This window comes from Pseudopipra pipra, chromosome 1 (assembly GCF_036250125.1).
Source record: "Pseudopipra pipra isolate bDixPip1 chromosome 1, bDixPip1.hap1, whole genome shotgun sequence".
Classification (NCBI taxonomy): Eukaryota; Metazoa; Chordata; class Aves; order Passeriformes; family Pipridae; genus Pseudopipra; species Pseudopipra pipra.
In genome coordinates this window covers 33,402,264-33,524,159 of record NC_087549.1, presented here as the reverse complement: position 1 = coordinate 33,524,159, position 121,896 = coordinate 33,402,264, and the positions used below count along the sequence as shown (strand labels likewise).

The following is a 121,896-nucleotide window of genomic DNA, read 5'->3' as shown; positions in this document are numbered from 1 at the left end:
AACAATGAATATTAATATATAAGTCATATCTCCTCTAAAGAAAAACTAAAATGCACCGTCTTACCTCATAAAGCTATGAAGAAAAAAGGAATCCAACTTACTCGTAAGAAGAAGAAATAATCTCCCAGCACATCAGAATAACCACTAACAAGCAAACCAATATCAGACATATTAAATGTTTTAGGAAAATACGAAACTAAAAGCCAGGAATGCCCAATATCTCTCAGTATGACAACCTAACCACAGCACCGTGTGACACTAAGGAGTTCCTCTCCGACCAGGTTACCACATAAGTTGGTGCAATTAATGCTAATAATAAAGGGTGCAATAGTGCTTTGATTTCTGTAGAGCACTATAAAACTACAAAGTGCTACATGTTGTGGTTTTTTTTTTAATACTGTTACAGTACTCTTTATTTTTCAGGCAGAAAGCTGCAGGTAAGTAGTTTTAACATACCTGAGCATATAGAATAGTCACAACACAAAATCAAGACTGTTGTCCGAAAAGTATGATACAATTGTTCAAAGATATTTGAATATGTACTGGAGAAAGTCAAGACCAGACAGAAAGGATATAACACCCAATATTTGGGTCTACTCAAAATCTTCCTTTCCCCTTATCCTTGTATCAAATGTATTTTACAGCCCATGCTCTGGACCTGTAGCCACATGGCTGCCTATTTTCTAAATTAAAAGTCAGGAATAACTGAAGAGTATTCTGGAGAACCTTTACTCCTCCACGTACCTTTTCCATACTTGTAATTAATAACTTCATAACAGAAATGCTCAAAAGCTTTGATTTTTATTATGTGGCAGCAGATCAGAAGAGAAAATGCCTTTTCCAAATATGGTGCAACAAGGAGCCTAATACACCAGAAAGAAATATCAATTGCTTAAAAAAAAATTGATGACAAAATTTTATTTAAAATGATTAAAAAATGGAAGTAACACCTGTAGCCCCCAACCTGGTTGTCCTCATGAAATAATAGTGGGGCCTGTTTTGCAGGTTTGTGTGAGAGTTGGTGATGGGTCTTAACCTTCCATAAAGAGTGACTTCAAGCTGTCTTATATGGCTTGAAAGCCATTTAAAACCATCTTTAAAAACCAGAAAGGTAAGCAATGAGAATTCACTTTTATTTATCTCTCTATGAACTTAAGGAGGTTTATAAATTGGTTTCATCTCATTTAGCAGCTTCAGTAATACAGTGGCAGAGAGTGTTGTAAACAACATGCTAATCACATCACATAATGCTAAAATAAGAGGGTCTGATGGCGTTAATGAGAATGGAGATAATATAAAAAAAACCCAAAACAAAACCAAGAGATGTAAGAAAATACAATAATGAGCTTTGAAAATTACTACGGGGAGAGTACAGGCAAAGTCTGTGAAGGGAAGGCCAAGTAGGTGGAAGCAGGCGTGCCCAAGCTGCCCTGCAGGTGACATTAGGCAGTGACTTGGAGGAGGTTTTACATTGTGATGTAGTAGCACAAAAAGCATGTAAAATTCAGGCTGCTACTGCAGCATTTCTCTTCTAATAGAGCAGAGAAGGCCACTTTTGCTAGCTAAATCACTTTTCAATCCCAGAAGACATGCAGCATGCTGGCATAGATTGAAATGAACTGAAATAAAGGGTAGAAAGAGAGAAAAAGTCCTAAAGGTTGCAAAGAAAGTATTAAACTGTTAGGAGGTTATGAATTTTCCCCTTCACAATTGTTACAAGAGGGAAAGTTTGGAAACATTAGATAAAACATGATGGAGGAAAATGAAGGAAGGGGTTGGCAATGGATATATTTTTTGTTTGAGTCAATTTATTCCAGTCAGAAACCATTCAAAGTCTATTGCAAAAGAATGGTGGCGAATTAGAAATGGGTTGTCATTCTCTCCGCTAGTCCCATGGAGAAGGGCTTCATTTTGCAAAGGCCTTGTGCCAAGTAGTATCTCCATCATTCACAACAAAAGAATCAAGATCTGAAAGGAGAAGACAGGCAGCTTCCTTTCAGAAGAACGTGTTCTCAATAATTCTTAAATTATTTCATGAACAGTATTCATCATGAGGAGTGGGAGCTCACTGTGTGCATTTTTCACAGGAATTCTGACCAACATTTTAATAATGTGTCATTTTGAAAGCTGAATCTCAAATCATATTAAGTCATCTGAACACTAAAGTCCCAAACTTTGCTGTTTAGCACAGATCACCCTGGCCATCAGGCTTTGGTACTTCCTTATCCCACCAAAGCTTCCTGCCAAAGCTTCCTTGAAACTGTGTTACCCCTGAGGCTTTCCAGCTCCTCTCTCTCAACCAATGCTTAAGGTAATGGCTGCTACTGACAACTGCCTTGATAGCAGACAATTTCTGGCCTAGTTTCTAATAAATATAACAACTACTACATCCCCAGTAGGGTCTCTGTGTACCCCTTCCTCACTGCTGCTGTTATTCTCTGAAACTTTGGAGTAGTCATGTTGTAATACAAACCACTCTTCTTCATGGAGAAGGAGAACTATAAAACTTCATTAATAACTTTTTTTTTCATTTCTGAAGGGCTAAAACCAAAACAACATGCTTTTCGTCCTTAATTTTATGCACTCAGGTTTGAAAATGGTGACTCACTAGAATTAAAAGGTAGTGCAACTCTGTCTTTTGAGCCAAGATAGAAACCTCATCTGCTGCATAAATCTTGGGATCATACTAGACAACAACATAAAAGTGGAACTGGGCATTCTCAGTCCAGCCAGCACACAAAACAGTAGCAGAGAATGCCCACCATCACTTATCTAGGATCTCTCACTCCTCTAAAGTGTCTTCCTCTGGCAGTAACCCATGACGTTTGAAATAAGCACATGTACTTGGCTCATCCTTGCATTGCAACCAGCCTGCCTCCTACATGGCACCTCTGCTGCTTGGCCCTGAACAGCATCTCCAGGACTCCACTCTGCCAGACTGTAACCCACAGAATTTCTTCTGAGCTCTGTTTTTGGGCTGTATCTAACAGGTTCTGTCCAAACACAGAAGTAGATAAAACAGCTCTGGCACTATGGCCAACAGCGTGGTCCTCTGAGACTGAAGGAGCACGAAGGCAATGAGCCATCCCACCTTTGATCAGCTTCCTGATGCCTGAGCAGGCACCCACCTGCTCACATACCTGCCTGCATGCACACACAGTGTGACACCCATTCAAAACCAGAAAAAAAGGTGATGGACGAGTTCTTACCACTTTCCTCTCAAAAAGAGGGCCATTTTATGCACTGCTATATGAACTAAGTTGGCAGAATCAATGGTAAGCTTCATCCTGTTTATAAATCAAAATGAGATTGTTTTCCTAATTACATTTACATCACTTTGTTTTTAAAATTTTCATCATAAACAGGGCACATATTCTGGAATGACATCACGGACATAGAAAATAGGCAGATAAGTTTGCAGCAATATTGATTTGTGATGCTTTGTGCAATAAAAAAAAAGATTTTTTTTAATCAGGACTCTGAACAGAGAGGATTCCAAAAGAAGAGAGGAAGCAACAAGAGATTGTTTATGAGCTATAATTTTATATTCATAATCAGGGGGAAAAAAAGCAGTACAGTAGACAAAACCCAATTTTAATTAATGATCTTTACATTTCTTCCAGGCTTTTCTGACACTGGCTCAGCCTCCCCCACGCTGCCTCTTCTTGCACTGAATTCTGCCTGATCACATGGCCACAAGTCAGAATGAGATCAAATGACGCAGAAAACTAAAACTGAACTTTAACCCCCACCTCCTCTCCCCAGTTATTCCCCCCTTGCACTGGCAGGAAAAAAAAAAAAGAAAAAAAAAATTCAGATGTGAAGCAGAAGTCATTCCTCCACAAATGCTGAAATCAAATAAAAAAATGAAAAAAAAAAAGTAGGTTTAATTTGACACAAAGACTTTCCTTTTTGCAGAGTGCTGTCAGTCAGATTATCTGCAACTAGAAGTAGAGCATTTAGAATGAAGAGCAGAAATAGAAATGTAGGGGTGGGGACTGCTTGCTCAGAAGAGTCTTTTGTCTGGCGATACTGTGACTAAAGATAATCTTTGTTTATCTTGTATGTTTAACTTGTGTCTTGTATACCCAAAGTGTTGGAAAAAAATGTGGAATTACAAGTGGGTAACTGAACAAACCCATAACACAGGGTATAATTTCCAGGCATGGAAGGCAGGAAAAACAAACTCAGCAGTTATTATACCATATTTATTTTTTTCTTTATAATCTCTCCCAGACTTGTGGCACAATAATGTTACAATTAAAGCATACTTTGACTAACAATTTCACATCAGAATGAAACGAATTATGTCACATTACTAATACAGCAAAGCAGAGCTGCAAGCCACCCTGGCTACACAAGTACAGCTTAAAGCTAAAACTTTACAGAGACGAAGCAGTAAGCTCAAGGCTGATGAAAACTGAATAGGATTTAAGTATTTAGTGTCACCCAATCAGTGAAATATGATTAATGAGCCTGGAGGAGTACACTGGTTTTTAGTCTCCAAAGCAAGGCGGACATGGGGGGAAACGTGTTTGAGCTCTTCAGCGATAAAAGCCCCAGCAAAATTCTGCACAGCTAAACTACACGTTCAATTGCAGCTGCTTATTTCTCCTCTGTGTGATTAGAGCCTCCTATTTCCCTCATTACAGGCTTGATATTATTGAAGCAAAGCCAACAGCGAGTTAGCAAGCCAGCAGGGGATCAAATTGATTATACAGTTAGCTGTGGAAAAACTGAAATTCTTTATTATGGGGAAATGAAATACAGTTAATTTATGCTTCAGCTGAACCCCTCCCACACTATGCTTACTCTACTGGTACTTTGAATTTTCTCTGAAGCTACAAGGCAGCTGAGAAATTACAGAAGCTTTACTGATATAAAAATAAGTCAGGCTTTCAGTATTTTTTAAAGGATTTTTGTATTTCTAATTATCATAACTCACTGTATAGGACAACATTGCTATAAAGCCGAAAAGAAAGAAAGGTGCAAGGCATTTGGGTTTATGTAGACTAGAAGATTTGCTATCTGTCTTTAGCTGGTGTTACAGAGGTAGTCCACAAGTAGATGCAAGCATTACCTTATCAGTAAAATAGCAACTCAATTTTTGTGGTATTTCAATTAAAAATCTCCTTCCCAAATGAAGAAGTTAATCATTTGGGACCACAAGTAATTTTTTGAGAATAAGAACAGGCCTGTTACTTTATTTCTGACAAGGACAGACCATGAGATAAAGTTTGTTTCGAAAATGAGAACTTGCAGAAGACAGCATCGCATTGGGCCCATCCCAAGCGATTATATCCAAGAAATTCATATCTTCCCTACAGAGCTGAAAAGTGCTGAGATCTCACAAGCAGAAAATTTCTCCTGCCCCACAGGCCTTTGCTTTCAAGCTCCAAACATTTGTCCTCCTTGATACCGTGATAAATAGAGCTCTGGATAGGACCCTACTGAGGAATGTCCCCTCTCCAAACAGCTGTCACCTCCCATTGCTCTCAGCAGTGTGGACCCAGGCCACCGGCCACCCTTCCCAAAGACAGTCATTGCTTCTCTTAATGTATTTTTCACTGTCCTTTTCCATCCCCTGGCAGTACAAGAGATACATCCTCTTCAGAAAGCAGCTTGGCTTCTGTCCCATGAGGCAAGAAGGATGTTGTAACTTGTCAAAGATTAGCAAGAGAGCCCACACGAGGGTCCCATGGAGAGAAATGCTTAATGACACTGTTTTGCAGGAAGGGAAAATACCATACAATGCATCTTTAATAAAAAGTGTGACTTGGTCAGGATTCACAACCTTAATCAAGCTGCAAGAAAGAGCAGCCCTCTAACTGCTGGCCTGCCTCATGTAGAACTTCCTGTGTTTCATTAGCCTTTCTTGTGCCTTTTCTGCATTTCTGATGCTTTGTTCATGCTGCAACATCTCTGCAGTATTTTTTTTCTCCCAATCACTGATGAATGCTTTGAGATATCTCCCTGGTTTTCAGACAAAACTTCTACCAATTTTTTTACCTGTCAGTGTCTTTTTGGCTGAAAAGATTGTGCTCGTTTTGGCTGTGGTAGAATCAATTTTCTTCATTGACAGAAGAAAATTCTGGTATGGGACTGTGTTTTGGATTTGTGCTGGAAACAGTGTTGATAACATAGAGATGTTTTAGCTATTGCTGATTAATGCTTGCACAGAGTCAAGGCCTTTTCTGCTCCTCACTCCACCCCACCAGCAAAGCAGGCTCAGGGTACACCAGCATTTGGGAGGGGACATAACTGGGACAGCTGACCCCAGGTATACACCATACCATATAACATCATGGCCAGTATAAAAAGTGGGGGGAAGAAGGAGTAAGGGGAGGGACATTCAGAGTAATGGTGTTTGTCTTCTCAAGTCACCATCACATGTGATGGAGCCCGGCTTACCCGGGGATGGCTGAATATCTGCCTGCCTATGGGAAGTACTGAATTAATGCCTTGTTTCGCTTTGCTTATATGTGTTACTTTTGCTTGACCCGTTGAATTATCTTTATCTCAACGCATGAGTTTTCTCACTTTATCCTTCCGATTCTCTCCCCGATCCCACCGTGGGGAGCGAGTGAACGGCTGCATGGGGCTGAGTTGCCGGCTGGGGTTAAACCACGACAAACATCCTATGGTCTTATTAGAACAAAAGCAATCAAGCTTGATTTGCACTACCCACTTTAGCAGTATTAATACTAAAAGAGAAGTAAAAATACACATTATGTTTTTTATTTCCTCTTTCCCTTCTCACTCAAGAATTAATAGAATAAAAGTCTTTTTCACTTGCTGCTATAATATCCACTGACTGATCCAAGGAAGTGCTAATAAATGCAAGTGAAAGTTTGCACACAACTTAAAATGCAGAAGAGCTTATTTCGCTGAAGGCTGGATGTTTACCAGGAAATGAGATGGACTCAAATTGCCCTTGTGACTGCTTGAGACATACACTCATTAAAGATACCATTGAAGTAATATGGAGGAGAAAATAAATTGTTTGAAAGGACAGTGCCAAGACTGGCAAATCTAAAATTTACTACACAGTCATACAGAAGCTATTTTGGGAGCCACAATCACCTCTTGGAAAAATAAACACATTTCCACAGAACAGCAATTCCGTATGTTGCACTTGGCCATCTTGACCGAAGCCAATAGGGTAATGACTTTTACAAGTGGTGAAACCCAGCCTCTTGGCAAAAACAATCCCTAACCTCAGGAAATACAGAAGAATTTTTTAGAAGAAAAATAAAATTGAAATTTTTTTTATGTAAATATGGATACATATATAGTTGATGTTTATGAGAAAACTTCTACTTGGAGAAAGACAGTAAATCTACAGTACACAAATTCTGACACAAACAATCATTGACATAAAAATGTTGCTTTTAAGTTGACAGGTGGTTTTCTAAAAGAAACTAAAAATAACTACTTGACAAAAAACTGAGACAGATTTCCAAGAAATTCTGTGTCATTTTGAGTAAGTTCTTTCCTGATCCATAGCAGCTATCTATTTCAAACAGTACTATTTACATATGATGCAAAAGCCCCTCAAGGTAACCAATCACCTGAACACACTGAATACACTCTAGCTGTGACTAGGATGTAACCAGAAAGCCTCCAGAAAGCTGTGTGTGTATGTGTATATACATCTATACACTGCCATATATGCATGCAGAGTCTTTTCACAGGCTTTTCTCCTACATTTTGATATGTTTCAATTTGCTTTTCCTTTGCTATGTGACTGGTTTTGACATTTATTTGTATATATGTTATTTGAGATTATATATATATATATTATATATATATAAGATACAACTTAGAAGATATTTTGCAAAGGAAGCATAGCAAAAGACTGTAAAAGAACTAGGGCTCTTCTCAGTAACCTAAGGTAAGGCCATGAAAAATTCCTGTTGTGAAAACCTGTCCTCACATGGCTATGGGGGCTCTTTAACTAAGTGGTGCCATATTGAGGCAAGGGCTTGAACTCTAGAGCCTGAGCATCTATTTGGAAAGCCCCCATTATTTGCAATAGAGCTGCCAGACATAGCAAATGCTCTGTGATTTCATTGTATATGACCAAAGAAACCCCTCCATGGCGCAGAAAAAGCACAGGGAACAGAACTTTTCTGTTAGGAACAGGTTGTTTTTCTGGGGATACAGCTGCATACATGTAAGAAAACTGCATCACTGAACAGATCTATCCATGTGCAACAAATCTGACATTGGGTTCCCTGTGAACAGTATGAATCTTCATCTTCAGCATGATGGAGACAACCTGATCCACTCATAGTGCATGTGTCATTTAACCATCTGAGGCCTTAGAAGCCCCTGGACTGTGGTCAAGAATTTGCAGGTCCAAGGTCTCTAAATTCCTTTAGGTGACCCTGTTACTGGTCTCAAATATGAAATAAATTACAATTAATATACTTCGAAGGTGGAAAAAACTTCTTTTGTACAGTAGGTAACAAAGAAAAGCGATTGACAGCATATACCGAGTGAATGGTAGAGCCAGAGCCTCTGTCCTAGCCAAGTGCTTCGTGTGTTACACAGTATTGTTTCCTAAAACTTTCACAGTTGCTTTTAATGCTTTTCTGCCAATAAGCTCCCAATGCTTTAGAAAGATTCAGACATTTCAAAAAATCATTAATATTTTTGAGTATATTTTTCTGTGAAGCCAAGCTGAAATCCTAAAAGGAGCCTTTAAGAAGTTGGCCTGGTGGTTAATGCAACAGACAGGCATCTCAAAGGCATCTGGCATCAAAAAGAGTTACAAAAATCAAGGTATTTGAAAGTCTTCTGTGAGTTTCAGAAATCTGTGGCCTGTGAGTCCTGTTTCCTGCATCTTTAAGACGTAACATGTCATCGTTATGCACCAGAGAGCATCTGACTGCAGCTGGGAGCAATAGGCATCACTGATACCAATCACTGCTTTACCAGGTGTATAAACCTGGAGTTAAATAATTTTGTCCTTAGGTCATTCTTTGAGTCAGTTACAGTGCAAAAGAGATGTACCTTTCCATCACCTTGCTGACAGTTAAATGCTCAACAGATGCAAAGCACTCATTTTTCTCTCTATCAAAAGTGAAAACAATCCTTAACACAGAATTTCCTTGCTGTAACAAAAGTGAACATTTCATTTTTTTTCAGTTTACTAGAGTTTGAAAGGTCATATAAGTCTACTTTTATGAATATTGTTAACATAATCTGGAATATAAACACAATATCAACACAAATTAAAAGGATTCTGAAATGGTAGAGAGATGGAGAATAATGTTTTACCATTGTAGTGCTGTTTAATTAACATCACCTCCTGAGTGAGGCTGATGCACTGCACAGGAATCTGGGCTGTTTTGCTATAAGTGGAAAGTTAACTTAAGTAGAGTGTCTCTACAGAGATGAAGATGCAGCAAAGAAGTGGAGATTAAAAAAGCCAGATCTGATTCTCAAAAAGAATACAGCGACATAAGAGCAGGTACAGGAATTTGAGGACTTTTGTTTCACCTGCTACATTTTTGTAGCTTTTCTACCCTGTACAGAATCAACTCTTCAGCATCTAGAGCACTAGGAGACCTGGGAAACCCTAGACAACTGGAAAACAAAACAAAAAACCAAAAACCCAAACCATCTGAAGCAGTATAGCTATGTTGATTGACTTGGAATCCTAGGTAATACAACCCACCAAGTCTAAGATCCTTTATGGGGACCCAAATAAGGACCCAATAGGGAAAGGAAGAAAGGTAAAAGGTAAAACAAGGGAAAGAAGAAAGTTTGATGTAGTGATAAAACATAGGTATTTGCTAAATTCCCAGATCTGCTCTGGGCAAGTTGCATTTTGAGGTACTAAAGGTTCCTGGAACGTGGAAGATGTGTAATCTCCAAGCCAATGGGGACCTAATGAAGTTTAACTCTTGCTATTTGTTTTGTTGGTGTAAATGTACAAACCAGGAATGCTTGTTTGGAACAAGAAGAAAACAGACAAAACTGTCTAACACTCATATAATTTCTGTAAGCTTTTGCTTGCCTAGGACTACAGCAGAAGGCTGCTCTGTTCAGCCTGTTTTTGAACAGCAACTGGAAATGAGCTAGGATAGTCACAGAATTAAAGTATCCAGCTGACACTTGAATAACATGTCTAAAATGAGCATATCCAGAAGCACCTAGTGGCTGAGAAAAAAAATTTCCCTGCTTTTGCATTACAAGTCCTATTTTTAGACCACTGGTATTTCAAAAAGGTTTTCAAGAAGTAAAAAACAGTCAGAATTTACAGAACTAGACCAAAATATGAAGTGCTGGATGACTGTGGGTGAAGGGAAAGACTTTGGCACAGGCTTTTCAGCAAGACAGCCTAGCCCAGGCTCCTGGCCAGGCTCCAGCTTTGGAAGCTGTCCTCAGACTCCTCTGAGATGACTATCGGCCCCTCTTCCTGCTCCAAGCTGTTGAGCAATAAAGCTCTGAGTTGTCAAACTGATACTGCTCTTTGAAGCAGAAGTGGCTGTGATTCAGTCTTTGGTGAAATAACCCTCCCGATACTAAAACTCCCTGAGCTCCTCTGGAATTAAAAGCACGATCATAAATACAATGAATTTGTTTTGTTAAGCTTTTTGGTGAGTATTGGTTTGTAATTATCTTTACACTTGTGATATCTCATTAGTAAGGACTGGCCACATGATATGGGAAATCCTTCACTACAAGCAGGAGTAGGGTTGTGCACTCCACAGCTGCACTTCAGTAGCATGAGCAATATTATGAAAAATGGTTTTATTCTTTCACCATGTCATTTCAGTAAAGCAAGAGGAAAGAGGAAAGCATTTAAAAATTGTGGGACTGGCAAAGCTGAACTTGAAAGATTCCTCCTTCCCCCATGGAAGCACTGCTCTCATCATGCCAGCATTTCTTCAGCATCCCTAAAAGCGAACCAGGATATCCTGTGAATACTGAAACTAGCTCTCTCTTGCCCAACAACCACGTGTTTTTTTGTTTTGGGGTGAGTTTTTTGTGTTTGGTTTTTTTTATTTTTTTTATTTTGGTTGGTTTTTGGGGTTTGTTTTTTTGTTTTGTTGGTATATTTTTGTTTGGTTGGTTGCTTGTTTGTGTGGTGTTGTTTTTTTTTTGTTTTCCAAGGAGATCAAAACTTGACACTTATAATGTTTTGTTTCCCAAACCAAATTCAAACTTCTGGTCACCACCACCTGTACCTCAGCACTGATTTCTTCTGGCTGTCTTCTCAACTATCCCACTAGAAAGCTTTTCCCCTCCATAACATTTCTTCATTTGCTAAAACATTTCTAAACCAGCATTACTCCTTTCCACATTCTCCAAGTGGTGCTGTCAGGAACTTACTATCAGTGTCTTTGTGAATCAAAGCCAGTATTTTATAGAGAAAAACAAAGAGTAAAGGCCTAGCTTGACTCCATCTTTCTTAAAACTAGCATTGTCATACAACAAAGATGACTAACAAGAGATGTGCTCCTATTTTCTTTTTCTCCTTCTTACCACTGCCTTTGCTACAAGAATGAAAGCCACACTATCATACCTGCAGCAATATTAAAGTGACCAAGGACACAGCTGCCCTGGTCCAGGGGTGCTGGAGGGGATCTGCATTTTCACAAAGATCTCTGAGGCGCCCAAACTACCATGATAATTCAGTTTCATACAAATTGATTGTAAAAGAGAGAAAGGCAACTGAACTAACCATGCCTCAAAGTTGTGCCGAGGGAGGTTTAGAATGGATATTAGGAAAAATTTCTTCACCAAAAGGGTTGTCAAGCACTGGAACAGGCTGCCTGGGAAAGTGGTTGAGGCGCTATCCCTGGGGGACAGATACAGCACTCAGAGACATGACAGAGTTTAGTGTTGGGCTTGGAAGTGTTGGGTTAATGGCTGGACTTGATCTTAAGAGTCTTTTCCAACCTAAATGATTCTATGTCTCTGTTACTGAATTAACCTATAGTTACACCTATCTCTTAAGCAACCATAAGACAGAAGCATCCATAAGACAGAAATGAGACAGAAAAAGACAGTTAATCATCTAAACAGCTAGAAATAGAGAAAAAATTAGCTTTTGTACAAAGGGTTTTCTGACTAAGGCCAAGTTTCTTTACGTAAAGAAAAGCAGATCAAAACTACCCAGTCTTTCTGATCTAAAGCATATTTCTGGTTGTATTACAAAAATTTGTTCTTTGGGATACACCCATTGGGAAGTTCCAGCATTTTTGGTCATGTTGGCTGTCAAAAATGCATAGAGCTTTGTTGGTGGGAAGGACCATTTTCTGTTTCCAGGCTCAGACTCTTATTATAGCTTAGATCAAACCCTGTAATAAAACCCTCTAACAGCCGCCAATTTTATCATATGCAAATACTTAAACTTCTACTGAATCCCCTAGCCTAATCAACCATCTACAGCCTTACTTCCCCTGAGAACATTGCCAGAGGTGCATTTGTTCCTCGTCATTTCATGTTCTAGGCATAAACACAACGCAAAATTCAGTTGTTGTGTTCATCTTATGGCAGGAAAAGAACTACCATAACATCACAAGCTCGGAAGAAACAAATTTGGATATGTTGTTTTTGTCTGTAAACTGGATTTTGAACTAACAGACCCCCACAGTTTTGTTTGACCACCCCTGTGAAAGCTTGGAAAGAGTGTGCTGCGCTACTAGGTGCACTTGTAAGAAACCAGAAAACATCCCCCCCTCCCAGACCAAGCTGGCTGTGGACTTTCTTTGTCCCCCTCTAAAAAAAGACACTAAGTCCTCTGGAGGAAGAGGGCACTGCTGCGTGTCCAATGGCTGTACCAGGCTAGCAGAGGCTGCTGCAGCTATGCTACTGCAAAATACATGTCATTTCTCATTTTTGCCAGAGAAGACAACTCATGAACAGTGACAAGGCTGCCATTAGGAGTGTGATGTTTCTGTATTACACACCAGCTCTCTAGTCAGCTATGAAAAGGAAGATATAGTAAAAAAAAACCCAAGCGAGATCTATTGCATGAAAACAAAATGCAAAATGGCACATAAGGAAAAACAAAATAAAAGAACTTTTCCTTTGTAACACCACCTTTAAACTTTACTTAAGCCTTATTCATTTGGTAAATCAAGGAAGCTCACATAGACTCCAGGTGGAGCTGGGATGAGTGCATATTGACAGTAAGAGTTTTCTGTTAAGCCATGTCACTATCTACTGGCAGATCACTGAGATTTTTTTTTTTTATTAAGGAGGTAGCAGATAGCCTTCTAACCCAGACCTTTATTCAGAGTGTGGATACATACAGCAGCCTACAAATACCTACAAATCTGAGAATTCTTAAGAGTGACTTGAGGCTGCTTCCCAGTCTCAGCCTGACCAGCCCTTACACCTCTTCTTCTCTAGAGAGCTGCTCCCTTCTCCACAGCAGACCAGGACTCCAGCCCTCCCTACCAGGTTCTTGCCCCAAGACCACAGGCTGAAGAGCAGAAGACTTCTCCTTCTCATCCCTTAGCACTTCCCTGACCAGCTATAGAACCTCCTTGCTCCTCACCCCTCCTTTCCACACTGCTCTCACTTTTGCAGTTTCAAGCTTTTTATCTCCAACAGTCCCCCACAGCAATTAATCACTTTCAATCTGTGGCTCCCATTTTGCTTTGTTTTATGACTGATACTGCACAACTGGATGTAAGTTCCTTAGCCTGTAGCTGGTGGAGGTAACCAGACCCCCTTCTTAGCTGTTTTGCCTTCTCCTCTGCAGGTGCTTGTAATCTGGCTCAGGAATCCCCTAAAAAAGCGGCCAGTGTCCAGGACAAAATTTTTAATAGAGTAACTGTAATATTTTAGGGGAAACAAACAAAAAACCAACCAAAACACCAAGGAAAAAAAATGCACCAGCAGCCTGCAGCAGCAAAAGACAGTCATTTGCTTTCTGAACTGATTTACTGTCGAGTAAATTACGAAATAAAATTATATTTCCAATTCCTGCCTCCAAGGGAGCAGAAGGGAATCAGAGGGGAAAGCACAGCTCCGGAGAATCAGGAGATGTGGCTGCAGTTTTCAACTGTACTAGAGAAATCCTCTGACAGAAGCGCTACCTCCACCAGGCTGTGGGCTCGGTAGTAAGCACCCAGGGTTCAGTTGATTCACTCTGCTCAAAACCACTCTGCCATTTTCAGGTGAAAGTTGACGTAGTTGGAGGTTCGTAATCAAATACGTTGCACTTTATCCTTTTGCTTTCATTCTTTTTATCACGCACGTCGCCAAGACACATAGGAAAACCAAGACAGAACAGTGATAAAAACTGAAAATAAAGACTTTTAACCTTGTAAATAAGTGCTAAGCCTTGCTAGTGACTGCAGCGTTCCTAGTGCAGAAAAACATCGCTCCCTCGTGTGGTTAAAGCTCACTATTGCTAATTTAGCGGTACTGCAGATCTTTGCATGAAAATTTAGGGAAGAAAGGATTATTCGCCTAAATTTGCATCTCAATGCACAGTCACATACGAGCTCATGCATGCAAAAGTATGAGTACAGTAATACACCTTGCACAGAGTTCACTCTGAATAGGAAATTTCACCTCGTATGTGTTTTAAAAGGCTAAAAAAATTATCTCCCTCAAAAGGCTGATAGAAACAGAAAACAAAACTGGGATCTTTTATGGAGAAATCTACAACTCCATACAAAAGAGATTGTAGGGGTTCGAGGTTTTCATATGCAAACACTGATTGAACTGTTACTCTCTAGATAACTGATAGTTAAACTCACAGACTAGCTTGGAAATTAAAGATGTGAAACTACCTGACCCCTTGACAGGATTAACAAACATCCTTTAATCTCTTCTCAGGGTGTGCAGAATCCTACACAAGATTTTCTGTGAGAATTTCAAGACTTTGGGGAGTCCAGAGACCTCATCAATTTTTCTGTTAGTTCACCTGAATGGCCATTATAAATCCAACATACAGTGCAATGACAGAGTTCCTTACTGCATCTAAGTATACACGTGTTATTAGTGCTCTTTAATAGAGCTGCACTAATGCATTCTAAAGCCTCAGAGCCCTCTCTTTTGGCCTGGTTTCCAACTTGATAGCAAAACAGAGGATGCCTCTCATTTTGTCTCAATGCAGTGGACCCTTCTTTATACAGCTTAGCACAATAAGGTTGCATAAACAGGTCCCCTTGGACAAAAAAACCCTTCAAAACAGTACTACTTCCAGTCAAGCTGTAATTTAATCAAGAGAACAATTAATTATTTTCTATGCTTTCATTGCTAACAAATCACAACATATTTAAAAACTTAAGTACATTAGAATTTTTATATGAAATATCAGTGTGCAATAGATTCCTCCCCGAAACCACTGGAGAATAAAGATGGGAATAGATGACTGAAATTATTGAAATTTGTATTCTCTTAAATCAATACCAAGCTATTTGAATAAGAAAACATTATTTCATTATATAGTATGAATACTATGCTTATTCACAGGAGTAACAGCTAACAAGTATTTCCAGCTGATATCAGGAAATATTCAAATTTATCTAAAATACATAGCTACTGTTATGTGTTGCAAAGAATGGTTGGAGATTAAGAATTAAAATACCTAGAACATAGGACATACAACGCCATTTAATCCCAGGCAAAAAAAAAAAAAAAAAAAAAAGAAAAAGAAAAAGAAAGAAGAAAATATGCTCTCAGGGACTTTTCCATCCCACATTCTGTAAAACTCTTTCATAATATTTCTTGCATTCGGAGTGCAAATGTTCTTGAAAGAGAAAAATAAAGAGAGCATAAAGGTGATATTTGGGGAACAAACTCCAACTACATATGTCTGTGCTTTCCAGGAATTTGCAGCTGCTTTTTTTTCCCTCAGTAGTGACTGCAGCTGATCTTGTTCTCAAAAGAAAATAGACCCATCCCTACAGGAGTTTCCCCTCAAGCAGCCTCCCCACTCTCTCCCCTCCCATCCTTAAGGAACCATAATTCAAGCTTAAATACTTTGGAAATAAATTCATTTTCCTGCAGCAAAGGAAGACTGATGCACAAACATTAGAGCAATCTAATTTTAGATCATTCAGACAATACACTGGATCCTTACGCGCATTTATTTAAGGCTATTTATAGTCCTCCAGACGCTGCTGGAAGTATAGTCGTCCATTGTGGAGCTACTCCGCTGTGCCCCGGTTTGGGAGGGAGAAAGGGAGGGAGGGATGGAGGAGGCAATCAAGAGTCTGATTGTTCTGGGGAACACAGGTATGGAGGTGTTGGATGAAATGTTCATTTGCAGCCTGAACGGAGATCAAAAGGTTCAGCTGCTTAGCAACTCTGCTGCTGCCAAAAACTGTAGGGGCACTGGAGAACTTGGAAGTCCCAAACCGCACCAAATTACAGACTCGGATACAAATGCTGCTCATAGCTCCAGGCATGGAAAAGGGACCATGTGCCAGAGTGGGGGGAAAAACCCTGAAAAATTTTTAGTCCTCTGGGGACACTTTTGGAGTAGCATAAATGGATATACTGTACCTCAGAGCCTGAGTGTTGAAGTCAGCAGTTCCCTCGAAGGCATGTGACTTCCAGAACAAAGTTCTTCTTTTTTTGTAGGCACTTGCAAGCTCATCTAAACATTGGCACCCCACAGTCTCTAGGCCTTGGTTATCAGAAGGCCTCTCAAACCCAGACCTTCTTCAGTTCTTCTTTTTAATTTGTCTTAAAAGAAAAACCCAACCAAACAAAAACAACACAGCTTCTGGCTTCAGATTAATTTTAACAACACATCTAAGGCAACATTTCCAGTGCACACATCCAGTGGTTGAACTGTAACTCATGCTCAGTTCCATGGTATCACAGAAGACTTTGGACCATCAGCTCCAGTTCTCCTGCTGTAAAATGAGAACATACTGCTTCTCCAGTTAGCCTTGTTGGACACATGGATCATCTTTTATCACATTTAGATGCAAGTCCTGGGGCCACTAGCTATTCTAGAGCAGACATGCTATTTTAACTCAGTGTCATTCAGATATTGAGGTCAAAGGATTCCCAGTTGAAAGTATGGAAAACCCTAAGCACTACAGCACAGCATCTTGTTTTCATTACAGTATGCCTTGAGTAGGAAAATCTGCTTTTGAAGTTGTTAGTGATTTTTGACAACCTTCCCTATGAAACTGGCCATGCAGAACACAAGGCCTTACTGTTTTTCTTTAGAGCAGCAACTGCAAGGCACAGCAGATAAAATACATTTGTAGGTCACGGATCCTGAAGTCAGTGTCCCAGTATCTATGTGAGCTAAATATGATCCACTATTTAAAGAGAAGCATGTAGGCAGTTTAAAATGACTGTTCCAAGGCTCACAAAAAGACTGAGATCTTTGCTATCAGATCTAAGTCTGCCCTTTAGAAGTATTAGCCAGATGATGTTGGGGTGATCAAACCATACTGCTTGGAACTCCAAAAGATAGCTCCTCACTGGAAGAAAACAACTTTGCATTTTATGAAATTACCACGGACAAAGATAAGATACTAGTAAAATGGGAAAAGGACAAAACAAACAAGCATAACAACTAAACTAGCTCTATCTTGAAGATTTTTGTTTCTAGAATTATGTATTGTAAATTAGTTATGATCCTTCAGGAATCAGCTGATCTCCAGTGAAAGAAATCCAAGCTACTCCCAGCAATGAGGGCAGGCCAGCAGCACTCCTGCCGAAAGGGGTAATTTGTTACACTGCCTTCTTTCAAGACCTCATGATCCCAGACCTTTGAAACATCCAGTGCTTGCTCCTGAAATATTGCAGAACTAAGGTATTATGGCCACTTCCAGCCATACACTTGCATATAAATGGTACTATCAAAAAACATTAGATAAATCATCTGAAAAGTGTTTTGATGGCACCAACAAGAACAACAACAGAGAACAACCACTGCATAGGCACTACATTAGAGACAAAACCAAGGGGCCACCAGAGAGTGAGCATAGCTGAGGAAGACCAGGCTGCATTCAAGATAAAGTCTTTCACTTCTGTATTGGTAAGTTACTGTTTATTTTCCCTATTGTATCACTGATCAAAGTCCTAAAAGGAATATTGCAGCATTCTAGGAATACAGTTGTGCAACTCAACTGATGTGTAAACTCCTGCAGCAAAACTACCTAAGATGGGATGCCATCCAGAGGGACCTGGGCAAACTCGAGAAGTGGGCCCATGGAAATCTCATGAGGTTTATCAAGACCAAGTGCAAGGTGCTGCACCTGGGTTGGGGCAACCCCCCTGGTGCCAATACAGGCTGGGGGATGAACAGATTGAGAGCAGCCCTGCCAAGAAGGATTTGGGGATGGTGGTGGATATTCTAGGGCAGATGGTGTGACTCTTGGGGATGGTCCCATGTAGGGGAAGGAGTTGGATCCTTGTGGGTCCCTTCCAACTCAGCATCTTCCGTGATTCTCTGGATGAAAGGCTGGACGTGAGCCAGCAATGTGTGCTTGCAGCCCAGAAAGCCAATTGTGTCCTGGGCTGCATCAAAAGCAGCATGGGCAGCAGGTCAAGGGAGGTGATTCTGCCCCTTTACTCTGCTCTCATGAGAACCCACATGGAATACCACATCCAGTTCTGGAGTCCCCAGGACAGGAAGGACATTGACCTGTTGGAGTGAGTCTACAGAAGGGCCACCAAGATAACTAGCAGGATGGAGCATCTCTCCTACAAGGAGAGACTGAGAGAACTGGGTTTATTCAGCCTGGGAAAAAGAAGGCTTCAAGATCACCTAATTGCAGCCTTGTAGTACCTGAAGGGAGCCTGCAGGAAAGCTGGAGAGGAACTTGTTACAAGAGTGTGCAGTGACAGGGGAAATGGATTCAAGTCAAAAGAGAGTAGGTTCAGATATTAGGGAGATATTCTTTACTGTGAAGGTGGTGAGGCACTGGAATAGGCTGCCCAGAGAAGTTGTGGATGTCCCATACCTGGAGATGTTCAAGGCCAGGCTGGATGGGGCTCTGAGCAACCTGGTCTAGTGAAAGGTGTCCCTGCCCATGGCAGGGGGGTTGGAACTAGATGATCTTTAAGGTCCCTTCCAACCCAAACCATTCTGTGATTCTATGATGTGAAACGTGCGTCAGAAAAAAGTGGTTAAAAATCTAGAAGTGAATGAACTGTCAGGATCTACTTCCCAATAAACTTAAAATAAGGCCAAAAATGAAGCATTTAGGTGAACTAGAAAAGTTACATAAAAGATAGCACAGATAATCATATGTACAGAACCATTTCTGCACAAGAAAATACTAAATAGACAGGGAACCCTCAGGCTTGAAACAGAGAGGTCTATGAAATCAAGCATAGTATGAGAGAGATGAAGAGGGAATGATTATTCACTACTTGAGACTCACACAAGGAAATCATCAGGTTTAAAGCACAAGCCACAGGAAATACTTCTTTCAAACAAGGCATAGTTAAATTGTGTAACTTATTGAGTGTTGTGGATGCCAAGTATTTAAATGGGTTCAAAAGGGATTATACAAATGTATGTAGACTACTTCCATTGGTGGCTATAAAAAATTAAAAATAAAATAAAAAAACCCTACAGTTTTGATGCACCAGATGCTTCAGAAGTCCGTAAACTGATGACTGCCAGAAACTGGGGAGATGAAACAGCAGGACCCTTCTCACAGTTTTGCATCTCCTCCCTAAAGGGCCATGAATGCCAGACACTGGATCACGTGGTCTTCTGGGTTTGTCCAGGATAGCAGCTCTTTGCAAGGGAGCCTTACAGCTGTGGAGACAAGAAGTCTGGCGGGGTCCCCTGTAAGAGGAACCTCCAGGGTTAACCATAGTTTCTCTTGAACGACACTGCAGCTCATTGTCATGACTTCCCTGACTTGGGGGGCAGAGAAGGGGAAGAGGGGAGAGTGAGAGAGCAGAAGCAACAAGTGTCAAGAGAACTATAGCACCATTCATGTTGCCTCTAGAAACCACTCCCTTCATCTTCTAAAAATTTTCCTCCAGAAAGCTTCTGAGACTTTTCTTGACAAAACAGACAGTTTACAATGTCTAAAAGGTTTTTTATGGCATGCTATGAACAAAACTTAAATACCAGTGCCAAGAATTAGAATGATTTACGTCATTCTCTTCAGGGTAGGGCATACTCTATCCTATACTCAGAGGTTCCTAATGTCCCCCATGGTGCTGAGCTGCATTTATTGCTATAAATTAAAAAGCTTCAGTTTCAAATCTCTGAAGCTCTTGAAACAGGGCAGGCTTGGTGGTGGGGAGAGGGGGTATGTATTCAAGCCCTGAGGGAATCAACTGCTTCTAGCACAATCACAGCTCCTGGCTCCTGATGAATTCCCGCAGGTCTTGGTGCAGCTGTTCATCTCTGAAGTGATAGCCACAGCAAGAGGAGAATGCTTGACACGGTGCCTTCTCAGTGTAAGCACCGCAAGTCTTGGGACCCGTTTTCAACTGCACCTTCATAGATGTGGAGCCACACAAATTAATGCTTTGCACATTGTCTGTCTTAGAGATCAGCGTGGCAATACTAAGCCAATGATTAGGCCAGCCAGACACTCAACCTGTCATCATCAATTTAATGAATTACAAATCAAAGCATGTTCACAGCTCATGACATAATTCAGATACTTTGCCATCTCTTACCAGGACTACCCAAATCCAGATCTTCAGGAAAGTTTTGCCCAGACTTCACCAAAGTCCCAGGACAATCCTGAAGGAGAGCCATATTTCTTGTTTTTCTTCCAGAGATAGATTTCCCTGCACTGCACTGCTTTCCAACAGCAGAAGCAATCCTTCCAGGACCCAGAACAGATAGAGCCAGGGCAGGATTTTTTTTCTGGGCAGACTAGGATAAAACTACCCCAAAGACAACAACAAAAACTAGGGGACCAGACCATTTTCCTGTGTCACACCAAAACACTTTCTTCTATATAAAAGGGGGCACATGCTAAAAGAACAAACCACTTCCTTATTATTGTAAAAAAAATCTGTAAACTGCAACTTTCGACTTATATTTTCTGAGAAGTTGGTTTAATTACTGTAGGCAAAGTTTTCACATGGCTTCTGCAGCATCTAAGGGAGATGTCCATAAGCAACACTCCCACCAAACAAGAATCTCCTATTGGCAGATAAAAGCTGAAATTTCAGTGCATGAAACAGTTTTATAAGCTTCTCTAACAAGAACTTTGTTTTGAAAGCATTAAAAATTAGTGGAAATACAGAGCACAGGTTTTCTATACTTTCTCCCACCCCAAGGATTAAAGCAAAGAAATCAGCGTCTGCCACAGCACTGTGTACGTGTCTACAAAACTGATCACAGACGGCAGATATAATCCAAGGCTTACTTTGTACTCTCAATGCTGCTTTTAATCTAAGGCGTTGCACTTTTGGGTTAAGATAAAGCTTTAATACTGGACGTCTACATCCTGTTCTCTCAACCAGAAGTGAGGAAGTAGCTTCTGGCCAAATAAGGACACCTTCCAAGACCTGCAGAACACAACATGGCTTTTATTACTATGACAAAACTACAAGGAGTTTGGTCTAATTTAATTCAATGCTCTGTTTTCTGAGTTAGAGCAGAAATGATTCTTAAAAGGCAAAAAGTAATTTTTGCCAAAAGTGCAGCAAAAACATAGGCCTCTGGAGATATTCTTGCTGGCTACCAGTCACCCAAATTCAAAAGCAGCTGTCACAGACTTTGGTGGCCTCTAGTGGCTGCTTTTCCCACATCCCAAACTCATCACATGATTTGGCTCCTAAGACTGCATCTGCTCCACCTCCCATCTGTGTTTGCTGGATCCCTACAAAAGTGGCAGTAGAATGAAATGATGATACTGGGAGGTGCAGCAGGGGAAAGATAAGGTAGGAGTTGTTACAATCATCCAAGATGCCACTTACTTGTCAATATCTACCTGTCCTTACCACCTATAGTAGATTTAGTCACCTGACAAGTACACATGGTGGCAAGATAGCTCTGATTCTTAAAATTATATTTCTTCCATTGATTTTCTAACAAAATTTCTTTTTAAACTGCAGTTTAAGCTATGATGTCTAACAATGAAGTCAAGAACAAGATGTGTGTTCATGAAAGACTAACCTTCACTTAACATTTTCATTCAATTAGTTTGAGGATTTACAAGTTACAAATGCAGGTTTTTAAGGGTTACTTAAGCAGTTCAATAGTTCTTCAAAGCACCAATATGATGTGTGTTGAGCTGAACCGAATACAGAGCTCATGGGATCTGTAGTCAGCCCCTCCACCATGTATCAAATCAAACCCCTTGGAAAGTAACATTCATGGTAAAAGTTTCCAAAAAACAGCCTAACTTTTCCCAAGTTGGGTACAGTCCTCAGGTCCCACCACGTTGCTGAGATCACCAATAGAGCAGTGTGGAGGCTCAGCTTCAGACTGGATGAAATTTTACTCTTTCTGTATCAGTGAAACTGGAATCTATGAAGGCTTTAAAAGTTGTTTAGCTGAAGAGTCTGGAGACACTAGAAGAGCAAGCTCTCAGGCCACACCAGACACTGCCCAGCACAGCTCTTGATGTTCTCCAAGTTTATGGTTACTGTCAAGCTGGAAAGTGCTACTCAGAGGATACAAAATGCTGCACAAGCATTACAGCAAACAAGCCTCACTTTCTCAAGAGGGAGGGCCAATGTGGTTTCTCAAGTTGACAGGTGAGAAACTCAATCCTGAACTTCTGATAATTTTGTGCAAACTCCAGCTCCAGCCTGAGTTACACCAGAGCCATTCCTCTTCAGCCTAAGCAGACCTGTCTGTGTTCACTGGTTTAAGTGAATATCCTCAAACAAAACACTGTATTTGCCTTCGACCAGTATCTTGCTGATGCTGCTGGGCTGTAAGCAAGGCCAGATGCAATTTATATGCCTCCATTTTTGTAACAGACTATTCAAGCACAGTTTTAATTTGATACTCTTTATTATGATATCCAGAAAAACAATAACAAGGTGATTGCTTATTACAGCTTCCACAGACTGGGGCTCCAGACCTTATTGTCCTGGGTATACACACGCACGCACACACACACAAGACAACCCTTGCCACATGAACTTACAATCAAAATAAACCAAACAAATATAATGATTAATCAAGAAACAAAAAGGAGGAATCACCCGCGCGAGAACGCGAGTTACGTTTTGGCTTGGTTTCTAGTCTGGAGCTCAAGAGTCAAAATTCCTACCCTGTTACAGTATTCTTATTACCATGGGCTGAATTTTTACCTGTTGATTACAGTGCAAAATATAATCTTCAACATTTATAACCAATATATGGAGACACAAAGCTCAAGTTCTAGACCATAATTTGTTGAGTGCTATACAGCAAAACTACAGTCTAGAGATTCAGAGACCTTAAGTGTCCAGTTTCTTAAATGAGAAAGGCAGTAAAAGTGAACTGCAATATGCAAAGGAAAAACATCCAGGAATATAAATTTCTGCTAAACCAGTCAAGACTAATGTATTTTTTTTTCAATTCAGTATATCAAATTCCACACTCTCGTGTGTGGAATGAAGAAGTAACAACTTTGTTGTGGTGCATGACAATGCCTGATCTTTAATATTAACCACAATAAATACAGACAAAGAATGAATACTGAAAGACTGTTGAATTATAAAGCTACACTCTAGCTGCTCTGATTCTGCAAAAAGTTTCAAACACAAAAAGAAGAAAAAGGAGTTGTCATTTCTGGCACTTACATCACATATTTGCCATCCTTGAGCAGGATAAAACTGAAGTATTTGCAGAAACCTAAAATAAAAGTGACAGGACACACAGAGATCAAGTGTATTGGATTCAAAACTAGGCTGTTTTTTTTTTAAACCAGAAATAGGAGTTGTTGCCTTTTGAATTGGCAACATCAAAAGGACCTTTTTTCTGAAAGGCAGAAAACAGTCTACTGCTGCTGGAGCCCAGCACTCCTCACCCATCGCTCACCAAAGGGAATTGACAGCAGCAGATGCTAAAAGCAGTTCCATTTCATCCACAATGGCACTTGCTCTGTGGATGTGAGCTATATCCGATATAAGTTCTATTGCAATGTATTCATCCTAAAGAGTTTCAGTTCCTATTAAGGAGGTTCTGATGACACCCGATATGTTGATGTGCTTATTTCTTGCACGTCTGATCCAGCAACAGTCCAGCCCTGCTCCTATTTTAGTTCTGAAGAGCACACAAAATTCCTTAATGTGTAGAGATCTAGGCTTATCAGACCGAAATCTGAGTAGTTCAGGGAACAGTGTGAAGAAGGGATACTCATTAAACATCCACCACAATGACCTACAGTATATAAAACAACCCCACCAACAAACCAACAAGCATGGGCTAATCCAGTGCTCTAAAGATAATCTGCAGCTAACAACATAAGAAATTCAAATATGATGAACAGATGATAACTGACATCAGTCCTTTGAAGTCTCATTCCTTTTAAAGGATCTCCCAAATATTCCCCAAGCCTTCATTTTGTAGGACATCCTTATACTCTGCACCAGAAGTAGCCTAAATATTTGCACAACGAGATGACTATTACTACAGGCTGTGGGCATTAAAACACAGCCCCCCCTCCCCGGAATGCAGTATCTCTGTGCACAGGCTCTCACCAGCCTGCAAACGTTACAAGCAACACGACTGTCTCTACTTTGTGTTCAAGTCCCTTCAATACTGAGATTCTCCAGAGAGAACAATAAGGACAGCAATGACCAACACTGCATAGGAAGCCTATTCAAGCTGCCAGTCTCCATCATTTACAACACAGGCCCAAAGGGCTGAGTCACAAATGGAACCAAACCCAAGTATGACCTAGGAATCAGCTGGTCAACTTCCTGAAAACAAAATAAGAGAAACCAAACAACTCTTCCCTCCATGTACCAAGACAGGCATATCATGCAATTCTTGCAAAACTCTCTGGGAGATTTACTTCAATACATAAAGGGTTTATGTGGAAAAAAAATCCCTCAGCAAAAAAGCTGTAGTTTCCTGGCCGTTAAGGAAAGTAGTTTTGTTTGTTTGATCCAGGACAACCCACATTTTCAAAATTCCAGTTTCTACATCACCAGTATCATTTTTCACTGCTTGGAAACCCTGTTGACAGTTAACAGGTATCTCAGTACAGTAAAACACAATGAGTATTCCCCCTTCCCCCTCAATATCCAACAAAAATCCATTAATACTTAATGGATTTGGCATGTAGGAGCTACCAGAGACCAATCTCCCTTCTGATAATGATGACTGGAAGCCTTTCAAGGAGATCACCCAACTCATACTGTAATCTAGTGTAATTTTTAAGCAACATGTCAATGGAAGGGGTAGCTGCCTTAGAACCTGATATGTCTTTTCCCTGCATTTTTTTTCTTGTTGCTTATACATAACTACTTGTGAGCCTCTGGGATTACTATCAGACAACTAATCCAGTGGAAAGAAAACCCCAAGCAACCCCTTGCACCAGCTCCCTGATCTAGCTCACCATGCAACCAGAAAGGTTTGTGCTAGCCAAGGCAAGGGACTGAACCCCAATTTTGGCAGCAAACTACATTACTTTCAGCTTAGCATGAACATGAAAATGCTCCCTTCCCTTTAATATCAAGTTTTGCCACCAACAAAATTACCTCATGTGCAGTTAGTCAGAAATCTTCAAAGAACAAAAGGACTGCAGATGTGTATTGCTCCTTTTTACAGAAGTCAATTACTTGTACCCGAGTAGTGCACTGCTTATTACAGTTCTGGCTAACATAACTCCATAAACGCAACTAAAATTTTCAAAGAAAAAAAGTATTTAGGAAAAATATCAAATGCTTACAAATAACTGATTTTCTACATGCATTATCCCAACATACTTAATTTGCCATCAGCATTACCTAATGTTAGCAGAAATAGCCTAAGCATTTTCTCTGCTTGGCAAATTCCTTCATAATTCCTAACTTTGGACGTGGGATCACCAGAAAAGCCGTATTTCCAAAGAGTATTTCCACATTCATCAGTAATTCACATAGGAGAAATCAGTCTTTGCAACTACTCCAAGTGTCCAGATGAAAACTAAAATTATTTTCAGCTGGTCTGAGCTCCTTGTTTGTACTTTGAAGTTCAATATAATCACTTTAAAAGTAAAATAATAGTTTTGATAGTAGATTCTGGCATAGAAACCAAACACACATTTGGGGGGCAAAAAAGGCTATAAATCATCTGTTGTTAAATCTTGAAAAGTTCTGAAAAGACAGGGCAAAAGGAAGGGGCTTTAAGACAAAAACCAAACCCAACAAACCCTATCCACTGTCTGTATAATTATTCAATTAAAATCCATCTATATGGACAAATCTTTCTCTTCACAGGACCTGTCAACTGACCAGGATAAATTACTGCAGCCTAGGCAAAAATTATTTTATTAGACATAGGAATAAAATGATGAACTCTTCAGACATTTCCATTTCTATTTTTCCTGACTCCATGATTAAGAAAACATGATTAGACTTCCATCTTACTGAATCCCAGATTACAAGCAAAGAGCAAAAAATGCAATAACATTTAAAACCCAGTTTTAAGCAATTAAAAAGAAATTATCCAGCCAGACAATAATCTTATGCTAAAACAAGCAATATCAAACTGGAAACATAAGTCTCAAAATCTTATAAGTTTATGAGTGTTTCCATTCCAAGGTAGAAAATTCTAAATCACTGCTTTTGCCTCAAACATAATAATTATGTATTTTTAGTTATGATACAAAAGACAGAAGATACTGGCTTCCAATACTCTATCCAAATTCTAGAACAACTGTTATTATTCTATATTACTTGGCAGACAGCGACAACTCCTATAAGGCAAGGATGAAGATTAAGCCATTGTGGAAACAAAAGTGCTTTTGTTAAAGTCCAAAGGCCAAGAATTTCTGTCCATAAGGCCAAAAGGAGACAAAAAGCAATGTCAGTATTAACAGTCAAGAATATATTCTTTCGAAGTTTTTGGAAATTAACCTGAAGTTTGCATTTCAAGACTACTGTGAATGAGGTTTACAAGAAACAGTTTGCCTTAGGGAAACAACTATTACAACCCTCCTATAAGTCTTAAAGATCTCAAGAAGTACCTTAGATGTTCCCTTCATAATTTTTGTTCCTCCACCTGTTATGATTCTGAGAGCCCCAGTACAACCGGATATCACAACCAAACCGATTTAGAGTCAAAGTACCAGACTAGACACTTAAAATTTTCCCCCCTGGCTTAAGGTACAAGTTGAGAGCAAGGCACACAGAATTTGTGAAGGTCTTTCTAGAAACATCAGACTTGAAATGTGATTTTCGGCAGCAGGTATATAATATACACAATTCTCTCAAAATTTCTGATTTCCAATTTTCCAGTTTCATGTCAGATTTCCAGAATCAGACAGATTCACAGTTCCACCACTTCGAATCAAGGCATGGCATAGCTACTTCTACTGAAGCAGACTGGGCATATTACAGGGCATGCTGCTCTAGAGTTCTCAAGCCAAGCAAGTATAAGTCTGCCAAGTCCATTTCAGGAGGTGTGAACCAAATACTTGGGAACCGTGACTGTAATTAGCGGAAACATATAATAAATTATACTGCAATAACTCTAAATAGCACTAAACAATTGAAGAATGGATAGTTACTTGTAGAGAATATTTTGTACTGGAAACGTTTATTCTGAACAGTAAGCAATTGAACTGTAGAAGATACAGAATGCAGATTTATTACTCTGTTGGGTATAAATTCAATTATAATAACAGGTTTTAATTAAAATTATTTTATTTATCAGCTTGATTGCTCATAATTATCCTCAATCAATAAGCAGTTCAATACTTTGGTTACCTTGATAGACTAATTTAGCAACTTCTTCTTAAGACTCAAATAAATCTCTCACTCGTTCTCAAGTGCAATGGGTTGAATTAAATCCATTACAAAAGCGTACAGAGGAAACATTATCTGCATATTAAACTGGAAAACTAACTGGATGAAGCTTCACATTGAATACAATTTTAAAAGATAATGGAAGAATTCTTAAATTGAGATTTTTCCAGTTGTAGCAAAGGGCACAATAAATCAGTTTTAAGAAGTTGTAGCTTCTAAATATTTTTTCATAAAAACATATATAGGAGAAATCAAACTATTCCTAACAGAGGTGAAACAAAGCAAAGCAGTTAGAATAAAGGAATGTTTCTCATAACTTGATCCATTTATTTAATTCCCTCTTCATGGAGCAATAATTGCCTCCCAAAACAAACACAAGACATTGTAAGAACCTCCACCCTCTAAAATCGGCCAGACAAGTTTTTAAAGAAGGTCCAACGCACACTAATTCTCCAAGATACACTTTAAAAGCACACACAGAAGCGAACAGTGCTACTGAAATCAACTCTTCCTATGATCATACACACTCCCTTCTAATTTTCAAGTGCTAAAAGCTATATCTCAGAAAGGTTTTTTGTTCCTTGTAAGAGATTTCTAACCAACAAACAATAAGACTCTGCAACATTTCCGATTATTTCAGTTCTGTTTTAATGATATGGGGCAATTCTAAGAGCAGACATTGTGCAGCTAGTAACTACAAAATAAAGAGGTCTATTGGTGTGGTCTTGGAATCCCAATTTGAAATGCAAATTTGAGTCAAGGTAATTAACTGAAAAGCCAGAGTATCTGAAAACGCATACTAAGTTTTTACTTCAATTTTGTAATACTTCTTGAGGAACTTGGAAAAAGTGAAGTTGGTAGAACATCATATATCACCAAGATTACAAAAACTGGAGGGAAATAATACATTGCAACAGTGATCCTCATTAAGTAAGTTATTTCATCACAGTAAATGTTTAAAAAAGCGTCAATGTTTTTTAAAAAGTGTTGAATCCTCCCCTCAAGTATTTGAAGAGAGATAAACCTTTTTCCTTAGTCAAAATGGCTTTTTAAAAAAAGTTTCTCAAAACAACATCAATAATCAAAAAACATGAATTGTATTTTCCTTAATCCATAATATCTCTAGTGCTGAAGAGCCATCCATGTAAAAAGCAGATTCTTTGGGGACATTAGTCAATTAACTTAATAAACCCCAGTTTTACGAGGATTTATCCTTCCTGCTGCGAGGTGAGTCCGCTCCATTTGAGGTCACTGTTCCATTTATTCCGTTTTCTACAAAACAAGAAAACATTTTTCAAATACAATGAGATGTTTTATATTTTTTTACATTTTTCTAGATCCTATACAAACAGCCTTTTAAATTATTTTCTGACTTATCTTCTTCATTAAACCTCGTAATTATCATCAGGAATGCAACAGTATAACACAGTTTTTACAACGTGCAAAATTTAAAGTTTACTACAATAAATTCCAGTTTGCTGATGCGGCCAGACACTGAAATATGTGCATTGTACACACCAAGACTGAAAAATCAAGACTAGTTACAATATTTGTGAAAAAGTAAAACACAACCTGTAGATGACGTTCTGTGAAATTCTGGAGACACAGTATATACACGATTCCCTTGTATAGCTCTTAATTATTTGTTCCACCTATTTCATATTAGAAATTCTTGCTAAAATTACACTCCTTCATTTACAAGTATTTCATATATATAGGAAAGCCTTTATCTACAGATGCACATACAATTTTTAAAGCATATACTTTAAAAGATGGACAGAAGGAAAACACTAGTTCAGATTTGCAATGAGTATGCATACATGGAAAGAGTACTTCAATAGGTGGAACACAAAAGAGTGTTTTAAATAGTTCAATTACATATATTACTCTTTCAAAAACACAGTTTTGCTGCATCCTGTGCAAGTGTTCTGAACAGACAACATTACAGGAACACTCAAAACAGAAGAATAAGAAAGAACAGAGTTCTTTTCTTTCTATTTAAAATAAACAAAAAAATTCTTCAGTCTCAAGACAGGTATAGCTCAATTATTTTGTGAATTAAACCACAACTCCAATTAACTGACTTTTCCACTGTTCATTTACTGCTTGCAAGTGTCCACTGAAGTTGGATGAAAACCAGCAAATTCGTCAAATTACATGAATGAAATAGATTAGGAGATTTTGACTCACTGATTAAAACACCATTAAAGTTTATATTTTAAAATTATTTGACATAAAAGACTTCAATTAAATTAAAGAAACACCATAGTGAGTATGCAGTGAACACGGAGCTCTGGTTAAACAGGACACTTCTGATTCAATAGGACACTTTCACATAGGAAACTACCTTCACTCAATTATAAAAAAAATCCCCCTGTATTTTCTGATGAAAACAAAAAACCCCAACACCACACAAAAGCCAAGCTGTGATAATTACAAATCATCTAAAGGGAGTGCAGCAAAAATCTAAAGCACATCATTTTAATAAAAAAGAAACTTGGGGGAAATAAAAAAAAATGGATCACCCACCACAAATCTCAGTTCTTGATGCAAATGGTCTTCACACACACTATGTTTAATATATCAAAAGGTGGAACAAGTTGGTAATACATGATTGGGAGAAAGTATCATGCTGAAAAAAGCTTTTGAAACAACTTCAGCAGTTTCAAAAAAGTCCAGAAGTTATTCAAGCTAGCAATTAAGTACACAGAAGCTTAACTGATGGTACAACAGAAATACTGAAGTATGGGGAAACTTTATTTTTAAAAGAGGACATAATTTTTCTTGGAGGAAAGAGCATTCAGTTCATCTTTCATGCCCTTTCTATAAAAAGAGTGTGACATAATCAAAAAGTAAAACCTGGAGCCATCAGTACATTTCCAAATGCTTCAACACAGGTTTAGACTAGTAAGTAGTTATTACCTCCCTCTAGACAACTAGCAAATTCTATTTTTTGTAAAAACAGTCCAACACAAGACTATTTACTGAGTGGATCATCAAACCATCTCTTTGCCCTAAAACCTCAAAATTTTCTGAAAATAAACAACAAGCCTGAAATTAATTGCAAGAAAATTTTACAAATCATTGTTTATGAGAACAGATCTAAAATTGTGTCTGTTCCCTTTTTATAAGTGAAAAAAACCATAAGCATGACACATATTTTGTTCAAGAACTGAAATGAAAGATAATAAAAATATCATGTTACAAACAGTAATTCCTTCATTTGGGCAATTAGAAAATCCAAACAATATATAGTGTGTACTTTTAAAATCATTTTTCCCCATAGTAATATTCACCAATACTGTTTCTGTAATGGAGTCCTCTCACTTGCAAGTTAAATATAAAATGCTTCTTTAGCAACTCTATTAAAAAAGGCTCTGCACATCCTAAGGTTGTTTTTGAGAAGTCAAGGCAACAGAAAAACTGCAACTACAAACCTCTTTCTTTTCTGGAGGTCTTTCCTTTAGCTGATACAAACTTCTTTTTCACTGACTGAGGCTGGGAAGAAGAATGCTCTCTCCACCTCCGAAGCTGGAAATTAATGAACTTCCACATCATAAATGCTTGAGTCATGCAGATAGAGGCCAGCACGCTGATTCTAGAAACAAAACACAAGCGAAGTTTTATCAGTAAGTTTGTCACGCATTAGAGTGATTCTTTCTAGATAACACGAATTTTTACAAGTTCAGTTTTGTTCAGGTTATTTTTTATTTTTTTGGCAACTTCCACCCCTTCCTCCTCCCTTCCTCCCCTTCCCATTTGCTAAGCCATGCAAGTGTTTGCTCCCACAGCGCGACTGGGCTTAAGCACAGATGATCAAAACTGGATATACAGCGATAGTGAAGTCTTTGCCCATCAAAACTGGGAAGCACTAGGTTTATTTCCTGCTCTCTTTTTCAGAACTACTCTCAAGGTACCAGGCAGCAACAGCTGAAAATGGTTTAAGAGTGTCTTGCCATTCTGAGTATCAGTTCTACAGGGTAATGCTTACATTGCCAATGTTTCAATAACTTCCTTTTCTAGATTTAATTCATAAGAAGGCCAGGTGGTTGGCAGAACATTCTGCATCATGTTGCAATAACAGGAGCCATAACAACAACAGAGAGAGAGGCACAAATCTTCAACCAGGACCAAAGATGCTCTGGACATACCACCTTGACCTCTATAGATAAACTCACTGCAATTATATCCAGAATTCAATTTACTAAATCTGAAACATTTAAAATTAGTGTTTATAATTGAATATTCCTTTTAATTCCAGGTGTCTTTTGACAAAGAAGAGTAACCAGTTACAGATTTCTCAGCTGTAGACTGTAAATAATTCATTTCACTGTGGTTTAAAAGTTTGTTACATAAGCTATTCCCATTGATCCCATTGGTTGCATGAAAATACTCAATCATTCAGAATTACTGGCATTAACACCATACCATACCATTTATATTGTGTATCTAACACAGGTTTACAGTACATGCTTAAGAACTGTTTCAGGTTTACTATACCTAACAGCCAGGATATTAAAGTTTCCAGTACTGAAATTCAGCTGCTGATCTTCTGCTCTTGCTAGTCCAAAGCCAAAAGTGAGGACTGAGAGAATCAAGGTGAGAAGCCTTCCCAAAACAAAAAGAACTGCCCATAGTGAAAATCTAGAAATAAAAACACCACAAACACTAAATGAATTTTCCATTCAAAACACATGCACTAACAAGACAAATGTTTACCCTTCACCATGCAAATTTGTTTGGAATATAAGAACTTACCTAAATTCATTGCACCTATTCCACATGAGTCTTGCATTATGTTCTGAAAACTAATTTCAACTCAATGGAAAGTGCTTTCCAGTACTATTAGAACATAAGCATGTTATTAATTCCTACAGCACTGGCTGTAGGATACTGAACCTACCCTGTTCCTTTCTCTACAAAACTTCAAAAAAAAAATAATTAGTACACATTGTGAGATTTTATTTCATTTTTATACTGCTACTAACATTTACTTAAACAGGCTAAAACAAGGTTAAAAACCAGTTGTTTAAGAGATATAAGTACTAACACTATTCTGGAGAACTGTGGTCTCTAAGAAAAACTGTTTGAACTTCCTTGTAATTTTGGTTTCTGGCTAGTCAAATGCAAAAGGCTTTAAGATAGAAATTAGATGAATTTAAAATATAAAGACTACTTACCCTTTCTGGTATTTTTCATCACTGAAGTAGAAAAGACGGGATATGTGGAAAAGAAATTCAACAAAGTAATGCAATACCAGAAGAACAAGTCCAAGATGGGTCAGACTATCAAAACAAATAAAACAAACATTCAGACATTTTGTTACATGTTTAAGAAAGGGAATGAAGCCAGAAAAAGTTTACAATTGACTTACTTCAGGAGATAGGCTCCAGCAATATGAAAGAGGTAAAGTCCAATGTAGACAATCTGGCGAAAGATATCTTCCTATTAGGAAGAAAAAAACAACCATGACTTATACACAATGTTATATAGTATGGAACAATGCTATCTATTATTACTATTCCCTAGTCTTGGAAATTCTTCTTTGTTTATCAATTACCTTAACATGGCCTGGTCTGGCCTGGCACTGAATTACTCAGCCTGGGTCATCTAATTCCACACATAAATTATTGCTTACTTAGCAATAATATTCAGAATCTTGCACATATGCTACTGTGAGAAAATGCATCAAACATAAAAAAGATGCTTTTTAAAAGGGCCCAGTTTTATTTGTTAGGACTCCTGTGAATTTGTACAAGCTATTACAATACTTATTTTGTATACATATAACTGTATCATCGGCTCCTACAGTTCCACATGTTTGCTGCTAATCAGATTGTCAGATTGCTACAGAAATAAAAAAAAAAACCAGTCTGCAAACCAAAATGAAAACTTTTCCTAGTGTTGGTGTTGATTTTAAAAATTCAAGAACATTCAAAATTCTGGCACACTGCTGCTGGCAAATACAGAGAATATAGTTATTAAGTAGTCATGCTAAACCTCATGGTCACACTTCAATTCAGGTTTTAGCCAGCTCCATTAAACTGAACACTTCATGGAGACAAAATAATAGAGAGGGAGACACACAGCACATGGAAAGCAGATTGTGCCATCTGTGAACAGAAGAATCACTGAAGTATGCCAGATCACAATAAAAATCTGTTTTGAAGCAGTATGCAGAGTACATTCAAGCTGTGCTTAAGAAACGCCTATTTTTTTGAAAAATCCCCTAAAGTTCAAGGATCTTCAGCTTTATCTGGTATACATGCAAACAAAAAAGGCCTAACATTTTAATCTTGTAACATCTATAGTATATTATTCAATACTCAATCTCAAATCCAACAAACATATAGAATCAAACACTTCTGACAACAGCCAACTCCACACACAAAGCGCCATACACAAAGGGTAAGAAAAGAGATGAACAAAGACCTACTCTAAATTATCTGAAAGAAAACAAAAAAAAAATACTTCTTTGACATAAATTAGAGAATAGACAGTACAAATAGTTAGTTTCTCCAACTACTAACAGGAGAAGCCTTTCACACTAACTTCAGAACTGAGGTAACATTTCAACAGCCTGTGCTGCCCGCTTAGACAAACTGGTGGAGACTGAAGGCCTACTGGAATAACGCAACCGGAGATATACGTGCCCATACAGAGTACCGGAATTAAGAACTTCTTCCCTTGTCTGTGTCAGCAGTAAAGACAACTAGACCTGAGTAAATGCAGCCAGCTCCTTCAAGAGACGGAATAAAGCAAGGAAGCCAAGATGGCAGAGGTGGTGAAAGAAATATCAACTATGAACTTGCTAAAACAAATGAACTATTCTTTAAACTTAATGCAAAAGTCAGAGGCCAAAATTTCAAGTACTGACCCAATAAAACACTATTATTCAACATACAGCACTTAGGCCACTAACAGCTTTCTTGAACTTATGTTAAAAAAAAAATCTCCAGACTTGGCCATGAAGTTACATTTGAGAGGTACCATTACCACAATATAGGAACATGAGCTGCAGTGCATCTGCAAAACAGTGTTTATACTGCATCAGACCAGCATAAAAACAATGCATCTCTTTACTATTTTACTAAGCCTCTTCTAGGCTCCTAAACAAAGACCTATGCTTACATAACACCTATGTTTCATTTTCTTGAATAAACTCTGGCAGCAGAGATATAGCCTAGTCACACAGCAACAACAGTTACAGAACCGTTTGGGCTTGAAGAGCCGCTTGTACATCATCTAGTCCAACCTTTCTACCCTGGGCAGGGACTTCTATCACTAGATCAGGTTGCTCAAAGCCCCATCCGACCTGACCTTGAACACTTCAAATGAAGGGGAACCCACAACTTCTCTAGGCAATCTGTTCCAGTGTCTCACCATCTTCATAGTTAAGAATTTCTTTGTATCTATTCTAAACCCACCCTCTTTCAGATTAAAATCATTGCCCCTTGTCTTCTCACTATAGGCCCTGATAAAAAGTCTCTTTCCATATTTCTTGTAAGGCCAGTTCAAACAGTGTGAGGCCACAATAAGTTCTCCCTGGAGCCTTCTCTTCTGCAGGCTGAACAACCCCAACTCTTTCACCCTATCTTCACAGGGGGGCTGCTCCAGTCCTCTGTTCATCTTTGTGGCTCTTCTCTGGACCTGCTCAAACAGATTCATACCTTTCCTGTGCTGGGGACCCCAGAGCAGGACACAGTACTCCAAGTGGGGTTTCACCAGAGTGGAGTGGAAGGGCAGATCAACCAGCTGGTCACCACTTTTTATGCAGCCCAGGTTACAACTGGCTTTCTGGGATGCAAGGGTACATTGCTAGCTCATGTCCAGCTTTTCATCCCCAGTACCCCCAAGTGTTCTGCAGGGCTGTTCTCAATCCATTCATCCCCAGCCTTTATTGATGTTGGAGATTCCCATAATCAACGTGCAGGACCTTGCACTTGGCCTTGTTCACATGGACCCAGTCCAAGCCTGTCAGGATACTCTAGATGGCACCCCTTTCCTCAAGCAAATCAACTGCAACACTCAGCCTGGTGGCTCTGCAAACTTGCTGAGGGTGCACTCGATCCCTTTGGCTGATGAAATACCAAACAGCACTGGTTCCAGTACAGATCCTTGAAGAAAATTGCTTGTTACTAGTTTCCACTTGGACACTGACTCACTGACTGTAACTCTCTGGAAGCAGCCATCCAGCCAGCTCCTTATCCATCTAACAGTCCATCCATCAAATCCATCTCTTTCCAATTTAGAAATAAGAATGCTGTGGGGGACCCTATGAAAAGCCTTAACAGAGGTTCAGGTAGATAACATCAGCAGCTCTTCCCTCATCCGCTGATGCAGTCACTCCACCATAGAAAGCCACTAAGTTAGTCAAGTACAATTTGCCTTTGGTGAAGCCATGTTGAAGAGTTTAAAACAGGAAAGTTTAAGCAGGAAAATGTATATGCAAAATGATCTTGAGCAACAACATGCGAAGAGCCTACTTAAATTGGTCAGGAAGGCAAGAAGTGTGCTACAAAAAATCTGAAGTGAACTCAGTGTTATGAGAACCCAAACACAGAAAACCCTCAGGGAAAAAATGCTGCTGTTAAAAATTGAGAACTGAAAAAAATATCAATACATAATTAACCAGAACTTCTGCAGAGGATAGTGGTACTTAAATCAAATCCCAGACTTTAATACCACTTTGATTTATAAAATTATTCACAGCTTATATTCTACACCTATATCACGATTCATTAACTAGCTGTGATTTCAATGAGACTATTCAGACTACCAATTATGAGAAACAAAAAAAAAGTTTGAAAAGAAAATCTCACATTCATTTCCTCAAGGGAAAATTCTTTCAGTAGATGAGAAACACTAGTAATTTTTATTTACACAACAGATATACAACAATTTTAATGCAATTAGAAATACTGAAATATTTACTGCAATTAGAAATACTGAAATAACTAAAATGAAAAAAGACCCCTTTCTCACATGGACATTTGAGCACCCCAAGTTCCATCAAGAAAAGTGAGTAACACAAATCAGAATAGGGTAGGAAATCTAGGGTAACTCATTACTCTCCAAGTTCAAAAGAACTGAACTACTCCACTGTTTGAGCTGCTTGCTCTGCAGTTCCTTCCATTTACATTTTGAACTTACTTTTTTAGTTTTCTGGAAGTACAATTCTGGAAAAGCATGAAACCAATATGCCAACTGTAAGATGTAGAAAAACTTCATTTGAAACCTGTGCAATACAGTAAGAATTGAACCACATTACTTATTATGAATAAAATTAAAACATTTCAGAAGCCTTCTAGTGAACCCATTTTATCACTGTCTCTTAAAGAAAGAAAACATACAGATCCTTCCTGCCAGCCAACTTTAAACTAGAGATTTTAAAAATCAAAATCATTGAGATAAAGCTTGCAAAAACTTAATTCTCTAAGTAACAGCTCTTTGTATGCTACAATTGTCAAAGAATCAAGAGGCCACGTAAGTACAACCAAAAATGCATTAGTGACTAATACAGTTTTACAAACTACTTATTCCACACAAATTGTATGTGACACAAGCTAAGTTTAAAACACCCCCTCCTCTCGCCCAGCAATCCTCTAAGGAAGAGGCCTTACGGAATCAGTGTGTGCGGATAGTCCCTCCACAGAGAGGTTGGATCTGATATATAGTTCTCCTAAAAGAAGAAAAAAACCAAACAAAACCTCTCAATAAACTCTCAGAGATGTTACTTTCTAGTCAGAAATAATGACTGGAAACACATGTATGCATTTATGTATATGCACGTGTGTACATACAAACACATGTGTACACATCTACACACACAAGTAAAAGCTGCAGATCTAATTTTTTTTTTAAACCCAAGAAATTACAAATAAGCAGAACAAAACCCACCCAAAAAACAACTCCCCAAAACAAAAGACAGTAGTACTGGCTTAGGAAAATAAAAAACAACCAATCAAATCATGTGTTTGTTCCATATAGAATGAGATGGAAGTTATTTCAGCATCTCTACAGCCATAAGTCTTCTAATGTAAACTGCTGACAGGCTTTGAGTTTAACTAATAAAAGGAAAGTTTTTCCAGGAGTTACTATATTAAAGGAAAAGAAAAAAAATACTCTTTCCCTTCACATTCAGCCACTAGCTTTAACCTGAAAGGACACATTGACTTCAGACTACAGCAGTTGGCCCACATACCCATTTCCTAGGCTCCAAAATGCTACATATAGTGCTTTTTAAACATTTATTTTATGTCAATAAGTCAACACAAAAAACTACAGAGAATTAAGTACCATAATAGTTAAATGGTTTTACCTTACTCTGTTCACAGTAAATACACTCAAGACTCAGCAACAGCAACACTACTGGACTTCATACTCAGTTATGACTACAACCTACACACTTGCCCCCACTTCAAAATTAAAACCAGCTAAAACCAGAAAAATAAGCCAAAACCATATTTATCAGCAGTCTAAGTGAAGCTTTTGAAATCACATAATACAAACAGAGGAGGAGGTATACTTACAGAGACAAGAATACTCGTTCCCCAAACACAGGAGAAAAGGCAGAATGCACTAAGTTGCCCAGACTCATTGAACTTGCTATGCTTTGTTTTTGAAAAGTGCATTTTCCTGTTAATTTTCTGAAATGAAAATCCATTGTTATTTATATGCTGCAGTACTTAACATTTACCTGGTAACTGCACTAGAACATCTAAAAGTTTTAATGCATGTTTTTACAGTTAAAAGCTTTAATGCAGAAGTTCACTTTTAAGTTAATAGTCTTAAGGTCTAATTAAAACCTGACTATTTTCTTGATGAAAGGAATTAATATTTTGTACTTACATCCAGTACATACTCCTGAATTATAGCGTGTATGATTATTGCTACAAGCATGTAAAAGAAAATCGTAGCCAAGTCTTTGATGCCATAGTGATAGAGAGAGATTGTTTCTGCAGATTGTTCTTCTAAAAGGCAAACAGAATGAACTGTTAGGCATCAGTACAGTTTAATGGCTAACAAGTTTGTTTCTCAGAGTGAAACTTTTCACAGAAGTTACCTTGTAGTCAGCTGAACAAATAAAAGTCAAATTAAACTGCCACCATAAACTAGGTCACTAGATTGTTTATAGTTTTCTCCATCACATCACAAACTCATTTTGACTCTGGAAAGAAGTACTATAAAACAAAAAACTTAAGTGCACTTAGGAAGCTTACCCAAATGCATTGAAAGCAGACAATAAAAATATGTTAAGCTATCACCCCACTTTGACTATTAAAGACTGTCACTTGCAAAGCCAAAGTAAGAATCTGTGTGAACTTATCTACCAGTCAGATGGTGTTTTAGCACTAATGATGAATATATCAGAACAGAAACATTGTCTCTAACCTAATTAATTAAAATGGAGTTTTGACAGAGTGAAATCCTTGAAAGCTGCTTATTATCTATTCAAATTGACAAATTCACCTACTGTCAGTCTAGAAAGCATGGCATACTAATGATGTCTGAATACACAGTCTCATAACTAACCTCCTGCAAGATACATACCTGTGGCAGGAATGGTAACATTATACTGAAGTGTAACAAAAATGACAGCTGCTTTTGCTGTAATCTGAAAGAGGAAAAAAACAAATTCTCATGGAAGTAAGCTACATTAAACTGAAGACATATGCCAATACATTTAGCACCCTTGCCCAGCACATTTGTCCCCTCCCAAAGAAGTGATCATGTTATCACACCGCTTCACCTGACTTTTCAAAGGCAGCACACATTGCCTGGTCTGTATAGATTTGTTTACAGAATACCAAACCTCCTGAATGAAATATCCTTGAAAATGCCACTTACAAATAGTCTTTCCTACAACATTAAATTGAAAACATGCTACAATGCTTTCCTCAGTCCATACTGTACGATTACATTAACAGAACATACAATATCACGGAACCCCTAGACCATGATGCATTCAGCAGTGACCAAGAACAAACTTTATTTAAAAGTACTTTTTTTTATTTGACAAAATTTGAAAGTCAATTATCATATTCAAAAAACTGTGAGTGATCTGAAAAATGTGGACAGGGAAGGAAAAAAAGCATAAAGAACAGAAAACCATTTCAGGCCAGTGGCATACCAACTCAATACAATTAGCATTCTTTTGACCTTGGGGATCCTTTGGCAAGATGCATAAAACAAATGTGATTAAATTTAGCAGTAGTGGTACTACTCCTTTATGACTGGTTGTAAGAAAAAGCAGAATGAATAAAAGCAATTTGGAGGGAGGATGTTTGTCCTAATGGCTTTTTTCTGAGGGTGGAGATATTCTAAAAACCCTAGTAAATAAGCAGGAGTACAAGTTCTTATTTGTCAAAAAGCACAAACTTATTTTTAACTCTAATGCATCTTAGTTGAATTCCAGCATGAAACAACATGTCTTAACAGAAGGAATAATAACTGTGCTTTACAACAGCATTTGTGATCTGATAGTTTTTCATTGCTGTAAAAACCTAGCATCTTTGTGGCATTCATAGGACTGATGAAAAAAACAAGCTCTTTTATGAATCCTGGAAGGATACGTTGAGTATCTGAAAATAATTATTAGGTTACTACCAGCATTAATTATCATTCACGGGAAATGAGATTAAGTTTTAAAAGCAGCTCTTTGTCAACAAGCCCTAGATTTTCTATGAAACCCTGAATACATGGCAGACTGTTCAGTCCATGTAACTTCAGGGTATCCAACTAGTTTGCCTAAATTAGCGAGATCACCTCGGGCTCCCTATCCATCAAGGGAGCCCTCAGAGGACAATTCAAAATGCTAGTCAATTCTCAACTGCCCTTCGAAGCCCTGTCAGCTACTCTCACTACTAATACAATTGCACAAGTCAGGCAGTATAAACACCTTACCATACCAATATCAAGCAGAGCAGGTGATTTCCAAGACCTATATCAAAGCCTTAAAAAAATTGCTACAATCTTCTCGGCCACATCACATCTGTACCAACAAAGATATATGGCCTCTCTACACCAGGGTTAAAAAAAAATGGGTTAAAAAAACTGGAAACAAAAGAATTCAGAACACATCCAATCCCCCACAAAACTTCCAACCCTATCAATAATACTGTTAATACAGTAACTCTGAAGTAGGCAGATAAATGTTTAGGTCCACCTCTTTAATGTCATTCCCCAGAAAAACACCATATTGGTGGTGTCTTGGTGATTTCTAATAGCAAACTCAAACATAACACCTTTGTTGGTCTGCCCTGTTTTTACTTTTTGGGTATATATGTATACATACATATATATGTATCTGGTTTTCCTAACTCCACTGGGCTTTAGTGCTGAGCAGTACCAATAGCTGGATAAAACTATTCTGAAAACCACCTATATAAAACAAAAAGGTCCACAGCCCTAAACAAATATCTAAAATAAAGCCCAAATACGTGTCTAAACAAACGTCTAAAACACCAAAAAGCCAGAAACACTTAGCCAATGAACTGTCTTACTCTGATGATCAGTTATCTTAGTTTCAGTGATCTCAGTCTCAATGACCTCAGATCATTGACAACATTTTGGCAGTCACACAGGTAAGTCACCTTTTCAGTTCTCTCAGAAGGTAATCGAGAAGAGCCAAAAAGGCACGTTTTAAAACATCTGCATTCAACATGGGTTCCCAGAGAGCGCCTGGCCCGCAGCAGGGCCGGCCCTCAGGCCGAGGGGAGAGCTCCCCTCTGCCGCTGCCAAACCTCGGCCCACCTCCGAGGCGGGAGGTGGCAGCGAGGGGTGACCAGCGCCATCCGAGCGACGCCTCGAACCGCCTGGAGCGCTGGGATGCTCCGCGGGCAGCGCGGGGGCGCGGGCAGGGGGACCCGAGCGCTGCTGTAAGGACACGTCACCGCTGCCTTCCCTTCCCGCCGCGCCGCCCGACGGGAGCCGTAGTGCCGGCGGGGCCGCCACACAAAGAGCGGGGGATCGGCTGTGGCGGCCGGGCCTCGCCCCCCGCCCCCTCCTCGCCGTGCCGCGCACTCCTCCTCCCTCTCCCGTCTGCCACGTAACCCCGCCGCCCGCAGGAACTCCCCGCCGCCGCCAAGGGACGCAGCGCGCCCACCCCCTGCCCGGCCCCGCACGGCCTCCCTCCCTCCCTCCCAGGGCGGCGGGGGGAAGCGGGACTCGGGTCCTGGCGGCAGCCGCAGGCTGCGCCTCTCCGAGCCGAGCCGAGCCGAGGAAGAGGGCGTTCCCCGGCGGAGCGAGGATGCACCGCAGGGAGGGCGCCCGCTCTGGCGGTCGGGCCGTGCGGCGGGGCGGGAGTCGGCTCCTTTCCCGCGTACACCGTGGGGCGGCGGGCAGGTGCGCCGGGAGGCTGTGGCGCTGGCCCTCGCTGCATCGGGACTCCTGCGCCCTCCCGCTCCCTCCCTCCCCTCCAGCACCGAGAGCCCCCGGCGGAGCAGGGGGAAGCGGGACGAGGACCCCGGGCGGGGGCGTTGGCGCCGCCTCACCTCGAACATGAGCCCCAGCAGGAAGATCATGGCCATGCAGGACACGATGTCCGCATGGTTCTGCACGATGAACTCGTGGCTGAGCACTGGCGGGTTCTTGTTGCTCTTCTTGCGGATCGCCATGGCGGGCCGGGAGCTGGGCGCCGGCGCCGCCGCCTCCCCGCTGCCAGCACAGCTCCGCTCGCCGCGGCCAGGAAGAGGCGGAGGGGGAGGAGGCGACCGCGCAGCCGGGGAATGGCACGGCCGCCGCTCCGCTTCCCCCTCCCGCAGCGCCCCTGCCGGCCGGCGGCGCCTCCGCCCGCGCTCCGCCCGCCCGGGGGCGGCAGTTCGAACCCACCAACCCGGGAGCGGCCCCGGGACGCGGCGTGGCCGGGACTCGTCAGCAGAGCCGTGCCGTGCCGTGCCGTGCCACCTGGGCAGCGTCCAGGTGCTGCGTCCTTGGCAGCGCGGCCGGGTACTCGCTGGCCGTAGCCCGAAACCCTCGCTGGGCACAGGCCCAGCTTCTCTCCCACCGGGACAGCGGCGACATAAAATGCCTGGGGATCCCGCCGGGGTCGCGACCTAATAGAGCGGGCTGCCCCCGCTTCGGGCTGTGCCACGGAGCCGGGTCGGACTCCACTCCCTCTCGGCACCCCCGCCATCCAGGTTCACTTTTTTTTTTTCACTCTTTCCTTCTCCGAGGCTAAGCTTGGTGGTCACCAGACCCCCGCAAGCCGTAAGATGGGCTCCTGGAGGGTGCAAGGAGGACGCCTGCCGGGCTCGTTCTAGGTACGGCCGAGGCGCAGCCGCACGGTCCCGATGTCACCAGCGGCTCCCGCTGTCCCTCTGCTCACACTGTAGCGTGCAGCCAGGAGTAACATGTAACAACTACAGTAACAAGGAATCCAAGTGCAAGAAAGGAGAGGGGAAGAAAAGCTAACCGAGAAGTACAGGAGAAGAGACATTAACAGAAGATTAGAAGTAGATTAAAAAAACAAGCCAGTCACAGGAGACTCTCGCCTGGTTTGAACGGATGAATGAAGAGGTCTGAGAAATAAACGCTGATGTGGAAGACATCCAGGCTGAATTCAGCTGTCCTTCATCCCCTCCAAAACTCATGTTCTGTTTATTTATTAAAGCTTCTGGGTGGCAGATACTCCCCGTGGATATATGAAAAAGAAAGATCAAGAAAATTACTAATTTACAGCCGAAATTTAGTGTTGTCAGAATGTCTTTTGCTGCCAGCAGCTAATGAATACAGGGTAAGAAATTAGGGTAAGAAATTAAGGTTCAACTGTTCGGTTGGTATTGCTTCGCCCTGCCAGAATTGAGAGCATGCATCAAATATATTGTTTGAGCTGTTGGTGATAGGTTCATTTCTTCCTACTGTATGGACCAGACTGATCTCCAGGTTTTTCAACTATAAAACATCTTCATCAGCTGTGTAGATGCTCAGAGGTTTCCTGTGAATTTCATAAATCATCAGACAGATATATTTGGTGTCTAGAGATGATCTAGGATACTTAAAAATACAGAAAAGGCTACAGAAAATTTCCTTGCATGGCTATATTTTTTTTTTAAGATTAAACAGAAGCAGCATTCATATTTCAGTCCCAAGATGTTTTATACCCTAGAAATCCCGTAATCCCCTGGCTACACCAGTATTTTGTTACTCTAAAGTAAGCAGAACACTATTTCAACAATAACAATGTGAAAGTATATCCCTGACTGCATACAGTGTACTCATAGATGTAACATACTGCACCTGTGAAATACGTTGGGCTGGGATAAAAATTGGAATCCTTTTTGCGATATGTTTGCATCAATGTCCCATCTCAGACTTAAAAGAAATTAGGTCATCTCATCTCCACAGAATATAAAAAACAGGACTTAACTGGGACAAGACGTGCTTTCCCAAGCTGTAATCAGCAAGTGCCTTGAGCATTTGGCTGGATGTCCTGTCATACAAGCACTGAGACCCTTGGTTTCAGCTTGGTTTTGAGTTTTTCCTGATGATACAGTCTATATATACAGTCTATAAACTGCTATACTGAGGCAACCTGTCACTTCATCTGAAGTTTCCACACCTTCCTTTTATCAGCAGTTCCCTCTTCTGCCACATGAAGTTTCATATGGCTGTTGTTACAACCCACCCCAGAAAAAGGGGAGGGGGGTAACCCAGGTTCTTATCAATAATTCCCTTGGGGTGGATTAGAATGAAACAACACTGAATAATCGGTGTCTGAAAACATATATAGGTAGGGTTTATTTTAACAATTTTGTTTTAACAGGTATGTTAGCATTTTGGGTGTTGTCATCTATATTATCTATCATAGGGATAACCCCTGTGGGGGGAAATGCTTAAGGGAGAGAAAGGAAAGACAGGATAAGGGTAAGGGAGAGTAAGGGAAAGAAAAGCTGAGAGTGGAAAGATGTCTATAGTCACCACCCACGGGGTCCAGCGATGAAACTTGGTAGTTGCAGCTTCCATGTCTGTCAGTTGAAGTGGAGGCCTTGGTCTGTTGGGGGTGAAGGAGGGGAGCCCCCACACTCAAAGAAGTTATGAGTTACTATATTCATGGTTAGTGTCACGGGCCATGCCAGGAGCCTCCAACATCTCCTGGGTCTGTGCTGAGTTTTCCTGAGGGGCCTGCCTGGCCAAAAGGGTTTTTCCCACCTTTCAAGGTGTGTGTGTGTGGGGGGGAATTGGGTTTTGATGGGCCATCAGAAGTATAATGCAAAAGTCCTGCAGAAGCCTGCAAAAGTCCTTTGGCAATCCTAGAATGCATAAACCATTAACTGTTTCAGTCTCTGACAGCTGTCTAGGCAAAGTGGGATAATCTGAAACACGAGACAGTCAGCCTTCACTCTGCTTCTTGCCAGTAGGTGGCTGGTCTATGTTTGCTACATTTCTTTCCAGATATCCATGTTTTGCAACACTAGGCTTCAAAATGGTCACATGATTTAGGAAAGAAGTTCCCTATCACCTGAAACAGGGGAAGCCACTAGCACCTGTGCATGTGTGTGCCCAAAACCTCACCAAGAAAACCAAATAAAGCATATCAGGTGGCAAGACTGTGGAGACTTTGGGAGGAAGAGTATTAAGGCACCTTCAGTTGTAAGACACAAACAACACTCTTCCTATTTGGGAACCTTTCCTTAATTCACTTGTCATCAAACATGCTTAAAGATAGAACCAAGAACAATTTTAAAAGAAGTCTAAATAAGCAAGTTAGCAAGAAACAGAATAGAAAACCTCAAAAAGGTTATAACTACCATCTAACTTCTTTCCTAAGTCTTAAACCTAATGAATGATGCAGTCCCTCAGAACAGAATCTTCACATGAGCTGGCAGGAAGGCTGGAAACACAACTTGTGCTTCCTCCAGCTTCTGTCCTCAGCTGTTTAGAAAGTTAACACAGCAAATGACTTTTGCCCTTCTAGCCTGTTGAGACAGAAATTGCTTCTTGTTTTTATCTGTAACTTTCAACGCATTCTGCACAGATGACCATATTCACAAAAGGGATGTGAATAGGCTAATTCCCATTTTTATACATACACAGCCTATAGCTTACATTACCACCATTTTAAAATAAACATTCTGTCTGACATAATCAACAAGGAGTCTTGAGACCTTTACAACATGTCATAGCAAAGGTAAGCATCCTTTATTACATATACATCTTAGTAACAGTGCAAACTCTGCTCTTAATATTTCAAAGACACAATACACAATCATTAATGACTTGTCTGGTTAAACTGCCCTTTCCCTCATTTTCTTTTGAAGATGTCAGGCATTTGTTGTGGCACAGCACAGAATATGAAGTTCTCTGATTTGTATTCTCTTACTTTCTTCGCTGTCTGCAAGTTCCAACAATTCTTTAATTGGATTCTAAAGCCATTTCCCTGTATTTAAAAACTTCCAGTAAAACAGAAGAAAATGGTTAGGCAACATTAGATTTCTTCTTTAGATCAAAAAGAGAATGAGATATCACCTCTTCATACTGGTTTCCTACTGTCTTAGGTTTTCAGATCTCATGACAGAAAACTGTCATTTCACTGATGACAGAAAATTGTGTCATTTCATTGATATTTCTGTTTTCCTGAAGCAAAACAATGTAAGAGCATGTGACTTTTTTTTTTTTTTAAAGAAAGTAGTGATAGTTATGCTTTTATTCCTAACAATGGAAAAGAAAACTACAGATTCATGAAATAGCTACAGGAGAACTAATTATTAATGGCAAGAAGTCCATTCTGAGAAACTATGAAGAGAGAAAGAATCCAAAAGGAATTGAAAAAAAAATGTTTGTGTGGGGAAGGAATAAAAAGAGTCTGAAACAGAAAAATGCAAGTAAACAGAAAATACAAAAGAAAGGAAAACTGGGAGACCTGAAAAAGACCTCAAAACAGCACTGCACCAAAAGTTAAAAGTGAGTGCATGTCATGATGTGGACAAAAGTCAGATCAATGAAGTTTGCAAACAGCATAATTTTAGCAGAAAGTTATTATTTCCCTTCTGAAGGGGTCTGGCTGCTACTTCAGAATATGATTTCAGTTTTGGATGCTGTTCTCGGGAGCATTTTTGTTTTGGATTTGTCTCATCCGATCAGAACAAATGCCATCAACTCCATAAAATAATGCTAAGTATGATGACATGTCTTTACATACCCAAACATATTCATATTTCACAAGAATGGTGAAAGGTTTTAAGGGACATATATTTGTCCCTGGTAGTTTCAAAACATTTCATATCTGCTTCTGTTTTTTAAGGAAAAGAAGTATATGTATCATTAAATGCCACATACTTGGAACACACAAAGTAATGCCAACATTTATGTACTATTCTTCAGGTGTAAGCTAAACAGAGAAGGGAACTCACAGTTTAAATTCATCATCAAACATTGTATTGTAATACACTATACAGTATTTTACAACCAAATACAACCTTTAGTTAAAATATTTGTAATTTAAGTGGATTTAACAGCAAAACTTGAGGATTGTTAGTTATGATGTCACAGATAAAGTTAACTTCATATGGTGTGTAATATGTATCTCAATTTACATAGATTTTAAATTACATTCTTGCAGAATCTTAGAAGATAAAGAATTTAAGAATCTACTCCAACTCAGGACATTTTTGACACTGGTTAGTTAAAATTACTGAATCCTCTGAATGAACTCCATAGAAATGGTGTTTCCACCAGAAAACAGAGAAGCCTGAAATTACTTTCAGTATTTGTTCAAATCTATTGCAGTGAACAACCAGCAAAGATGAGCACAGTCAGCTAAATTAGAAAAGGAACATAACCCCCAGTATTTACATCTATTAACAGAAATAACTTGGTTTTTTAGAACGTACAGATAACTTATTAGAAAATCACTTCTTGAGAAGCACAAGCAAATGAAAACAGGTTTAGAATAACATATTTTCTCTTCTTTTTACTACAGTTTTTTATATATCTGATTTATAAAGTTTATTATACTGCTTTATGACATCATAATATTAAGTTCATAAGACTTTGCTATTTGTCTTCTGCCACTGATAATAAAACTGGGCATTTTGTAACAAAGGTATGATTTAGTTCTTCACGCTCATTCCATTTTATTAACTCAGTACCTATCAGGACACTTTTAAAATTCCTATGAAGTAGAATATGAAAAACATTAGTTAACTGACTGTAACATTGCTTTAAAACTGTGTTACTGATTTAAAAAAAAATAAGTAAAAATTAGTTTTTATTTTACATATAGGCTGAGCTCATCATTATACTTTTTCATACAGCAATTGTGCAGATTAAATACATTCTTGAGCAATCTTGCATAACTTATAAATTGTTTTTCCATCTGAAGGTGGGAGTTTCGTCACGTACTGTTAAGAAAAAAAAGGCCAAATTAGTCACAAACCAACCCTTAAGATTGTATTTATAAACATCAGACTATCTCAAACTTAAACCTGTACATGCACATGTATGTACACATGTAATTTTTTATTAAAGCTATTGAAATACTTTCCTTCAGGCCAATGTTCAGTTTTCATGGAAGGTGATAAACATTAACTGTTTCACAATGTAACCCAGCAATATCAAGAGAGATTAATAAAAAGGGTTTAATAATACTCTAGTTATTTAAAGTTCAGAATATTAAACTTTCTAGATATTAAGAAATCTGAGGTAGAAGAGCCCTTGTTCTATTTTCTGAAATTTATAAACTTTAGAGGGAAAAAAAGTCTGTGCTGCTAAATTAAGAACATTCAAATTATTTTTGTCTCTTCATCAGCCATGATATAATGGCCAAATTATATCCAAACACGGGAGAAAGCTTTCATGCACATATTGTGCTGTGCTCCTGTTTACAAGACATTATTTTTCTGTTTCAAGTAAGAAAAGGCAGTGTCACTCCCAACTGAAGCTGTAAAAGTTATGTACTAAGAAAAACCGCAGTCCCCGGTATGAAGCGGTAAATGAATGACTGCAGCAGACAGCACATGGCCATCATTTGCATGGAGTAACTCTCTTATAAGGTTGTAATGTGCCTGTCACACTCCTTAGAGATACTGACAAGATGTTTCTTGGGAAAAATATTTTGTGAAAATTAAGCAGACAGTGTTACGTCTACAACTCAAGTCTTCCACAATGAGAACAAAACTTGAAATGCTGCAACTCTGAGTAGGTGGAAAGGACACAAAAATCAAATGAGCAAGTGCCATGAGAGCACACAAGCATTGGCATGTGCCCAGAACCAACAGAATCAGTTTTCCCTAACAGACGTCCTTAATTTGAACTGAAAAATGGACAAAGGTCACGTGATGTTAAGCATTTACCATAGACCTGGGCGTAAGCTTATATTTAAAAATTCAGCAACTGCAGAGATCAGCACCCCAAGTGTTATGATGAGATTGTTTTCCTCCTTCTCTGTGAGCACAAACTGAAGTTTAAAAACCAAACCAAACCAAAAAACTTCAAAGGGCGTTTCTTGTCCTTCCTGGAAAACAGGAGCATACATCTGAATCAAGGACTTCCAACTGGAGTAAGAGTCACAATTATTCTGATTAGTATCTCCTCTAGTTATTTAAACATATCAATATTTTCAAGTAATTGATTCTTTGTGAACAAATAACTGACTGTATCTGCTGTCTCTTCAAAACTGAAAAGTGATTTCTGAGGAAAACTGAGTTATTTTTGTTCAGTAAACACGGAAATGGTGTTTTTGGGAAAACAAACAAACAAACAAATAAACCCTTAAGTCTGTAGCTCGCTCAGACAAAGTAATTCCCAGGCATTCAAGATGCACACAGGTTTTTGTTGGGAAGACTGCAAGTCTACCTTTCAAGGGAAAGTTAATTTATCCACTACTTGATCTAAATAGAAAATGCTGTTTCTTGAACTACTTTGGTAGTGAAAGGAAGGGATAAACCAGTCAACAGCGCCCAATGCCCTTGAGGAATCTGCTGGAGCCAAAGTGCAGAAACGTGTAGGTCAGTAATGCATATTAATAACCAAGAATTGAGATAATATTTAAAAGCTGGTGCAGTATCATGCTGGTAAGCTTCTATGGCGTTCTGCACAAGTAAGTCTAAAGACAACACTTTCTGAACTTGAGTAATAACTGCATTTGTGTGACACTACTCTATTTTCTTTGAATAAAAAGAAGGTTATTATTGTTACAAAAATTAAGTTTCAGTTGTTCAATTAGTATCTAGTAGCTGTTTTATCATTAAAATAAACAGAAGGTCTAAGTTGAAAAAAACCCCCACTAATTTCATGTTGTTATTCAGGCTGGTAAATGCTGAAAATCTGAAACAGCTGTAAATATTTGTGTTGTTATTTACTTATAAGTAGCCAGTCCTGGGTGCAATTATGTAATGAACAGGAAGAAATATATTCCTTAGCTTCTGTCTGAATAACATTTCCATATGCACATGCCATTACAGAAATAGAAACAGTAAACTAAATACAGTTCCTCTGCTTAGGTACTGTACTAATCAGAAATCATAAAAATTTACACTGCTTGATGTTAAGCATCTCTAGAACACATACACACAAAAATATGCATTTCAGAAATGCAGAAACTTAAATGTAAACCCATAAAATGCTATGTACTTGCATATTTAGGTATGAATTCCAGAAAATATACAAAGATATAAATGCTAGCATTAGGAATGTATTCTATGGTATGCTGTAAATAAAAATTTAAAGGTATATGCACTGTGCTCTAGGCAAGTAATAAATACTTCATGGAATATTTTCTAAAAGTTTGAAAATACTGTACAATCATTTTGTATATCACTCTACTTCAAACTGAAACAAAGCTACTGCAACAAATTGCATTTTTTTCCCCTATAAAATAATGCACTATAATAAAATGACTAACAGTACATAAAACATGAAAATAAAAATGACCCTCCTTTTACCCCCCATCCACAACTTACACACTTTTCCTTCTTTTTCTAGCTTCTTCAAGTGGACTAGGAGGTTTTTTTCTGCTGCTGGAAGTAAATTTTCAGGGATTTCCTAATGGGAACAAAAAATATGCATGTTGTGTTTGTTTAAATATTCATCAATTATTTTTTCAATATATGGAACTCATGGTTTATTACCACATATTTTCCTCTTCTGAATTGCCATGTTGAACATTCAGTTAGTTACAGGAAACAGAGATGAGTAAATCATTTTTACACCAGTTAAACTAGCAGTCTAACAACACATTTTTGTTTACTTTGCTCATTTTTTGCATTATCCGTTTGTATGATGCAAACTTTGGCCAGCATTGAGAAGACTGTGCTCTTCTGAGCTTTGTCTGCACTGGGTTGTCAGTGTAGCTGAGTATTTTTAAAGACAAATTCAATACGCATTTCTCCACATAAACCTATCACTTCTATTCCACAACAACATTTGCATAGGTTTAAATATCCTGTAGTGATTAGTGTCTGTAAATAAGTGAACAATTAAAAAATATAACAGCTTCAGGAGGACAAAACATCTCTTAAAATTTTTCAATGCTCATTAGGTCAAAAATAGTAACATTGGTTGCCCAGAGAAGCTGTGGATGCCCCATCCCTGGAAGTGTTCAAGGACAGTGTGGGTAGGGCTTTGAGCAATCTGGTCTAGTGGAAGATGTCCCTGCCTGTGGCAGAGGGGTTGGAACTAGATGACCTTTAAGGTCCCTCCAACCCAAAGCATTCTATGATTCTATAATGATTACTCAAAATCCCCCTCTCCCGCTCTATCATCCTAAAAGTAAAGCTTTTTTTTTTGTTTTTGAAAATTAAAAAGTTTTTCTCTAAATAATATGAGCATGGTAGGAAAATTCACTAGAAAATTACTTAAATAAATTGTGAACCTTTAAAATGCTTTGAAAGCACACACTTTTCTTTGTAATATAAAGCTTTAGTAGTACTGAAAAAATTTTTATATATATAGGACAAGTGATTTGTGATTTACAGAAACGTGACAATGGCTGTATACTTAAAAACTAGTTGATCAGGCTGGAAAACTGCAGAAGCTGAATTGCCACAGGTAACGGTACATCAGCGCTGCAAAACATTCAATTTGACGTACTCATTCTTTTGGAAACTGGAGGTCAGCAGAACCATGAAAAACGAGTTGTGAAGCTGTTACAGATCTGTGCACAAGCCAAAGCCATTGGCAACTTTGTCATCTTCCTCCTAAGTAAATGCTGTATCTCTCATCTCTGCTTGCTAGGAGGGGCAACCCCCACACAACAGGGATTGCGGAGGTTACATGAACAATGATGAAGTAGCAAAAAAAATACTCTTACTCCTGTCTAATGACACACGAGCTATCCAACTTCTGAGTAGCAACATCCATCTCTGTGGAGCTGCAGTTTACTTGCAATCTCCTGCAGACTGATAAATCAGGAACTAGAAGTTCTAACCAGTCTTCAGGAGACTCCAAACACAGTTTGGCAAATCAGTGACTACTCGCCATGTTATACTTTTCACTCAGAACCAAGTTGTACAACTTTATTTTTGCTTCATCCTATGAAACTGTGCTTAGGGCCACCTAGGTAGTGAAATAAGAAGTTCGTAAGAATCATCTGGGTCTCACTCCAATGAAGTGCTTAAGCAATACAATTTAGATGCAGTCATAAGTGAACCCCGAACAAGCAGAATTTTTTTTTCTCTCTTTTAAGAAGCCACCATGGTCTTCACTCAAAGACTTCAACTGTTACGTACAATTTTATGAACATAACCTCAATTTTCTTTAGCTTGATCTAAAAACTTTGAATCAACAATTACCTTGTATACTATCTTTACAAGCTCTGAGGATGTGTATGATTTTCCAGTATTCTTCTGGAACACATTTAGAATTTGCTGCTCACGTGCAACTCGGTGAGAAATGTAGTTTTGGATTCTAGTATTTGCATCACGTACTACAGGGCCGTGACCTAAAAATCAAAACACACGTACCAGAGCACTATTACTCAAATCTGGAATTAAGTATGCTATTGAATAATTGAAACATTCCTATATAAACTCCGGTAGATTTAAGAGTCATAAGGAATAAGCAGCACCTTTATGTATCACCCTGTCAGAGCATCCTTGATGCTAAATTGTCAGACACTCTTTGAATGATTTTGTGTGGGGTGTTTTTTTTGTTTGTATTTTTTTTTTCTTCCCATCATATAAATAGGCCACAATTAAATTTGAATGTCTGTATCACAGTCTGCAACTGAAAAGCATTAAGACGGAAAGGAAGAATTAGGATATGAAAAGTCTGAATGGGGAAAAGGAATACTTCAGATGGAATGAGGAAAGCAAGGGAAGACTACTTTAGGCTATTAAAAAAAATGGAAAGGAGTTCATTGCTGAGCAGACTTTAAAATGAGATTCATGTTATTATAGTATCTGTGTTTGCCTGTCTTCCCCTCCCCAAAGGACATTGATACTGATGATTTAAACTGATACTGGCTTTTGAACAACAGTGGCTGATGTAAAGGACTCAGGTACTACTGTCCTGTTGGGGACTACCTAGCAAGCACTGAGGTGGCATCTTTAATCGTGACAGGTAATTTTCCAGGACAGATCTTCAGAACTGATTCATACACCGTATTTTATTCCTTTAAAAACATAAGTGATCATAAGTATGATCAAAAAAAATTAATAGAAGGGACAAATCAGTGAGCCAATCGGAATGTGTCAGGGCAGGAATAAGCAAGGCACAGGGAAAGTTACAGGTGGGTCATTTTACGTCCGGCTGGTTAAAAAAAAAAAACAGACATGTTTTTTCCTGGACTGATTGTGCCAGTTCTGAAATGTTCAGCTTACTGACAGGTCTTTGAATCACCTTAAGAAAAGGCTTAATTGGTTAAGCACTAACCTTTATGGAAAAATCAAATACTGCCTCATGGTACACTAAAATGATAGATGAAAATATTCTTCAGCCACGAGAATTACATGCACAGAAATTAAACCTAATGTTTTACCTATTGAGAAATCTACTTGCATGAATAATCATCACATGCTTTTTATAGCAAGGTTTCCTATTTCTTTGCCTGTATATCTCACTGAAGTAGCAACAGCAATTTCCAGCTCTGCCAATGCGAACTCTGAGTAATTTACAAAATTAGTAGAAAAGAAAGTAGTGTAAAAACCCATAGCTTTCTTTTAGAAGTTATTTAGTATCATCCAAATTGGACAGGTTTTTTTTGAGATTGTTGGACTATTTAAAAAAATCACCTTATTCTTTACTTGTACTTTGGGTTAACTGACTAAGTGGCTTTTTAGTATTAAGGCTCTTTAAATTAAAGCTCATTTTGCCTGAGGACAGGCAGCTTATAGAAAAAGAGCAATTAGTTTTTCATGTTTTGAATATCTGTGAAATAAAGCATCAAAGGAATCTGTTCTTCCGGAAGTCAAAATATACACAATTCAACTTATACACTCACTTCAGCACATCTGAAATTACTAAATATACCTTGAAGCTTACCTTGGGTAAATATAGTATTATAAATATATGTAATGTGCAAATATAAAACTATACTGTCATATGCATTTATATTTAATGATTTCAAACATATTTAATCTGAAGCTATTGTCCCTTACAAAGTAAATTACAAATATAACACTGTTGCCATTTATAAAACCAAAACTTTAAATTTAGAAAAAACACACTAAAGGGTATACAAAGCAGAGACTGCAACAGTAACTGTCCATTCTCTTGCATTCTCTAAGGACAGAAGTCTCATTAAAGCAATCAAAAGTAAGGCCTGCACATGGAATCACAAGGCATCTTAAAAGCTGTCCCCACTCTTCCAAGTGATTTAATTGACTTAGACTACAGGACCAATGTCAGGACCTGAAATGGAATCCACATTTTGCAAAGTTAAAGGCATTTCATATCCATTACATCATCTGATCCCTAGCTGTTGTGTATGCATATACATACATTAAAATGATGTCAGAAATCTATGAACTAAATCCAGATGTGGATCTTTCCCATCCATCATTTTTCCAGGACAGCAATATAGTTAACTTCATCCATAAATGGATTTATATCTGAATAAATGTAAAACGTTTCTGAGCACACGAAAAGCACTCTCAAAATATGACTGTCATCCCACGAATTTATATCAGACAGATTCATATTATTTTCTAGTAACACACTGTGAAATAATACAGATACTCTTACCTTAAATTACAGCACAAAGGATAGAACTGAAGAAAACAACTGGCTCATGAAATTTTGCATAGATTCCTAACTCCAGTACCATTTTTTCTGTATTATGAAGGAATATTGTTCATTATTACAGGATGGGGAGCCCTCTGCTGACTAAAATGCCCTTTTCTTGTCCCAAGGATTCTCATCAAATACGGACTGTAAGTAGATGTCATGAGTATTCTGCCTGAGTCACTTCTACATTAAATTCAAAAAGAAGCACAGAAGGGGAATGATTGGCAAAATTCAGCTACTCACACCTAGCCAGCAGTCAGCTCGTTACAAAAATTCATCTAATTCTGAGGCTGCCACATGAGTGCTAAAGCATGGATGGGGAACAGAAAAACAGTTCAAAAATTATGAAGATCTAAAACTGCAGTACAGATGAAGTTCTCAACTTACATAGAATGTGTAGTAAAGCAAACTACCTTCTGCTATAGTTACCCAACAGCATAAACAATTGTTCTGATTGAGCAATAACCATCTTCTACCCAACTGCACATACACTTTGTGGTGCATGGGTGAAAAAAGAAAGTTAATTTTCAACCAACTCAATACTTGGCTACTCATCACTGAAAATGCATAATATCACACTGGCTTCCTAATTGCAAGTACAGTAGAAGCACAGTTACAACAGTAGCAAACAGTTACATAAAAAAGGCACAAATATTCAGCCTGGGTGAATGTGTAATCTAGATACATAACCATTAAGAACAGAGTGAAATACAACAGATAAAATTGATAAACAAAATAGAATTTGGCATATATGGGCTTTTGGAAGGCAGAAATTCAATTAGAGGAACAGACTGAAAGAGAGTAGAACATTTGAGTGAGATTCTGGAAGCTAAAATATTTTTAGTTTTAACAGAAGTTAAGTCAATAACTATGACCAAGTTGCTATTCTGACTACATCAGCCTCCATGTCCATGGAATATCTATAATGATGTTTTTCTTAAATAGCATTTTTATGCTTAGATCTTAAAGCACTTAAAGGACACCTACTTCAAAAGAAGGCTATTTTAAGAGTGAACAAGACAGTAGGCTAAACATAGATGGTTAATGGGAGCAAGACAGGACTGAGAATGTAGACACAGTAGCTCAGAATGACAAGTTGAAGATGATGAAACAGAAAAAAGGCAGAAAAAAATCCTGAAATGTAGCTCTGAGAAAGCAAATGAGGAGTTTAAACCGTTGTTACATAATGAGTTCTTAAAATGCAGTCTTGTCAAATAGACACATGATTTATATGAAAAGTAAATGCATTCCCAAGGTTTGCAGAAAAGAGAGGAAAAAAATTAAAGAAAAGTCATAGACTGAGTGAATCGGCAACTTATTTTTAGAACATGTTTGGCTCTTGTTCAAATTTAACCTAAGTCATTAACTAAGACAACCATGTCACAGTTCTGCAGCTTTTCAAGATGAATTTGTGATTAATCTGTGTTGCAAGGGACAGACATCTCTCTCAAAAAACTTTACTAGGTACTCACAGCGGCAGAATATGTGGGGATGAAAAGGACCAAAAGAACAACTATCATTTTTATTTCCAATGTAACATTAAGGCACATGGATACAGTAATATAAGAAAACTAAATCTGATGTATAATTTAAACAGTGAAAGATTCTGGCCTCTGGAGGCTTTGGGCACAGAAACACAAGATTCACCCACAAATGGAGAAATTTCAGGAAGGAAAGATACCTATCACTACGAATTTTCAAGTCTTGCAAACCACCATGCCATAAAGTCATCTTAGCTTAGTGCTTATTAAGTAATGAACTTGAATTGTTACATCAGGAATCGTGTTTGATTGTAATAAGAGCTCTGAAATTCTTAGAGGACATACTTCAAAATTACACAGTAAAAGAAAGAAGTTAAAAATAGAACCACTTACCTGGATATATCAAATCTGGTTTCATTTCTAACAACCTTTTCAAAGTTTTCATGTAATCATACAGGTCTTCAATTACTGTTGTTCCTTCCCCTAAAATACAGTCACCGGAAAATACAGCATTTTCTTCTTCTAGGTGTAAAATCATGTGATCATCAGTGTGACCTGGTGTATATAAAACTCTGTTTAAAGAACAACAACAAAAAAGCATAAGTTTTTCATACAGCAAATATGCTTAATTTTTGAAGCAAGAACAAATAATAATAAAATCACACACTTGCAAAGCAGCCCACAAGAATCAGAAAAAAACTGACCAAAAAAAGGCTGAAAAGTTCATGTAACCAGGGTATCACTTTGTCTAATCCCCGTCCATTTCCTTATACCAGGTAGAGAACACAGATCATCATCTCTAACTTTACTTACTGACATGCTTTTACTTACGTGACACATCGTAATACAAGTGCATTAAGGGAGCTGACTAGCCGTGTACAACTTCTGTTTTAGAGGGCTTTACTCTGAAGCTTTCAAAGATTCAAATATTATTTCCAAATTGAAAAGCGTGACATTCCTGACATACACCTTGTACTTAGCAATAAGGTTAATGATGATGTCTATTCCTTTAGAAATTAACTCTAAATTTCTGAACCTGACCCAGATAAAGTTAAATCTCTAAAAATTTATTTTTCCCTGAAAGCCCCATGGCACAGAGGAGCAGAGCCATCAAATACAAAGAACCACGGTCTTTTAGCTGTTCTATGTGCAGGTCATTAAACATCTGAATGGTAAAGATTAAGGACCCACATCTTGAATCAGCACTGCATTAGCATGCCACAAAGGGACAGTGGATATGTGTGTATATCTGGTAACCTGAGCTGCCAAGGAGCTGCACTGTGGTGTTCTTTCACTAGGATTTCTGAAAGGCAGAAGGCCTTATGCTGAGGCTGATGCAGACTGAGAGTAACACAGCTCCCATCGGCACCACTGCTGAAAGTGATCACAATCTTCCTGTTAAGGGCAGACGCATCAAAGCAGTGATCAGGAACTGCCAGAGCTGGTGGCAAGCACGGTGTACAGGGAAAGGCTAAACAGCTCCCAGCCAGGGCTAGGAGACCACAAGTGCAGCACCATCCAACGCAATGACTTCCAGCTCTTACTGAATACTGAGCTCAGAAGGAAGCAGGTGAGCCATCACCCTATGGAAGCAACATCAAAATCGAGATGATGGGTTGTATCTTGCCTTTGTGGGAAGTGTTATCCTCCAGTTCTTGATGAAACTTTACCAGGAAACCACTAACATGGAAAAACAGTGGAAAATGAACCCAGCACTGCCTGGCTCACCTCGAAAACTTGAAGGTTGCTAACTAAAATTTAACATGCAGATACTGCTATCTCGGAACCAGTGGTGGATCTGAGAGTATTCTTAAAGAGCTTACCTGCTTTTAACCAAGCCTGAAGTTTGGATGCATTACCCCTGTCATGACTCCATAGGGGCTGGGATGTCTATTATAAATTCTCACCAGGCTGAACAAAGACACCAGACACATGATAGGGAACTCCTGTGCTTACTGGTATAATCGTCTTAACTCTGGGAACTAGCCCACTATTTAGTCCCAGAAGTGTTGGCTAACAACCACTTAACTTTGACAACACACTTAACAAACTCCCATTCCTCACAACAAACTTCTCAAAGGTGTTGGCTAAATAGCCCTGTATTTTTACAACAAACTCCCAACTCCCACAACAGCACAGCCAGCCTGTTTGAGCCCTCCAGGAAGGCAGCTGGGGTGGGGGACTGATGCAGGCATGAGTCTGAAGGCAGAAAAGGAAGTTGGCTCGGAACTGCCTCAGTGCTGCCCCACTTCCATGGGATCCTCTCTGCCAATCACAACTTTCTTGTCGTGACAGTCATAATGTTTGAGACAAAACACGCTTAGGCCTGGTCCTCCACCACCTCAAACTTCAAAATGTGCCACTCTTGTCTTACTAGGATTGAAATTTAAAAAGTTGTTTTACATCTTTAAATTTTTGTCCAAACATGGGCCACTTAGGGAAGTGAAAGGTCTTCAATATGCAATATAATACTCTTTCTATTAATTTTTTTTTTACACTAACAAAATAAAATGCTTTTGAACAAATATGTCCTAAAAATACCCTTTTTTAAAAAAAAAATGTGCCTTTTTTTTTTCTTCCAATCAACCAACTGACATTCTGCAAGTTGGGATATAATTCCCAGCTAAACTGAGGAAAACAAGCAAACTTTGTCCTTAGAAGTGTAATGCCTTGTTAATGAAAGGAGCCTTGAAAGAGAACGATCAGACCTTTTTGTTGTGTGTGTGCTTCCATGAGGCAGAGTGGCTTTCTGTTTCACACTCATTCAAACTAATTCACACTAACATTACAGGCAATATCCTCCCTGGGAAGAAGTTCTCCCAGACTGGCACACCCTACAAGAACCTCATAGGTTCAAGGTTTAAAATTTAACATTTTAAGTATTAAATGTTTTAGTGTCTCCTTGGGAAATATTTTTAAAGTAAAGAGAAAGGTATGCTAAATAATTCATCCAGACTACCATATACTTTCACAAAAGTATCAATTTTAATAGTAAGTACTTATGTAAGAGTGATAAAAAAGTATGTAAAATTTTATTTGATTTTCCCAAAGAAAATATTTTTCTAGGGAAATGTTCCTAATTTTCTCTGCTCAGTCCAAAGACTAAAGGCTAATTCCTGATAATTGTTATTCATAAAATGGATTTCTTTGTATTAACATACCTGCTGGATTATGACAGGAAGTCCACATGCATAAGTGATGAAAAGACTAGATGTATGGGTTTGCAGTCATAGAAATTAGGATACATGTACGTGTCAGAATTCTGAAGAAAAAAGAACTTGCAGAAATTGGTGTTTACCTGAGTGTGGCTCCCTCTGTCTGTACCACATCACCCTCTTTAAGATAAAAATATTTATGTCCTCCTTCTATTGTTTCTTCACAGTGAGGGACACGAGGGAGCTTACAGATGCGATATCCTGAGTCTAATATTTAAAGAAAGTAAAGAAATTGATGTTTGGAATTTGACACTAACAAACCTAATTCCACAGAAAGGTTACTTTTTTAATGGGTACTATTACTTATCACACAGTACGAATACAAAACTAGAAACAATAAATTCTGTATAGTAACTTTATGTTTGTAAAGAATAGAGAAAGCCACTGATTTTGAATACTGTACTCTGTACCAGCAACAAATTAGAAGATGAAAAAAACAATCAGAAATGAAATTAAAAGGTCAGTAATTATAATATTTTACAAATATTCCTTCTTGAGTCATCAAGAGCCACCCTGCATAAACTTTTACAACACCACTAAGATTTCTGCACTCGCATTCTCATTATGATTCAACATTTGCCTAAAACTGGAGACTTTTTTGAGCTGCAACTTCCCTTAGCTTTTATTGTTCTGAACTGTGCATGCCTTGGCTGGAACACCTATGGATAAGAACCCAGAAAGGCATTTATATTCCTTGCTAGTCTTTACAACCACACTCATGGGTTGACAAGCCCAAAATCCTCACCAACACACCAACTGTTTTCAGTAGTGCCCAGGCTTCTTTGCAGAAAAGTACTTAGAAGTTTTACAAAATAAAGCCTGTGACAAAGTTCATGATAAAGTTCAACAATGTTAAGAATTACTGCATTATCCATACTGCTTATTCTCTTCCCAGGTACCAAAGCAGAAATGTCTTCTACTGTTTATCAATATGAAATACACATTTTTAGATCAGAATTTACCTGTGGGCTGCCCTACCACCTTCCCCTCATGATCTGAGGCCTACGAATTTGTCAGCAATTATTAGTCGGCTCCTGTAGGAATCTCAAAGTTATGCATGTTTCTTTTTCAAAATTCAAGTTATTTGTTTTTACACAAGTGAAAATAACAATCAATTTGTCACTGCAGTCAATGTAAAAAGGAAGGATTATCAAGTTTTTCTGACATCACTTAATACCATGTAAACTGCTGATGGTAATCTAAGTTCTCATTATTCACACATAAGAAAAAATCACTATGAAGGTATGCACAGGCACTGAAGAAAAACTGTAGTACTACAAGTACAATATTCAGATTATTCATTGCTCTCATTCAATACACTGCAACAGTATCATGAAAGTACATGTATCTTATATGAAGATTCCAGAAGAATAATCCAGCTGTTTTGCACAGAAGCATTCAGTTAATGTTTTTCACTTGCCACGTATCTAACATTTTCAATGTTATTATGAAATGAGATTTCAACATCTGAAACCTCTGGCTTACCATTCGGGATGTTTTCACAGATATCAGGTATTCCACCAGTATGATCATGATGCCAGTGTGTCACTAAAATTTCTTGAATAGAGACATTGAAGTCTGACAGTGCCTGCTTTAAACAGCTGATATATTCAGGAATAGCTGGCTCTCCGGTGTCAATAAGGACTCTTCTACACACGGACAAAAAAAGAGAAGGACATACAAACAGCACAGAATTAAGAGTGTTCATTTGAAACACAAAAAATAATAGAAGAAGACAACATTGCATGGAAATGTGGCAATAACTGATGTCTCCATATCCAGACGCCATCTCTTTCTCCCCCATATGCCAACCCCCCGTCAAGACAATTTAAAAAGTGAGATAAATAATAAACATAGCCCACACATTTACAACTCCGGGACAAGTAGCAGGAACCATCGTTTAGTACGGCTGGGGAGCTGCGCGGCCTGAGGCTCCCACCGGCTTCCCTCAGGGAATTCCCGGCCTCCCCCCAAGTGTCGCACGGCCGAGGCTCCACACCCCACCTGTCCAAGCCACCTCCGGGCACCTGCCCCGAAAATCTAACGCTTTAGTGTTTCTTTCCTCTTTCTCACCCTAATTAAGGGACTTGTGAACAGGCCGGCAGCCGCCTCTCGCTCCAGAGGCAGCGCACAGCCCCGCGCCGGGGCAGGGGAAGCGACCGGCGGCTGGGGAAAGAGAGACGATCTCCGCCGCCAGGTCCCCTTCTCCCAGCCCCGTTCCCGAGCAGGGTCGGTACCTGTGCCCGGTGCCCACCAGGTAGGTGTTGGTGCCCTGCAGAGTCATGGGCCCCGGGTTGCAGCCCAGCACCCGCACCACCCGCGACGAGAGCCGCTCGATGCGCGGCAGCAGCGACACCATCCTCGCAGCGAATCCTCCCGAATTCCCAACTCCCCTCCCCTCACAACGCCAGCGGGCGGGAAGGCGGAAGCCTGTATTCCCCGTGCTCCGCCTCCCGGTGCCCGGTCGCGGCGCCTTCCGCCCGGCTGTGCGGCGAACCGGCCGTGAGGCGGCTCCTCCCGGCCCGCGGCCCAGGCGGGGCGGCCGCCGAGCTTCGCCTGAAACTCCAACTCTGCCAACGAACGCCGTGGCGATCCACTGGGATAAAGTTATCCTTCGTGGAGAACAGTTCTCAGTAGAATTCAGTCCTCTTTTTCCCGGTCGGTGCCTCGCTGCTGCTCAGTGAGAGGCAGGTCCAGGCTCTGCAGGATTCTTCCAGAGAAATTTGTTGCAGGGGCAGCTGCACCTTCTCTATATTCCAGGAACGTGCCCACTTACAGAGTATGTAGGAGCTATATATGCTCCTGTATGGCATATAGGAGCAATTTTGGATTCAGCATTTAAAAAAAAAATGGAGAGCTACTTGTGCAAGTTTGGAGTTGGCTTCCTGCCAAATCTCCGAAACGCGACAACAGGGTCTCCTTCCCAGAGAGGGAAGGAAAAAAACGAAAAACCAGGCAGCCAAAGTTCTAGCCAAAATATATATATATTATGTATAAAACAGAGATATACAATGAGAATTATATATATGAATCTATGACCCCAAATAGCTTCCCGAAGTCGAAGGGAAGAGGGGGGAAGGGAGAAGGGAAAAGGATAAAATAGGGTGAAAAGGGACAAATAATAAAACAGATCTACACAATCTAAAAACCCAGCAAAGCTGAAGAATTGGCAAGAGCTCACCACTTCCCTTGAAAGAAAGCAGTACGTCTGGACACGGCCCAGCACTCCCCACTCACGCGTGGCCAATAACAGCAGTTACTGTAGGTCTCAGCTCCAGATAAGCCAGGCCCAGACAGGGACCACTGTTCTCCAACCTCGCCAGAAGAGAAGAGAGCGAACTCTCTTATCAATGCCTTATTTATACCCTAGGTTACGTAAAGGAATAGCATGGAATACTTCCTTGGTCACCTTCCTAGTTCCTTCCTGGTTACAAGCTGGTTTCCAGGAAGGCCTAGACTGAAACCATCACACTACTGGAGATTGTCCAGTGAAGGGCCAGTGAGATGGTGAAGGGACTGGATCATCTCTTCTGTTAGGAGAGGGCGAGAGAGCTGGGACTGTCCAGCCTGCAGAAGAGCAGGCCCAGGAAAATCTCATCAGTGTATATAAATACATAAAGGGAGGGTGTACAGAGGACAGAGCTAGGCTCTGTCACGGGGCCATTGCTGCCTGTCCTATCGTGGTGCCCAATGCCAGAACCAGAGGCAATGGGGCACAACCCAAAACACAGGATGTTCCTTCTGAACATCAGGAAACGCTTTTTTACTGTGAGGGTGACCAGGAGCTGGCACAGGTTGCCCAAGGAGGTTGTGGAGTCTCCATTCTAGGAGATACTCAAAAGTCATCTGGACATGGTCCAGGGCAACTGGCTCTAGGTGGCCCTGCTGGAGCAGGGGCTTGGACCAGATGACCTCCAGTGATCTCACCTCAGCCATTCTGTGATTTTGTGAAATTTTGTCACTGTCAGGTAGTAATATTGTGTTTGCAAACAGCATTCATTCTAGAGTCTGGAAGGTGCTGAAATTCACCTGTTTGGCTTTGCAGTGTCCCTTCTGAAACCCCCAATTATTTGCCTTTCAATTGACATTGTTAAAGAAATTTGGGCAGCCTTTTTCTCTCCTTAAACCACCTGCAAATGACGAATAAACATAATTTAACCTGAAATAAAAGCAGGTAATATTATTACGGGAACGTTACCAATATTAGAATTTCAAATATTATCTGATTGTTTTATATCTATAGTAGATCACATATGTTACCTATAACAAATAAATGTAAATTTCTAAGATGATCGTAGCAATACAAAGAACAAAAAGTGTTTGGTGGTAGCATATTTTTTTCTTAAATGTTCTTTTCATTATGTGAAAATAGAGGTGCAACTCTTATGTGTGATCTAGGGCCATTTCTAGGATTTGCATGGGCAAACAGAACAGATTCTCACTTTCTTCTGAAGGGACAGAAATCACCAAACATAATCTTGATAGGCAAAGTTCCAAAAGACTTATTAGAAACAAACAACTCAGTGCACAGCATGGAACTTTCACCAAAACTTTGTGGCTTCAACAGAACTTTGTAACTTCATGAGAATTCAAAGTTTAATTTTTTTTTTAAATGGACTTAAATGCTATTGTGGGCAGGTAATACATGCAATACATGCCAGGAGATGTGCTATTAAAAGCTTCAGATACTAACAAATGTCTGCATCTTGCCATGCATGACAGACTGGTGTTCCCCACTCTAACACTGTGTCTTTTTCCTCCTTCCCGTGTTGGCAACTGGTTCTCGGTTTGGCACAGATCCGCCTGATGCCTTTGGCTTCCTGGGCAGTGTGAGGCAGGGGATGGCACAAGGCAGGGAGGCAGCTCTGAGGTAGGTCCTGCTGCCTGCCTAGGCATGCTGCACTTGCTGGTATCGGCTCACAACTCAGATTTTCAGCTGGCCTCAAAGGTCAGAGAACAAATGCTGCTCGGCCAGACAGCAGTGATGCACCTTCGCTGTCCAGGGACCAACAGCAAGCTTGCTTCTAGGCTGTGTCTTCAGTGCTAGTTTAGCTACATTTAAAGTGCTTGCTAACCCATCAGCTGCATTACCTTGCAGTCACCCATGCAGCCAAATACCTTGCCTCATGATGCACAAGTGACTTGCCAGGCAGTACCTTATGCAGGCTTATATCATGCAGTAATTAAAAAAATTTACTCCTGGACATGGACTTCAATTGCAGCTGTTAATTGGTTGGCATCACAAAAGCCACAGACAGAAAATGTGCCACTGATGCTGATAATCCCTATATTTAGGCCCTCAAGACAATTTCTTTGATTTATATAATAAATGTTTACTTATTTGAGATTTAGAATATCTATTTACTTATTTGAGGTATAAACCCATTGCATTTATTTTTTATTTTCAAGCTCACTAAAGCATTAACTACAGACAACAGAAAGGATGTTTCAGGTCAAAGGAAAGAAGCCTTTTTGTGTGCAGGTGTGCTGCTGAAGTAAGCAAGAAAACCCTATACAAAATATTCCAATCTCATCCCATATAATTTGCCTCTATATTGTTTTATAAGCAACTGTGACTAGACCTGAATTTACCTAACCCTGAGGTGCCCTATTGTGCTTAATTTGTAGCTATTTGTTGGTACATTCAACCCATTTTCAGTCTTTAGTTGCTGCGTCATTAGAAGAAGTTACTACCTAACCCAAGGCAAATTGCGTATTTAAGTGGTTTTCTACTTTTAAGACAGTTCTGAGTTTAGAGAAGGTTTCTGAAATTATTTATCTGAATTTTACCTGTTGATTACTCAGAAATAGTAAGGTGCCAGTTATTTAGCAGGAGCTATGAATCTGTTTCATCTGTAGGTGGCAGCAATGGTGCCTTTGGAAAACGAAGTGCAAGTTCTATTATCTTAATTTCCTGTACAAGCCCATCTTTTTAAAAAGTCTGTTGTTTCTCTTCAAATACAGAAGTTAATAGGCATGTAGTGAAAGTCTTGCTGTTATGCTCTAATGTGGTACAAGAAAATATGAGTGTATATCCTGAGGTTCTTATAGCGCTCTCTTTTGTTTTACATTGTTAAGACAAAATTTTGAGGCGAAAAATTTCTGCAGTAGATAGTGTTAGGCTACCAGTAAAAAAAGAAAAAAAAAGCTGAGTTTCAATAAACCTAGAAAGAGATTGTTGGTAATATACAATGTGATGTATCATGGAAAATTATTTTGTAACAACTGTGAGACACAGATTGGTATTTCTGAAAATCCCACCGTGTCACTGTTTGAATTTTTAGCACTCAAGAAGTCTTTGAGTACTGGCACTGGGCTTTCTTCCACATTTTAACTGTAAATGTTGAGGATAAATGCCTCTCCACTGTGGCTTTGTAATAGCCTAATAGAACTAAGCACAAGCATGTAACTCTGTAGTAGTTAGACAGAATCAACTGAATAGTAGATAGAAAATGTCTTGACAGACTTATCTGCATAGACATTGGTACATGTAAGTCTTGTTGAGAGGATTTTTAGTTGGTAGATTTTGAAGTTATTTTAATGCAATTATAGATGCTATTTATAAAAGTAAGATTTCTTGGTACTTGCAGAATATTTCTTTCTTTATGCTTTTTATCTGGTACAGAGATAAGTAAAGAGACCTTAAACCAAACAGAAGTGAAGAAGGTTTTGCAGAGAGGAAGGCCATGGGCTACAAGATTCCTACATTAAGAGGCAACATTGTGTAGAAAATATAAAAAGTCAGATCAGCAGAGTTATGGGGGATGATTAGAGGCAATGTTGAAGGGACTTGGACACCTCTGTAAGAGGAAAGGCTGAGACAGCTGTGACTGTCCAGCCTGGAGAAGAGAAGGCTCAGGGGTTCTCATCAATGCCTATAAATACCTGAAGGGTAAATGCAAAGAGAATGGAGTCAGGCTGTTTTCAGTGGTGCCCAGTGCCAGGACCAAAGCCAATGGGCATAAACTGCTCACAGGAGGTTCCTTCTGAACATCAGGAAACACTTCTTCAGTGTGAGGGTGACCAAGTGCTACACGGGTTACTCAGGGTGGTTGTGTAGTGTCCCTCCTTGGAGGTATTAACAAACCATCAGGACACAGTCCCAGGCAGCCTGTTGTAGGTGGCCCTGCTTGAGCAGGGGGGTTGGACCAGGTGACCTCCAGCAGTCTGTTCCCACCTCAGCTGTTCTGTGACTTCGTAAGATTCTCCTAAAAACCTGTATGTTAATGCTGCTCAGAACATAAATACTTTTGCGTTCCCTGGGCAGGTGACCAGGAGTTCTGCTGTAGCAGGGTACCAAGAAGCTATGATGATAGAAAACTGCTGGCAGCTTGTACAACTATACAGGAATAATTCATGAAGAAGCAGGGGGATCTATTACACTGAGATGAAGTCATCAACCAATATATTCTTTCAAGCCATGCATTTTCTCGGGTAACGTCCCTTAATACCAATGGCAAAAACATTCCTTGACTGCAAAGAAAGTATCAAAAGTAAAGACACACAATAAATCTTCAGGAATTTTTTAGGTCAGCATTTTATCCTGGGTATTTCTATGCTTATCCCAGTGAGGACCTTGGTTTCCAATGTCTGAAATAATTCAAAGATAAAATGTTCAGTGTCCTGTTAACACTAATCAAAGCAGGGAGAAAAGGTCCTTCCTACCCCATTTGGAACCAAATAAAAGGATGTGTACTGAATACCAGAGGAGATCTGTCACACTTTAGAAATGTGCTTGCTTTGATGCCAAGTCTAACCAGAAAACAAATTAATGATCCAGCCTGTAATTTAGCTTGTGAGCTGCTTGACTTACAGTCCATGAATCAGATACACAAAGCTTGCCTCTCTCTCTGTGCTACAGAGTTTTTGTCGTTTTTAAATTATAACAAAGGTCACAACAATGAATTTGTGATGTGGCTGATTTAAATCTGTAGCTTAGTTTTTATTTGGGCAAATAGCTTGGAAAGCATATTACAAATTTTAAAAAGCTGTGGTGGAGCTAAAAGAATTTAAAACTATATACCAAATGCAGTATATAATGTATTTATTGCTCTGCTGCTAAATTATGTATATTTTTATAATTCAAGGAGAGCATATCTCAGATGACTAACATCTTTCATACAGAAAGGAATGATATTAATAATTGACTAAGATCAGTAGAGATTTTATAGGGTTTAAAAGAAACCTATGTTGTAGAGGTGCTTTTCAAATTTGGCCCAGATCCAAAGAGAGGGACACTCTTGGTAAAAGCTGCTAATTGTAAATAGTCTAGTCCAGTCAGTTTGCCACTGCCCATCTTGTCTGCAGCTACTCTTGCAGTCTCATCCATCGAGGTTCCAGTGAAGTGAATGTTGTGAAGAATCAGTGGCCAAGTCCATTCCAATGGATCTTCTGCAAGTGGAACAATCAAGTCAGGAGTAAGCAAGGCAGGATTGGCGTAATGAAACTATTTTGTTTTTCTCTGCAAATATTATACAGGTTTATGTTGGTGTCAGATGTTCAATTTGCTGCAAAAGAACGCAGTAGCCTAATATGAGTTTAAAAGAAATATCGTCTCCAAAAGCTATATTCTGACAGAATGCTTGTATTCATTTGGCCATTTATGGGACAGAACAGGTGTCATTGTAATTGCTGAGCTGCTTCTTCTCTGACATCCCTGGGATTTTATTGTGGAGCAATATAAAACTACATTTTTAATTAGTGAATTCATGTTGCTCACAGCCATTACAAAGAGCTTGTTGGGCATGCACACAGTAGGCCTGTTATCTTTGAATCATCCCCAAGATGATTCTGCACAGGCAGAAAGGCCTCTGCTCCATTTATTCAGAAGGCCATTATGGCCCCACTGATGTCCTAAGGTGTTTTCCCAGTGTGTTGTCTCACTGGAATGAATCATGTGCAACTGAACCAGGAATAATGCAGTACTGTTTTGGCTTCAGGCACTGGGCTTTTTAGCTTTGGAAAATTCACTTGATCTGTTGATTCTGTTCTTCAGGTGATGACATGAAAATAATGGTATTTCAAGCACTGCAAGGACTGCTTAGGAATAGCATGTTTCTGACCTATAAGGGGAAGCAGGAAGTTGCACAAGAAAAGGCAAGCATTGATATTATGTTTGCTATGAAGATAGGATTGTACCTCCTATCCTCCTAGTCTAGAGCTATAAAAGCTATAGACTGCTCTGGCTGAGGGTGTGCATCATCCTGTGCAGCACAGTCATCGAGGCAGAATCACAACACTTGCACCTTGTACCCTGCAGCTATTTTAAACATGAATAAAAATTTCATGTTGAGTGCCAAGAGCTCAGCTGGAGCAGACTTGTGCAAACACCTGTAGTTTCACCAGAAGAAAACAATTTTAATCATTTGTCCTTGGAGATGTGCGGACTCTTCATGTATCATTGCACAGAAAAGCTTTTTGTACATTTTTTTAGAATGCATTGTACTACAATTTTCAACTATAGCAAAAAAATGTGTTTTTTTTTTTTTTAATTTTTATAGAGTAAATTTATTGAAGGAATTTTATAATCTGTTAAGCTTAATATTAACTATAGACAGGGACTTTTAAAGTTTTTAAAATAGAATTTTTAGAATATATTCTTAAGAATGACAGTTCTTTACAGGTAGCAAATCATTAACTGTGTCACATGGTTTCCATATGAATTTAGTTTCACTTTGTGTTATATCAGTAAGCCCTTTAACTTTCTTTGGATTGCAAGTCTTGTAAAGGTATGGATGGGAAACCTGCAAATATGCAAATCTACAATTTTTGAACTGAAAAAACCTCTATCCATGGCCAGTATTCAGGTAACCCTGCATTTTTTAATAGAATTTTAAATGTATAGTGAAAAAGGAAGGATTTTTCTAATCACATTTTATTGTTTCTGCTTTATTACAAAATGATGCTCTCAAAGTATTTTAGTTTTTAGAGCAGTTATATTTATGCTGACTGACAGTCACTTTACTCTTCTTGCTCCTGTCATGTTAGATCACATATGTTTAATAAGACCAGGGACAATATAGTTCTGAGTGATACAAGACCCTCTCTCCTGTGGCACTTAATTGAACCCCTCCTTGTACATGAGACCACGATGCTCTTTGGAGTGCTATCATGCATAAAATATAGGGGATATTAAAGGCTGAGATCTTCAACAGCGATTTCATCCGAGAGCAGGTGCACCTGTGAGCAGGCGTTGGTGCTTGCACTTGGAACTGACACTGGACATCTGTCAGTACAGATTTGTGAGTCTCTGGTAGCATTTTTTTTAGGTAACTGTGAGAAAAATGTAAATCCAGTGTCTCACCAGCCATTCCAAGGCTGTTTCAAGACTAGATTCCTTATTCAAGATAATTATGAGACGGTAAGCAAGCTGCCACGCTTGGTGTGGCTCTTCATTTATCTTAGCTTACCTGATGGCTTCATATTACCACCAAGATGTCCAGACAGGTCTGCAGACTGCTGGCGTGGCAGCAGTTTGGACAGTAGACTTGTCAGAGGTAGAAATCACCTGGCTCACAGCTACTCTTCTTGCTGTTGTTTCAGAGGAGTCTGGACATAGCCTATAAAACTTTCTTTCTTATATTCCTCTTTGTGAAGTGCTCAGATACAAAAGAATGGGGAGGCTGTAAAGAGAGATGAATCCAGTTACCTTTTTTATTTATTTCAGGTGCAAAATTAGAGGCTAATCCTTGCCACTGGAATGTCTAGTACAGTATTACTCATTGAATGTGAACCTTGATATACTGCCTGTTTTGGCCATAAATTGCCTTCCAAAGAACTTTCTGTTTGAATCTAGTTATTGACTAACTAACCTTTTGCTGTTGTGCTTCCTGCAGCAGTCAGATAATGGACCTGCCAGGGTTTTTTTGTTTTCTTTGGTTTGGTTTTATATTTGGTTTTGGTTTTAATCAGTTCTAAAAGCAATGCATACTGTTCTTGTTACAAAAAAGGGTACAGCCTGACAAAGGTGGTATGTCAACTTGCAGAATGATATGATGTTATATAGAGTAAATGCAGTTTCCTTTGGAATTTTCATGAATGAACAGTAGCAATAAATTCTTGTTGGTTCCTACACAAGTTTTCAAATATAAAACATTTCAAAGAATCACAGAACAGATGGGGTTGGATGAGACCTCTGGAGATCATCTAGTCCAACCTCCCTGTTAAAGTAGGTTTACCTGGAGCAGGTTGCACAGAATTGCATCTAGACGGGTTTTGAATATCTCCATAGAAGGACACTCCACAACCTCTCTGAACAGTCTGTTTTAGTGGTTTTTCACCTTGAAGTCTTACCTTATATTCAAATGGAATTTCCAGTGTTTCAGTTTGTGCTTGTTGATCCTTGTCCTGTTGCTGGGCACCACTGAAAAGAGTCTGGCTCCATCCTCTTGACACCTGGCATTAAGATATTTGTATGCATTAATAAGATCCCCTCTCAGTTGTCTCTTCTCCAGCCTGAACAAGCCCAACTCTCTCAGTTGTTCCTCCTGGAAGAGTTGCTAGAGGCCCCTAATCATATTTATAACCCTCTGCTGGACCCTCTCCAGTAGTTCCTTGTCATTATTGAACTGGGGAGCTCAGAACTGGACACAGTACTGCAGATGCAGCCTCACCAAGGCAGAGTAGAAGGGTAGAATAACCTGCCTCAACCTGCTGGCCACACTCTTTGTAGTGCACCCCAGGATGCCACTGGCCACCTTGGCCACACAGACACATTGCTGGCTCATGGTTAACTTGTCTATTTGTGTTTGTAAACACAAAGTTTAGTTTATGTTGGACTTTGTAGTGAAGTCCACTTCCCACAATCTAAATGTGAATTGGATATAAATTGTGTTAGTGATTTGAAAGACATTAGTGGTATTTTATTGTAGGGGATAGGAAAGAACAGTGTAAGGATTCCAACTATCCCGGCTGAAAGATCGCCTGGACCAGGACATGAAACCTAAGTAGGAGATAGAATGAGAGGCTAGAAAAAGCTAAGGCCTAGATCCAAAAAAGTAGTGTTTAGACACTTAGCACCTTTTCAGGCTGTTATGTTCCCACTTGTCTTTATTAGGAAATTAAGAGCTTAAATTCTCTTTTTCGGGTTTATACCTGGGTCACAGCATAGACGAGCCCAGTCAACACAAGCAAAGAATAGTCATTACCTTTGTTCATGAGTTATTAACCAATTCTCTCATTTCATTCCTCTGTGGCAGTGTGCCTGAATTCACAGAAATCCAAAGGGACCTGCCTACACATGCCCTTCCCCTGCTCTAAGATCCCTGGCCCAGCTGTTCCCCATGTATTGTCTGCTGCTGTTTGGCACTGGCACCACCCCAAACCCAGTGGGGTTGCCATGTTCTGCATCCCATCCTTTGTGTTTGCTGGCAGCACCTTTTTCCTAAGACACGTAAATGAGATAAAGGATTTTGTCATTTTAATTTTTAGCTTTGCACAATTGGACATGAACGAGACCAAGAATGTACTGCCATATAGCTTTTCTGTTTCACCTGGCAAATACCAAAGATCTACAGAGGAAAAACATGTAAGGACTACCCAAAGAAGTCAAAAGAATCCTTGCAGTGTTGGGCTGTGTAAATGTAGTTCAAATTGCAAATTAATTCTATTTGTAGTGGACTATGTAGTTAGATCATCTGTGTGTAGCTACTTCTCACACAGCTTGGGAGACAATTCTCAAAGAGGTGTAGACTGGTGCAGGTCGGGTCGTTACAAGCCTCTTTAACAGAAGAGCTGCAATCCTATTCAGCACTTTCTTGCTGCATGTGGAAAACAGAGCAGGAACGATAGAACCACTAGATGTATGCACACAAATGCAGTAACGCAGTTGGAAATTGCAGAATGATGTGTACTCTGATGCAATTGTGTGCACTCAAGACAGAAGTTTTCTCAATGTTTTGTGCTGCGTACAGTAAAGGAGAAGAGCTCAGAAGTTAAGAAACTCCTGAAAAGCTATCAATCTTTTCCCCATAAACTGCTTTTAAAAACTGGCTTGTTTCTTAGTGTTTTGCAACCGTTAGGAATTACCTCAACAGCTGCCTGAGTGGAGAATCACTGGTTGGGAGAGTGACCTCAGCAGGTTCAGAAATGCACCTCTCTTGGCTTGATTGTTCACTGATATCTCATTACATTCTGTATTTTGTGCTTGCCTATTTAAATGGTTGTGAGAATTTAAAGAATTTGCTGTATGATTCTTTAAATGAGGGAGATATTGCTACTGCTAATCTTCTTTTTTCTTCTTGTTTTTAGGAACCACTAATGAAGAATGACTCCACCAGTTAAAAAGACAATTTACATTTATCTTTTCCAGAATAGATATGTATCAAGGAAGTTAATTTAATATTTAGATCAAGAACATAGAAAAATGCAAGTCCCTTTGCCATAATAAAAATGCATAACCCAACTTTTCTTTGTATAGAGCCCTATGAGCAGGTGGTATCATCAGTAAAAAGACTCTATTGTAGTAAAGCATTTAGATTCCTTTACATGAAGTGAGGAGGGAATGATAAGTGGCAGTCTAACACATGATGAAATTTACTAAGCAGAATTTTTTTGTTTTAGTTGGCGGAATTATAATTTATGTAGTTGATATTGGAGTGGACTTTTGGGTAGCTAGTAAATATTTCTGTCAAGGACAATATTCTTGGAGTATATTGATACTGTGTTTTAGAGGTATTTCATCATTAGTAACTCAGATATTTAGTTATGACTGGTTTAAAAACGACTGGGAAGGTACTGATACTGGGAAGTTGAAATGGATTTTTCTAGTTCATCTCTTTCACTGTGGAATTTTTATAAGGTATGTAAACCTCTAAATTTATCTTAAAATGAGAAATCATGTTCCTTTAAGACAGTTATTAAGAAATGCTTAGTATGACTTCAGGGACAAGACCAGTTCTGGCCTTAACAATTACTATGAAAGGAAGGAGATTTTTGTCTGCTTTTGCCAGGGTAAATTTTATCAGGTTTTGATGTACCTTCAGATCTTGTTTTATTTACTTGTAAGTAATAATTTTTATCATTCATAACCCAATTCTGTTTGATTAATCAGCCTTTTGATACGGCATATGTAATAAAACTGCTTGCTTTATAGTGTAGTACTATTGTAACTGATAAATATAAGTTTTCAAAGTGATGTTATGCACACTAAACAGCTGAAGTAAGAGGTAATTTTTGAACCTGAGAATCTAACCATATGTAGAAAACCAACCAAAATTCAATAGAGACATGAATAGCTGCATATAAGAACACTTGCAGCAGTACTTCTGCAGGGACTGAGTTAATTGTGATAGGAATCTTTGCTTAGCTCTAAGGTAATTACCTTAACTCTAAGGTAATCCACAAAACTCTTGGACTTACCTGAACTCATACCCTTTCCTGAATGAATACCTCTTACCATGAATTTCTATAACTTTTGAATCTTTTTTCCCAGAATTAGCCCCATCTTCTCTGAGTGGCTTATTACGTAGCAAACATTATTTTGCCCTTTGTGCTGACAGTGTTTTCTACTTCATCTCCTGTTCTTTGTTGCATAAATGATATTTTCTCCTATGCTGCCACTTACAGCTGGAAAACTTCCAAGATGATACGTATAAACTGCAAAGTTCTTTCAGCCACTCCTCACAATTCAGCAGGTTGAAAATGCATACTGTAAAGTATAAACTGATAACAGCAAGCTGGCATTTGTGCTTGTAGCTTTGTGACCAGCTACTTCCTGTTGTATGTGTTTTCTTTGGAATATCAAGGTACAACTCTCTCATGGCCTACCTCTTAGTCATCTGATTTATGCAGTTAATTTAGACAATGAGTCTCTCAGGTCTAAGGATACAGTCAATGGATAAAAATAGATTCTGTCACGAGTCAGGTCATACTTGTCAAGATGAACTTCTCCAGAAGGTCATTTGGGACAGGAACCTGAACTACAGATAAAAATGGGAGCCTCCCCAGTAAATATGTCTTGGCCAGTGAATTTAGGATGCTTGAATTGGGAAGATTACCAAATTATCTTTCTTCATTTTTTCCCTTCTTTCTTCGCTTCTTCCATTTCTCATATGCCTTTTACATTACTTGCTGCATCTTTGAACCAGGGAACTTAGACTCATAGAACAGTTTGATTTGGAAGGGATCTTCAAGATGATCTCACCCCAACCCCCCTGCCATGGGCAGGGACACCTTCCACTAGACCAGCCTGGCCTTGAACACTTCAAGGGATTGGGTATCCACAACTTCTCTGGGCAACCTGTGCCAGTGCCTCACCACCCTCACAGGAAAGAGTTTCATTCCTAATATCTCATGCTAACCTACTATCTTTCAGTTTGAAGCCATTCTCCCTTGTTCTATCACTACATACCCTTGTACAGAGTCCCTCTCCAGCTTTCTTCTAGGCTCCCTTTAGGTACTTACAAGCTGGTACCCTTTAGCTACTGGAACTTTGTCATGTTTGTACAGTGCACAGCACAATGGGAATCAGTTTGGTTATCTTATCACACTGCCAATGCTAAGTAATAAATATGAAAATCATATATGTGTATACACTTATGTATATACATATATATATTAAAAAAAGAAAAATAAAAATATTACATATCTAATAAGGCTTTAGTTTCTTTTAATGAAAAGAATGTATACCTGCAATTGTACTTTATATGAAATATTATTCTCTGCAAGGAGACCTAATTAAGTTGGTAAAGTATATATTAACTATGCTGACTACAATGATTTTCAGCCTGACTAATTTAAGTGGTTCACACAGATGTTGGTAGAATTGAGAACAGTCTGTGACATAACAGATAACAAAACAATAACAGTCAGGGAATGTGGGAAAGCAGGACATTTCCCTAGGGCACCATATGAATTCTGGAGCCATCTGATGTGTAGCAGTTTGCAACATCAGTCAAGGACACACCTGTTGGAGATGACATTTTAGCAATTCCTAACCTTTGCTTTCAGAATAGAAGGCCATACAGGCAGAAGCTGTTGTGATACAGGCAGGTGCTATTGTGTCTCTTGATGCTTAAAGGTAGCATCAGGATGCCCTGATGTTCTGAAAAGGAGCAGATGGAAGATTTTTTTGCATATTTGTAAAGATTAATTCTAAATCCATGAGGCATGAGAGTAAATGTACTTTGCTGAGTCTGAGGTTATTTAATTGTATGTTTTTAAAAGACAATGAGAAAAATTCAGAGCCAAGATAGATGATGTTCTGTTAATACCTCGTGCTGGGCTGCAGTGTGGGCCCTGCTCTGAGTTAGTACCAGCTGGCAGCAGTGAGCACATGTGTGGGAGGTGCATCCAGGTAAAGGAACTCCTCTGCATAGTGGCAGAGCTCTGGGAGGAAGTGAGTAGGCTGAGGAGTATCAGGGAGGGGCAGACAGATAGAATCACACCTGGCCTTCCCTGAGACAGGCCCAACAGTCACAGGACATGATACGGACAATTCCCTATCCTCTCTCCACCTGGCTGAGCACAGCGACTTAAGGCTACGGGGCAATGGCAACAAGTTCCTTCCCAGGTGTGTCTCCTCTGTGACTACCTTCACAGGTGTCCTGCCACAACAGGTGTGAGGCTCTGCAAGTGGAACTGAGTAATAGCAAGTATGATGGTTCATCTAGCTTGGAGGTGTAACTGAGGTTACGTTACCCTACACCCTGTGTCAAACTCATTGCTCTCCACAACTGAAAGCAGGCTGTAGTGGGGTGCAGGTGAATCTCTTCTCTCAAGTAACAGATGGTAGGACGAGAGGAAAGGAAACAGCCTCAACTTGCCCCTGGAAGGCTTAGATTGGATATTAGGAAAAATTTCTTCATTGCAAGGTTTGACAAGCATTGAAGCAGGCTGCCCAGGGAAGTGGTGACGTCACCAACCATGGAGGTATTTAAATGACATGTAGATGTGGCACTTAGGGACATGGTTTGGTGGTGGACTTGGTAGTGTTAGAGCAATGGTTGGACTCGATGGTCTTAAAGTCTTTTCTAATCTAAACTATTCTATGATTCTTGTGTTTGATCACATTTTCTTAATATATATTTACTGCCCTAAGTCCTGACTTAGTTGCATCAGTTTCGTGGATTTAATCCCAGTATTTTGATACTTAGAAGGTGAAGTTTAGTATGCAACAGAGAGTATTTTTCCTTTGATTAAGGATTTATATGATTTATATGACGCTGAATACTGTGACAGCGTGACCAGAATTTAGACAGGACAATCACTGTTGCCAGGCTGCTCACACCCTGCCTGTGTGAACTTCTAAATCTTAACAGTGTAGTGTGATGAGATGGGATGTGTAGTGTAATGCTGGGATTGTGTTGCAAAGTTCTCATTGGAAATCTGAGGGGAAGCATGTGATATGGAAACATTGGCAAGGCAGCTTGCCTGTCACATGTGAAGGCTGTGAAGCTGTGAAGCAACAAAACCAAATAGCTGTCACCTCTGTGAATTCCCAGTCAGAGACAAAGCCTTCCTAATTTTACAGGAGATAAGGAGCAAATTTCATCCCTTACGAAATGATGATGAAAATGTAGGAGCATCTCAAGAACAGAGAGACGGTGGAGCTGTGTTTCCATGAGTTTTTATAGCAAGTAGGAGCCCTATCATCTGTGTTCTCCACAAAGCAACACTGCAAAGGCAGAAACCTTTTTTTCCCCCGTCAAAGCGAATATGATATTTAGAAACACTGATTTCTTTACCATTCACATATGATGATTCCAGTTATAAAGAAATTATGGCTTTTTTACTCTGTTGGCTTCCAAGTAGCTAATATACCTTGAATTAATGCAAAACATATTCTCTGTAATGAATTTAGAGGAAGAAAAAGTAAATTATAAACCTTCATTTGTCTGTATTACTGACATACCCATTTCACCCTCAGTTTAAGATGGACATCTACTTAAAATACATAACTAATCCAATACTTTCAGTTAATTTCTTTTTATTACAGTTGAAGTACCTTTTTGGAAAGACTTTTTATGGTTTATGAATATTGAAGCACAGAGCTTCTACAGCAATAGATATATTATAGGAAAATAGATTATAGGAATATAACTATGATAGGGTCAGAGCAGGCACAGGGTTTAGGTGAGCCATGGGCACGATAAAGGAGAAAATTTGAACCTGACTTACTCTTTAGTAAGGACTGAACTTTGCCTTAGGCTGGGAATGCAGTTGTCCAACACTAGGCCTAAAAGTTGGCTATGAACCCTTCCTAAAATGTCCTTCTATTGCATGCCAAATGGGCAGATGACAATGGGAGTGTAAGCTCAAGATACTTTTAAATGATGAAAAATTTCTCACAGTGAACTACAGTAAGTGACAAAAGCACGTGGAGTTCAGAGAACATCACTGTGCTTAATATATAGTTAAAGAGCAATAGAAATATTTTGACTTTTCTAGAAAAAAACAATGTATTATATACAGTCAGGAGTATACGTCATGGTATACTATAGCATACCATCTTATAACAATATAAACCTAGTATACCATGCTCAGAAGGAATGCACTTTGAAAAACTGAAAAGTGATTTCAGGTGTGCATCCAGCTAAAATATTCCTTTTACAACATGCCCTGCATATCACCTGCCTTCTCAGCCGTGAGCTCTGCGGCTTGAAATTTTTGCAGCTGGTTTCCACTTCTTGCTGCTTGGACAAACACAGGCTCTGGTGAGTGAGTCCATGGACAACTAGCAGATCAGTCTACCCAATTGTTTTTTCTTGAAAACATTGCAAACTTTCCAGATGTTTACATCTCAGATGAGAACCAGATGTTTTGGAATACTAATTGTTTTATAAATGGAAAAAGCTATAGATGCCTTGCCAAACAGTTCAGTTCTTTACTTATGAGTGATTATTAAGAGAATACTAAGAAAAACATACAAAAACATAAAAGTAGAAAAGAGTTTCCTTTGGGAGTAAATAATGGATCTAGAGCCAGCTCATGGAATCAGGAATCAGCCTGAATGGCAGGGATGTGGTCTATGAATCTCTGCAAGGAGAAGAGCAAAGGCTCTTCCTCTAAGGCTCTTTAATAGTAGCACAGCTGCTCCACACCTACTCCTACCAATGCTTCCATGTTACAATTCTCATTTGTATGGTCAACATGCTTTAACATATCATGGAATAAGTTCTGAGTCCTCTAGCATGCACTTAACCAAGCACCTGCCAATCCCAGCTGTCTTGGTTGTAGCTGTGGAAGAACCCCTGATGCTGTCTCCCCTCTGGTCAAAGGATTTGGTCTTTAAAGATGCTGAAGGTGTTAAACTTATAACCCCTGAAGGAGTCAGGAGTTCTTCCTAGCTCCCTTTGTAAGCAGAAGGGGACTGTGATCCACTGCTATATTCCTGAGTATTTAGAAAGTAACACTGTAGTGATTTTTTTTAAAAAAAGTTTGTTATATGTTTGCAATTCATCAGGGATTATACTTGGGGCTTATGGCTCTAAACTATACTTACATAGATGTGGATGTTCAGAGCTGGATATTCACTAGTACTCTTAGAAAGATACAAAAAAGTGAATGAGTATCCCAAAGAGGGACTGAGGAGAGATGCTAAGGGAATTTTCAGAAATGCAGTACTTTTAAAGAAATAAGAACCTAACAAAACAAAGCTTGTAATCTTTATTCAGACAAGTCTGATTCTGTTAGTTTTTATATTGCACAGTATTGCTGGGCTTAAATGATTTTCTGATATCTCTGATACTGGACAGATATCAGAAAAAATTTTAGCTTAGTAGAATATGCTAGATTACATTCAAAGATAAATATCAGTGGAAAATAAAATGGGAAAAGTTGTTGTTAGACTATATAATTTTATTGGGTTGCTCTTCTAAAAACTGCTGTCTAATCAGTTTTCTTTTTTTATTAGGTATTGGTTTGCTTTGAAATATGGCTGCCAAGCTGCATTTAAACTAAAAAGCAGTGGAGATGCTTCAGAAACAGATCCTGCCAACTTCATTAAAAAACAAGCTATTGATGCAGTGACTGATATTAACATGCTCAGGGTGTTCAAGGCTTTTCTTGAGACCACGCCACAACTTTTTGTCCAGATTTACATCCTCATGCAACATGGCAAAACTAATTGCTATCAATGTGAGTCTGTCTTTTTCCTTAATTTGCAAGTTGAGTATCTTACTTAAAAATATAACTCATGTGATTGGAAAACATTTTAAACATACCTTGGAAAACACACATTCCACAGTATAATTACCTTAATTTAATTAGATTTTCTGTCTATGGGGTGGTCCATTCGGCTAAATCGATGAGAAGGAAGATTTTGCTACAAAAAGTCACTTAGGCAATACTTTTAAGAACCATAGGCTGGGCAGGATAACACAGGCATATCAAACAGGTATCAGATGCCTAGATTTAGGTAACTAAAGTGAGCCTTAAAATTAGGGTGACTTGTTCTGGAGCACAGAGTAAATATAAAATTGTGGTAAAGTGTTAAGAAGCATAAACTTGTCTAAAACTTCATTCAGATATTATAATGTAAAATAAGTATCTTCTTCTCCGGTTTAACATTTTGCCTTGTGTTTTGTCTAGATGCTGCCATTTTTATGTCTTTTTGTGGTATCTCCTTTTCAATGGTTGATTATCAGATGTCATTACAAAAATCTCAGCCTGACAAAGGTGAATTTCGTGTGACTTCCAAGTTCACGTATCTCTTCTATAAACTGCTTACCATCACTTCTTGGGTACTCAGTATTTCACTTATCACTCTCCTGAGTGTTAGGATTTCTGTAATTCTGCTGATATTTCTTTGGATCTGTGGCTTCACTTGGACTTTGAAACAATGTACAACATTTTGCAAATCTAAGAAGATGGAATATCTGTACAGAACTGTAGTTGGAATAATTCTAATTTTTACATTTTTTAACATAAAGGAGAGAAGAACGAAAGTTTGCATTTCTATTTATTATGCTACTCACACTGTAGTAACTCTAGGTATTTTGTTTGTATATATGTTCTGGAAACCTTCCATTATCAAGGAAATACATTTTACAATTGTCATCATCTTAACTATTTTACATCTGGTGTTAGGTATTATTTTTCTTGTTGTTTATTATAAGCATTTTCATCCGACTACTTATTGCAGACCACAGGCATGTTTAGATGAAGTTGATGGAATGACAGGACAAAAAGATACAATGAAAACCAGCAGATTTCAAAATTTTTTAATGCCATGAATGGTATAGATCTTTTTTTGTGAAGACTTCAAAGCAAATACTGGACAATCTGTTTCTCTGTCTTGTTTCTTATGTATCATCACATAAGGGACCAGAGTTATTGACTTTGAATAACTATTTGTTTTCTGTGATGCTGTACAAAAACTGTAACATGAATAGTCACCTGCTGGTGAAAGTTACTTTTGAAAAAGAAACAACCTATCTATCCAACACATTCCACTGTTTTAGTTTTTTTCGCAATGCAAATGTAAGATAGGAAAAGCTAAAAGTTAATAAAATGAAACCTAGCATTAAAACCACATTCTATTCATTTATGTTGATTCTGTTAAAAATAAGGCAGTGGGCAGTGATCAATTATCTGCTTTTCCCCATTAGTGTAAGAGCTGCAGTTCGTTTTTAGATGCACATAGTAACAAACTGTACTGCCTTCTCCCTAAACATCCCCTAAAGAAGAATAGCTTTGATTTATGGCTTAATCACTGTCTTGCAACAAGGAAATTTGGGGAGATGTTTTCAAGCATTTTATCTTCTAGGTGTTTTAATGACTCCTTTGTTGTTTTTGTTCTGCTAATCTTTCACAGAATCTTCTGTACTTAGGGGTGATGCCAGCTTCTTCGGGGTTATAATAGCAGCCTGAGTGATTTATGGATGGCAACAGGAGTTTTGCATATAAAGGAAGAACTATCTTCCATAAAGCTTTTGTCTCCTTTGGGCTCTAAGATGCAACACTTTCAATGCTGGTTTCCACTGAAATAGGAGGCTGTGCAAGGTATGCAGTGGTGCAGTCTTTTGTCTTTGTCACTGGAGAAAAGAGAAAAGAGGAGTGACTTCTGATAAATTGCACTCACAGGGACTGGGAAAAGATATAATAAGTATCTTGTCCATCAAGAATTTTTGGCGGAAGGGAGAGTGATATTAGACAACGTTTCATTGAATGCTAAAACAAAGGAAGTAAGGTTGATAGTCAGTATCTTCAGAAATAAAATTTAAGGGGAAGTATTTCAGAGCTTCCATGTTTTAAATCTGAATTATGAAAATCTGGGGCTCTTTCTCTCCCATTTTCACTGCCAGTAAGTCACATTTGCAGTTAAAGTGGCTACAGACAAAGGGAGGAAACAGGGTCTGAGAAAAAAAGACTAGAGATAAGAAAAACTGATAAACTTCACCAGGAACCAAATCTTTTAGCATTGTTGATTAACAGCAAACTTCCCTGAAACTTTGGAGGAATGGCTGATAATAAGGTCGGTAGTTAGGGTGCTCAAGAGCCATGTCTTGTGCCTTTTGTATCAAGTTCATGGACTGCAGAATGCCTTTTTCTTGTTACTCTTCCAGTCTTACCAAATCTTACTGAAGTTTCTAAACGTGGTTCTTTCCTGTTCCATGTCCACGTTTTCTTTACCATGCCAACCATGTACATCTCCTTAATCCTAGTCAAGGAAATGAATTTCTATGTGCATAGTTTGAACTGAACGGTCTGACTTTCTGAGACTACACATGAGAAATTAGAGTAGTGAGAAGAGTTTGCTTCTAAAATCCCTCATTTCCACTTAGGGAGAACTAAGTATGGGTCCAGAAGTTAAGACATAGAAAAGCACAATCCATGGGACTAAAGCAATATTTTTTCTAAAATTAATATATAAAAGAGTATCTTCACTTCTCTCTACTCTGGAAAAGAGATTTCCAGAATTTTTTGCCCTGGAACATTCCTTCTTAGGTAAGAGGAAAAAGCCCAAGGCTCCACCCTACCTCATGCACCATGATTGCCCTAAATTCTGTCTCCTTTATCGCAGAGTATTTACTACCAGTGATGGTGTCCTAGGCAGCAAAATGCTAACCTGGTTTTAGGCTGAATATACTTTTATTTTGCTATGAAAAAAATAGGATCCTAAATAGTGAAGATGATCCCTATATTGCTTCCCACACTTGTTTGTTTATCTAAAATCCTGAGAAGGAACTAGAGTAAGGAATGGTGGAAAATGGAGAATATTATCTCTGTCTTGAAGAAAATGACAACTTTTTGTCTACCCATTATTTTGAAGACCACCTCAAACTTTATACATTATCTGAGAAGCAGATCTCTGGGGAAATATGGGATCCTGAGAAGTCCTAGTGTGGGCGTTTCAACCCTGGAGCCTCCAGGTTTTCTTCCTGCTGACAGAAATCTGGAGCCTGAGTTGCTCTGGAGGAAGGTTAGTTTCTGGTGAAACAAAAGAATTTGTCCTGCTGATTTTTTTTTCTCCTTTCAATGTACTGAGAAATTCCAAATAAAAGTATTTCGTTGCCATCTCTCTGGTCAACTCCTAACACTCACTTTCTTTCATGAGAGAAAAGATGAATATTATGCTGCCTTCTGTTATGTCTCCTCGCTCCCTCTTCTGTGCCACTAAGAGGAATATTATGCTGAAGTTGAGTTGGTAAGAAAGATACCTACGTGGCTGTTTATATCACTCTAATTCAAATATACACCAAACCCAATTACTTCAGTTTCAATCTGTACTTTATGCTTGTAAATCCTTGTGGATATAGCCGTATCCTAAAACAGCTAAATGATCCTTGGGGAAATCATGTATATTGTTTCAATAAAGCTTAAAGAGACCTTCAGTGTCCTGCCACCGATATGTCTCCATTTTGCTGTCAGTCATAGGGCCTCAAGAGATGGGAATTCCTGGCAGCTTGTACCCTGTAGATTTTTATCTACAGGGGAATATTATGAGAATAAAAATTTTTCAACTGTAAAGTCCTCCCTCTCTTCTTGACCTTGAGTTCAAGCTTTTCACTTGATTCCCTTCATTTTCACAGATATGAAAATGGCTTCTCATTCATTTGGTCATTCTAACTCAGAATCACTGTGGTGGAGCGGACAAGGAAGCACATGAATTGACTCCAGACACATTTCATATCACCAGTGCCCACTTCAGACAAAACAAAAAAAGCCCCACTTCACCTGGGTGTAAAGTTTAAACAATAGACTTCATACATATCCTTTCTGTTCCTGACTAATCTTAAAAATTCAGCTGCCACTCAGTTCATGCATTGTGCTTGACCTTGTCATTTTAATCTAACTGCAAATTGAAAACAAATGGGTTTTTTCTCCCTTTTTTTTTTTTGTGTTAAGTATGCCCATTACATCTTACAAGAAGTATTTTAATAAGTGAAATAAAATTAATAAACAATTTCTTCCTGTTTTGACTACTGTCAGACCTGGGTAAGAAGAACAACATTCAACAGAATTGTTTTAATTATCTTACTAATATTCAACGTGCCATTTGATGACATGGGTGAGCTCACCTGATGTACCACAGATAGCACTGATTTATGAAGCCATAATTGGGTTTCCAATAAACATTTGTCAAAATAATGTATTCATTCAAACCAATACCTTCTTTATTTATTCATATAAAAGAGCACTTAACTTTCAACAAAGAATTGCCTGCCATCAAAAACACTCCATAAACGGGGGAAATTTATGAAGATACAGTACCAAATGGTGATTGGTGGAAGACTAAACTTCACTTTAACCCTTCAGAGTGCTGAGTTCCACCTCTTGCTTGGTACTAGTACTAAATATATTTCTTACTGAAAGCCCCAAGCCCAAACATTAACCTTTGTATATTTGCACATTGAAGTACCATCTCTTTTTTCTACCATAGAGTCTTACATCTCAAGGATGGTTTCAAAAGTAGCATCTCTCATTTTTATTATGCAGTGTAGAAGCATGCACAGAGCTCAAATATTTTTAGGCTTACCTACATTCTGCCCACAGGTTTCACCATGTGTACATTCTTCCAGGAAAAGATAAGCTTTGAAAGGTTAAACAACATATCTTGTCTGAACCTGAAGAAGTACATGTACTTGTCATTAATTCCAAGTGAAGATTTGTCCTGTTTTACCTCTTCATGCACTTCTCTAGTTTAATTTTACAGACTTTTAGTAGAAGAATAGCAAAGTAGATGGGCTGTGCCATAGATATTTGAATGAAGTGCAGCTAATCCCTTGGAGTCCATCTTCAACCAAAAAATTTTCTTCTTTTACCTCCAATTAGCTAACATATAAAAAATACATGTCACACCAAAGATTCTCACTATGCAAGTCTTACATTCATTAGCTTGGTAAAATGCAGACTTTGGTAGTATAGGCAGTGATGCTTCAAGCAATGTAACCTGCTAGAATCTGTTGAAAATACAAATTGCGCTGGCCTTCCTATGGCTGTATTCTGGTTTCTATACATTTCTATTTTTAGCATACAGTTTTTATTTCTGACAGTGAACACAGATGTAAATAACAGAACATCATTATCATTATCATTACTACTAGTGGCACTTTGTTGAAGTGTCTAGGATGACAATAGATAGAAGAAAATCTATCTGTTGGATCTGGAAAGCAACAAAAAATTGGTAGTAAAGTTCTGTAATGCTTTATCTGATCACTTACAAGTGATCTCAAGTCTCTCTGATTCAGCAGAGATATTTTTTAATGGAAGCCTAGAAAGGGGATAGTTAATCATTTTGATCTGTGAGCAGTAAGTAAACTGCTAAAAATAAAGGGCGAAATGTTACTGGACAGTTCCTGGCTGCTGTGATAAAATAAATGACAAAGCTATATGTTTGCAGGTCACTTGCAAAGATGAAGGTACAGAGAAAGGCATAGTGGGTAGAGAAAATGGGAGCTGGTGTTTTTTCCACATAACATAATCCACACATTCAGTCTAACTTGAAGTATGTTATGCTGTAGTAGAGGTGAAAGAAATCTCAAACATAATTTTCATCTTTTTTTTCCAAGAGCATGACTTTTAATTACTCGAATTCAATGCACTGTAGCACAAATAGTTCTGTGCAGAAGCTTTGTTTTATCTCTTCTTCCCTCTTTGAGTGTTTGGTTGCCATCGTAAAGTATAAGTTCAGCTGCTGCATTCTCTAGGGCCTGGTTTCCTTCAGAGGTTTCTTTTGATGAATTTTCAGCCCATGATTGAAAAAACAGCTTCTCTTCTTCAATGGCAGGTGTTTAGTCATCAGAATTTGTCTCTGTGTTCACATAGAAGTTTGAACAACTTCAGAAAATTGCCATTAGGTTTTGTTGTTTTTGTTTTTTTTTAAAATAATTCTGCTATGCTTATATTTGGGGTTTTAGGGGCCCCCTGGTGGTCTAGTGGTTAGGATGCAGCACTCTCACTGCTGTGGCCCGGATTTGATTCCCGGTCAGGGAAACTCCCCCGGGCAGATGGAGCTTGTCAGCCCTGTAAGGCCATCCATCTAAGAGAAGGTCACTCTAAACAAACCTACGTCCTGAGGACCTCACTGCCACTGTCCAAGCTTGCTCGGCCCTGGCAGATGAACCTCAGGATTAAAGGGTGGGCTCAGTTCAGCGCACACTGTGTCTCACCTAAAAAATCCACTGTGCAGGCTCGAAGGGTAAAGACCTTTCCCAAATCTTCGCTCGCGAAGACTGGCCATACTACATTTGGGGTTTTCCAAAAAACTACGTTCTACATGAAGATGTGCATCTTTAGTGAACATTGCATTATTCAGCTGAGAGAAGAAATGGATTTACCTGGTTGAAGTTAAGCTGAGTGGGGATACATGCCACTGTCGTGTTGGAGACTGAGGGCTATTGATAGATTTGTAAGCCATCAGGTCTTTGTCATACTGTTTGAATTGGATGAAAAGGCAGAGAGAGAAGAGAGTATTTTTATAATCTGGGCTCTGGAAAATGGTGTCATACTATAGGTACAATGACACATAAAGACCTCGTACTACAGGTCTCTTCCACACTGTTTGGGGCTGTATTTTGCTGGGCTATAGACATTGCTGGGCTATAGACATTCCTAAACTTAGATTTAAAAGAATAAGTCTTCGTCTCCTGTCAGTTGCTTGTGTCAGCACTCCCAAGCAGAAAACAGTACCTCATATAGCTCTGTGCTGCTCTGTCACATTCACTAGTGTGTGGCAGTGTTACCTGAGTGGTATTGGTACCCTTACTTGTAGGTTGGTATTTACCTCAGATTTCTGTCATACACAATTAATTCAAATTGCATGTTAAGTTGTATAAGGTTCTCTTTGACCAACGGAGAAAAAAATTCACACCCAAGGGACTGCCATCCTGTCTATCCTGCCACCTATTTAGGATGTGATAAATGTTCCTTTAGGAGGTGCCCTTTCCTTTTGACTACAGCAAAAATGTCAACGGTGTGCACTTTAGGTAGGTAGAACTAGGTTATGTAACTGACCCTTTGCATAGTAAAACTATCATATGTAGCAGAACTCCAATAAATTATCAGTAAGAATTTTTCCTCAGGTTGTTTATATAGGGAGCAAAGGGATGTTAGTTGGCTATTTCAACCACTGAATCCTAAAACCTGAATGGTAGGAATGCATCTTCTCTATCCTATTGACATGGACTATTCTGAGGTGTTGAGAGCCTTTGAATTTCATTTGCTTCTTCGGCATAAAGGCTTACATTTAGCATTTTAGACTACCTTATTCAAGACTTTGGACCACTTCTGAACAGCATGTTGAAATAAGTAACCTTTCTCTGAAGCTTGGTATTAATGTCCTCTGTGCCAAAAGCAAAATCTCAAGTCCTTGAAAGATAGATGCATTATCAACTTTTATTAGGTGCAAATTGCTGATGTGGCCCTATTTTCTCACGTGAGAAGAAAAGTGGAAGGAACTTATCCCTGGTGAATTCTCCCTGGATTCTCTACCATGGCCTTGAGTACATGGACTTAACCGAGTGTGACCTTATATTCTGCAGAGCTGAATGGCACAGTTACATAAACAGAAAGGAAAACAGACTAGGCCACATAATATGGAAGAAGTCCCTTATAAACAACTTCTTAAATGACACTACCAGAATTTGCATAAGCTAATGAGCTTGTGCATTGGCAAACAGTTACCGTAATCAACAGCATTGTAAAAAAGCATAATATAAGCAAAGTTGCATTTCAAGTTGCATGTCCATTTCTACTGTGTTCTGTTAAACAAGAATTGTATAACAGAAATAAGCATGGCAATTTCAAACAGGAATGACTATTGTGTGAAAAAAATGAGTATAAAATTATAATTACTGATTTGACATCCATAATTATAATCAGACCTGAACAACAATTGTAGCTATCAGTAACTAATTTATGCCTTTCTTTGATGGAAGAAATGAAACCCCAAAAAGCCTTTCCTCACTTATGTTCTCCAAGCCAAAGAAATAATGTTTACATGTATGTATTTAGAAGTATAATAAAAGCAGCTGGGTGTGGCCTTCCTCCATCAGAAAGAAAACCAAAACACAAAACCACAAGGGTTTTTGTTGTTATTTTTGTTTGGTTTTGGGTTTTTTTTTTTTTTTTGCTAATGAGGGACTGCGCATGGGAGAATAGAAACTGTTAACTTGCAGGCCTTGTCATAGGCAATGACTGTTTTTCCCTCACCACAGTGGGCTGGACCTCTGAGGCTCGGCAATTACCAACCACCACATGCAAAGTGGAGTGCAAACCAGCCCTTTGTTTGCTGGTTAATGACTACATACACTTGCATGTTTTGAGAAAGGTGCTCAGCTCAACCACTTGGGAAACAAGCAAGTGAATGCCACTAAAATACTAAGTCTTCCACTTCCAGCTTCCATTTATCAATAAAATGTTCAAATGGGTGACTGTCAAAGCAATGACTTATTTGCTGCTTACAGAAGTCCCAACAATATTGTGTCAGTGGTATCTTATGTATATGTCAGACAGCCATACACCAAGCCAAGAGTTCTACATGATTTAAGATCTCTGTGTGAATTTTTGTTTTAAAAAAGAACTTTCTCAGCAGTAGATTAGACAGGATCTGTGGTTACTGATACAGTTTGCTGTAGCTAATCTCAGGAAGTTAAAGGGTGTTGCTCAGGGGAGTAAATGGATCAATTCAATATGGTACCATACTAAAAAAGAAAAAGGGCCTGTTTCGTAAATTTTAGATTTAGTAGGATTCTCCTACTGCCTAATGACCTCCAGAAGCAAGTTCTCAGCAAGTGCAATTCACCATTGCTTTATCATCTGGCAGTCAGAGCATAGCTTGAGAAAACAGCATATACAACATCACAAGCCATTAAAAAGTAATTTCAGAAGAGACTTGCCCATACCTTGTCTCTCTCACTCCTTCATCTTCTGTGAATGCTGCTGCTGTTCAACAGAGCTCTGCTGCTGCTGTTCAGCAAGAAGCATCTTTGTGTGACACACAGGCAGTCTGTGCTTGGGTAGGTCAAATGGCAACAGGATTTTGGAAACCACCTGAGTGGGGCTGAGGTGTAGAAGAGAGAGGAAGAAGAAGCAGGTTAGTTCCTGCTCTGTTCCAGCATAAAGCCCCTGTTTCAGCTCAGTCTCCACTAGTCCCCCACTTGTGCCTGTGGAGAGGGCAGGAGCCCATCTCCTGCACAGGAGGAAAGGGGAGAGCCCGACTGTGCAGCCAGATAAGTGCCCCCAAGTGAGGCTTTTCTGATGCACCTCAGCCCTGCTGCTTATCTGAAGATAATCTGAGTGTTGCATAGTTCCCTTGCTTCTGCAGGCCTAATTATTGTACATACATGGCCTACTTTTCCACATTTTCTTCCTTTCTGTGTCAGTGTCCCATCCACAAGTTATGATGCCATGCACCTTCTTTCAGATGAGGAGTGCTAGGTAGTCCTCCTCTCTCTATACCAGAGGTTCTGTCACACCTTTTTCAGGAACTTTTTTCCAGCGTCTTTTCCACCCCTCCCTTCTGTCTCCATAAGTCTGTCAGTCTCCCATTTCAGCCATTTTACTGCTTCTATGCACATATCCTCATTTTCCCAGGTCTTGTCCCTCTCCTTCATGGCTTTATGTGATTCCTCCATCCTCCAATTCCTACACTAATGCCACTGCTGTACTTCTGGCCCTGACATAATTTTGTTACTAACTTATTACTTATCTTTCTGCCCAGTTGTGTCACAGTTGCAGAACAGCTGAGGTTGGAAGGGACCTCTGGAGGTCATATGGTCCAACCCCCCTGCTCAAGCAGGGACACTTAGGGGCACCTGGGTTGTTAGTTACAGAAATTCCCCAAATGCAGTCATGTTACAGTTGCAACATGCAGCAAATGTTCCTGGCTTGAAAATTTTGGATTGTGAGAACTTGAAAAAAGAAACACACCAAGAAAAGCTCCCAGATCCTGAATTACTGTGTCACATGAGCAGGCCACAGTTCTTTGCATTTCCAGGTAAAAAAAATGGAGAACAACATGGACCCAATTGCCAGAAGGAGATGTGGCTTTTAAAAGACTTACAACACCTAAATATTAATAGAAAAGCCTGATATAATCTTCCTCATTTATATGGTTTGTGAGAAACCTCAGCCTACATGTTGTTGCTCTATCACAGGACCCTTCCTGAGATTGCTATTCCCCTAACTTCCTACAGAGTGAGGTTGAATAGTCACATCTTCATTGTTTGTGGGTGTCCACATGAGCTGCAAATTGACCATGCTGCAAAGGCAGGGACACAGGGCCAGCTCTAAACCCCTTTAAAGGGAGGCATTAAGTGTACTGCAGTGAGCTGCTTTGTGAGCACCTTGGGAGTTTTATAGTGTGGATGTGGTGCTGTGTAAGAGTGAATAAGGCCCTTTGGGCTTCAGCCAAAGTATCCCCGCAGTGTTTCACTGATCCATGCGGATGGACTGGTTTTGTCCAGGACTCCAGAGTGGCTGACCACTTGTCTATTTTACTTAACTATGTGTTCCTACAGCCAGGTTTATATATGTCTGTACAATCTGCATTTATTTCATCCTTAGTATTTTACTTCTGTTACTCTAGGTAATATAGCTGACTGCAAAAAGAGCACCTTTGCCAGTGATGTATTCTGGTGTGACAAACAGGACAAACATGATACCAACAAAAATAGCATAATGCACCACAAAATATTCATATATATATATATATATACACATACATATAATGAAAACAGATGGTTGTTGCTGTGCTGGGAGGGGCAGTATTGTTTATTGTATAAGCAGCCATAAGTGTGGGGGCTGATTTTCATTTTTCTAGTCCTTTCTTGACATCCTGGGTCTGTTGCCTAACAACTAATCTCCTTCATGCATAAACTATTAACTGGCAGTTCTAGCGTTCATCATGCAACCAATTGTCTTTATTTAGGGACTACTTTAATCTGAAAAACAGTTTATATTAGAAACACATTCTTAGCAGAAAGCTAAAAAGACTTTATAATCTTTCAAATAGGCATCAGGGAGTGGTATGGTGATTTCCTTTAATAGTGGTAATGCCAGAAGGTCAGTTCTGAGATTTAATTACCTAGAACATTATTAAAGAAAGGAACATAATAGAGGGTGTGGTAGTTTGGTCTGGGCCTTCCTTGGTGACCAGTTTGTAACCAAGGAAGGGTCCAGATTTACCCAGTATTCCCTACGATTTTTACGTAAGCCAGGCTATAAGAAGAAAGGAGGAGAGGCCTTCCCGCTCTTTCCTTCCAGCGTCTTGGAGGTGCAGGTTCCCTGCTGTTGAGTCTGTCGGGTTGGGGAGTGAGGCCTGGTAAGGCCTTGTCGACCCTGGGAGATGGAGGTTGCTGGCGATCGTTCCAGTGTGACCTTCTGTTGTCCCAAGGAGAGTAGTGAGATAGTTTTTTGCCAATTCTTTTAGTTACTAGATCTCGGGCTACTGATTGGGATATATATATATTTTATTTCGGTTTTGTTTCTTTTCCCTTCCCTTTTCCTTGTGAAATTGTATATATATTTCAATTGTATATAACTGTAACATAAGTGTAAATATATTTATATATATATTGCTTTAGCTGTCTCTCTCTTGTTTGGGTTTTCTTGGTTGTTTTTTCCCTCAGGACAATGGAAGCCAGTTTGTGCAGTGGGGGCCCTGGCAGACTCTGGGGAAACATGCCCAGCAGGACCGAGCTAAGGCAATGTGTTTGGTTTGACAACTTCTGGTTTGCACAGGAAATCAGAGAGAGCTTTCTCAGTCCAACTGAAATCACTGCCCATCTTACAATATTTATATGCTCTAAACAAGCAGGCACTCCTTTAAACTTAAAAAAGAGGTTGAGTTTTGTCCAACTGAAGTCTGTAATAAAAATCCCATTGATTTCAGTGGGGTCAAGACTTTACCTCACTGTTTCTTTTCCTGAGCTGCTGTTTTGAAGTCCAACATGGTAATAAAAATGATTAGAGGAAGTGCCACAGACTCTCTTTTTCCAAGCCTTTTCTGGAAATCACGGACATCCCTCCTTTATCAGTGCATTTTATACTCCCTCCTTTGACCCCTGTGTCAGGCTAATGGCTTTCTGATTAAGAGTCAGATAAACCTGCTGCAGAGCTCATCAATATCACTCCCTTTCGGCCACAGGTCTGGGTCAGTGATGTGAGCATGAAATATGCCTTTCCTCCTGACCTGCTGATGGAAAAATGTTGTGCTACTGTAGGGCTTGCTGCTCTGAGTTAAAGACAGCCTAGCAAATGAATCAGGTGTGGAGTTCTTCCCCTGGAAATTCTTTATGCCCTAATTGTTTGATCATCTTCCTCACAAGGTTTTACTGCCAATACTTTTACCCCATCTATTTCTGGAAATGGATGAGTACTATAAGTGTCTTCTTGTCATAGACCTGGGGATTTGCATTTGTTTATTTTTGCTTGAGAAGAATAAATAAACTGGATCAGTGGGACTAGTAACATGCCAAGAGTTTAAACACATGAAATGCCTGTTAGTGCTTTCAATATTTTTCTTCTCTGGGGGTCATCATTGTTTGGTGTTCTGCAAATAACTGCTCCTGAGATTATAGTCTTCGCTGCTCTCAGTGTTTGCCAAGGCAGTCAGGACTACGTGGCCATCCATCTTTTAGCTAGAAACTATGGAACTAACCCAATGCATAGGATTAGGTGTCTACCTAAATTTAGCAGTGAATGCATATGTGCACTAGTTGTCTCATCCACAAACTTAGAGATCCTTAGAGAGTTCTTCAGCTCACCATCCAGTACAGATGGGATTCAGCTGCCTAATCATGTATGTCTAGTGACATTTTGATGCTCCAGGATATTTCACCTGGCCACCATTTGCTGCTCTTGAAGGGCCAAAATTTTCTGTATGTCCTGTGCCCAGCCTCCCTTGGTTCTGTCCCAAGTGTCCTAGAACACCTCAAACAGCTCTCCACATCTCTCTTTAGGAGTGTGAATGCCTCTTTTGTTTATTTATCTTAGGATAAGGTGAAATTCTCTCCTGGCTTCACTGACTGTATTGATTAATTCTCTATTGATTAGTCTGGAAGTTTAAGATGACCTTGGCTCACTGTAGACACTTAAATTCTCGTGACTTTCTGTCTGAAACCTAATCCTTGTGCCCCTACCTAAGAGCTCCCGAGTCTTTAAGATTATAATTAGTATTTCTCAACATGGTTTAAGGAATTATTATTTATTAGTGTCAGTTTGCCCGTCTAATCATAGTATACAGTGATGCTGGTGTTTTCAGACGGGGCCTTAGAAGGGATTTAAAATGTGGAGGAATTTGCACAACACACAACAGAGATGAATTTCACATTTTGTGACTTTTCCTTTAAAACAGACTTATTGAGTCAGGAGGTTTGTTCATGCATTTGGCAACTTGCTCAATAGTAGCCTTTGGAAGACCTGCTGTGCCACTGTCAGAAGTTAATATTTTTTTCTAATTGGGATTATCTGTTAATTCAATCATTACCTTTTCTTATAAATGCCAAAACCTCATCGAGCATTAATTTTGCTAAAAGACCTTATGATATGATAATATGATATATAATGTAATATTCATAATTTATATGGTATTTTACAGTATCTTCACAGTAGCAGCCCCATTATTAGACTTTGAAGTTTTATAAACTGTGTGTTGCTCTGTGTGGTTTATTTGTGCTAATTTGTGAAGTGCTGAGGAACTAATAGTAGTTGCACAGTCTCTGTAGGTATCAGGTGGCATTCAGCTCTGAAATGCTCAAGGAGTTAATTATTTGGGGTAGAACAAAGGAAAAATGCCTATCCTGTTTTCCACTGAGAAGATACGAACCATAAAATGGTTCAATGACCATAAAAATGACAGAGTTTTTAATAATAATTCACATTAATAATCTCCTCATCAGACTGGCTAGTAGCTCTGTTAATGAATAGCAAGCTAGATTTGTATTTATATACTGTTTTTACTCTACAGGGCAACAGAACTTTGCAGTCTTGCAAAGGAGGCCTCAGCATTTAGGTTTTATTTTTATTTTTTTTTCCTTTCCAAAGAAGAGTTGACGCACAGACAGCAAGACTTCATTGTATGTGTATTTGTATAGGAGAATTTTATATTTTTTTTAAATGCATGCTACCACACTTCATTGTTTAGAAAATGGCATATGATATCAATATCAAAGATCTCACAGCAATGCATGTACCCAGGGGACAGAGTCTAAACTACGGTGTGTAAACTTAATTTGGTCGTTTCCTGACTTGTGCTTGGCTGATGCTAACCCATTCACTTTCTCATGAAGTTAGTATTTATAGAGAGCATGTGCAAACATAGACTATATTTCATTGAATTTTTGGTTTAGTTATTTTGTATTCTGGTGCATCTGTTTCTACTGAAATCCTTTTGTCATAACTGAGTAATGTAAAAAAAATTAAATGTCTTATTTTTCTTTAAGAAAAATTTTCCATTGAGAAATCTAACCTTTGCTTTTGCCCTACAGATTTAGTAAACTAGAGCAAATAAAAGCATTCCAATGGCTGTATGAAAGGTGCTTGTTTGCATGCGTTTGGGGGTGGCAGCAGTGGAACCATTTGCAGATATCAACACCCATGGTAGCCTTTGGTAGCGGTCTTTTAAAACTGAAATTTATTTGAATTCCAAGAAAAGACAGACACTGTTAGTTGATGTTGGTGCTGTATGACACCTGGAATGTTTTGGATGTTTTTTACCAATTTTACGTCCCATTTCTGCCTGTTCAGCAATAAGCCAGTCAGAACCACTCCTATAATTTTAATGCTGCACTAGCTATTGGAAAGGGTATTGTATGCCCTCTGCTCCCTCCTCCAGCTCCAGGGTGGAATTTCCAGAAAAAATGAAAGATCAGGCTTCATTTTCTACCCTTTTTGTCTGCTTTCTCTGCTTTCTTTTTGACACAGGACCAATTCTGCTTGAACTTTATGCCAACTGTCTGATAGAGGATATTGGGCTTTCCCACAACTTTACGAGTAAAAGTTTTCTAGTTGTTTTCCTATGCAATTCATGAAACCAGCTGGAGTAGGAGATACACGCCTAGCATCCAAACAAGGCCTGTATTATGCTTCTACAAGAACTGGAATAGCCTTCTGACATCACTGGAGTTCAGCCTCTTGAGCAAAACCTAGTCTTTTGGTGGCAGAATTCTCCCTTTGGTGGTACTAACTTCTAAGAGAATTCACTTTCGAGCTCATGACAGCTAATTCTAACCTTAATATTTTTTTATTAGAATTTTGGACAACAACTGTGAAGTAATAATATCAAGAGCTGTGTTTCAGATGGTGAGGGTTAGTTCTGCACATGGTTGAGTGGGAAGCGGAAGGTGTAAGGGAACATGAAGCATTTTCTTTTGGATAGTAGCATATATGAGTCCCTCCCTAACATTCAGCCCCTCCTACCTTTTAAACTGATGTTCTTTCTTAACTCCATACATAAGCATGTGCGTTGCAAAGTTGAGCAATGGATTTAAATGCTCAGTGGCACTGCAGCCTAAAGATCAACATAGCTTCTACATGCATTTAAAAATATAATTCTCTGATTTGTTTCAAGGCAGAAATGGTTAACTGGAAAAACACAGCCCAGCACCACAGGCTCTCTATGTGCAAGGGCTTTAATGACCCCCAACTTTTAAAAATTTGTCAGACATAAAAGCAGTACTAATCTGATTAGTAACTGTGATTGAGTAAATCTACTGTAAAAATGGACCGTGCCCTGTTTTGAACATGATACCATGCTGGTCATTTGAGAACTGCCACTGTGAAACATAAAAGTCTCTTTGATGGAATATTTATTTTATGAGTTGAAAAAAAGGGATAATATAATATTGTTTGTTTTCAAAATCACTTGTAAAATTTTATTAGCCAAGGAGCCAATATTCAAAACAGTCAAGAAAAGGCATGCTGTTCAGTACCAGAGATGAAAACTCATTAGAGAGGAAATCAAGTGGTTAAGTACAAGAATTGCTCACTCTAATTCTTTTTGCTGCAGCACCCCTTATGAATAAAAAGTATTTTAGAAAACCGTATTTGCTAAGTTGAAAAAGTCAGCACTAGGTTGTGGGGCCTTGGAAACCCCCACTGAGCTTTCTATCTGCCCTCCAGAATATTTCTGCATGTCCCTTTGGCAGACACAACTACTAATTTTAAAGCAGAGAAACGTCTTCATTCCTTGGTGCTCATGTGCACTGCAATTAGTCTTATTACAAAATGCCAAAAAATCTCTGGCAGCTAAAATAAAGCCCAGATAAATGTCCACACCACTGATGAATTAGTTCCTTGAAAAGAAGTAGGGGTGGACAGGAGCCACAACATTTGGATCTTGATCCAGGTCTGGAAAACCTGAGGCTTGTGTTTTGGCTCAGCCCACTATATACATATATAGAAGGAGGTCAGCAGCAGCATTTGCATCCAGATTTCATTAACTGTTTATTTTAAGGGCATGCATATGTACACACACACATGGTTTACGATTGTTATCCAAACTTCAAATAGAACAATAAATAATATTGCATATAAAATGTCTCATTTTACATTCGCCCACACGTAGAGGTATTTCCTTTCTGGTCAGAGCATCTAAGAGGCTGTCCTGAGTCAGGAATGCTTGACCAGCCTCTCTTGCTCCAACATTAATGTTCTATTTACCTAATTAAATATTAGCTCAAGCTGTTTGCATGGCAGAACATGCCAGCTACTGAGAGAGAAAAAACCCACTTTCCTAAGCCAAAAAGTGCATTTTTTAGACATGAGATGCAACTTATCACCTCAGCTTAAAAGCTTTTAATTTTTTTAAAAGAGAAGTAATTTTACCTTGTAGTAAAGGACTTTTACTTTGTTCAATAAAGTGAAAAATATTAATTTTTAGGATATATGGAAATCTTAATTTGTTCTGCAACAAGTCTTGCTTCGTGTTCAGTTTGTCTGCATTTTTGTACAGAAGGAAACATTTTAGAGCACATACAGAAGAAATTACCAGGACACTGCTCCTGCTTTTCCCTCTGCACCAGAGCATTTGCAGTCATGGGTGACTGGAGCCCAGACCTCCCTCTGCTCCTGCAGTCCTGGACCTGTGCCTTTTAGTGCCCGGGGAAGTTTCCAAACCGCCGCTTTCCCATTAGAAAGTGAGGACATGTCCTGCTCCTTACATGGAGCAATGGAGGATTTGTGGTAATACCGAGGGACTTGTGCCAGCAGGGCAGGTTGCGGGTTCCATGCACAACAGGTGACTGCCAGGGACTGGACAGGAGAGCCACAGAGCTCACTGCCCAAAACCCTGCTGCTGCACTCTCCTTGGGAAACCAGCTTCAAATTATGCCCATGCCTCAAAGATCTTGCAATAAACCTATTTGCTCCTGGATCCAGATAGTTTTTGAGCATTTGTGGGAGAAATCACAGGTGCAAAGTCCTGACACTTTGGTTGGGGCAGCAGGGGAAGTCCTGAGCACTGCCAGCGTTCACAAGTGAGGCTTTTAAGTCTGGCTGTAAGACAACCCTGTGCAATGAGTTTTGTTGAACACTTGCTGTTAAATCTGCATCTTTTTGAACAAAGGTCTTGAACCTAAAACTGTTTGAAACAACATTTTTTAGTGATTCACTTGTAATAAATACAGATGAATTAAAATTTCCCCTCCATAGTCTGTGTTCTGCTCATTGAGGAGAAAGAAAAATAGACATTTTTCAGACTTTTTAACCTATGATTCAAGCTCTTCATATTTGTACATACATACATGTGTTTTAGTATGTATAGATACATACATATATTTTAAAGATCTTTTCATAAAGCGTGCCTCCTATAAAGACAGATCTGTGAAAATTAAATAGGAGACTAAAGGATTTATCCAGGCTGGGGGGAAGCTTTCTGAAATGTAAAGATCAGTATTCTTTGTTCCAAATCCAACAACCTGCATCTGTGACATACATTTTTTTTTCTATTTTGAATCTTAACTGAATTTGTGTCAACAGTTCAATGGGTGCAAACTCTAAAAAAAGTCACCAGAATGGCTTATTTTGATAATTTTCTGGATCAGATTTCCCCTGTAATAAAGGCACTGTAGGGATGGTCAGCTTATGACTAAGAAGTAAGGTAAAAAGAAATTTCCTAGGCTTGAAAGAATGAGGCATAAAAAGGAAGATGAGCACCTGGAACAGTTTCCATGCTGCTCATCAAGATCACAAGTAAAGATCCAGTATGATTACTTTCTTTCAACCATCCTGTGATCCACTCTGTATTAAAAACCCATAAGTAACAGTGACCATAGCACACACCTATTGTGATTCTAAAATGAATCTTTGTTCTTCAGGTAGTTAATTTATGACATAAATTCTCTATCGAGCAATTATATACATGCACAAGGACAAGGAGTAATAAATATATAATATTTTAGTGCGTGGTAACTACAGTGGAGTCAAGTCTGGAAATCTGAAGGAGAGTGCAAAATTGAATGAAATGAAACATTATGTCCTAAAAAAAGGGACTCAGATCAGGACTGTTAAAACCCAATATGGATTTTCTCACCAACATTCTGACAGAAACTGAACTTGATCCACTATTCTTTATATTCTATTACAGTATATTTCAAAATCAGACTATTTGCTAGAAAAAACTCTGTTTGTATTGAAACACAGGAATCACATATTTTCATCCCTCTGAATTAGGAAATCCCAAATGTATGGGGTCCCAGGCTGCTTGTTAGGGATGATGGTTTGTGTAGAACAAGCGATGAACAACTCTTTGTTTCATTCCCAAACAGTTTTATAAATAGAGCTCACTTACAATCTCATAAACTTCATTCTATCCTGAGGCCTTTCTGCAGAGCTTCATTTACACACTCACAAATTGAGCATTTAAGAGGTTTACTTTAGTTTGATAATGATCTATTAGAACTGATTATATACATATAAAAATTGAGTATCTAGTACAAACATTCTTTCACATAAACAATGCATCACCTCATTTCACTGTGGTCTCATTTCTGGATGGGGTATCAAGTTCATGACATTATGCTAGGGCAAAGTGACTTGCTCTTGTAGCATAGTGCTTTGGAGCTTCAAAAACACAGAGCACCAGACCTTCAGCATTTTTGGGAAGTTCCTTCTTAGCAGAGGTCATTGTTGTAAATCGGGTGAGATTTTACATGTATGTATGAGATTCTGTAGGAGGTATGTATGTGTGCACACGCAGAGAGGGGGCAACAGAGGTGGAAGGACGGTGTTAGTAGTAGGAACTTACAATATTCTGGTCACTTAGAAAGGGCATTCAGCATGTCACTGGTTATTATTGAGGCTTCTTTGTTTTCAACTTCTAAAATATCTCAACTAGCAATTCCTGAACCCTGGCCCACATCCTTTTTTTTCATATTCCTTCCTAGGCTTCTGTCTTGTGAAATATTAAGCATCTTCCCAAACTTCCACATGAAGCAAATGGCATTTCCTCTGGCATGGCCCTGGTTTCATGACTGCACTTTGGAGGGTGCCCTGTGCAGAGCAGTGGAGGGAGTGATTGTGACCACTGTCACGGCATTGCTGTTCCCCAGCAGGATGAGTTATTCCGGGGAGAGAAACTGGGAATGAATAGATTGAGGACAATTCTGGTTGCTGCCTTACACCAACATCTGAGGTTATCCATCAGAGACAGTGAGGAGGAGGTAAGAGGAACATGCCAGATAGGAATAAGTATATCCCAGATACTCCATCTGCTGTCAGTGCCAGTGCTGCCACCTAGAAAAGAGCTGTCATGATGGTGGTGGCTTAAATTGGCTGGAAGGGGTCCAAGGGAGCAGCAAAATTTACTGGGGAAGAGATTGCTGCAAGGAAAAAAGGAGAAGGACTTCTGGAAAATCTTTCTCTCCTCCAAAATATCACATTATTGCTAAAATTCTCTGTAATCCGTGTCCCAAAGCTATTCTTCAGCAAATGAACAAAAGGAAAATCTGGTCACCCACCAGTGCCTTGGTGCACTTAACAGTTCTATCAACCAGTCAAACAATGAAAATATTGATGTCTCTTCAAACTGTGCCTGACTTATTTAATATAGGCTGACAGCCCATTATCAGCAACATCTCAAGTGCCAAAAAACATTAATGCCATATTACATCTTCTCAAGTGAAAACACAAATGAGCAGGTAACCATTTTTCTCATCCCTCTGTGACTGTTAGCAGAGCAGACCCCATTGGCTGTATTTCCTCTGGAGAATCTATGAGACCAACAATGTAACTGAAATAACTGGAGAAAACACAGACACAACAATTTTAGTTTTCGTGCCAAATCCAGATAATTTTAAGATTTTTTTTTTCTTTTTTTTTACCAAGGTTTTTGCTCAGCATTTATTTCAGGTATGATACTGCATTTTTCTATTTCTACAAGGAATTCACAAGAATATTGCCATTGATAGGTTAATTCATTGATAGGCAATCATATGTATTTATAAACAGCACAAATAATTATGACTAAGAATGTGCAGCCAAAAAAGTAAAAAGGAAAGGTAAAATTAATTTTATAATCCTCTCTAGAATCGCTTATTTTTTTCTTCTGAAGGATTTTTTTTCCAGACAGGCATTCCCAGAGAAGGTTGCAATGGTTTACTGTCAGAAAATGTCTGATTCTTTGTTAACTGTTTACATTTGATGAGCTCTACAATATCCTTACAAGTAACATCAAAGACTGAGTCAGTCCCTGCATTCAGTTTATTCCCACACTTGAAATGAATACCGTCTGAAGAAAGCCGTAGTTCACCACTGCCAAAGGAGCCAACCCATGGATACAGACAGCAACAGGGCTCTGCTGTGGATAAATACGTGGTTGAGGCCCAACTTTGTTTTCTGATAAATCTACAGTGATCATTAGCTCTAAATATCACTAAGTATTGTCAACCCTAAATATCTCCTGATTTCTGGGAGAGACTATTTACAAGAGCATGTAGTGACAGGACAAGGGGGAATGGATTCAAACTGGAGTGTAGATTTAGATCAAATGCTAGAAAAAAAATTTTTTACTGTGAGGGGGGCAAGGCACTGGAACAGGTTGTCCAGAGAAACTGTGGTTGCTCCATCCCTGGAAGTGTCAAAGGCCAGGTTGGATGGAGCTCTGAGCAGCCTGGTCTAGTGGAAGGTGTCCTTGCCCATGGCAGGGGGGCTGGAAACGAGACAATCTTTAAGGTCCCTTCCAACCCAGGCCATTCTATGATTCTTGTTTGCTGAAATTCAAGTTAGTTGATCATCAGTTCAAGCACGGGAAAGTGTTTCTCACAACATTCTTTTTGTTGGAGAAGAATATTGGAAGAAATATGGGAACCTTCTAAATTTTATTATTTTTTTGGGTAGTAACCACCTCTTTTTTTTGTCATTGTGTATTTCTGAAGGGACTGCCTGACCACTTGGAGTACTGATAAGACTAGGAGGGTCTAACTGCTTACAGTACTGAAAAAACATGCTAAGAAAATGAGAATAAAATAACAAAGATTAAACCTGTAAATTGACCAACACCGAAGTTAGAGATGTCTCCTCAGTACTTTATAGAGAGTATAATTCACAAAAGCACATAAACCTAGGTATTGACCTAATTTTGTGGTTGCAATCTGTAAATTCAACCCTCTTGGTCAGTGGGACCCTCAATTCATAAACCAGCACTATCTGAATTTCTCTGCTGATGCAACTGATTTGTTCTTACACGATTCCTCTTGGAGGCCAGATACTCCCCTCGGTTTCCCCCTCGTACGCCGTTTGTTTCCAACGGAGCTGCTCTCCCTGCAGCAGGGTGGGGAATTGTGCAGGGCCCGTTTCATCCTTTCCGCCCATCCCGTCAGGTCCCGAAGGAAGGTGACTCCTCCCGGTCGGGGTTTTCCGAGCTCTCCCCTCAGAGCCCCGGGGCCGGTCCCGCCGGCAGATGGCGCTGCCTCCACACGAACTCGCCGCTCCGTGTGGGGCCCCGGCAGGTTTGGATCGGGCACAAGGAATAAATTCTTCGCTGTGGGAGTGGTGAGGCGCTGGAACAGGTTGCCCAGAGAAATTGTGGATGCCCCATCCCTGGAATTGTTCAAGGTCAGTCTGGATGGAGCTCTGAGCAACCTGGTCTAGTGGAAGGTGACCCTGCCCAAGGCAGGGGGGCTGGAAATAGATGATCTCTGAAGTCCCTTCCAACTCAAACAAGTCTGTGATCTTATGAGGTTGATTTTTTTTAAAACTAATACATTTTATACTTTAGCAGCTGATGCAGCTGTTCATCCATCAGACTGAATCTAGCAACAAAGATTTTTTTTTTAAGGAATCTACAGACATTACTTACAAAAATGTTTACTACACAGAAGTGAAAAAGCAGCAGACTGTCAATTTTTTACAGAAATAATGTCTACTGTGGCAAAATTTTCATATTTCTGGAAACTATTACTTGACAATTTAAAGCTAAGAAAAAAAAAGACTGGTAATTTTGAGGCATTCCAATTTTCAGAATTAAAATATTCAGCATTTTCTGAAAAATCAAGCTTATGGTGTTTCAAACTGAGAACCCCAAATTGCTGGTTACTTTTCAAAAACTAGGCCTGTAAGTGCTGAAGCTCTTACTGCTATTGTACTCACTGATAAAAATGAAGTAGCTCATATTGCCATCTGAAATATTTTGGCCTTCAGAGCAGACGCAGTTATGCTGTCTCATGAGATCATAGCCAAGTCAACAGTATTTGTTCAAACCTTTGTTTTTTGCTGACCAATCCTCAAAGGATCTGTGTTTAGTTTCAACTGTTATCAACCACCCAACTGGAAAGCAGTGTAAGAAATGGTGCTCAGTACTTGGTTTCACAGTCAAACACCATCAGAGCTTGAGAAAGAAGAAGAAAAGAAAGATGATTTGGGCATGGGTTTGATTCACCCCTTTGTATATACAGGGCCCACTAAAATTTTTGGATCTGAATCTAAATGTGTATGAAATGCGGGAACTTTCAGATCCACATTCTTGGTTTAGTTTGGATCTACTTCTTTGCTTTGAATTGTTTGGGTGTTTGCTTGAAGCTTGCCCAACTTGTCCACATTTTTTGAATCTGGAAAACTGAGCTGAAAATGTGACCAGCTGCCTCTTTTTTTGTTATTTGGCAATTTCAGTTCTCAACAGAAACTAGAAATGAAACCTGCATGTTTTAAAACTTCCAGCACTTCAGCTGACAATTAGTGTTGGGTGGTAACAAGGACAAAGAGGTGCAGATGTGAGAAGCTTGAATGATCCTGGATGTCCCTTCTTCTTTCCTGGACTCAGACTATCAATAGTGTGAAATGATCTTATATGAAAAATGATTTTAGAAGGGGCTAATGTTAACACAGCACATCCCTATAGATACTTCAGTAAGAAAGAGATTTCCCTACTCCTTGATTCACACACCATTTCCGTTTTGAACAAGAAAGTTAGATGAGATATATGAAACAGAAAACTGCTTCTGTTATGTGTGCCTCTTATTTTCTGCAGTTCTGGGCACTTGAAATAGAACCTCACTGGCATCATGTATTCCTCATTCACCACTTTAAAAATACAATTAAGTAAAAATAATCAGAGCATCTGCACTGGCCCTTATTTTATAATCAGTTCATAATTACACATTATTTTTATTTGAATTCTTACTCTGTGTTATTTTTCCTACTATGATAGTGCTCATAATGAGCAAAACATGATTGTGAAAATAGCTGGTGGTCTGGTATTATTTGAATGTTTAATAAAAATCTACCTGTATTCATTGTATGATTTCATGCGGCCCCTGTCATTTCACCTCCTACGTACACTGAGTTTTCCTAATTTATTACAAGCCTATTTGTGTCCACAGCTCCATTTAAATCTGCTTTCTAGCAATGGGAATCCACTGTGTTTCCTTAAAATTGCACTGAAGCAAATATTTGCTCAACTAGAAACTGAAGTCTATGCAGGTTTTCCTTATGTAATTTGTAAAGCAAGATAGGGATAAAAAGCGAAAACTCAAATGTCCTTATTGTACTAAGAAAACTTAGTGTATCAGCTGGGCCATGGGTGCAAGCCAGGGTGGGAAATGACATACGCTGATGCTACTTACAGTAAAGATGCTCTGTCATTTTTTGCATGCCTGTGTTCAATAGTGGCATAGGAAGTTAATTTTACAAAAGCCTCCCAGAATTAATCTCTGTAGCAAATCTCTGCAGATAGCGATCTGCACTTTCTGATGTCAAAGAGCAGGTAGTCCAGCATCTTTCTTTTTGACTTGCAGAGTAAGTACTGAAAAGCTTTCCGGGAACTTTTCCATGTTACCAGTGCTGCCTCTCACAAAGTGGATGAACGATGACTATAATAAGTCAAAGATAGTAGCTAGAAATACAAGAAACAGGGTCACAGCTTATTTCTCTTCTAAAACAGAATGAATTGCTTGGAGCTTCAGGGTGAAGAGTTTTAAATTTGCAGAGTGGATTTGCTTGAGCTGACAGTCTTTGAAGAGCTTGACCTGTAACTTGTATGCTCCTGTTCCACTGGAGCCCAGCCCCATAACTCACCCCGAGAGAGAGTGACAGCGTCACCTATAAAATTATGTCCTCTCCTCACTGGTGAGCTCAGGATTAGTCTCTGAAAATGCTAACTGAGGTCTGAAGGTATCACATAGCTGCTTGGGACAGCAGTGGTGATGTTTGTGGAACCGTTCTCTGTCTCAGGGCTAATCTCCGGGATAATTTAAATTAACCTTACAGATCTCTGGAAACCCCATTCCCCATGATGGACTATCTCTATTATACCCAGTCTCAATCTTAAAAGTTTAACCCCAGCTGACATCATGATGTTATATCAAAAGCTTTAAACTGATATATATCTAAATAACCTTCCAACCTTCCTCGATTAGACTTTACGTTTTGCTTTAAAGTCTGTTCGCCCCCTCACGTAAACACCATATCTACTGTGAATAATGCTAACCAGAGAAAGCAGGACATCTTGACATCTTCTTGTGTTTACTTTGTCACAAGACAGATTGCTGTGGCAAATAGATGTGACGTATCAAAGAAATCCCCCTCCTCAGGTTCGGGAAGGTTTTGAAACTGATCAGCCTAGAGTGGGAAGGGAGCAGGGTTTTTTACCTTAGTAAAGGTACCTCAGGGGCAGACTCTGGCTTCTGGTCTGGGAAGCCAAATTATTCTCTGTTAGTAAAAGTATTTATAGTCATCATTACAACTTTGACTGTGGAGTACATGGCCAAAAGCCACTAGAAGCATAGAGAAACATGAACTAAAAGTGCAGTTTCAGTCCAAAGCTGGAGTAAAAGAAATAAATCATCCTTTGTATAATTATTAAAAAAAAATTAGCCTGTCAAAAATTATGCAAACAGCTTTTTTTTTTTTCTTTTCTTTTGGAAAAGGTGCTTTGCAGCTAGGAGAAAGGAGTTTATGTCTCAGGGATTTTTGCATAGCAGCCAGGGTAATTCTCATGATGCACCTCCTGCTGAGGTGGCTGCCACCCGCTGCACTGCCCAGCCCTCATGTCTCTCCCCAGCCTAAGGAATGTCAGAAAGATGCTGCAGCAAAGAAGGCCAGCAAGGTCTCAGGAGTGTTTGGGCCAGGAGAGACTCTTCTTACCTATGGACTTATTTCTAATGACTCGTCTGACCTGGCCTGCACTACCTGAGCTTTCTCACTTCTCTGTGAGTGTTCACCACCAACAGACTCAGAATAAAGAAGTCTGGACAGAGTTGTTCTGCTGCTTTCTGTTATGTGTATGGAAAATCTCAAATATTTAATGCGGGGAGGAAGATAACTGTGTGGGGTGTAATCACCTTTTTAGTCAGGTGCCTCCTGCCATTTTTTGTGGGTGTGTTACATTGGATCACACAATAGAAAAGGTAAAACCCTTCTAAAAACAAAAGACTACTAAATTGCTTGGCAGCATTCAAGCTGTTCATGTTCTCCCTGGGCCACGGCAGAGAAGTTTTTACTTCTTGGCAATTTCAAGCAGGTTGAAGACTAGTTACAGGATTAAGGAAAAAAATATGAACCTGAGTAAGGTAGATCAACCACCATGTTTTTCAGCAAATGTGAAAGTTTTTACTTCCAGCCTGCTTTTTGAGTTCTAGTGTCAATGATGGAGCAATTAAAGCAGCTGCAAAATAATAATGCAAAGAGACCATGTGTCTTATGGTTTATGTACAAGACAGAAGCTGACAGAACATTAAAGACTCTAACTGTCTCAGAGGCACCAGCCTTGGGAGAACATTTTTCCCCCATTTCCATGTTGGTTATGCCCTGGGGAGTACTCATGGGATTGTTTCTCTGGTGTCTGTGATTTCACAATTATGCAATCTACCTCCAGGGAGATGATCTGTTGACTCAAAAAATAAAACAAAGATCTAAATAAAAATGAGAACAAAGGTACAATAGGAAAATGGATTTAGGGAGAACACATGGAAATTTCCAAGCATTCCTACAAAGGTGGATAAACTAAGCCACACATTTTATCTACTTAAATATAGAGCAAAGGTGAAGTAGACACTGATGTGATTCCTAGTCCTTGTAAAGCTGTTCTGGTGGCTCTAAGCAGGTTTAAGCATAACCTTGGTTTTCTGTGGGAAAATCCTCTAGTGTAAGGACCTTCATCTCTTTTTCCTTGTGCCCTCTAAATCCTAGGGAGTACTGACCTGTGGTGTATATGACCTAGGAATCCTCCAAGTGCTTTAACTTCCCTATGATATTCTCCTTAGACATGCCTACTGTGCTTACTCACCCAGGCACTGCATCTACCCTGCTGTTAGCTGTACCTTCTTTATCTTTCTGTGCCAATGCTGATCTAAAATTTTGTCTTTTTGGCTTGCTGGTAGCTCACGATCTGAGGAGCAGCAAGTCAGGTCAGCCCCTGCTCTCACTCTAGCACGTAGCAGATGCTTTCAGGGCAAATGGAGATCCGTATTCTCTCTCCATCTATGGGGACAACCTGTGTCTAATTAAATATCAACTCATTGAGGGACTGGGTGGCCTGCTTCTTCATTCAGACACCAGGTGACTTAATGGCCAAAAATAAAAGGCCCTTTAAAAGTTAAAATGTTTGATGCATGTGTTTCGTAGGCCGGCACAGTATTCTGAATGCCAAGAACACAATCACACAGCATTTTCTCTCTCACACACATCCCAGATAATGTAAAACAATATAAAGTCTTTCAATGTGAAATGGAATGGGAAGAGATTGTAGGAGAGTCCTTCTAAGTGTTTTTTTTTCTTTTTCACGTCAAAAGGGGAAGTTTGTCCCAACTTGCATGAATAAGTACAACTTGCATGAATCAGACAAGACCCTGGGATCTTGCTACATTCAGCTCTGGGGTCCCCAGTACAGGAAGGACATTGACCTGTTGAGGTAAGTCCACAGTAGGACCACCAAGATGATTAGAAGGGTGGAGCACCTCTCCCATGAGGAAAGGCTGAGAGAAGTGGGTTTGATCAGTCTGGAAAAGAGAAGGCTTAGCTGTGATCTAATTGTGTCCTTCTAGTACCTGAAGGGAGCCTACAAGAAAGATGGAGAGGGACTTTTTACAGGACAAGGGGGAATGGATTCAAACTAAAAGACAGTAGGTTTAGATTAGGTATTAGGAAAAAATTTTTTACTGTAGGGCTGGTGAGGCACTAGAGCAGGTTGCCCAGAGAAGCTGGGGATGCCCCATCCCTGGAAGTGTTCAAGGCCAGGTTGGATGAACTCTGGGCAACCTGGTCTAGTGGAAGGTGTCCTTGCCCATGACAGGGGGATTGGAACTAGATGATCTTTAAGATCGCTTCCAATTCAACCCATTCTGTAATTATATTATTATATGACTCTATGATCTTGTACAAGATGAGTGACCTGAACAGTTAATGAGGTTGTTTCCTTCGGCTCTTTTACAAAAATATTCTTATATCAGGAAGTGCTGACAATTTTCTTTCCCTGTGTTTCAAATTCAACTCCTGACAATACAGGTACTAAAAAACAACTAGTCACTTAAAAGACAAAAATTCTGTTTAATCTTGGTATCATTATAAATAAAGTGATAAATTTAGCAGTCAGTATAACTGACTTAGTTTCTAACTGCACTTACAAGCATCCTTCCTACCACCTGCCCCAGGGATCCTCACTGCGGTGCAAGTCATCTAACAACCATTTCCTTCAGTCGGTGGTGAATTTGGCCTAAATTTCAATTACATTTCTGGTTTTTGTCCTGGAATCACTAATAGTGAGTCAAGGAATCAGTTCAAATGCTGTGATTTATGTGAGAGTTAAATGCCACTGAAAGGCAAAGCAACTGCTTCTCAAGACTGATTGCTGTTGCAATGTTTGGTGTTTTTCTTAAAAGTCCCAGGGAGAGTTTCATGAGAATCCAGTTACTTTAAATTTAAACTAACCCCCAACAAATTTATAGGTCCTCAAAAATTGTGAAGGAAACACTAAAAGAGAGGCTTTTTAATGGCTTAGAAGCCAAAGAACCAAATACTTAAGCCAAGGAATTGAATGTTCAGCGTTCGAACGAGGATTTAAAACCCATTGCTGCTGCTTTTAAGATAATGATTTATGAATGATTGCTTTGGTGATGCTGAACAAAGCCCTGGGCCCTGAGGCTGTATATCCTCTGTGCTTGCTTTGGCATTCAGGAAACACAATTTTACTCAAGGGTGTAGAGACTTGGAAGGGCTTCATCTCATCTGACTTTGGTGATTAAATAGCTGTCTATGTGTAACATAGATGCCCATTGTAGTTGTCAACCTGAATAACTATTGAATGACTGTAGCCTACTGCAGAATGGGAAAGGGCTGTTGAAAAAGTGTCCTTATTGTGTACAAGAGGAAAGGACTCATAGCAATCACCTGCAAGCTGAAGCCCTAGGCACTAGGACAGAAAGCAGTTAAGGTAGGATGCTCAAGCAATAGGGTCAAAGGGGCTGTCAGGAAGGATGGCATGGGTCCTATTGCTGCAGACTTCCAAGGTGAGCACATGGCTCATGGGGGCATCCTGGGGGCAAACTGTGGGCATGGCAGATGCTAAATGTGTGTGTTTGGAGTGGCTGTGGTAGGCAGCCTGTGACAGGGCTTGCAGATGGTCTAGGGGATTCACTGCCTGCGCTGACAGCAAAATTGCTCTGGGGAACAGTCCCTTTAAAAATTGTAAAGCCGTATCCCTGGAGTCAAGGGCAGGAAGAACTAAGTCTGACAATGATGGCCAAAGCACAGACAACTACAAGCTCAATACAATAATGCAAAGGAGTTGAAGCACCTGAAGAGCTATTTTGTCCCTGCTGGGGTGAAAAGGAGCAGTTTTTCACAAAGCAGGCCCTGAGAGGGAGATTCCTGCATCAAGTCACCTGCTGTGTGGTGTGTAAATACCTCTGGGGCTCATCAGAGCGAAATCCAAGGCATGGCAGTAGATGCTGCCTGAGGCAGGTGTGATGCACCATCAACACTAGTACATCAGCAGTTACAGGAGTGTGGTTCTGCAACAGGACTTTTGTGTTTCTTCAACTTAGCCTGCTTGAGCAGCTGCTCTTCATTGAATAAGAAGCAAGAAGAAACAACTCAGATCAACCGCAGTCAAGGGCACACATTTACTGTCTGCCTTTAACAGTTTAGAGCAAATGAAAAATTTATTTTGTAAGAAACACACTTTATGTCTTGACCCAAGTCACATAAAATAGATGTGGTTGTAGAGTATGAAACAGTCCAAGCTGAAGTGGTGAATCCAGCTGTTATTTGCAGGTCATGTCACCCATGTGTTTTGAGTGCTCAGACAGCGTAAAAAGCCATAACTCTCAAAACTAAGGCATTTCACCATAATTGATTAATCTTTTGGCACAGACCTTTTTAAGTGCTTTATTCTCTGGGTGCTATTTTTCACATTTTGTCTCCTTATTAAAATCTACAGACATCCAATCAGGTCTCAGAAACAATGACCTATGACTCATGTAACCATTGACAGACTGTTTTGGAACAACTCACAAAAAGCTGAAATGCATTAAACTATTCAGCTAATACATAAATAGAATACAGGGTCAGTTTGCAAGCCATTTGTTAATAGACTAAAGGGCTTCCTTCCCACAAAAATAATTTAAAACATGATTTATCCGGCTTCTTCCAGAACAATTAATTCTTTCCAGAATCTCCTCGATCCAAGTTACAGATGTAAAGGCTAGTCTGGCTATAGCTGTCAAGGACAACCTTTTTGTAGGTTTTGGATTGTTTCTCATTCCTTATATGCTGGCAAAAGCCTAGCTGGCTGTCGTAACCCGGTCTGCAGATAAATTCAAGAGTCTTTTTTACTCTTTCTCTTGGGTTAACAGAGGAGCCCCCTTAATTTTGAAGTATTTGGTATTTTCTGTTTACAGGGGAGTTTCTGGAGAGTTGGGGTGATCCTGGTTGAGCAAGCCGATAAAGTAGAGAGGAAGTACTTCATCTAAATAGGTCAAATGCTGAGGCTGTGATCAAGAAGCTGGCCAAAGGATTGGATTTGACTGAAAGAGGATTGGAAATTAATTTCTCCACATTTAGTTATGTTGAAAAATCTTTTGTTGTTCTGAATACATGCCAGATGTCACTGTAGGATAGTGGAAATGCCACCTAACCACTAAACTAGTTGGTCCTCCAATTTTTCCTGCAGCACAATTAAGAATATATAACAATATATAGATATCAAGGAGAATAGAGGCTGATTTAGTCCACTGTTCTGTTTTCATTAGCATCTAATGGCAAATGCTTACAGAAATGTAAGAGAAAAGAGCAAATGGATAGTTGATAAGTTCAGTGCCTGTTTGCAGCTCAAGGTCTTGCTCACTTAGACAAACTGTCTGATTTTCTGATAGCCCCCAACAGAGCTTTCTTCTGTGAGTTTGTACTGTCAGTGCTTGAACCCATGTAATGTCTCAGCATCCATTATGTTTGAGGGTCTTACCAGGGGTAGTGGTAAACTTCTTTTATTAATTTTGAATATAATTCCAAATATTTTTCATTGACGTCACCTACTTTTAGAATACTGTGTGACAGCAGTCACTTCCCATTCAACTTCATACCACACAGCATTTTACCAATTGCCATCTTTACTGCCTTGATTGCCTCTTCTTCAGACTAAGCATTTTAGTCTATGCTGAAGACATCTGATTGGTCATATATATCTTTCCATCTCAAATTTTAATATAGACATTATGTCTCATTACTGGTGCATGTAGCTGAATGTGCCAAAAAACATTACTCTCTGTAAGTTTGAATTATTGCAATTATCTGATAAAGCTGGTTGCCAAACCAAAAACTTATTTGTCAGATTTCTGGATCTGATTGTGGATCTCCAAGGCTGCAATGCTCCCAGCCTCTCCACAGCAGCAGAGTACTGCAGTGCAGCCTGTGCTGGTTCCCTCTACACCAGGCTCTTAGTTGTCACACACATTATGCTGGCAGTCTCTTCATACACTCTGCCACATATTTACAGCCGAAATAGGAGCTAAGCATAACTTTGCGCCTGCCTGTCTGCAGGATTCACATTCTTTTAATCATTACTGCCCCATCTCCTGCCCTTCCACAGCAGCCGCTGGGCTGGCAGAGAGCTTCAGCAGCATTCCCTGACTGCATGCTATGGAGAAACTCCATGTTCAGCATCAGGGTAGGGCTCAGTCAGCTCTGCTGCCTTGGAGCTCCTCTTGAGTCATTTCCACACTGAGGAGAGCCAGTGGGCTGCTGGCACATACAGACTGGGGGGCCGGGGGTTATCCAAAGTGCAGATGTGGTTAGGTGCAAACTGCAGCACACTTCGGAGAGGACAGATGTGACCGGATAGGTGGAATACACACATGGCATTATGTCAGTGAGAACAGCTGGGCTTGACTACACGGTCATAATTTTGCATATAATTACATAAGTTCTTTCTGGCCTTACAAGGCTGTTCTTTCAAAGGTCGATCATGCTGTCCAGATATGTTTTTCTAATGCTTTAGTATTTTATTATGATATTATAAAAACACAAATGATGTACTACTGGATTACCTATCAGCATCCATTCTAAATGATCCACACTGTATAAAGCAATATATTTTGAAATGAAATATAAGTCTAAAAAAAGCAATCAGGTTTTGAAAGAAATACATTACCTTTTTGTTTTAAAAGGCAAAGGAAGTTATAAAGATTCATTATTTTTCACACATGGTTGTGCTTTAAAAGGCATCAGATGGACAGAGCCAAGTTTCACAGCCAGAAGAAACTCACTGGCATCCTCTATAAATCAAGATTTCCTTTCTTTTACTCTCCTGAGCCAGGTGCTCCAAAGGGTTACCACTAGGAGTCAAATCTTTCCAATTGGGAAAAATAGCAGTACATAAAAACACGTAACTTGCAAAAAGAGAGAATATGTCAAACTTTTGCCTTTGAAAACATGTCAAATAAAACCAAAGTTAATGCTTTTTGTTCAAACTGTAAGCTGTGAACTTCCTGAGAGCACAGAGACTCCTAGTCAAGACAGAGGATCTCTAAAAATTTCCTGAAAAGAAAGTAGGATAAAACAGAAGTAGATGAGCATATTTTTGAATGATAGTAGTAAAATTTAATTCATTATTGAGATCATCTATCATTGTGGGTATCCATACGGGTGCAGCTGCACTCTCCTACAACATTCCCACATTTGGTTGATAGGAAATTTGAATGAAAGAAGGTGCTGTAATTCCTCATCCCAGAGACATGGCTTTCTCTTTTTCAGCATATGAAAAGAGTTAGTCACTTACCGATTATGAACATTACACATATCCTCAGTCCTAACAAGGTATTATCTAATTCGGGCAAGATGGACAAAGTAGGAGCACTAAATATAAGTATTTACAGGGAGAGTGACATTAGAAAGGCATAAGAGGCTGCTTTTTATCATGTGTAAATAAATTTGATTATACATACCTGTAAAGATACATATATTAAATGAATCTATATATTCATAGGTATAAAAACAGTTATCTTATAACACATGTGAAAGCTTATATACCTACTTCTTCCAATCTTAAATTTTAAGGGTTATCAATTCTAAAGCTCAAAGGTAGCCCATCTGGTTTTATAAGTTAGGAAATCACATAGTCTAACAAGGGACTATAGTTAATCCTCTATTTGAATCTGAGTCCTGTCATGAGGTAAATATCTTTCTAATCAGACTCTGGAAGAAAAAGAAACAGAGACATTTTCCTTACGGGGAGGTTTTAAGACAAGCTAGAAAACATGGCTTGGGCCTTGTTTAGATCATCCTCCTTTGACTAGGAGGAAGGGGGCAGACTAAATAATGACTCATAGTTGTATCTAGCTCTGATTCTAACTGTACGAGAAGAACAGCAGTATTGTGTTGAATATTCTTAAGTAAAGTCTGGTTGCTCCTCCCCAAAACTGATGTAACAGATAAGGCAATAGATGGGTTATGTATGGCCGTAGTAATTTATGTTATTCTTTGCTATGGTACTACACTGATGGAGAAGGTGAGGTGCCAACACACATTGGCTCTTTCTCACCTTCAACATAATAAAAATTAATGTTTGTTTTGTTATTTCATAATAAGTGGAGCATATACATTTCTTATAATCAGTGTTCGTTGGTCCAGAAACAATCAAACTTAAATATCCTGTGTAATCATAAACAGAACCAACTCGTGTGCCACCTTTGAAATGAGGATGCAGTGGGTACTCAGATGAGCAAGGGCCTGGAAACGTGAAATGAATCCTTTTTTGATTTGCCAGTTTTAACAAGGAATCGGACTTGACCATTTCTCTGCATTTTCTGATTACTTTTGATGACATGGGAAAACCATTGCAAATTTTATCTACCCATCTGCTTCTTCAATTGGTGAATAGATATAGCAGGAAATGTTTATTGAGTCTGATCTAACCTACAAACCATATTCCCCATAACTTTGTTATACTGGACAGGATACAGAAATTCTGCAGGGATTTTATGAAAACCCAACCTTCTGAAAGGATTCCCTGGTAGAAAATACAAGATCATCATGGAACCCTTCACTGTGGTGCTGTTTAGAAGATAGGTGTCTGGGAATACCTACCTAAGAAGAATTGGTGAGCCATCAATCAGTGGTGAGAGAATCAAAACGTGGTGAAAAACAAATTAACTTCTTTAGTCTGGTTTCTTGGGGAAGAAATACACAGCAAATGCAGATCCTCAGCTGAACACATGGCAGTTGTATACTCCCAGAAGTATGAAGTAAATGATCAGCTACTTGCATGTCAGACCTGAAATGATATTATTCTCAAGAAATGCTTCAAAATCAGTTTAGAACTAGTTCACTAAAATGTATCTCATAGCCAAGCAAAATATTCACTATTATAATGTAAAACAGAGATAAAAAAAATTCTTGAAGAAATTAATGACGTATATAGAGCATTGCCTATATTTTTACACGAACAAGCTTCCCTCTTAAAAGACCCAATTTTCAAGAGACACAATTTCAATTTCAAATCCTCCTGTGAACACAAACCCTGTTTGTAGAGATAAGACTCTCGTTTTGTTTATGAAAAAATAAATTGAAATTTAAAATAAACAGAATACACAAATCTTACTGAAAATCATAAAAACCTGCTGTCCTCAAGCTGGCACTACCTGGTCAACATAGAAACAGAAGCACCCACCACAGCACCCGGTGTCATCTTTGTCATGTTTTGTGGGAAGGTCATAAATTGGGAGTATATAATCATGTTAATGTTTTCTGAGGGAAAATAGAGAGGAGGTGACTAATTTGTTAGCTGATAGCATTACACATAAAGCTGTGCTGTAGGCTAGACTTATTTCCAAACTATTGTTATTACCTGTAAGGAAATCTGCCGCATGGTTTGCTGGAGGTCAGTAGACACAATGGGAACCTGATTAATGCTGAAAGGGTGTCATGAAGTGAAGAAACAGCAACTTCTTTATCTGCAAAAGCAATTAGATAGCAGTCTCACAAATTAAGTGGTTGCTGAGTGGTGCTCAGAGAAACATGCTGCCTTCTCTTCACACCTGTCCTGTGTGGCATCTGACAAACAGTAGTGAGCTATTAGCAGTTATTGACATTTGTCAACCCTCTGGTTTTCTAGCAGGAAAACGGAAATGGCAGCAATCATGCCCAATTTAGTTTCTCATGATGTCAGGACTTCGTGGACTCACACACACATCAAGAAGCACCCAGAAAAGGTTTACAGATGTGCAGAAGGCAGTCAGCTATGACAGTGATGTTGCCAATGTTGCGCATGGATCAACTAACGATTAAGATATCAAAAGCGATCACTGTGGCTTACTGACAGCGAGCTCAATTGTTTGCACCTGTTTCCCCTGCATTACACATGAGTCTGGAATGGATTACCCTGCCTTATGCTAGGCACATTTCACCTTTCCACACCATGATATACTCCAGCAACATCTCTGCTAAAGATCAGGCAACTCACTTTACCATAAGGACCATGAAAAAGGATGGGACAATTTGTTGCTTGTTTTATCTTTGGTGAAAGATTTCAATTGCTACAGTGATTTAAAAAAAACATATGGGCTTAAACAAGAACTTATTGCTTCTTCTCTGCAGAATCAGGTACTGACTGCAAGCCACACAGTCAGACATCATCCTGACTACTTAAATCCAGAAACAGACTTGAACTTCATCTCCTAGGAATTAGAACTACATCTTCTTCTTACCACAGTATTTGTAAAGAAACTCCAAATACTTTGTTTTCCAGGGGACCTTCTGATCAACCACTTTTGAGAAAACCAACTCTAGCACCAATAGAAGTAAAGATACAGCAGTTCAGATCCTTTCCTTAAGGGGAGCCCATAAATCTTGCAGCAGTACAATTTTCTTGAACTTGGCTTCCAGGGTTACCCAAACTAGTTAAATCTAACCTGCCACAGGTATGTCTGGCCATGCTGCCATCTGCCCCCTCTTGTAATATAGGCACAATTTTCATATCAGACTGTAAGCAAACTGCTACAATCTGGCAACTGGATTCCTGCAGAGATTTTTTTCAGTGTTTGTAGTGCAGAATTATCAGCCAGGAGTTATGGCTGATTTGTCCAGCAGTTCTTATCAAAAATACAATTGTTGGTAGAGGGCTGGTGAGAAGACTGGGTTCGGTGGTCTGAATTATAGTCAAAACCATTCAGAAACAAGAAAGAAACTGGCTTTCAGGGAAAGCCAGTCACAATTCAGAAATGGTTTTCTATGAAAACAGGCTAAATTTATTAAGAACATTCAGAACAAATAGTCCATCTGTGTGTCATGTACAAAAAGTAGGGGCTGACATGCAAGTTAGTAACACAGCTTTTGCATGAAGTCTGTAGTGAAAAGTCATAAACCAAGCACAAAGAATTTCACAATTAATGGATCATAAGTTTCACATTATTTTCTTGAGTAACACCAAAGTAAATAGCTTAATGGAATTTCTAATAATTTATGTTTTTTCTTCTACATGATGTTCCCATCTGTCACAGACGGGTACGTGTTTAAAATTAGCTACTTCTTCATTTTAGGACGTGTGGTTGACCTGAATGAAATAAAATAAAATTAGAGCGTTAGGACATTTTAACTTTTGTTTCATCAATACATTTAACTGACTATGATTAACACGTATTTCTGTTCCATTTCTTTACTTTGTAGTGTTTTGTCTTCATTTTGTAGATACCCCAGGAAGGGAATGGGACATTTAAATGGCAGGGAATTCAAATGGAAACTGAATTATTTTCACTTGTGCTCTTATGGCTTTAAAGTGTGCAAATATCAGCACAGGGATTCTTTGAACACAGAGGGAATACAATATCATCTTTGAAAACAGATCAGCTCTTCTTAGACTGAGCCTCATCTTTTATTAGGCCGAGGGTTTTTTCATCGTGCATGCTGAAGATATCCATGGTTGGCAAATGCCACCCTCGATTGCTCTGGCTGGTGATTGTATCATTTTGACCTGATGAACAAGGCACTGAATTTGGACTCAGAGCAGATGGATGCTATTCCTGATAGTGCTGCAGGCTGGCTGGTATTTTTCATTATAGATCACAGTTTTCCAACCTATAAATCGAAAGGAAAACTATTAATTTATTACATAATTGGGGAAGAACTGATGAAAAGCCTTATAAATGTCTGTAATTCTGTCAACTTTTACAGACTCACAGAATGACTGGTGTGGAAAAGGACCTCTGGAGGTCACCTGGTCCAACCCCCTGCTCAATCAGGGCCACTAGAGACAGTTGCCCAGGACCATGTCCAGTAGGCTTTTGAACATCTCTTAAGGATGGAGACTCCACAACCACCCAGGCAACCTGTGTTAGTGCTCAGTCATCCTCACTTGGAAGAAGTGTTTCCTGATGTTCAGAGGGAACATTCTGTGTTTTGCCTTGTGCCCATTGCCTCTGGTCTGGCACTGGGCATCACTGAAAAGAGTCCTCTTTGCACCCTTCCTTCAGGTATTTATATACATTAATGGGATCCACTAAGCCTTTCTCTTCTCCAGGCTAAACAGTCTCCACTCTCTGTCTCCTCAGAGGAGACATGCTCCAGCCCCTTCATCATTTTTGTGGCCTTGTGTTGGACTTTCTCCACTAAGTCTGTATCTTTCTTGTACTGGGGAGCCCAGAACTGGAACCAACACCCCAGAAGAGTCTCACCAGCGCTGAGTAGAGAGGAGTCTTGACGTGGTGAGAACTTTCTGACTAACACATCTCAGGAGGCTTTTGGCTGCCTTTTCCATAAGGATGTGCTGCTGTCTTGTGCTGAATCTGCTGTCCACCAGGACCCTCAGGTCTCTTTCTGCCAAGTTTCTTTCCAGCTGAGTGTTCTACAGCCTGTACTGGCATATAGTGTTTTTCCTCCCCTGGTGCAGAACTTTACTATTCTTTTTGATCTTCAGAAGAGGCCGATTGTCCAGCCTGTCAGGGACCATCTGAATGGTGACATCTGGTTAATAGCTAGTTTATATGTTTTACTATTTATCAATCTTTTCCAAAATGAACTCAAGACTTCTCTGCTCTATGTAATGCAAGTTTAAACAAATTAACAAAAAATTTTCAAAATTTAGCAGTGTGCTTAGTCTATGTAACTACCTATTCAGATGTATTCAGCAGAACATTTTCTCAAAAATTATTCCTCAGACATGAAAGTCTTTAAGGTAATCCTCTGTAATCAGTGAAGCACTGAATTTTGCGGGGAATAGAGCAATAGCTATTTAAGATCAAAGCACATTCTGTAGGTCATGTTTATAATCTAACATGTCCAGAACTTATATTATTAAAATTGTAGTCCTTTTTTTTTAAGATTAGACATCACCATGGACTAGAAAGTGATACCTTAAGGAGGAAACAACACCCCCCCCCCCCATTTTACTTGTGTTGTAGGCTGTCTCTGAACTGTAAAGGTTTAATTCCGATCTCATAGGTACACTTCAAGTGCAGAAGTCTGCACATACCACCTTGTGAAACCAGCTACTATGTCTGAGTGAGTAAGAGGTATTTTTCAAGATTCTCTGGTGTGTATAAAGAAACAGATGAACTTACCTTATTTTCCCCTTAAGACAACTAATTTGAATCTCTTTTGATGCTACTACTACTGCTAATGCATTAAATATTGATTTCCCAATATTTTGTTAATGTTTTTATTTCTGTTTAACCTGTAAGATGCTGGCCAGACCCAGAGTTGTCTGAAAGACAGACAACAATTGGACTACAATGGAGATGGTTAAAAAAGTCAACCACGTGTTCAGAGTTTGGGGATGTTTGTTGCAGGCAAACATGGTTAAGAGGAACCAAGGATGTCACACAGAAAAGTGAAGAATGTTCCCCTCAATAAAAACATCAGAATGTAGTAACTAGAAAGCAGCATAATAGTATAGTAGCTCTTTTGTATGTCTGTATTTCCTAATAAAATAAAATAATTTTTTTTTGCTGAATTTTTTGCATCTATTTATTTTTTGCATGTATTAAACAAAGACTGTATTTTAAGAGGCAATACAAAGGATATAATTTAAAGATCTCTCAAATACAAAACGAATTCCTTTAGCATACATGATATCACAACATCTAGCCCTTGGCCCTTAGGAATAAAATAAGCCAATAGGAAACTTCTATAGGGTTTTCTTTTTTTAAAAAAAGAAGTCATTTATATGCAACTGCTGCTGATCGTTACCTAAAGTCATTATTTTACAAACATTAGTAAAGTAAGTGGGTCACAGAAATGGGACAGACATTAACTGAAGTACATGGTCAGATTACACAGATAAAGTGACATGTAAGAAGGCCTCAGACTATTGGGCCATAGTTCTAGGAAATATTTTTTTACAATTTAGAAAGATGAGGCCACTATTAGTGTATAAAGAATTCCCTTTATGCCATGGCACAGGCAAAACAGAAAGAAAAATGCACTATCCAAGTTGAAGTACATTTATTTGGACATTAAGAATTAGACTGGAATCTGGGTCACTAGCTTTCATAAAGGCAAAATTAGTGACTATGTCAATGACTTTAAAGAGAGTAAAGAGACTAAAAGCTGTATTTTTATTGCTGAGATATATATAAACATAATATATAATGGGAAATGGGTGACCCTCCTCACAGAGAAATGAAAACATGAATAGTCTCCCTTATAAATGGGTCCTACAAAACATTTTCTTGCAGTGACAGGGGAAAGGAATAATGCAGATCTAACATAAACAAAATTTTTTTAAAGAACTGACATGGGCAGTTTAGCAGATCAAGGTATTTGGAATGCATAAAGAGTTTATTGGTCCCTTATATTCAGAAATTACACGTCATTCACTATTATTATTAATAATTAGCAGAATCAAGACCTTCCCATTAAGTGGAAGGTACCACACTATGCTAGCAAACTGGCATGGCTCAGCAGTGCAGCTAATAGCTAAAGCATAATCTCATTTTTTTCATTTTTTTTTCATGGCTAGGCTTTGTGAACGAAGATTTAGGAAGGCTCTATCCACATTTGTTACAGGCACGCTGGTGCCTAATGAGACCAATACGAGATAGACACATCCGATTGCAAAAGGCACAGCAGAAAGACTCCTTAGATGGTATATTCTGCAAGACACGGTTCTTTCTGCATTGTCTTTTCTCCTCGAGAGTGATCCTGCGTGCTTTCTCAAAGGAGACAGCTGCGTTATAGATGGTGTGTCTCCAGGCCTCCTGATTTGAGGCCAGAGTAGACCAGTTATGTTGATTAATATGGCCAAGGTTGAGATGTTGTTTCAGGGAGTCCTTGTATCTTTTCTTCAGGGCTCCTCTCTTGTGGCAGCCATTGGCAAGTTCACCATAGAGCAAGATCTTAGGGAGGCGGTGGTCCTTCATCCTGGAGACGTGCCCTGCCTAGCACAGCTGTGTTCTCAGCAACATGGCCTCAATACTTGTGACTGCTGCTTGCTCTAGAACAGATGTGTTGGTCACATAATCTGACCAGTGGATGTTTAGGATTGCACAGAGGCAGCGTTGATGGAAGCTTTCTAGGAGACGCAGGTGGTGGTGGTAGATGACCCATGATTCGGAACCATATAAGAGACTAGACAGCACTACGGCTTTGTAAACACTAAAGCATAATCTAACATAACTACATAAAACCTAGCAAAAAGGGAAAAAAACCCTGAGAAACTGTTACAAATATTTTGTGAGATCTGTGCAAAAGTCCCTGGGATCCAAGGGCTTCCCTTAAATCCTGAGTAAGCTCTTATCTTTAATAACATGTGAGAGGAGGGACTTCCAAAGTTTAGCTATTCGTTGTGCGTGTTCACCTTTTGTCTGCTTTAAACCTGCCACCTACTCATTTCATTTGATGCCTCAGACTGTGGTTAGGAAGAGACAAGGAGCAGTTGATCTGTATCTGTCATGCTACTTTTTGTTTTGCAGACCCCTACCACAATCTCCCTCAGACGCCTTTTCCAGGCAGAAAAGCCCTCATTAGTTCCTGCCGGAGCACTTTCCTGTCCCTTTGATTATCCTTGTTGCTTTTCTCTGAATCTGTTGCCATTCTACAATATCTTTTCTGAGGAGGGGAAAGACATGGGCAAACTGTTCGTGTAGCTGTATGATGGTGAGCAGACCTTGCTGCCCCTTGTCTACAAGTGACACTTGCCTTTGTACAGAGCCCTGTGAAATCCCCTGGTGACCTTCTTTGCTGTGAAAGTGACTTTTTAGTCTTAACTTCTGATTCTATTACTTACTCTTGCTTATGTGAATGTTATGTCTCTCATTTGAAGTGCTGCAGTAGTTCTTTTGATCCATGACTTGCCTTTACAGAACCCTGTGCTCACTCTTCTCTGGTACCCCTCATTCCAGGATTTTCTGATACTGACTGAGCCCAGAAAGTGGCAGGTGACACCTCCCAAGAATGTGCCCAAAAGCATCCTGCACAGATGCAGAATGTTTGCATCTTACACAGGCAAATAGGGAGATGGATTTTAGCTCTCCACAGAGGATAAGACTTGAAAGAGAGTAAAAAGCCAAATTTTACAAAACTTGGCTGTTGCAAAATTTAATATATAAAGATATTTAGATTAAATAAATTACACTTTAGGTATATAGTGATTGTAACACACACACAAACGTTTGTTTATATATGCTCACTATCTAAAGAATATATATATAAAAAGTCAACCACATCTATAAAATCTCTATATTACAAGTGGTTAAGGAAGTGTAGTTGAAATCATAATCCTGCAAAATCTATACTTTTGAACCTCCAAACCCTTGGACTTTGTATTTGTTCTCATTTATTTTCCGACAGTTTTCTGAGATGAGATCCAGACTATATAAATGAAGCTTCCTTTGCTGGATACCTATTTCATATGTGGGGAAATGAGGCAGAAAAAGAGCAAATGAATTACTGGAGATCACACAGGC

The 121,896-nt window shown here is 39.3% G+C and overlaps 3 protein-coding genes and 1 long non-coding RNA gene across 8 annotated transcripts; 1 reads left to right on the top strand and 3 right to left on the bottom strand.

Moving 5' to 3' along the window:
- Positions 1-22,881: 22,881 nt before the first annotated feature.
- TRAM1 (translocation associated membrane protein 1) lies at positions 22,882-42,620 on the bottom strand. The gene is made up of 11 exons (XM_064651118.1): positions 42,327-42,620; positions 39,385-39,448; positions 38,683-38,804; positions 38,364-38,480; positions 37,455-37,513; positions 36,985-37,069; positions 33,206-33,276; positions 33,012-33,116; positions 32,332-32,475; positions 31,269-31,429; positions 22,882-29,103 (listed from the first exon to the last, which is right to left on the bottom strand). The coding sequence occupies exons 1-11, from the start codon at positions 42,447-42,449 to the stop codon at positions 29,030-29,032; spliced, it is 1,125 nt and encodes a 374-aa protein (XP_064507188.1). The 5' UTR covers positions 42,450-42,620; the 3' UTR covers positions 22,882-29,029.
- A 3,330-nt stretch (positions 42,621-45,950) lies between these two features.
- Positions 45,951-62,184, bottom strand: LACTB2 (lactamase beta 2). 2 transcript variants are annotated; one of them, XM_064651140.1, is made up of 7 exons: positions 61,930-62,184; positions 61,178-61,341; positions 59,776-59,899; positions 56,871-57,049; positions 52,563-52,711; positions 50,737-50,814; positions 45,951-48,173 (listed from the first exon to the last, which is right to left on the bottom strand). In XM_064651140.1, exons 1-7 carry the CDS (start codon positions 62,049-62,051, stop codon positions 48,099-48,101), a joined length of 891 nt encoding a protein of 296 aa, XP_064507210.1. In that variant the 5' UTR covers positions 62,052-62,184; the 3' UTR covers positions 45,951-48,098. The 2 variants fall into 2 exon arrangements, with proteins under 2 accessions (XP_064507210.1, XP_064507203.1); XM_064651133.1 differs by having other exon boundaries at positions 50,733-50,814; positions 61,930-62,179.
- Positions 62,185-63,169: 985 nt separating this feature from the next.
- Positions 63,170-84,568, top strand: XKR9 (XK related 9). Of its 3 annotated transcripts, XR_010429619.1 has the most exons (7): positions 63,170-67,126; positions 68,000-69,498; positions 72,941-73,490; positions 79,545-79,768; positions 80,222-80,308; positions 81,447-81,634; positions 83,665-84,556. XR_010429619.1 is itself a non-coding variant. In XM_064651100.1 (6 exons), the coding sequence occupies exons 3-6, from the start codon at positions 73,216-73,218 to the stop codon at positions 81,500-81,502; spliced, it is 642 nt and encodes a 213-aa protein (XP_064507170.1). In that variant the 5' UTR covers positions 63,170-67,126; positions 68,000-69,498; positions 72,941-73,215; the 3' UTR covers positions 81,503-84,568. The 3 variants fall into 3 exon arrangements, 2 of the variants coding, with proteins under 2 accessions (XP_064507170.1, XP_064507163.1); XM_064651100.1 differs by having other exon boundaries at positions 81,447-84,568; XM_064651093.1 differs by lacking the exons at positions 81,447-81,634; positions 83,665-84,556 and having other exon boundaries at positions 80,222-81,379.
- On the bottom strand, positions 67,997-101,997 carry LOC135412402 (uncharacterized). Of its 2 annotated transcripts, XR_010429629.1 has the most exons (5): positions 101,757-101,997; positions 88,978-89,135; positions 70,985-71,086; positions 70,102-70,314; positions 67,997-68,083 (listed from the first exon to the last, which is right to left on the bottom strand). It is a non-coding gene; the product is annotated as an uncharacterized LOC135412402 (long non-coding RNA). The 2 variants fall into 2 exon arrangements; XR_010429628.1 differs by lacking the exons at positions 88,978-89,135; positions 101,757-101,997 and having other exon boundaries at positions 70,985-72,190.
- Positions 101,998-121,896: the final 19,899 nt, after the last annotated feature.

Bases quoted from the DNA above. Each gene is read 5' to 3' on its own strand.
- TRAM1 (XM_064651118.1), bottom strand. From the start codon at position 42,449: ATGGCGATCCGCAAGAAGAGCAACAAGAACCCGCCAGTGCTCAGCCAC. The intron at 39,449-42,326 runs GTGAGGCGGCGC...TTCCTCTTTCAG, and splicing joins TGCTGGGGCTCATGTTCGAG to ATTACAGCAAAAGCAGCTGT. The intron at 31,430-32,331 runs GTATAGTAAACC...TTTTGTTTCTAG, and splicing joins TTTAATATCCTGGCTGTTAG to AATCAGCGTGCTGGCCTCTA.
- LACTB2 (XM_064651140.1), bottom strand. From the start codon at position 62,051: ATGGTGTCGCTGCTGCCGCGCATCGAGCGGCTCTCGTCGCGGGTGGTG. The intron at 61,342-61,929 runs GTACCGACCCTG...GTCCGTGTGTAG, and splicing joins CTGGTGGGCACCGGGCACAG to AAGAGTCCTTATTGACACCG. The intron at 57,050-59,775 runs GTAAACACCAAT...TTCTTTAAACAG, and splicing joins ACAGAGGGAGCCACACTCAG to AGTTTTATATACACCAGGTC.
- XKR9 (XM_064651093.1), top strand. From the start codon at position 73,216: ATGATGAAATTTACTAAGCAGAATTTTTTTGTTTTAGTTGGCGGAATT. The intron at 73,491-79,544 runs GTATGTAAACCT...TTTTTTTATTAG, and splicing joins CACTGTGGAATTTTTATAAG to GTATTGGTTTGCTTTGAAAT. The intron at 79,769-80,221 runs GTGAGTCTGTCT...TGTTTTGTCTAG, and splicing joins CAAAACTAATTGCTATCAAT to ATGCTGCCATTTTTATGTCT.